This window comes from Lepisosteus oculatus, chromosome 3 (genome assembly GCF_040954835.1).
Source record: "Lepisosteus oculatus isolate fLepOcu1 chromosome 3, fLepOcu1.hap2, whole genome shotgun sequence".
NCBI lineage: Eukaryota > Metazoa > Chordata > Actinopteri > Semionotiformes > Lepisosteidae > Lepisosteus > Lepisosteus oculatus.
Window position 1 is genome coordinate 26,399,008 of NC_090698.1, and position 112,851 is coordinate 26,511,858.

Consider the following 112,851-nt stretch of genomic DNA (forward strand, 5'->3'; position numbering starts at 1 on the left):
AAAACGTTTTTACATAAATATGTATTGACATAAAAGCTGCTATATAATACTAGACTATTATATCAAAGCTTTACTGGTCTAACTTTACCAAATGTAATTATTTGGCATTTGAATTTAAGGTATTTAATATTTGGATGGATCTGCAATCATCAACGTAATAGAATGTTGTGAATCCTGATAGGATAGTTTTTGGTACATATGAGAAGCATGCTTTCAGAAGCAACTGATTGTTCCAAACTTTTTGCTTATCTCTGGGCACAAAATGTTTTATTAGTGAATAAGTCTGTTTTACTACAACCTAAGATATCCTTTTGATATCCTGAAACATTTTAGAGGTAGTTTTAAAATATGGCACACAAACCATTCAGTTAAACAGGTTTAAAAGAAATCCCTGCAATGACTTTGCTTTTAGACTAAAAAAGTAAGCTTTTAATGACAGCATTGAAATTGAAATTGAAACTGTACCACACATATGCAGGAAGAATGACACACTTCTAAGAAATAGGAGTGAATTGCTTTGACAAGTTTAGATAAGCTGCAGTGCCTGTGTAATTTTCATACTTTCCAGTCATTCATGTTAGAAACTTGTCTGAACAGAAAAGAGAAAGATTCTAGGTTCTGAAGATCAACTTGGTTTTCTTTCATACACAAATATAAGCATATACAGAAGCTTATTAAGCTTCCGTACATACGTTTACTATGTTACTTGTACTTGTACTTGGTTTTACTGTACTTGGTTTCACACCCGAAGAAGGTTCCACAAACGAAACGTTGTGTTTCATTTCTTCTCTTTTTAGCATGGAATAAACCTTTACTTGTTCCTTTAAAGACCGGACAATGTTGTCCATTTTGTTTTGACTTCATAACAGTTTCTGTGCATTTTCGAACTAATGCTACTAGTTTATTTCCTCAAGATTTCCTCAAGATGTGTGGTACACCATTTTTGTTAGTTTTTTATAGTTTTTAATGTGCATCCCTTTTTTTACCTCCAGTACAACAGGTGCAGCACACTATTTATGTGAACAAACTCGCACTACCACAGGAAGACAGGCTGCTTTACAAAGAGTTCACCATCTTAAGCTTTTATAGCACATGGCTGCCAATCCATGATTAATTACAGCTGTTGTTAAAAGTTTATGAACTTGGGTGTCTGTTGTTTGCCAGCAGGTTGATTTCGTGGTGCAAAGATAGGTGGAACTGAGATCCTGACCACCGTTAATGTCACCTATTGCACTGTTAACCCTGGTGTCCTGGCTAAGTTTCACTTTAAGCTTGCACAATGACACAATGCTACACAATGCTTACCTGAGTTCACCCCTTTGTAGTTTCTTGAACCAGTTTTCTCACATCCCCACCTGATGTACTGTATATTAAAGCTGCTGGTGCAGAACACAAGCCATGCATTACCCAGGTGGGTGACACGTGAATATGAAAATATCTCGCTAGTAAAATAAACTCATTTACATGTAATTTACATTTCCAATTCAGAGCTACAATTAAAAGCTCCATCAATGTGCCTCTATTAAACATTTTATGTTTGGAAAGTCTTCTAAAGCATGACCGTTAATTCCAAACTAATGGTCTCTGGAACCTGAGTGCATATTATACTGATGCTTTCTAAACATGTTCATGAGCACATTCATATTGTAAATGCAATATTGATAGTGAGAATAATAAATCACTACACCTTCTTCCAAAAAATGTTTTTGCTTTTATATCAGCTTCAATTAATATAATATTACTAACAATTAATTAAATAAAGAAGTGGAACACAGTTAATTAATTTGTAAAAATGATTATTTTAAGCTAACATCCTTTAAGTAGGGCACATATTTTCGCTCATTTTGGACTCATTAAATCTTAAACAATAACATTTGGATGGGAAATAAAAGAGAAAAACTTTTTGATCCAGAGATTACACATTCTAGGTTTAGCAATGGCATTTATTTTACATTCTGTATCTAACCTGAATTATTTTTCAGGTTAGATACCTGAAGTATTTTCTTTATTTTTAATATTTGTATCTCTTATAAAAAGAATGAACCCTTATTTAGACAAATTGAAAGAGTCCATCTTTCTTGAATGTTGCTGTTTGTTAACAATTTTTCCTTTCCTGGGAAGTAGCAGTTATCGGTGTGATCTCAGATTCCCTACTCTAGCCTATCAGTTCCATTGTAATCGGGCTTACATCAGAAACCTCAAAAATACCCACATTGAAACGGTGACTTAACAGATGAGTCAATAAATTATGCAGCTCTCTAAACGTGAGAAGTACATTAGTGTCACCATCTTCAGTTTTCATCTGCTTAATGTTTTAATACACTGCACTGAATGTAAACCATATGTTCATCTTGCATCCCATTTTAAACTGGTGACAGGGTTATTCAATATAAAAAAGGTTGCACAAAGGGATTTCCAGGCAGCACTATTCCAGTAATATGAATCACTTCAACATGAGGCCAAAGTTTGTGTTTGTGTGGGTGGATGTGTGACAGCCAATCAGCATAAAGCAAACATGCTCCAACAGTTCTAATTTCTTTCTCTGAGCAGGCTCTCAAGTTCAGATGTCTGTCTCTAAACTAAAGTAATAGTCCTAGAATACTACACACTAAACATTTTAAATCAGTAGATAGTGCTTCAAATTGTATATCTCCAATTTCTTACAGTTTAATACCTTATTAGATATTATGTTGATATTATGTCTAAGACTGATCTTTCACTGCATAAACTTAATTTAGTACCTTATTTCTCAATTTAGTATTCAATCAATAAAAAAAGATGAAGATATAAAGTCAGTTCATATGGGATACTTTTTAGTTGTTATTATTATTGACAGAGGCTGGCCTGCTGCATGTGGAGACAAGCTTGTCCCTTTTTTTATTGCGTGCAAGCGATTAAAATAAGACTTGTGTCACTCATAGACCATTGTACAAATGTTTCCACATTAATATAACACCTTCTGTCACCACTCCCTCCAAAGAACAGTGTTAGACAATTTTCTTACACATATGTGCAATTCACAGATAAGCACAAGGTGAGGCTTGTGTTGCGATTTCACACTTCAACTTGACAGCACTCCAATGAACTCCATTGAACAATGTAAAATAACTACTGATTTCAAAAACTGTTCAGTCAGTTTTCTAAATGTTAAATTGTAAACCACACTGTTAAGTACAAATTTATAAAGAGATGACTAACATACTGTATGTAAAAGTAAAGATACCGGATACCTTTGTCTATCAGTTTGAGAAATTGTGATTACATTGTTGAATTTTTTTTTAAATGGAGAATAACTTTTGCAGCAGAGCAAGAAGCTTTAAAAACTGTCCTATTGATCCCACAGACAACAATTTTCGATTCTTCATGGGTTATCTATATTATATCTTACATTGCTGCCAGAGTGTATGTGAACTCAATGATTGTCCAGACCAGAAACATTCACTGCAGTCAGGCGTTCTGTCAAACATTTATAATCACATGCAATTTGAAGCAGACGGATAAAAAACAATGATGTGTTCTTTTTTAGCCGGAAGTATAGCTAAAACAGCTACACCACCATTATACAGTACATCTCCAACCCAGTGACCTGGGTTTGAATCCCACGTTTATCTTAAATTATCCTGTCTTGCATCTGTTGATTGTCTATGTGACAGTCACGGTTCCGCGCGGGGTCATGCCCCCCGCCGCCCGTTCCGGCCGCCACACCTGGAGCGCGAACCCGGGTCTCCGGCGTAATGCAACAGGGCACCAACCGCGTGAACTAAAGGAGACCTCCCTCAGCCCAGGCAGCTGTGGACCCTGATACGCGCAGTGAGGGCGCTGACGTCACCACACTAGCTCCACTACATCAAGATGGGGTCCACCTCAGCCCATGACCCTGAATTGGAAAAAGCACTTAGAAAATGGATGGATGGTGTGCTTTTCACTGTGGCAAGTGTTGCTTATCACAGGTTTTCTCTAACATGAATCGTATGGGCCCAATGTTTTCACTCCTTCCATCATCTGAAGTCCTCTAACCTCAGACTCAACTCAAGCACTTTTAAGATCTTCTAGACACAAATCTTCATAAATCAAACATATATGTATTAAAAAAGAACATTAGAGAATTGAATAAGAGAAAAGTGCTGAAGAAGTCATCAAGCTAAAAAGTACTCCTGTAAACGACTTTAGGACTTGGACTGTAATGAGATGAGTTGTGTCTGGGTACTCTGAAAATGTGTTAAACAACACAAAGATAGTGTTTCCATATCTGGTAGTTTGATTTTTTAAGATTAATAATTTGTTTGAAATTTCAAGATTGATGGTGTTTTACAAGCTGAAAAACATCAAGAATAGCTCTTCCTCTCCGTGGATGTGGAATTCCTTGAAATAATGTCCAGTGAGAAAAAAAGGAATGATTTGTAACTGGATTACAGTAACTGTTTGCTTGAAAGTACACAGCAAGTGTATTAAACAATGGTAGGAGTGTTCACATCCTGATTATTTGTACATGAAGAATCTTCTATTTTTAGGAAACTAAATAACTGAAAACTCTATTAATAAAACTTGCAACATTAACAGGGTTAATATAAGTATAGTCGCAATGTCCTGTTCTGATATTAATTTAAAAGAAACCCTTTGTATTTGGTATTGTTTTTTTATAATAAGAAGTTTTTTTAATGACAAAAGACAAAATAGAAAAGAGTATTCCACAAATAATTGTTTGACAATTAGATCACCTTAAACTTTTGGTTAAAACAAAACCAGAGATATTGGCAAAGGGAAAACTGTGCTAAAGGAATTACAAAAAGACTTTGACAACATCTTGGATTGGCAGTTTCAAAGGGAATATTGATTAATGCAAAGTGATCCACACTGGATCAAAAGATGAGCAACCATGAAGGATTCAGATGACTGCCATATACAGACACATTAAAGGAGTCAAATCCTCAGGATTATAGAAAGGGTCAACTAAAGTGCAGCTACAGGGTTAGTAATGAGGCAACTGAACTAATTTCCAGAAGAAGAAAAAAAACTGAGAAAAAAAGTGGTACTTTATACAAAGGGTGGTGGGTGTCAGGAACAGACTTCCAGCAAGGGGGTTTCCGCCCAAACCCTGCTTCAAGAAACGGAGAAACTCCATCTGAGTCACTAAACTAGGTACCTACTGTACTGTACCAAACGTACCACCAAAGAAACATGATGAGGCCTCCACTGGTTTGTAACCTTTTATGTTCTTTCGAATGTAAAAAACACTAACAAAATCTATTACAGGAATACACGGGGAGACTTGTGCAAAACATACTGCACCTCCTCCCATCTTTTACATACTCCGGTTACAGTCATTTCTAATAGGTTTTGCAACAAATCGCTTTTTTTCTTTAAATAGCCAAGTGAACAATTAATCAACAGCTACTTTTCTTTGGAACATTTTCCGTTTAAATGAAGTTTGCAAACTTCAGCGAAATCATTTAACTCTTCGCAGAACAGCTCTCCGCCAAAGCCCTCACAAATCAGGACGACAAATGAAAACCTGATCCCGAATCCATGAATATGTGCGATGTTTCAGGGAAAACAGGCGGAGAGTAACGGGAACTGTCGCACACGGCAGCGTGCGGAACCCTTGATGGGCGGCAGTGCTGGCGAATCAGAGGCCGCGGCGGAAAGCCGAGAGTTCAGAGCGAGAGAGCTGGCTTTCATCCCTCTAACCTGATGTGGCTCTTTGGGAGACAAGATTGTCGGTCTGTGTGCGACCGCTCATGACAAAAAAAAATGATCTTAAAAACGTTCTATACGGAAATATTCGTGAGGATTTAAGGCTTGCTTTTCTCCGTCCTAAGCCTGTAAGTGTTTCTTTTTCTTTAAAGTGTGAATAAATCGGTACGTTAGCTCATGATTAGAGACTTGAGGTCGGGCGCTTGTTATCGGATGTGACGTTAAATGGAGATATGTTGCGAATTACAATTTGCATTAAAGTGCGTTATACCTTTATTCTTGATTGTTAGCAGGGTGATTTAATTTTGCATTTGGCTTTTTTCCTCCCAATATACTGACACATAGTTGAAAACTTCGCACAAAGTAGAGGACAGTGAAAACGAAAGTTGGAAATTCAGCTCACAAGCGCTCTGCATAATAATCCTCGTTTTAGATATCCATGTATTTCAGTTCTCATCCCTGAAATCGCTGTCATATAATTAGATCGAAGGATCTAATCGTTTAGTTAAAATCGTAAGCTAATTCCTCGAAGAGCTGGTCGAAGCGGGGTTACATGACAAGAAGCTATCCGTAATTCAAGTTTGCCATTAGGCCTCGTCTTATTGCAAAATGTAAAACTGGTTGCTAGCCCTGTCTTACAGTAAATGCTCCAGGGGTACCCGGGCAGCGGGCCGTGTTTTTCCGTTGGCCCCGGACACAGTTTTGTTGAGGGGAGAAGCAGTCGGGGATTTATTAAGGGTCCCCAGTAAAGCCCTGTAGCAGGCGTCCTGTACCTGTACGCGGCTGAAATTGTAAAATGAGTTTTTCCAGCTTTGTCTTCATCTTCTAAACATGTTGCAACGGGGGCTGTCTTCGAGTTCAAGAGCCTTTGAACTACTGGTCTAACGTAGGTTTTCCAAAATTGAGTTAACATAATGCCGTCTCGAACTTCATTAACACTTTAAAAACAACTTTTCGAAGCGAGTAGTACGATAAATCAAATATAGATGCTTCTTTCAAAGCTAATAAAGCTAATATTTTGTTCCACTGTTTTCATTGATTTGCGGAGTTGTTTCTGGTGCATCGAATAATACAACAAACAGAAAATAACATACGGTATATAGTTAAATATTTATCATCAACATTATCCTGAAAAAATCTCATTTTTTCACGATCACATAGTAATAGAGGAAAGTATTAGTACTTCCTGACAAATGCTGGAACAAAACCGTTTGCCACTCTCTACGAAAGATTTGTGAATGTTATCACAGAAATAGGTAAGAAAGATTTGATTTAACGTCACCTCCCTAATTAACTGATGTCTTAATTTTCAGAGCGCTACATACAGTATCATCGTTTTGTGTTATAGTAAAAAGATGAGACATGAATGATATTTGACAACAATGTTCACTGTGTGTAGGATTTCCTACTGTATTTCTGTGCATTGATGGTCACAGATTATAAATTCTCCAATAACTGAATCTCACTGGATTAAGACTAATTAATTCACTTTTATAAGTAACAGCAGATTTTGTTGGAGATATGATTGTATTATATACATCGTTGTACAATTCACTGATTGCAATGGCTACATTATATTTTTCCATAATCTAAGCAATCAATGAAATGATGGAAATTTGCAAAACTTGTAGGCCAATATACAGTATAAGCACACAAGAAAAAGTTTTCTCATTTATAGCCTAAGCCTTACTCTTTTTGGTGATGTGGTTTTAGTTTAGCTAGAAGGGTATTAAACATCATCCATCTGCTTTCTTGAAGGCTCTCGATGTCTGTGCCTCCACCTGTTGGATACACCTACAACCTTTTGTGTACAGAAGGGCTTCCTATTACTCATTCTAAATTAGTTTTTTTTAGATTACCTGAGACTAAAATAGCACTCTGGGTTAAATCTGTCCTTGAAATTTTACCTACTTGAATCAAATGACCTGTCAGTCTCTTCTGTACTAGAATGAAATGAAAGGCTGGTTCTTTATCATGTTTGTATATGGAAGTCCTCTGTGACCATGTCATGTCTTTTATGTAGTATGGTGACCAAGGTCAGCTGTGTTTTAATTGTTATAAATACTTATTTTCTCTCTATACTTAAGCATTGTGTGGCACAACATTAGGACCTGTTACAGAAATGAAACAGCTTGATTAGTTTATTGGTTTGTTTTTGTGCCCCTCTTTGTAAACAGTTGCAATTCTCCAGTCTATTGGTGCCACTCCCATCTGCATTGAGTGTTGAAAAGTTGGCCTTAAGGATCTATGAATAACATTCCTTTTTTTCCTTACATACAGCTAAGCAAATGCAATTTGTTACCTTTATGATACCTTAGCTCCTGTACATACCTGGTATCAATTATGCTACAAATGCCCAATACTGATGGAGCTACTCCTATATCAAGGGACATGTTATTGATATCAGATATTGTAAAAACCTGCAAAAATGTTAATTTAGCATGTCTTCCATTTTTTTCTTCAGTTATTAATCCCATGTTGTAGACTAAATACTTCAACTTATCAAGTTTTCTTAATGTAGAAAACTGGTTTGTCTTATTTGTTGCTGAAATATCCTTTCTCAGTAGCTGTGTTGCAGCTCAATGCAGTCTTTTTTTTGTTTGAATTTGGGGTCTTTTTGCAAATTCTGTCGCAAACTCTCTTCCTTCTGATTTGCTTCTCAGTCTCTTCTTTTACCCACCAACTTGGACAGATCTCATTTAAAGTTAATTTGTTTTGAGCTTATAACATTTTTTTAAGAAAAGCTCGCCTTCTCCGCTCCACCTTTAGCAATTTAATCTCCGCAGATACTCTCTTGATTCCACCTTGGTTATTTGAAACCACTAGGTCAAAAAACTGTGTCTTTCTTAGTATTTTCTAGTTGTTGCCCTAACAAACTGGGTTAAGATCATTTAACCCCTCCCCCCCAAAGAAAAAAACAAACTCAAAACCAAAACTACCAGGCATTCAAAACCAAAGCCTCCTGGCATCTGGATAGCTTCTTAACCAGAACACTAGAATACGTGTTGTAGTGTGCATATAACTGTGAACCTGTGCATGTTCATTCAGTAAAGTGTATATGTATAATCAGTTGTTTCTATGTTTTTGCACCTACAGTAACTCACCACCTACTACACCTTGTGCAAGTAAAGTGATTCTGATGAGCAATATCAATTTCAGCATTGGTATTCCTAATTGCAATATCTCAATTAAATTGTGGAAAATTAAAATCTCTCTATATTATCATGTCACCCTTAATACAAAATAGTATGAAATGAGAAACCTGAGGAACCTTGCACCCATGGTCTGCATTAGGTGCATGTGAATGTTTTGTTGTGTCTTGTTTAGAGTTTATTCAGATGGTGCATAGCAATACGCAGCATGATTATAAAAGCTACTTGATAACCCCTCAAAAACATGCCCAGATATCATTTTCTCCTAAGTGTCGCAGTAGGGTTAATTTGCCATTTTTGATTGTGTTACTATTTTTCAACTTTCCAGCTAACAAATTTCATAGAAGGTTGCATTTTGTGCTTTGATGAAAGTTAATCTAATTATTTTATTGCATAATTGAGAAAGAGGTCTGTACTGTTATACTGTAGTATTTGTATTCTTGCATTAGGAGCAATCAGTTGTCTTTTGCAGAATACAGATGACGAGAAACAATTTACATACATAGTTCAGTCTTTTAATCTTTTTTATTACTAAATGTTTGCTTTATTTATTTGGACTAAATAAAAAAATAATATTAAAACAGTGTGCAAAATACCACTTGAAGTTAAAAAAATCTTTTAACATTCTACATTCTACAATAAATTCTACATTCATTTTTAAAATTGTGCTCTATTTTAAAGTTAATTCTTCAGGTTTCCCAATTTATAGTTTATCAGACTTAATACCTGGAAGTGAAAATGCTTTTTTCAAACAACCTGACACAGTTTTGACTTATAATTTCAATTGAAAAGCTATTGCAACCTAAACCTAATTGAAAACTTTCAGGTAATCAGAACATCAGTTTCAAACAATTTGAAAGTTACTCCTAAGTTTGAGCTACTGAAATAGTTTGATTTAAGTACTGTATCTTATCCAGATGTTCAGTGATGGTCAGTGTTGTTAAAATGATGGAATAGGAATTGGAGTTTTTAAAGAAGCAAAGAATATTGCAGATGGTTCTGACTGGGGGAAAAATGGGTAAAGACTAACTTTAACAAAACATGTATAGATTAACCTTAACACTGACTGTTTACTATTGTCTCAGGGTATATATTTGATTTAAGACAGGAAATTTCTTAGTGTTCCCAAAGTCACTCTTTTCCAGCTCATCAGTGTTGTATGCAGGTGGTTTTGCCTTCAGGCATCTTTGGAATTCAATGGGTTATTGACATTATTTGGAAAACCTAGAATTTGTTTGTTTTTGGATGTCGATAGAGTTTTTGCCTCTTGTTTTTCTTTTATGATAATCATCTTTAGTCATATTGTTTTGATCAGTTTTGGTGACACATTTTGTGACATTTTTTGTCAATGTCACTGCCTTTCCCATCTAACCTGTTTCTGCTTTTGGAGATTAGATATTGAACTTTTAACATTAAACCCCTTTTGTTTGTTTTATTTTCAGGCCTTTTGTGAATGGTCAGTTCACTGAGTTGCTTTTTTTTTGCAGTATACTAAATTCTGAAACATTCCAGCTTCATTTCTTGTTGTTAATCATTCTCTTTACTATAAATATCTAGAGCCCATTTCCCCAAATCAGCACATACTGTATTGCAGTTCCTTATTTTCAGATGCTGCTGATGTTTTCTGTCTTGCAGTTAATGCTGGGTTGCAAATTGTAGTTGACTTTTGCTCGTTGACTCCCAATAAACCTAAAGTGATCATTAAAAGTTTAGACATTTAGTGTTTGGTATTTGGTGAATGCTGTTCAGTATTTAAACTGTTCCACTTGAATTAGTGAAGTGTATTTAGAAAAAATATGCATGTAGCTTGATGTACAGCTAATCCAGATACTGTACACAGAGGAACAAAATGTAATCTGAGAGTCACAGAGTGATCAGCTTTATGTCACATTTCTGCAGTGCTGTAACGCTGCACATTATAGAAGATAAGAATTATATGTCATTGACATAGTTTACAGCAATGCCTGTTGATTAGCATCTGCCTAATTAGAGAAGAGGGTTCTGATTTGAGGTGAAACATTAAAATCATGTGGGGTTACTAGTGCAGAACTACACAGAGCACCACCTGGCCTGTTGCTCTTTGTAATCAGCATCAATCACTCTGGAACAATTTAACCTTGTTGAATTTTAGCTGGGTGGGATAGGAGACTCTGCTGCAGCCACTAAAGCAATCTAAGAAGATCTGTGCATTGCAGAAATAGCAAGATACAATGGTAAGAAATTTCAATTTAAGCAGCTGTTCTTTATTGAGTTCAGGTGATAAGAATCTACTGATAACAAAATATGGTTAATTCTGCTTGAGTAGGAAAGTGATTTTATGTTGACACCTCTCCTACATAATATGGGGAAGCAGTGAAGAGTTGAGAGTGCTTGGACATGTTGTGGAAAGTGCTGAATTCTGTTTCTGGAAAATCATGTCACAGCCTTGTAATTTATGTGGAATACTCGTTAAACTGCTGTATATATCTTGGGGCTTCACTTAAAAATGTGTCGAACCAGTACACTTGTGTTCCCTATTACGTGTGTTTTATAGTGTATAAACCCAGTGACCAAACACCTTTATGAGTCACAGCAAAGTTAGTCCGGAGGACTCTGAGAAAGCAATGAAATCTTTGACTGTAAATGAAAGCTTTAATAACACACTTCGTGAAATATTGCCTAATCATAATTAACAGGTTTTATAGTTCTTAATATTGACAATATTGTTGTAATTGTTTTGCATTCCACTAGAGAGTGTGTTAAAATGTTAAAAAGTCATATTGCAGAATCGTTTAGATCCCTCAATTACAATTTAGTCGGTCGTTTTTTTAATTGAATCAACATTCTCATTATGCAAACCATGGGTTACTTAAACAATTTCAAAGTGTAGCAAATTATTGATAGTTTGTGTGATGAAATGTATATGAACTTCTGTATGAACAAACTGCTCGTTTGTTGTACTGATCAGAATTCTGCCCTTACTGGTAGCTTGTTCCATCTGTTTTCTGGATAAACTTCGGCTCATCTTCAGGTGACGAAAAACTGGTTTATTGAACACTTTAGTGTTGTAACCTCTTGGCATATCATTTACAAAGAGGGATTAATCATCTTTTGCAACATCATAGTCTACCATGCTTTCTGATATTGATATATGTGCATTCTCAGTTGTACCAGCTAAAAAGTAGGTGTATATTACACTGCCTGAAAGTATCATTTGTGATATTAACCCAGCACTCACTCCATGTCAGTATATGGTCTGCAAGTTCTTCTTTAACTAACATGTAGTAATGCAGTATTTTTGTGTTTAAATGAGTGCTTTTCATGTGTTATGTTGAAGAAGTGCATTAGTCTGTACATGCAGCAGCAGGCTGAAAGGTCACGATGTGTTGCAACTTTGCAACATCAATATTTTACAACAGATCTTTTAGGGAAATTCTCTGTGTACTCTTGGGCGAGTTAATATGCATTTTCTTTTTTTAAATGCCTAAAAGAATGTCATGATAATAGATCGTTTTTAATATATTCATATATTCTTAAATAATGCACTGAATGTAGTTTATAACCAAATAAAAGCTTAACTAAAGTGATTTGAAAATCTCTGCATTTATGATTTATGACAGATTTTTACCTAGTCTTTTAAAAAGAATCTAAATCTGTTTGAAAACACCTGATCCAGAATTTCTAATGAAAAACACTTCACCTTTTACGCATAGAAAATTTGGCAAAAATGCTCGACATTCATTTAAAAGTAAATATCCAATGAAGCATGTCTCCTTTTTGCACGATCTCTGAACTTTGCTACTTTTTGCATTGGAGTGTAACAACATTGGAGTGAGAGTAGCTATACGAACAATATCCTTTCAGATTCTTTGTCAGTTTTGTTCATTTTTTTATGCGAGCTCTTGAATATTTTTACCCAGTAATGTACTGTTTATGTAGCTTTTTTTACAGATCTTTTATCACAGATCTGAGTAATGAAAGCATATTGCTTTAGATCATATTGAAATAGTGATGGATAAATATCTGAAGACAGATAAATTATGCTAGTACTTAGAAAAGGGCTGTTTATATCTGATTGAGGTTTGGATGCAGATTTCACATCCTAGAAGATGAATTACTCATAGTGAATGTTTGTACCAGTTAATTAATTTACCCTTCACCCTCCCTTCTAAACGTGCTATTCAAATTCACCCACGGCTTGTTCACTGGAACGAGCTGAAGATTTTTTTTTGAGGTACAGTAGTTTTCCGTTATCGTTGGTGGAGGTGGAGGTGCGGTTGAGTGCGAGGTACAGGTAGCGGACAAAAATGTGTGCATGTTGAAAGCAAGGACTACCACACAGGTGCTGCTCATGCATTAGTTTACCAAATAACATCCCAGCATGCCTTGAGTCCTGTATAAAAGTAATGGACAGACCTGGTTGCCAATAATTCTGGCTGGCATGGCTGCAAGAGGAGACCCCAGCGACTCGGACTGAAGGGTGATTTTCAGGGCATAGTTGGCTGGAGCTTCAGTGACCAAGACAGGTCAATTTGCAGTTGTTTCACGCACCGCAGTGTCTAATTTGAGGTGAGTTCTTTCCCTCAGAGTTCTGTACTGACAACAGCAAAGGGCAACACTGAGTGGAAGCACATATTTCATGATCGTGGTATCTGTGCTTTAATTCGAAATACCAGCAAAAAAGACAGTTGACTGCCATTATCAACTTGGGGGGTGAGTAGCCAGTTTAATCAAAAACTGTCCACTGTGAACTCCATAAAGCAGGATAGTATAGTATAGTCAGGTTGGTCATTACAACTGACAATACACATTAGCAATTGCTGTGGTATAAAGAACTCAGGCAGCGGACTACAGTGGAGAAATGTGATAAAGTTGAATCATCCTTCACCATTACTTCTGTTCTCGACAAACAGACAAGTGCATATGTGGTGCCTACCTAAGGAACTCACCAGCCCCAAGTGCTTGGTTCCAACAGTGAAGGGTTCTAGTGGTTCTGTAATGTTGTGGTCCCATTTTTCTGTAATGGTTTGGGTGCACTCATTCCCTTAAAGGGCAAGGTCAGTGCTAATTGCTGCTTAATGGCAGTGAATGATCATCTTCCCCTCATGCTGCAGCTTTTTCTTTTTCTGGCTTGGAGGGCTTTCTGCCAGGGTGACTATGCACCCATTCACGGAGCGCATGTGTTCATCCAGTGGTTAGATGAGAAAGATACTGATGTTCTCTAAATGTCCTTGCTCTCTCAGTCACCAGATCTGCACCCGAACACTTATGGGATATTCTGAAACGCTGCCTGAGACGGCCATTTACCACCACCGTCGGCCAAGCAAGAGTTGATTGATTTTCAAAAAATTGCAATTGCAAAATCTGCATCCCTTCTGCAGAATCATAGACACTGATAGAGTCTGCCTCAGCACATACAGGCCAAATTGGCCACATGTAGTGCCCAGCTCTCTATTAGGAGTCCTTAGATAGGTGTTTCCATTTGTTTGCCTTTTTCCTACAGTTACAATAAACGTATACATAAAAACATATAATGATAAATAAGGGGAATTCAAATTTATCCGGGAACTTGTGACAAACTATTACGACTGCTTGCGTCATGCTTTAGAATGTAGAATATCTGACGCCATAGAGCAAATGATACATTAAAGCTGTCTTTACTTTGGGTTCAGTGTACTAAAAAATACCACTAACATTGGTTTAGCTGCATTTTTAATGTTTTTAATTTTGTTTATATTTGTTTCTTTGGATGGTTCATCTTGTCCTCCAGTCCCATCTTATTTTTCTTATCTAGTGGCCTTCAGTTGACATTATTATGAGTATACTAGTTTGTGGTATTAAATTTAATCTTCTGTGGGTTTCACCAGTTTGCAGTTGCAATATGTACCAAGCCAATCTTGTTTCCTGCCACTGAGAAAGTCCTAAAGTCCCTTTCCTAGATTATTTTCCTGCATGATCAAATACTTATCATAGGTGGTCAGTAAGTATTAGCTTCACACTGTTGTTGTACTATGGGACAACAATAATATAAGCTGTTCCTTTTCTCCAGCACCTTCGGTTATTATTATCAGTAATAGACTGCACCATTGAATGGCAGTTACATAGAAGAGGTACGATTACTGTAATCGCAATCAAGTTTTTCTGTGAGGTGTTTGAAGAAGGAATCTTTCAATAAGCAGGTTCAGTAATTCGTGTAATTCCTTACATGAGCTTTCCAAAGGTTGTGTTTAGATTCTTGAAGTGTAACAGTCAACCTAAGCATTAAGTTTTTGCTTTGATAATCTGTTGCACAGTAACTCATCTGAGGTGCTTCTGACATTGCTGAAGGCAAATGAAAACCTAGTTTCTGTAGATGAAATACCTGTACCATTTAAGGGATTTGGACTGACCTGTGAAGTCATATCTGGCACACCAGCAGCAAAGCTGAAATGGCATGTGTTTAACAGGAAATAAGAGCTATTTTCATTTCTCCCATCCTTTTCTCATCAATCTTTTGTGTGTAGTGTAGCGATTTCCGCAGCTCTCGACAGCCGCGCCTCCTTCATACTTAGTAAAGAGTGAGACTTGAGTCAATGCAGGAAAGGAAGTTGAAGAACTGTGGTATACCCTGTAGGTAACATTTTGTGTGTGTGACCGTCTTCTCTCACTCTAGCCCTCTTAGGTTGTGACTCTATTGTGCTAAAATCCTTGACATTGTAAAACAGGCTCAGACTTGAAATGTAGAACTTGACCTTATATTTTTTGGCCCTAGACCTTAATTTTGGTTTGGTGTTTACTTTAGCATTCAGTCTGATTGAGCAAATTGCAGGTTTTAAAACTGTTTTGCCCCTGATCACAGTGTGCTATGTGTTAATTTTGTTGTATTACTATAAGTGACAGAACTTTTCAGGTAAAATAAAGAAGTATTTTGAGTTATTGGACCACAATATCCTACAGTAGTAGTGTAATGTAAGCCAAGTTAATTTTAAAGTCAGTTTAATTTTTTTTTTGAGGGGGGGGCATAGACTTCTGAAAAGGTATACATGAAAGTTACCCAACAAAGTATCATGATGTAACATGAAAAAAAGTATTGAAATGATAGGATTGGGTGGGGTTTTACAAGAAATGGAACCTTTGTTAAAAATAAAAACTTGAGTAGCCACAAAAAATTAAAAATGTGTGGAAGTCGTGGTTAGTAAGCTGCTGTGCTTAGTTAATTTTGCATGTGTATTTCCCTGACATCTGCTGGCTGCTGTTTAGTGGTTTAACCGCAATGTTTAGCAGTTCAGAAGCTCATGCCTTTATATTTTTTAAATAATGCAGGGTATAAATGCAAAAAGACCAGACCCAGGTGCAGTAATCATGGAGAAATAATAACAATAGCAATGAAAAATAAAGATGTTTCCTAATGAAATAGGGTATTTAAAAATGCATAATTCCCAGAACGTTCTCTAATCTACAGAAAAACAGAACGAGTGTTTTAAGGACCTAAATCAAGTTACAGATTCCAGGAGGTTATTAAATTCATTGTTGATTTGAAGCATTCAAAGCATTCATTTTCATTTTTGAATGCACTCAGGCTGGACAGATTTATCAGAGATACAGAAGTGTCTCCTTTTTCATTTATGCTTGCACAGCCATCTCGTTTTCTCGTTTCTCAGTTTCTTTTTTTACTATTAGTGGTGAGGTTATCGGGGTGAGCTGGGCTTACCCGTGGTAGACGTCTGTTTTTGACCTTTTCTTGCCTCCCGTTGCTGGTCTCTCACACAGAGAGACCCCAGGTGCTTGTAGTCTGGGAATCTTAGGGATGTGAGATACCCCAGGTGGGCTCTCATTGTATCAGGTGACTTCACACAGTAACTATTTGGAATCTTCCCTTGGGCATCTAACTGGTAGGTGTCAGTTAACCTTCAGCGGTCCTAAATGGTAAACCTTGTGCACTGAAAATAGTGTGTACTGAAGAACTTCAGTTTCACTGAAAAGTTTTAACTGGCAACTCTCCTTGCCAGGAGAGTAAACTACCATTTACAAGAAGCCAGTGTTCTGTCAGTTTGTCAAAGTTAAAAAGGAATTACTAAATTAGTGCTGTACAAATTCACCGCCCTTCTGGGAGGACTCCATTTACTTTAAAAGTGTTTTAGTTAGAAAAGAAACATAATCAAGAACACCAAAAATATCTATAATCCTCAGCATGGGACAACGTGTAGAAGTATGAATCTGTTGGCCACTAACAGCACAGAAGTTGTGATTTATGGTTGTGAAAAACTGGTAATAAGCTTACACTGGACACTCCACTCAAAGCGCTTTACAGGTAATGGGGACTCCCCTCCACCACCACCAATGTGCAGCATCCACCTGCATCCACCTGGATGATGCGACGGCAGCCATAGTGCGCCAGAACACTCACCACACATCAGCTATCAGTGGGGAGGAGAGCAGAGTAATTAAGCGGGGGATTGTAAGGAGGCCATGATTGATAAAGGCCAATGGGAAATTTGGCCAGGATGCCGGGGTACACCCCTACTCTTTTCGAGAAACACCCTGGGATTTTTAATGACCTCGGTTTTACGTCTCATCCGAAGGACGGCGCCTGTTTACAGTATAGTGTCCCCGTCACTACACTGGGGCATTAGGACCCACATGAGCCGCAGGGTTAGCGCCCCCTGCTGGCCCCACTAACGCCTCTTCCAGCAGCAACCTTAGTTTTTCCCAGGTGGTCTCCCATCCAGGTACTGACCAGGCTCACACCTGCTTAGCTTCAGTGGGTTGCCAGTTGTGAGTTCCAGGGTGATATGGCTGCTGGCTATCACCAGCCCTTGAAAAGTCTTTGACAGTGTGAAAAGTGCAATTGACATATCTTTAAAATGTCTACCTTGTCTGAGTACTCATATTTAGAACTTCAATCTTCATCTTTACAGAGCTGTCTCTTCCAGGGGAGAAAAAAAAAACTTCTGTGCAGTAGCTGCTGGAGTTCTATGCAGGATCTGTGTTCCTGTTGCTAGCTTCAACTGTGTTTTGTCACATCTGTTTTGTCAAGTATGTGACTAATTGCATATTTGTCTAGCACCTGATGGAGTGCATGCACTCTTAAATGAAGGTTACTGGATATCCATAGTGTTGCAGAAACCATCTCGGTGTAGCCACATGGTTTCAGGAATGCATGATTCTTAAAATAGAGCTTGATGTAATCTTTCGATCATTAAGAGCAAGCAAACAAGCAAGATGACCCCAATGGCTTCCTCACCTTTGTAACACATTTCCTGTTCTTATGTTCTTAAAGCCATTGCTTTGTATGTGTATATGTACATTATGTACAGGGAAGTTAGAACCGTTTACCACATCAGTGTTGTCAGCATAGAAGTGGCAAACTTTCTAAATTTCTGTACGGTATTGCTTAAGGCTTCATAGGAGATTGAATGCTGGAGTTAAACAAAAAAGAGGATTTGTTTTCTTTACGAAGATTGTTTAGGCATCAGACAAACCACAAAACAGAACCTTACGTGGGATACATTTGATCAAAACATTATTTTTAATATTTTAACAAAAGCCATCCTTCAGCTGCAGATAACCCGAATGTTCTGACGGATAAGCTGAGTACACACTTCGATAAAGTCACTTAGAACATCTTTATTTCAAAACTTTCTTCCATTAATCTGCATATTGTTTTCATGCAAAGGAAGGAATACAATAATACATGCGTCAGTGGTGCTAACCACCACCGCACTGTATTTTGATATGCTTGTGTGCAGGTTCTGCAGTCGGCATGTTGCTGTAGTTCAAAAGATTCTTCATCTGGTGCTGAAACTGTTAACTTTAGAAGTACGTTTCCGCTTATAAGCAAGTATTGTAATGTGATGCACTGTTCAACTTGAAAAGAACCACATCCCACCTGTAATAGACTGTTGTATCACAGAGGTAACCCGTCTCGGATGCACATCGAGTTAAGACAAGTACTTTGCAGCATTAAATTTCAGAGTCATGGGAAACAGTGCACTGCTTGAAATGCAACTTTTTATTGCTCTTTTTATAATTCAAACCATGTCGACAATTGTGCTTTTCCCTTTTTGTAAGAAAGATCAAAACATAACATTCTTTAAAATTTTGAGATCTAAATAACAGACTACACCATATAAATGGGTAAAGGGAAAGGAAATCTAACACTTCACTGCCTCAGGTTTACTTGCTCAAGTACCCTGGAAACTCTAAAGTTCACAAAAAATGTTTAGTACAGCTAAAGATGTTTTCTACAGTAATCATACTAAATATATGTATCTGCATTATTTTATAAGCATGAAGAACAGTTGTTTAAAGTTTCCATTTAATATTTTAATGCATGTCATTTTAAAATTTGACAGTTTTATGATGTATGATTATTAACATTCCAGTGGATTCTGTACATGTATGCAGCTACTGCATATAATTAGTGTTGTATATCTGTGTAATGCTGCTAGTGCATAGCTGTGAAAATATTTGTAGAGTGCATATACAGTAAAGCTATAGTTGCCACACTTGTATCAGATAAGAGCTTATCTCAAAAAAGCAAAGATCTGCCAAAGATAGCATTTCCAGTACAAGTGAAATACTTATTTACACGATTTAGAGATGCTACCACAGCATGGCAAAAAAAACACCTTCTTATTTTTGGTTTGAGTTAAAAGCTAGTTTTCTGCTTAGCTTCCATTGGAACCCAGCCCCCAGTCAGTTTATTGATTTGGACTGAATTTTAAAAGCTTGTACATGTACAACCTAGATTTATTAAGCTAGTTCCAGCAAAAAAGTAAGCATCAGTAAAGTAAGTCAATTCTATGCAAGGGCAGTATAATTAAAGTAGTCATTGTATATTTGTAACAGTCAACTTTATCAAAGACATTTCAGTTATGTGCACTTATTATTGGTGGTTAAATATGGGTGGCGTTGTACATTTTAAAAGTGAAAGGACAGCTAACTATTGAATTAAGTTTAATATTCAGTTGGGTGTTTCTGTAGTTGTAAATTGTGTATTTTGTAGGTCCTTAAAACTTTGTGTTGTAAAAATGTTTAAAAAATCATCTGTCTGACTAATTATCCTTGGTAATTGGACAGGTGTTAAAAATGTAACTGTGCATGATGAACTTTGCCTTGCAAAAGGAAGTGAAAAGGCTATAGAAATACTAATTTGTATATTCTTGTAAAACATAAAGTTTACTGAGACTGGAAATGTCTTACAAGATCAAGATTATCTACAGTTGATAAAAGTAATAAGGCTCTTACGTTTGAAATACAGTCTGGTTACCCTATGATAGAGTCACAGTAGTGTCAAAATATTAGTGGGATTAGTGTTTCACAGTGTGAAGAAAATCACCCCTGTTCCTGTCTATTCCAGGCATAGAATCATTAGGAAGAGGTCCCTGGAAATGTTACTGTGTTTAATAAAAAAAAAGTTTAGCCAATATGGATGAAACACCCTCCCCCTCAAATACTGTGAAAGAAAATATGGTAGTTTAATGACTTGTAGTTTTACTTTTGAATATATCGCTAATGATCTAACATTTTCTTTGATGTAAACTATTGAACTACTGTATTTAACATTGAGTAACAACTTCATTATTGCAACGTGGATTTAGTGAATTGCGGTTTCATTTGGAGGCAGTCGCCATTTCTAATGTTGTACATACAGAATGGTGTATTTTCCTGCCTAAAAAGCTCAGCAACTTGTTTTGAATGAATATGAATAAGATAAACGAATAGCTCGTTTTCTAAATGTGTTGTCTACAAAACAGGAATTGATGCAAAAGAAAAACTTCCATGACCTGTTTGAGTGCTTTTCTCTTATTGTGTCTCATAAGAAAATCGAGTTGGCTCCTAGCAAGATTTTTTTTATTATCCCAAGTCATTATATGTCAGGCTTTTGACTGTTACGCATTATTGTAAGAGCACATTCTTCGTGGTGGGCAAGCTTTTCAGCTATGTATGGGAATTTGTAGAGACTGAAAACGCTTACAGGAATTCAGGTCTTTCTTGGAATCAAGCCCTCTTCCCAGAAATGGGGGTAATTCAAGGGCATTGTTTAAGCAGTATAAATCACAAAGTTTGTTTTATTTTGCAGAATTATTCTCGGAATAAACTAGGTTAGAAATTTGCTACAGCTGTTTTACTGACTGGAAAGTTTTAGGTAAAAATGTACTCAACTGTATATATTTGTTTTCAGAGATATCGTCGACCTCATTCAGGATGGAATTTTCCCAAATAATGGTTCTGCTGCTCTTCTTGGCTCCTGCTGCTCCTCCTGCTGCCAGTAAGTCCAACATTTTAATATGGTTTTCATGTATGCTATATTAATTAGGTATTTTTGCTGAATGAATGAAAAAATATGCATTTTGTCCTTTAAAAAAGTTCTTTGTTCTGACCTAAACTGATATAAAACTGCCATTTGTTAGGAAGGGTGCACTGATGCTCATGCAGCAAAAACTTTGGAAACAAAATGAAGTTGTTCCTGTTTTGTAATGGGAGGAAATGTCTTTTTAAAAGAAATTAAAGTTAATATGTGGCATACCAAGATCTGTTATTATTTTCAGCACTATCATTTGTCTTCTAACGCGAGCGTACAAGCTGGTCTATGGTTAATGTGCAACTTTAAAAATAGACCTAAACTGAAAGGTGAGGTGTTCCAAGTAAGAGCTTATAAACTGTTCAAATTTTGTTTTCAAACTTCCTGACCTGTTCCTGCCTGGAAATGGGTTTATAAACACTTTTTGTCCTTCATTGTTGTTAGCATAGCCGGGTGGTCTCAAAAGACCCCTCCCTTGTGTGGGTAAAGGTTAACACTGGACTTCAAAGGTGATTCTTTAATGACTTATGGCCATTTAATTATGTGCATAGGAATGAAGCAGCAATATGATTTCATCACTCACAAGAGCAGTACCTAGTTTATGCACATATACCGTATTATGACGTCTCTATTTTTTGTTTTAAAATCTCGTCTTGACTCACAGGATTTTAGGGTAAGATAGTCACCCTGTCAAAGAAGCACATGAGCTATTGTCTTGACGTTGGTTTGCATACATTATTCTCATTGGTGACAGGGACTCTGCACCACACTTGTTAGTTGAACCTTGATCCGAGTCTCATTCTGGCACCCAATCCCAGCTAAAAGACTGACTTTGAGTGTTCTGGGACTGTCCCACAGAGGTGTGCACACTCTGAAGTTGTCCCTAAGCCTCTTTCCACTCATATCTGTATGAGGTGGTGCACTACGCTTTCACTAATTGTTATAGTGTCCAGGGTCAGAAACCTGTTTTCTTCAGCACCCATGCAGTCAAACATGTTCCTGTTTGAGTGGGCGGAGACCCCCCCCCCACACACACACACTATAGCATAAGTGTTAGTGAGCTATTTTGATTTCCCTAAACGAGCTACCTGCTCTGATTATCGACGGTTTTAAATGCGGCACTCACACAACACCCATGAAGAAAGTAGTCCCTCCTTCCTGCGGCAGTTTTCTTTGTTGCCGAGTGAGATGGGCCTTGTGGGCCCCTGTCTGTTGCGTCAGTCGGGTTGCTTTCTCCCAGGACGGTGCTTCTGGTAACTGTTGCATTGGCAAAGGTGAGAAAGTGCCCATCTGGCTCCGGCAGTCAAATGTTATTTTTAAACAAACCCCACTTCGGTTCCAAAGCGGCAGGAGCTGCCTTCTTTCCTTGCCAGTGATCGTATTACATCGAGACATTAAACAGTTATCAGTTAGGTTTCTCAGTGCCATAGCTCGGGTGTGATCACTTTACTGCACTCATTGCAAGAGCTCTGGTCTTTTGTATTGACTGAAGTATACTGTAGTAGAAAAATCGTTTTCATCTGTTACAGTATGCGTCTTACGCAAAATGTAATTATTTTTCCAGGTAGATTAAGTCATTAGGAAGCTATAGAGTTTTAGGGGGGTTTCAGTAGTAATCATTAGCTGTATTTTCACCAGCACAAATACTCAGAACAAGAGAATGGATTCGAATCCAGTATCAGTGCTTCTATACACAGAATCCTACCCTCTATCCTTGCAGAAGCTGATTTTGTACTTCAGACTAAGTGGACGAGAGTTAAAATTTCAGCAACAGCTCACGATTGCCTCCCCATTGCAGATTAAGATGTAAAAACACATTAGAGAAAAACGTTTGGCATGTTTCTTAGGTAACTCATTGTTAAGTGACATTTCTAAATATTCTTTGATAAATAATCAGATAAGTAAAAAGAATTTGTAAAATTAGCCTTTTTCACATTTCTTCCTGCTGTCTTGATTCACTTCCCCTGCTGAAGATAATTTCAAATGATGGCACCTGGTAATGTCCTTACAGCAGAAGCTCAGCCCTTTGTTCTTTACATAAGCACACAGTCTGCTACTGCAAGAGCTACCCCCTACTATTTTAAAGTAGTGTGATTCTTACCAGAAATCTGCTAGTACACAACCGTTAGCACACCAATTGTTTGCTCCATGTGACGTGCATACACCTTCAGGGCGCTGCTGTGGAGCCCCAGGCGCTGGCATGTCCAAGAGTGTGTTAACTGATGAAGCCCACATGTCTTCCCATACTCAGTGCTCTTCACTGCAACACATGTCCTAATAAAGCAGTATACTGTGAAGTGGTGGTGTCTGTCTCCCGTTTTGAAAGAACCAGTACTGATAGCAACCTGTTTTTTGCTTCCTACTTCGTTATTATTAATTACAGGTCAGCATGACTTTTGCTGTGGAAAGATTGTACCGGAGTCTCCAGTTATTGAACTGAACACGAACTTCACAGCCACATGTGTCCTCTCTGAATCTGGCATGCTCAAAACCCAGGCCACAGCGGATGATGTGTTCTGGAGATTTAAAAATTACAACATTCCTCGAGATCATTATACCAAAATAAACAACTCAGCTGTCAGCATCACTGTGAATGTTACCAGGGAGCTGGAGAAACCTTTAACATGCAATGTGTTGTCACATGGACAGATTGAACAAGTTGTCTATGGAATTTTTTTTGAAACTGGATGTAAGTATGTCATTCTTCTACGATCAGCAAATTCAGTACTGTATTATGGAAAGGCTGAATCGTTTTACCGAAGATGATGTTTTGGTGTTTGCATTTATGCTAGATTGTTATCTTAGCTTACTTCTCAAGTATGTGTGCTTGAGGCAGTTGTAGCTATGGATAATAATTTGGGTTTTGCTGTCATCTCAGTGTCAGTGCCAACTTAGTGTGAACCTTTTTTTCCATGAGTTTGGGACTTAATCTCTTTGAATGGAGTATTATGTGTTTTTTTTTTTAGTTGATTCTGTAGTCTTCCATTGTCAGTGCAGTAGAAAATAAAGTGTGACATTTAAATTAATTTAATGAATTTAAATTAACATTTTTGCTTTATGTTTGTAGATCCTCCTGAAAAACCCCAGAATCTGACCTGTCAAGTGTTGCAGTCTGGAGGTTCTCTTTCTCCTCTCATGCAGTGTTCCTGGGATCCTGGGAACAGAGACCCGATTTTGGTCACCAGTTATACTCTAGTTGCTAAGAAGTATGTTTTCTTCTTTCAGCTTTTTCCTTTGAACATACATTTTGAGTACTGTGAACAGGTCTAAATAATTTATAAATATTGTATAAACTTGAATTATAATTATAACAAAGAGCTACTGTATTTGACTGTTATTATAGAACACCTTTAGTAGACGGTTATACAGACCATTAGACCGTATAAAACTGTTATTAAAGAACCTTTTGGAAGATTTACTTTTTAATATTTACTTTATTGGGTGGGGAGTAACTGCTTTCCTTTTCTTTCGATAGATTTTCAAGTAAGTACAGTAGTCAGTCTACACAGAACCATGGTGAACTGGACTTCAAGGTCATGCCAGTTTTCACTTACGTGTCCATATGGGTAGAGGTGGAGAACAGACTTGGCAAGGTTGAATCAGACAAACTACGTCAGGATCCATTGGATATTGGTATGTACTGATCAGTTTAAAAAAAAAGGAGCTAAAGACTGTTGAGGATACCTCGACACGTTTTTTTTTTGTGTTTCTTTTGACTCCCACAATTATCTATGCTGGGCTTAGTATTGCTGCCTCAACGGGGCCCTGGGTTTAATTCCTAGGGTGCTATCCAGTCTGTGTCCCGCCTTGCATCTGTTGCCTGCCAGCTAGGCTCTGGCACCCCCACTCGACCCTGCACAGAAGTGAGTGGATGGATGCATGGGGTTATCTTTGAAGGACCACCGTATGATCCAATAACACTGTCACGATCTTGCCCACCATTTGGATGTTAGGCATTTACTTTTTTTAACTTTGGCAGGCACACTTTTGAAAAAAGCAGCATGCATGGCTCTTGAGTATTATTTTTATTATTTTCACTTAGCTATGATCAATTGTTCTTAACCTCCTGTTTATTTGTAATATATTTTCTTCACTTGTTTACTGTTTGAGTGGTAGTTATGAGCTCTTGAATCATATAGGAGTTTCTGTTTAGATGGTCAGTGGTTATTTTTGGGTTTTCTTACTTTTTTGCAAAACTTGACAGTTCTAAATGACTTAAAATGATTGATACTGTTTCATTTGGCACAACTTAAAATACTTAATTTGTGATAGTCTTTTGACTATTTGAATATTATCTGGTTTATCTGAGAATTTATGGGTGTAGTCAAGTTATGATTTGAGAAGATATTTTCTAAGATATAATTGTTGTGATACTTTGTGATGTCATTTTAATGTTTTTGTCTGACAGTGAAACCACAACCTCTTCAGAATATAAAAATCACTTCTGAAGAGGCATTTCCTAACACATTGTTAGTTGAGTGGAGCCAGCCTTTTCCCCCTGAGTACATGAAAATGATGTACAACGTTCGATATTGTCCTATTGGATCTGATATCTGGTCTGAGGTAAAATAAAATGTACATGGTCTTTTTCACTCTTCAAAAAGTCAGGACTGATTTTGTGGGGGGGGGGGTTCTGCAAAAAACTGAAAGCTAAGCTTCTTGATTGATCTTGAGTCAGCCAGGAAATCTTCTGCTTGCCCAGCTGGCATACTCAGTGCCTGTCCTCTTGTCAGTTACAGGGAGACACTCCTACAGTCATTCTTCCAATCAGCGCTATCTGTCCCATAAATAAATAATAATAAATACATGTATAAGGAAATCTTTGAAGATGAGACAGGACTCACAAAATGAAAGAACTCTATTTCAGTGTGTGCATAGCATCGATGCTGTCGATATTTTTATACCAAAAAGTCAGTCCACACACCAGTCTTGTTTCAGACTGTAAATTCAATTTAAGAAGCATTTTAAAAATTGGTTACAGTGCTACTGATCTTAAAATTCTTTTTTGCTTATGAAGTACAGTAAACACAGCAAAGACAATTTTACTACTACTTTTTACTACAAAAATTTGATTACTTTTTCTTTTCAGGTTCCCTTGGATGATACTAACAGTAACATGGAGTCTTTCCGACTTCAAGCCCTTAAACCTTTCACTGAATATGCTGTTCAGGTGAGGTGTAGAAAAGAAGATGGCAGGGGTTACTGGAGTGACTGGAGTCCAAACGTCACGGCTATGACTGCAGAAGCTGGTGAGATTTTCTCTCCTGCAGACCGCTCACCCATGTCCCCACAGCCACTTCTGGTTAGGTGTTCCCTAGCTGTCACGACAAACAAAGCAGCAGGCAATTCACTGTGAATAGTATGCAGGAAGAATTCACTTTCTTGGTCTTTTAATCATGGGGGTCATAAAAGAGGTTTTGTGTTCGACCAAACCATAGTCTGTTTCAGTTTTAGTGTGTATGCCCTTTGTGTTAGTCTAAAGGAAATTTCAGGCCATCTCCCACAGGATAAAAAAATCTGTGTAAGATGTTCTGACACTGGGTACTTTCCACTTTCTGCCCCTGCTTGCAACTAACATAAGACAGGTCAGTGAGCAAGCATATAATTCTTAACAAGTGCAACTTTATGAAAAAGACTTGCCAAGAACTTTTATAAAGCTAATGATATATTTAATCTGAAAAGAGTAGTTTGGTTCCCTGTGATCATTAATTGTAGACTGCAAAATGTTAAAATGTTAAAGAATTTAGCAATTCTGTTAATTACATTTTATGCACGTTGGTTTAAAAATAAGTTGGGAAATGAGAAATGTACTTCCCAGACACTTCATTTTATTTCTCTTGTTCTTTTAAGTAACTTTAATTTGGTCCATTGAAGCAGTCACCTCTTGTTTCTTTGCGATTTCCTTTTTACAGTCTAGGCAGCAGTGCAGATAAAAAGCTACTAAAGTGATTGCTTAATGCAGAAATGGAACCATTATGGTACCACTAAGCTCTGTCTACCCCCCATTATGCATGAAAATATTGGTTGCTGACAAAACAGTGTTTTGTACAGTAATTGGAAGTGACTGCTGAATACTTTATTTCAGGTTTGAATACATAAACAGGTTTGACTGGGTAAATGCATGTCAGTGTTCCTCCAACCATGTTTTCATGTTTGGATGCAGGTTCAAGGCTTTAAGATGAAAGATTTGCTTCAAATTGTAATAAAACTGTGCATCTAATTCTTACAGTACGTGCCAATATATTTCTGTAAGTGTTCTGGTATTTTCACCCTTCTTTCCCAGCACCCTCTGTAAAGCCTGATCTGTGGAGAGTTGTCCTTCCTGGTGATGAGACAAACCAGAGGGATGTGCTGCTGATGTGGAAGGTAAAGGCACAAATTCATTACACTTCTCATCTCCACTGACACAAGGTTATGCTAAAGTTGCCAAAATCCAAATGAAAACTTCTCAGTTTGTTGTTCCAATATTCATTTTCTGGGCTTTCTTGGCTTCTGAATGTGAACCGCTTATTTATTGAAAATGTCCAAAGATGGCCTTCTCAGGTTACTGCGTAGAAGTGATTTGTAAAACCTGCAAGACTTCAGACCTACACTTGATGTATGTTTTTATAGCAGTACTTTTTTTTAAAGTGTAAAATTTTTCACAGACATAAATTTGACAAAAAACATTTGATACAGACAACATTTAAACTGGCACAGACAACAAAATGCAGCAGACCAAACAGACAGGTTGGTACATAAAATAACTAAAATATAACAAAAATATGGAGCTTTGCTTTTATCACCTAGACTTGGTTGTGTCAATTATCATGTAGAGTTTGTTCTCTAGAAGACTTAATCTTCACTGCACAATTTTTAGTCTTCAATGTGAATGTTTGGAAAAGCACTTATAGCACTTTAATATGTTTAAATAATCGGAATGGATGTTTTAAACTGTACACTTGCAATACAGGCATTTGAGATTTTGTGTAGTAAAAAATGTTTACAACTTTTTTCTTTGAAGTGCTAAGAACTGCTTCCTTTATTCTTGACGTTTTTACAAAATGTTTCTTTTTCATATTCTGTTGAACATTTAAATAATAAAATATATAATTCCCATTGTCAAGAAGATTAAAGATTAAAAAGGCAGATTAAAGAAGCTGAAAAACAGATGAAATTCACCAACATTGATTACAGAGCCCTTAGTGACCATTTTATGTGATCATTTTGGCATGTTTATTTTCTTTACAGGAACCTCCTGATATTAATGGCAAAATCATAGGATATGAAGTAAAATTAATAAGAGGAAGAGACGTTGAATCCAGAAGCTTTCAGATTAATGGGACAAATAAAATGATTTCGTTGCAAAAAGATCAAGACTGGACTGTAGAGGTTTCTGTAGTTAATTCAGAAGGGAAATCGCCTAAAGCATCTCTGGTCATTCCAAGATCCAATCAACATGGTATGATTTAATATTGCTGTTATTAACTCTATTTTTATTAACTTATTAATTCACATTAAGGAATGAAGTAGTCCCGTTTATGTCTTTTAAAATTCTCTGTTAAACCATTATAGAGTAAATATTTGCTTGAATCGCATGGGACTAATTAATGACCTTTTTGTATCTAAGGTATTTTATGATCCAAATAGCTTCTTATGTACAGTATGTAATTTTTAATATTAGGACTATAAAAAAGGCAGTTTCCATGTGCTTTTAGGTACCACGCCAGCTGCAAAATATGGTCTTAAACTGGATTTTGAGCAATTTCTTAATGTGTGGATCTGTCTCAGCATCCCCAATCACATGCATTCATCAGAAACATCAGTAGAAGGCTTGGCACGATGAGTGTTCTGTGCTGCATTGTTACTGACAGTGTGTCTCATGCTGTTCCTCTTTTGAGCAGAAATGTACTCAGTTGCAGTTCTTGAGACAGATGCACCTGCATGTTAATAATTTCTTTAAAACTGCCACTTACACACAACAGTTTGCAGACATCATCTAAAAGCACATATGGAAACCTTTAAGTCTGTAAGGTAGTAAAAACTCCAGTTGTTGCATATGCAATACTGTATGTATTTTTGATCTTTGTCCATAATCATAATGATTTTTCTAGTTCCCTCTTTCAGAAGTATCAAATTAAAATGAACAGTGATGTATTTGCCATCATCAGACCTTACTTGTTCTCATTGAAATGATATAGACCCATAGACTGATCTGACTCCTATATTTTACAATTTCTTTGTATTCCATAAACAACAGGATCAGTTTTTTTGCAATTACTGGTTGTACTTGTTCACTTGAAGTGTTAGTCCGTGACACAGGAGAGCCAATACTGAAATGGGCGTTCTTTTCTTCTCTGTCACCTTTTAATGGCTGGAACACACTAAACAGGCATGACGAAGTGGCAGGGTAACAAAAACAGGATGCAGCGTGTATTAACTTACAAATACAGAGCTGGTACAGTAAGATGTAGTGTGTTCCATAGCAAACAACCATCATTGCATATATTAAGTCATTTATGTGGTTCTGCAGCACAAGTCTTAACTTCCTAGTTTTTCCCCCATTCGTACAGTATCTGCTCTGTTCTGTGGGCTGACGTCCCGTATCCGCAATGTTTCAGAGCTCCCAGGTGTGGAAGATGTGGGATGTTCTTCCCAGCACGGGAGGCTGCAGGTCACGTGGAAGCCGCCCCCCAGGGTTACCCTAGGCAGAGTAGCCGAGTATGTGATCGAGGTGGAGTGCATGAGCACCAAGACCGTGAGCTGGCAGCGAGAGAACTCCTTCACCAACCAGGCGTTTGTGACAGGTAGGCATGAAGAACTCCAGTCTGTACTTTTAATCCAAGTCAATTTCAATTCAAGATGCTTTATTGGCATGACCGATAAGTACAATCAGTGTTGCCGAAGCAAATCAATTGCTATTATCAAACTTTACTTGTTCTCATTCAAATGAAATAGACTCATAGACTGATCTGATCTGACTCCCAAGATAACACAATGACATACAAAATTATATCAATCAAGAAGTCAGTGCAACGGTTCTACAGCAGGATAAGGGAGAGGATAGCTACATTACATTGTTTGAAAGAGTTACTGCAGCGGGGATGAAAGATTTCCTGTGTCTATCAATATTACATCTGGGGACACAGAGGCAAGTGTGAAGTTGCAGAGGAGGGGGTGAGAGACACAATCCAAAATTCATTTTGCTTTCTGCGCCACCCTTGGGTTGTAGAAGATATTTAAGGCGATTTGATTTGCCCCAATTCATTTGCTGCTTATTTTGACAAATGTTCCCAGCCTGTTAAAATCAAAGGTACTGATGTTACTAAACCAGCAGTCTGTAACCAGCAAGTGAGACAGTATGTTAAGACACTTTCAGTAAAAGACTAGTAATAAAGTGTTGGAATGGTTCTATCTAGCTTGAAAGAGCTCAGACTAGTTCAGTTCAGACTTGGAAGTAGTTCAGTCATTGAGGCCCGAGAATGAATGAAAAACCTGAGAGAAATGTGGCACCCCAGGACTGAGACATCATTTACACCCCCTTCACAGTAGTGGCAGTGGTTCATCTTATGAACAGCGGACGTGAGAATTCCAGCTGCAGAAAGACCCACCAACTTTATCAAACAGGCAAAAGTAGTTCAAGAGTTTGGTACTGTTTTGTCTTCATAATGGATTCGCCCTTTCTGAAGCTTTACAGGGTTCTGAACTAGTGGCAGTTAGTCACCATTTTTCTTCCAACATTATTTAAATATTTCTCCTTTAGAATGTATGATGCAGATGTCATTTGAAATAAGTACAAACACAGTTCATTATCCTTAGAAAGACCTACAAATACCACAGATACAAAGCAATTGTGCTACATTATTTGTGTATCAATGGCATTATGCAGTATTTAGGATTAAATATTACAATTATACTCTTATGAATGAAATAGCACAGAAATTCAAATTTGAAAAGGCAGAAACAAAATTCACTTTATAAAGTTGCCTGCTAGGATTTTTTTGTAATTCCCTTGTGTAATACTGTGGAAAGTGATGTTTATTTTGTCTCAAATGTAAGTAAACTTAAAATGTGTTTTTGTTGAATCACTTTATATCATGAAACAACATGTAAACACATAAGATGTTCTTATGCGAAATCTTTGATGCTAAGGTACCATACAGAAATCCTTGACACAATACAAATTTCTGTAAATTCTGTACTACCTTCGAATAAATATAAATATAAAGAATATATATAAAGAGTTTGCTGAGCCCAGTGGGTCACAGACCTCTCGCAGTTATTGCCTCAAAGGAACATGCAACCAAATACTAACTTGTACTTAATATGAATGTCTCAGTATGTACAATCACTTGAAATCACAAGAGTTGGGCACAAAGTTTTGGTTTAATATGAATAAATGTATACATGGAATTTCCCAAAAATAAAAGGTATATTATACTTATCATTCATATTGATCTCGCAATGACTAATACAAATTGCTTGACTGTAAAGCAAAACAAAACAGTTGAGACTTTGCTGTCTTAAGACACTTGGAGGGCAATATGCCATGTTAAGATAAGTGCATTTATGCCAGTGAGCAAGAGACACTTCTTCACACAGAGGGAGGTGGGTGTCTGGAACAAATTTCCCAGGCATGTTGTTAGAGCCGATTTGTCTTACTATTGTCAAAGGAACCACTGGATTCAAGTGAATGTGAGATTAATAAGCTACTAGCAAGCAGATATGCACAGTGTAGGTCTAATTGCTTCATCTTCTTTGTAACCTTTCTTGTATCGTGATTGTGCTTCAGGAGATCTTCAGCCTCTCAAACGCTACCACATATCTGTGTTTCCAATGTATGGGAACATTGCAGGAACAGCCCGCTCAGTAGAAGCATATCTTAAACAAGGACGTAAGTGTTCACTCTTTTTATAGAATACATTTTTTATTTTAGTTTGTTCAAGCCCATAAGCTTGTGACATTCAGCTTAACATGGCTGATTTTGTTAACAGTTTTAACACAGGCTTTTAAATTCTCTTCTCACATTTTACACCACAGTTTTGCTTGTTTTGCGTTGGTAAAAAAAAGTGAGAAGGTTAAAATGGGACTTTTCTTAGGTAAGGTTTGCCAAAATACATACATACTTACTAGCAAGGAACAGAATGCTATTCATATTAATTTAATAATACAGTTCTGAAGAATTATTTTATTCAGTCAATGTGACAGAATTTACTATAAGAAGTCTATGAAACTTATTAAACTCAGGTGCTACAGTATTGTTTTTAATTTCAAAAATCCATTTTTTGGCGGTTTAGCTCCTTCTGTGGGTCCTTCCGTCTTTGCAAAGAAAAGAGGAAAAAATGAAGTTGAACTGCAGTGGGAAAGGATACCGCTGGAAAGTCAGAATGGATTCATCACCAATTACACCATATTCTATAAATCTGAAGGCAGGTTTGAAAAATGTAAGTAAGGAACTTTTGAGAAAGTCTGTATAATCAATCTTTTAAGAGTATGTGTCATCATACATCTAAATTTCCCTTTTATTTAATGCAAAATAGTTCCAGTAATTTCTGGCTTTACTTCTTTGCATCAAAACAAACTTAAATTTAACATTTCCATTTAAAAAAGTAAGATTTTTCTAGAGCATAAAGAATTCATTGAGCACTGCTGCTCTTAGAATCAGTGCTGAGGAGTAAATTGATCTGTGCAATTAGTCTTCCTTGATGTGTTGAAAGAAGTGAATCATTATCTCTACAAGTAATTAACAGATTTTAATATTTTGTATTTTTCAGCAATTGTAGTGAGTCCCGAAACACACATGTACACAATAAGGTCTCTGGCTAGTAACAGCATGTATGTGGTACATGTTATGGTATCTACTGAAGCAGGCTCCAGAAATGGCACAGACTTCACGTTTACCACTATGAAGTATGGTATGTAACTTTTAATAGTTCAATAATAAAAATAATCCAAAAAAAAGAAAAACATATACGAATTGTAAATTATTCAACATGTTTCTTAGTTGTTGAAAAATGTTTTTGTTCATGTAAAAATTACTCTTCCTAAATATGTTTAAGGTCTTTGTATGTTTTACTGTGAAGATGAATTTCACAGGATATTATTGTGTAAAAAGGCATTCATTAAGGCAACCTTTCATCCCATTTTTAAACAATTAAAAGTTCAGACTGAAGACTCAATAGAGACTTTCCAGAGTTACATGCAGTGTGTTATTGCATAACCTGTGATTACAGCTAGTATTATGTTGGAAACAATGTTTGGGAAAGGCTGCAATGATCATACCATTAGTACAAATAACACTTATGGTCTCCATTCTAAATATATTACATTATCATTAGTTATTTATCCTTCCAAGAGGTTTTGATTGCATGTTCATTTTTAAACAGAAGCTATATTTGTAGCCCCTTACAACACCTTCCTATTTATGTCTTTTACCCTGGCCAGCTGGGGCTTTCCTGTACAGATCTGCAGATTTTTTTTTTTTCAGCTCAAAGCAGTAATTCGTTTTTAATACCAGTGACGGAGAACCACTGGGTTGTGTAATACCACTTCTCCGTTTCATATTTAGCACCTGGAGACATCGAAGCTGTTGTGGTACCCATTTGCATTGGCTTCCTGTTTCTGACTGTGCTGATTGTGCTCTTGTGCATTAATAAGAAGGAAACGTGAGTAAAACGCTCGTAATGTTTTACCACTTTGTCTTTTAATTTTACCCTTCACTCATTTCTCTCCAAGCAACATTTTTCTTGTTATTTTATACAGTAAATAAGGGAGATCTGCAAGTAAAATGAGTTTGCCATGAGTTACTGTGAGAACTGCAGGAGCAGTGGAATGATTCGGTTCTCTTATGCTGTAGTAAAATCAGGATTTAGAAAATGATGAGTGGAAAACTGAGCAGTTTTCACTGTCATATTCAAAGAACTAAGACCATATTTAAGGTTAGACTGTAATCTACTTTGTGATCTTGCATGGGACTAGACCAGACTAGTGTCCTTCTGAGAAAGGAGTGAGTAATTCGATCAAAGAATCTTATCATGCATTTGGATATAGTTTTATACATCCAGAAAACATCATACTGGATGCAGTGTATTACATACATTAGACTTTTTGGAGTCAAATGTTCACAGAACTCATTAAACATTTTCTTTATACGTGGCATTCAACCACATAAAGTGAACCAACCTTTTTAAACTTAAAGGTTATACAGTAAGACGTCTGAAGTAGGAACAAACTTGGCCTTGTGACCACTTAAGAAAGTCCATAATTAGCCTTCTTAAACTATCAATGTTGAATTCAACAAGGGTACAACAAACAAAATCCTGGAGGTAGGTTAGTTCTTCACCGTATGTCATGCCTATAAATTGCAAAACTTAAAATGCGTTTCACTGCATGGGAGCAAATGGGTATAGCCTCCCAAGAAGTGAAATATTTATAGAAGCTTGTGAAAGAATTGTAGATATTTATGTTTCCGTCTCTGCAGTGTACATTAGTTCATACTTTCTTAGCTCATACCTTTCTTGTGTGCTGTGCACTGATTCTACAAAGACCTGAAAAGATAATGAAATGTGCCAAATAAACTACAAAACAGAAACGCATTTCCGATGATATGCATTTCCATGAAACAGGCATCATTAATTAACAAGAACAATACCAGGTGCACCACTTGTGTGCAGTATGTATTAGTATTGAAGCCTTTCCTGTTAGTACACAGCCCAGTCATTAAGCAGGGAGGTTAGTGAAGTTTGAAGGATTGCTGATTTTGAGAGCTACAGTTGCTTTTCCACAACTTTTGATAGCTCCTTGATACCCATAGTTGACTCTTTGAGAGTAAAAGTGGAGGGTAATTAGCGTGTTTTGTGATTTAGAAAGCAATTGCTTACACTGGAGCTATTTTACAATTACTTAGTACTTGCTACATGTCCAACCTATTTTTCTAGATTTTCATTTGTTGCTCATCAGAATGTTTGAGCTTTTGTTTTTCACCTGGCGATTGTGTGTTACAATGTTTAAAGGTGAAATAAATTCTGATTAGTCTTTATTTCAGGCCGTTAGGCATTACTTTAGAATGGATGTGTAGACTTTCTGTAGGCACTGTATATGGACATACCCCGAATTGTCAAAAAAGTAGGATTGCAAACTGAATTTCCATCCGGTGTTTTACAGTAGGAGTTCAGCCTCCACTAGTAAACTCATCAGTAAGACATATGATGGAGCTATGACACTTAACATTTGTCAACAAGACGTTTTGTGTAAAATCGAGACCATCGCAGCCTCTTTCTGGCCCAAGCCAGTCAAGTGTGACGTCTAGGAGGTGTGAGCACAGGGCCTCTGACAGGTCGCCTTGCTCTAAGGCCAGCAGCATGGCGCCTCACTGTCCTGTCACTGATGCAGACATTGTGTCTGCCAGCTGTTTCAGGAACAGTACGGGTGGCAGATCTGAAACGATCTCTCAGATGGCCCAGTCTGATGCATCCGTCCTGCTCTAGTGTGGTCACTCGAGGGTGACCTGATCTTGGACAGTCTGTCCTGCCAGTCTGCTGAAACCTTCTCTGTAGTCGGGACACAGTGGAGCGGCTTACTCCATAGTGTCTGGCAACGCTGGCACATGACATCCCTGCCTGCACCATGCCAATGGCCCTCTCTCTTGCTTCTAGAGACAGTCAAGGCATTATGGAATTCACAGAAAACTGACTAAGTGTGGCCTTTTCTTGCACTGACCAGAGCTTTGAATTAAGGCCGTTTTAAAGGTCACCTGATCAGGCATTGTTCCACCTGGACCTCGTTTGGTAAAAGTGCACCTAACGAGCTTTCGTGCGATTGGCAAGTTGCAATACCTCACTGCACAAGCTGTATTCCTGGTCAGAGGGCTTAAAACAAATTGACAACTTTATGTGAAAGTACATAAGATATAACTATAGTACTCACCAGAAAATTTTGCATTTCTTTTTTCCATCCGTATATATATAGTTTGTTCCTGTTAGTATAATTATTTTTGGATTATAATAAGGGTAATTTTAAAAGCATTCTCTACAGCATTTACATATTTATATTTGAATTAAAGGAAACCATTTTCACATTGACCATGAACATGTATAATATAATCTTCATCTTTTACCAAAACATTAACTTATTTTATGAATTACTAAAGGTGCACCAAATTATTACATTTATCTAGTAAATTAGTTTAAACCAATTTATAACCAACTAGTTTTAATCTATTTAATGTCACCATAAGCTTATCACAATATTTAAATTAATATTAGATTTTATAGTATAGTGTTTAATATTAAGGAATATACTGTGGTAGTGAAGCTCTTTATAGGTTTAGAAATAGAATGATTTTAATATATTATATGCCTTTTAATATATTCTCCTAATTTATATCTTATAAACAAAGCACAGACAATAATGCCTAGTGTATAAAATGAGCATAAACCTGACTCGACAACTTATGTTGCACATTGTTGATTCCTCTGATTAGACATTGGCAGTTGACCTAGCTTTAGAAAACTGTAACTCATAAAATAGAGAACATCCACATATTTTTCAGTTCATTTGCCTATTTCATTTACACATTTCGGGGGATATACTGTATGTGGTGCTTATTAATTAAGTTCTAGGATGTCCTTGCTTCAATTACATTTATGATGAAAAACATTTAAATGCCTTTTTTATGGCTGTAATATCGTTGCTTAATACTAGTTGAATTTAATTCAAAAAGGAAAGTTTTTATCTACACGTTGTATTTTGTTTTACTGTATATCATTACGATTAAAAAACGAGTAATGTAAACTCTAAATAGTAAAAGTGATTTGAAAATATTTTTTTACATGCAGGATCAAGAAACATATTTGGCCTCAGGTGCCTGATCCCTCTAACAGTACTATTGGAAACTGGTCTCCAGATTCTCCAACACAGGTACGGTTATATCTATATACACAGAGAAAAAAAGAATCACCAATGTCATTCTTCTTTGCAGTGGTTACAGAGGTATTGCGTGGAATTTCTAATGCTAATGAAATTAGGGACAGCAGAGCTTGCCTGGCTTGGAAGAGAGGTAGCAGAGAAAATTTCATTCTTCAGCTGAAGGACTCTTTTGCATAACGTGCACATTGCCGTAATGCAAATGATGACCTCAACTGCACCAGAGTATTAAGATTTAACTGTATGTTGGGTATTATATAAACATGTTCACATGCGATTTGTTTAGTTCATATTGTTTTAACACTGATCTTCCAGCATAACCCACCAAAAGAACAGATGTGCCCAGAAGGCAGCTTGATAGACGTCAGTGTGGTGGAAATAGACGCATATGATAAGAAGTCTATGGGCGAGGAGGACAAGACCTCGCTGTCGCTGCGGAAGGGGAAGTACCTGTCAGAAGAGCACAGCAGCGGGATTGGGGGCTCGTCCTGCATGTCCTCCCCGCGGCAGAGTGTCTCTGACAGCGACGAGGGGGACTCGGGGCAGACCATCTCCAGCGCAGTGCAGTACTCCACCGTGGTGGCCAGTGGGTACAAGGGTCAGGTGCCCGCTGCCCCAGTCTTTGCCAGGTCCGAGTCCACCCAGCCCCTTCTCGACTCCGAGGAGCGGCCAGACGACCAGCACTTCTACGGGAACTTGAGAGAAGGGGAAGGTGAGCGACTGCCAACCACTGCCAGCCAGGCCGAGGGGTATCCCACCAGGCCGTATTTCAAAAGGGCCAGAACGGTCAATGACACACGGCCTGTGAAACTGAATCAGATTGAGATCGCAGGCAACAGTCCTGGCCCTTTAGGGTTTTGCCCAGCCGAAGAGGGAAATAGGCTGGAGCAGCCTGGCGAAGATTCTTCGCCACTGCCCAAGGACAGGTCCTGTGATGCAGTAAAAGGTTTTACTACGAAAGTAGAAAACAGTGTACCAAAGAGCTACATGCCACAGCAGAATGGTTACAGACCTCAGTGAAGAATACTGACCCCTACAACCTAAACTTGAGGACCTGATTCGCAGTGCAGCAAAGAGCTACAGAATGGTTGCAGATCTCACTGAAGAACACTGATCCCACAAAACCTTAAGGGCTTGACTTTTTTTTAGTCACTTCCATGGTGCCTGTGTTTAAAAGAAAAACTATACATTTTACCCAAACTACAGTATAATCCTACATGTGGACTGTGTAGCAAAATCTACTGAATTCTTTCTTCTAGGAGTTCAGTTTAAAATTTCATGGTGATTGTTGTCCTTGTTGAGTGTGTCAGTGGTGAACAACCAGGTTTATTTTCAAGAGTGAAATGTTTTTTTCTAGACAATGCTGCTGTACCCAAGTAGCCCAGTTGGTTAGGGCAAGGTCATTGAAACTTTTATTTCTGATTTTTTTTTATTTTCTATGAATGTAATATCTCTCACAGTGCACAAACAAAATTATTTGCACTATTCAAGAAATTGCATAGCAAAGGTAATACCCCATACTCTTCAAAGAAAAGCAAAGAAGACCTGGATTTATAAATAAGGAGGTACTTTCCTAATTAGCCTTAATGTTGTAAAATCATCGTTCTATAAAACGGCATTTAGTTTGAAGGATTTAGTTGAAGGATTGGATAACCAGCTGATGATTCTGTGTTTGGTACATTAGTTAATACTGTTATGACTGTTAAATGCATTTCACTTTTTAATTTAAAACAAGAGTTTTGCTCATTGTAGTTAAGAATTAACCTTTTATTTAAAACAGTATTTTCAAGACTGACAGAAAATAAATTAGTAAAATGTCCATTTAAGATATACCTGACTAAACAATAATGTACTTTTGATATGTTTTTAATTGGCCACTATATAAAAATCCCACATTGTACAAGCATATACTGTTAAAGTATTTTTTAATTTACTGTATGAGCAATTGACATCATGGATCAATGTTTGCATAATGCTTGGGACAATTTCAGATTTGTGGTTATAATATTCTGGTTTCCACATCGTCTAAATAGAAACTTGTAAAACTTAAATGTAATTAAAATGTTAAAGATCAATCTTGACACAAAAATGTTTTAAGCAAGTGTCTAAAAACCAGATGTTCTGCAAAAAGTGTGAGATCTTTGAGATGTGTACAATATACTGTATTATAAATTACATCATTTGGCTAAAACTGACTAAAACAGTTCAACTGAATAATTTGTACATTTGTAGATTGACAGCTTTGGTTACCTCAGAAATACTGAAACGTTTTCCATCAATATTATGTACCGTCAACTTTAAAAACAAAGTGATTTGCATTGTGTAAGCCTTAACCAGGATGAAAGATGTCAAGCTGTGTTATTCACAAAGGTGATGTGGGAGGTAAAGAGAGTATCTGAAGTGCAATACAAAAATCATTTTTGTGCAGAACTTTTGTTAGCAATGTTTGCCTTAGTAAATCTATACCAGTCAAAGGGAGAAAATTAGCCTACAGTGCCACGTGTTTTGACTACGATGTATCTCTGCAAGTCCAGTAGGTCTGTATTCATGCAAACTGTGTCGCTGTGTAAGGAAACCGTTCCCTTAATCATTTCTAATGTCTGGATTCTTAGTGCATCTCACACTTGGGGACCTGACATTTACTTCCTGTGGATTTTTACATTAGCCTTATACGTATTGGTGTAAGATAAACAAGAAAGGATCGACTTATCACAGTATACTAGTACAGCTCTTGAGAATTAAGAACTGTGAATGTCAGTAATCATAGATGCCTTTCTGATAGGTCGTTTCTATAGCATTGTATCCTGTATTAGATAATGATTCATATAGTAAGCTATTATGACAACATTGTTTGTCTGTTTTTACATTTTTATTGTAGTTTGTCCATTTTCAGGTTGTCTTTTCTGTTTTAAAAAACACTAATTCTACTGCTTTAACCAAAAATATCTGATGATATAATTGTTAATCATTAAGTATTTTGTAGCTTTTGTTCTACTGGGTGTGTTGCAGTATTATACACACCTAGTGCATGTCTAAAATACATCTGAAGTATTTTTATGAAGCTCATCGACTATGTAAAATAAAGGGTACAAATATATATGCAGCCATGTTTGCCTTTTTCTTTCTCTGATGTTCCATGTCATATATCTGTGGTTTGGGGGTATTTTCTGTTTTATTTCAGTAAGAAAGATCTGGAATTTTTTGTAAGGTGTTTTTTTTTGCAAGTACATTATCTCATAATTACAAGATCCCAACATTCATGTGAGTGTATGAACAACCTAGCTTAAATTTTGCAATCACAGCACCTGGAAACTACCAATAGCACAGCTATATTAGTGCAAAACAATTCTAAAACAATATCGTTAAAACAAGTTTATTCGATTTTTAACTTCTAATTTATGCATTCTTAAGAATAATCCCTGTCAAATGCATTTAAAAACATCAATTTTTGGCAAACATTTTCCTTTTTAGTAGCTTTCACTTTCTTGGCAGTTCAGTACTGCTTTAATTCCATGGGAATTGACATACTGGGCCCTGAATCAAAGTAAATTAAGTTTTGTCCTGTTGCATCTAACACACAATCACATCAAGAAAGGTAACACATTTTCCCAGTAACCACTACACAAGCATTGGAGAACATGGCACAAGCATTGCTGGGCTAAGTGACAAACCGCTTCCCTAGCTCTGCTGTATGAGGTAAAAAACAAAAATGGACAATAAGGAGTATAGGACAATAATGAAGGAAGCACAAACAAACCTATCGAAGAGCTTCAGTGCTAACTGGTATGTCATGTGCTTTAAAGTTCCTAATTACCAAATTCTATACATGTGCAGGTGTCATTAAGTCCATTTTATCTCCCAAAGTACTAAATTAAATTATTAATTTTTAACTCTTGCTTTCATTCAAGGACCTCCTAAATCTTCAGCCACTATGGCCATTTCCACTTCCACCACACTTCCCAGAGGCTTACCCAACCCCTCTCCCTGGCTGAGCCCTCTGATTAGATAGTGGGTTTGAAACTGTGAAACACGAACTGGGAGCAGAAGTGGAAACTGTGGAAGTACATTTCAGATCGTAAAACAGAGTACTTCTTTACTCAAAGGGTTGTGGGAGTATGGAACAAGCTACCCAGCCGAATATAACACCTTTACTTCTTTTGAGAAACAGATGGATGAGAGCCTTGGATCAAGCTACCACATGAGTTGCATAGACTCCTCTCGTTTTTGTAACCCTTCTTACGTTCTTATGTAATGAACTAGGGTTTAATGGTTGGTTAAGACCATTAATGAAAAGCTAACTCAAGAGCTCTAGCTTTAGACTGCCATATAATAGGCTTTAACTGAATTTGAACCTGTTCCATCATCTCAAAGTGAACACATTTCACAGATTGATGGGTGTATTCATAGGGAAATGATGCAAAATATACCCCTCGTTTTAAAGAGACATGGAGCTGCAAGAGAATCATAATCTTCTGAATTATGTAAATCACTATTACATAAACATCATACATAAATTTGATTAAAACGCTAAAAAAGGGACTTTCTGTGATGGGTACAATTATACAGTATAGCCCTTATTTAGTTCGTAAACTGAAGAAAAGTGCATAATTTGATGGGTACAGATGAATTTCTTGTGTTTATGTACCACATGAAAGGTGGTATATTTGCTTGGGAAGACTACGATGGAAAAAGTGATGTTCGTCACTAGGCATTTGGACATTAGACTGTATTTAGATATGTACACCATTAGAGGGCAATGTTACACAGAACATTTGTTATACATTTTTCCCCACATACTGTATATTTCATTAAACAATATCTGAATATAATTTCCATTCCGTTTTAAATTTACAGAATTAATTTGTTTTTCTAGAAAAATAGAACATATGCACATGTACACATTTATAAGGTGCAAGTGATGCAAGTAAGTACAGTAAAGTGCTTTAATTTGCAAAACTATATGTATAAATCTATATTACAAAAATAAATTATTGGAAAGAAAAAATACAAAGCTAAAAAAGTCATATTTTAAACAACAAATTCTTAAATGAAGACAACAATACGAATCAAAATCCCACAAATCTGTTCTATTTGATCTTAAGGCATTTTTAAATTAAACAGCATTTGACATTAAATAGTATTAGAGATGGAAACATTTTTGATTAAGTAGCTCTTGTTTCATTGAAAGTAATATATGGCTGGATGCTGGTGTCACTGGCTGTTCTTTTGCTAAGCTGTTTTTCAGTGTGTTTGACATCTGACTCTAAATAAGCGCACTCATGGTTTTCTGTATTCGTGCACTCTTTATTGTTAAAAATGGCCTTTATTTGGGCTGCATGAAAATAATCACTTTTAAGAGGTGTTTGTGATAAAACATCTTTAAGGCATAGATCTTCACCTTCAAGCTTATTTATGGAGGGAGGATCAACAGCATATAGGATAAGAACTGTGTTTTCCACGTGTTCACTTATTTGTGGATTCTTAAATTCTTCTGGCATGCTCCAGTTCACAACCTTTAAGTCGCCAATCAAGAAATCTTCATCGGGTTTCAGGATGTCCCTGTTTTGTTGTTTCTGGAAATAGGGAATATTTCGTATTTAGTATTTACATAAATAAGTGCTTTGTGTTATGCTTCCAAATTGTAAGCTTATTTTGTTCGAAAACACCGTTAAGCACTTAAATATATGTAACCATTACGTATGGTTCAATTTAAAAATGAAGTGATCGTCTTTGACCATGAGATGGCGTGCATCTCCACAAATATGATTTTTTTTGTTCCTTTTTTTTCCTGAGGGCACTGGAAATAAAAATGAGGTTTGGGGAATTTTGTTATTTGATAATAACATTAGTCAGTTGAAGTTTCAGCTTTCGGGTTAATTTTTGTAAAACATTTTTTAAATCTTTAATTTTTAAAACTTTCCATGTCTGCATTTGTCTTCCTGTGGTATTAAGTTTAATGGAGAATGACTATAGAAACAAGGGAAGGTTCATAAATGCTTGTTTGTATTTTGTAAAATGTAGAAAACAAAAGGAATGCTGAAGAGAACCAATGTTTTACCTCACAGGTGTAATTCAAAAGCCATTTTCCAAGGGTGCTGCTGGAAGGGTTTGGGATTTTGAAGAAAGTTTTCTTTATAAAGCTGTATATAAAAAAGCAATTATTATCAATTTCAACAGATGTTCATCATCTCCAATGTTTTGGTTCTAGTAATGTCCTGTTGTTTATAAATTATAACTTCTCTATATAATATAAATAGTTGGTTGTAAAATAAATTTACAACCAACTGCCAACACTGCTTAAGTGTACTGACATTTCAACAGGAAACAACCATCACACTTAAGGAAATTAAAAGTGTGAATGAGCCTGGTACTTTACAGAGAAATTTAAATATATATATATATTTTGGTGTTTATTTGTTCTAGTATAGAGACAATAAAAATGAGACATCATGTAATAGGGAAGGAGAAGACGATTTAGTCCATATTATTTCTTAATGACAGGTTTTACCAAACATCAAAGCACAGAAATTCCATGCAATGTCTTTTTGGGGGAGGTTGTGGGAATGTACGTTGCACCTCTTTAATAGCTGCAGAGGGTAGCGACATTAATCTGCAAGATGACACAGCTGATTACTGTGGAGAGCAATCAAGACTTTGGGATGGTGAGACTTGGAATGTCATGGCAGCTGGTTACAAGTCATCTTCTTGTCCCACCAGAAACCACATCTTGTCCATCAGATCGTGTCAGGACAACCGATTCTTTTAACTGACACCCCTCGTTCTGCTACTCCCAGCTGTTATCACAGATGGTAAGCCAGGGCTTTAATCTTCGAAACCAGCACAACTAGTTCCAGCTGGAGTTATAACAAATGCAGTCATCATAAGTCAGAGCAGGCATTGATAAAGGATGAGTAGGTGACATTTGATCAATTCAGGGTTTTTCAGAGCTTTGTTGATGGCCATTTCTTTGTGTTTGGACGACAGGGAGAGTATTAGGCACAAGAGGTTCACCCACTTAATGCACCAGTGAAGTGCTGGAACCAGCTGAACAACATGTGGCAACCATTAAGCAACGGTGGATCCACAACACAACAGAGCGGGCAGAGAAGTGAGATACTGCATCACCATCACTTCAGGAAGGCCAGACTATAGAAGCATACAGTGGAGGTCTTACTCTTTCAAAAAGTGTCAAGGGGTCAGTAATAACCAAGTAGTCAGCACCTGAGTTTACTGTTTCATCCAGAGGATGACACCACTTACAGCAAAATCACCTTGGTGACCTTACTGGGGAAATGGTTGTTAATTCTGGTCCAGCAGGAATACTTTCTGGTCCACAAACAAGACTTGCAGTTGCAAAGATCAGGCGACAAACTGTTAAAGCTTCTGCCTGATGACAACACTGCTGGTCACACAAGCATTCAGCCAATATCAACTCAATGGAAAACTTCTTGAGAATTACTTATGAATGCTTTCACTCACACAAATTCCACTTTCATTGCCTGTCAGTAGCTTTTGTAAAATATAGAAATGGTGGAAAAGATAATACTGAAATCACTATAGAGCACTGCAGATTTCTAACAAAAACATTGTTCTAGTTACTTACCATGCTTTGATAAAGACGAAGATGATCCCCATAAAGAAAAGAAGAATTATTACTGAAACAGTTGTATTTACTGCATCTTTTGTTGCTGAAAATATAATATGAATACATTAAGAAGCTTTTAATGCAAAATTAGACTATATACATATCCACAATACATATTACAAAATATGACTTTTCATATACATCCATCCAATCATCCATTCACTTTTCAATTTTTTTTCCTAAGCTTCATCTAATACAGTGTGGCATGTGAGCCGGAGCCTATCATTAGACATGAGTAATTTACTGTAGTAGTTCAGGTGGGTAGCATGTGTAGGCTGCAAAGAAACAAGTCATATGGAATAAAACAATTACTTGTTCATTAGTAAGTTACTGTACAATTAACATTTTTTTCCAGGAAGCAGAGTCAAGCAAGAGCACTGAGGAGTTTTTGAACTATAAATGATTTATTAAATTGTGGTCCTCAGACTCCAGGCACTCTGCAATGCTACAGAAGTCAGAGGTACCAAGTCACTTAGTCGTGTCTTCGAAAAACTAGGCTCACAAATGTTTCTTCCTAACAGGTTTGTTGTTGTTACTATGTGCACTTCTAGACCAGGATAAAGATTCCAGCTACTAACAACAACAGTTAACAAAATCCTAACTCCACCTTTGGAGCCTGAACTCACTTACAAACTCAAAATTGTATTTGTTCTCTAGTCTTCTAGCAACAAAGGCTTTAGTGGATCAGGTCTTCCAATCAAAAGACAACAAATCTGTGCAACACCATTCTATAACCTGAGAGGCAGCTAATAACCAAAAGCTGAGTGGCATCACACAGGAGGCCAGCTAATTAGTGTTCCCTTTGTCTACCTGAAAATGTAGTGCCCTCATTGGAACAGTTAGAAGAAACTACTAACTTTAGATCAGGGTTTATAATGGGAAGAGGCTTCACATTCGGTCACATCTTGTATTTAAAAAAATTTAACCATATCTTAAGAATGAAACATTCCAGTACTTACAGAAAAGTGGAGTTTTGAAAGTATGCTTATTGCTTGTAGAATTTCCTCCATTTGTAAATGCCACCACCCAGATCGTGTACTTAGTGTTTGGTGTCAGATTCGTAAATTTGTACTCCAGTTCCCGTGAGTTAACTGTTTGAGCTGTTTGAAATGAAACATTCACACATTTAATCAACTATCTATGGACCACTTAGACATGCACCTTGACACACTGTGATTACCCTTCACGCATACTGAAGAAGCTCATATTTAGGTTCAGCATCAGTCATGTTTGTTTGTTTGGTCTTAAGAAACTTACTGATCCAAGGATCTTATCCTGCCATTTCTGATGGATTCCAAGGAATTTGTCTTTATAAAAGTTAGTGGGTATTTTATATCAATAAAAAGCCTCTGTTTTGTACTTTTAATTTCAAAGTTCTTGTTTATTAATCCTCCTATTACTAAGCAATAAATATTTCAAATTACATATTCAGTTACTGCTGAGGTACAAAGGTAAAGGTTAAAGGCACCCAGCTGCAATTTACTTAAGAGTCTCTTCTTTTCAGTACATTCTTACTTTGTGTCTCTTCTGCACTCTGCAGGATAACAAGGTAGTTTTTGATGAAACCATTTCTTTCTTCTTTGTTTATCTCTTTCCATTTAACAATCGCCGAGTTTTTTGTCAGCCCTCCTAATGTCACATTAGGGCCAATCCTAGGAGCTAGAATTAGAAATTGATCAAATAAATGAATGCAACACGGACAATTTACATTTTCAGAGCATTTGTTTAACTTCAGTGTAGAAATAAATTAGTGTCAAAGAAAGGTTTCTATGTCAAACACAAGATTCAACAATAAGTTGCATTACATAACTCATAAAACAGTGAGTAAACTAAAAGATGAGAAACTGACCGCTGTGTAAGTTAGAAAACATTTCTAAGCATTTCCTGCTGCCCAAGAACAGTTTAAGACATCACTATCTGCGGAGTTAGGCAGTGGTCTGGTACAAATGCCTCCCACAAACAAAAGGAACAAAAAATGATCTTCAAGCTAGATACTGAAGAACCATTGCGAATGTATATTTCATTGCGACACCACAGTGCATCAAGAACAGACATTTCTATACAGCTGCTAGTTTACTGCTTTGTTTTCATGTCTTTCAGTTCTTACACAGTTCTGCCCAAACCAACCTGAAAGTATTTTTTAATAGAACAACAAAAATGTTCTTTTCTTTTTCACACTTAGATCCTGTAGATAGCACTTCAAACTTTTTCAACTGCTTAAATGTTTCTTCCTCCTTACCTCCTTCTTTAAGGTACGCTTGTTCTGATGTTGGAGCCCCAGGAACTCCCTCATAAATAGGGTATACAGAAATGTTATAACATTTCAGGGGCTCCAATTCACCTGTGAAAGAAATTGAATGGATGTAATTTTTTGTTTCATGATGGCCAAATGTTATCACTGACCCTTAAGAATCTTGCCAGTAAAGTATGACTGAAACATATGGTCTGGAAAAAAAAATTGAGCACGAAACAAGATGGGCCAAATGAAATGACCTTTTACTCAGGTTATCTGCTGTCACTCCCTATCTTTTGGATGAGTACAAACATTTACACTTGAACTAAAGATTTCTAAAGAAAGCTGTGACCTCAGCTCTTGCTTTAGATCAGCACGATGCCCTGCTGAGAAATCTAAGTCATGCTGCACAAAACAACCTACTGTATATCTCACCCTTTAAGGAAATCTTGAGAACTGTGTTATTAATCCGCTGCCAGTGTATTTGGAAAGGGTGTGTATCCAAACACCACTGAATCACATATTCAGTTACTGGCATTTTGGGAGTTTCCCATTCAACACACAGCTCATTGCCCTCAGGTGTGATTGTGACTCCTCTAACTGCTGGGAGGTCTAAAATAAAAAAATACAAATAAGTGTAATTTTGTGGGAAATAACATTAATACAACAAATCCCTCTTTAATTGAAATATTTAAAGTCAGTACACAATCAAACGATGCACATCCATATATTTTTAATTAAAAAACTCAACAGACCTAAACTTCCAGGTATATTACTATCAGTCCTCCACACTCCCAGAAGCACATCTGTTAAAACCAGTAATGTTTTTTACAGATGTGCATATGAATCAAAACCATGAAGTAATGGTAGGCTGTGATGAGTCATGATAGCTCTCCCTTTAAATTCAATCCCAAGTGCTTTATTTGGCTTTATTATCTCTTTTATTAAGAAAATATACATTAAATTCAAAGTACAAAATAATTTGCAAAATCATATTTACCAACAACCATACCTTCTTGACCAACAGCAGGGATTCTAAGGCTGCTTTTGGGTGAATTACCAACTAAATTGTAAGCCAGAACTGTCACCTCATATTCTTCATCCGATAGAAACAAGGTTTCATTTAGGTTGGTTGAGTTAATCATTTTTTTCAAAGCTTGCTTGTTTGTTGGCATGTAGTATACTCGATATCCAAGTATAATTCCATTCGCATCACTAACATCTAGAGGCTGTAAACAAAAAATACCAAAATCAAAGACTACATTCCAACAATATAAGAAAAGGTATCAAATGAGTGCCATTTAGCTTGGTTGGTTTTTAGCAGCTAACTGGTCCAAATATCCCATTCAGATATTTCCTGATTACAGTATCAACTTGTTTGTTAAAGACCAAAGAGATGAATCTCTTTCAACCTGTCAGTGTAGAATTTCTTGAGGCCCATGAATGTATCTGGTCGATTTTCTTTGAAATGATTGAAGCAGAGCAATTATGCTTTTTAACGTAAAAACCAAAATTGCATACAATATTATATATATATAATAAAAAGCTCTTACAAATAAATTGAACAATTCTAATAAAATTCACCTTGATTACTTTTTTAAAATAATAACTAATACCTAATTACTAATAACTAATACCTTAACACAGATCAGTGTTTGTGTGTTCTCCTGTTTGCACCACACATTTTCTTAACTTTAGGAATTATATAAGAAAGTACTGTAGTGATTACCTTCCACATGAGGAGCACCTTTCTTTGCTTCTGTGAGTTTGGTGCCTGAGTTGTTTGCCAGATGTTCAGAGCTTTATATGGTGCTAGTAGAAAGAAATTAAGCTTAAAAAGTTAGCAGTCCAGCTCCAATCACACTTAAGTTAAAAGTTCTACAGTATCGTCTTCCATTATTATTTAAAATATGTAAGGGACAAATTTAATAAATCAACATTGCTCTATGTTGTATAAGTAATGCAACCAACTTTTAATCAGATGTGTCAATTACATTATGACTAATAATTCTATATCATGTCAACATTTATCTCAGAATAGAACAAACAACAACAGCCATTTTCTACAAATGCAGCAAAATAGCTAGAGTATGAAACAGAGTTTTAAGACAGGATTTGAAAGTGCTGACTTGTAAGACCTATTGTGGGCTGGGAGTTCCCTACACTCCCTTGGAGCAACAGAACATAAAAACTCAGAGCTCAGGCTCTCCTGTGCAGAGTCTCATACTATGAGGTGATAGAACAACAGAGTACAAAGGATACAAACCAAGTAAGTACACAGGGAATGATCAGTTCACTGATGCCCATGGTATTCAAGACCTTAAAGGTGAGCAGCAGTATTTTGAACCACATTCTGAAATCTGCAGGCAGCCAGTGTATGGAAGCCATAAAGGTGGTATATGCTCATGCATTTTAGTTTTAATCGAGAATTTTGCAACTTGTTAGAAATATGTTTGAAATAACCATCAAGCACTAAAATGTAATAATCAAGTTGGAAAACACACATCAGCGTTAGATTTTATGCATCAGATAGTGAAAGATGGGAATGGATACAAGACAAAAAAAGGCAACTTCACAACTTTCAAAAGCATGGTTCCTAACCTGAGTACCAGGACCATCAGTCAAACTGAGGATGACATTTGCAGTGTTTATAAAGAGAGCCAATTACCATAACGTTAGTAAAATATTGTATTGCATTTATTTTAGCATCTTCTAAGCAGTGTGACAAAGCAGAGAGTGGTAGATTAACATTAGGCTTATGCGAGAACAAAAGTGTCATCAGCAAAGAAGTTCATCTTAAGCTAACGGACAAATATAGACGCTAAAAATGTCACCAAGAACACAGCCCTTTGGGACTCCATATGTGACGACATTTGTAGAGAAGGAACAATGCACAATATAAACGAAGGCAACGGAACATTTTTTTTAGCAATTAGCCATTATTTAAACCACAACAAACGTCATACAAGAATGCTAACAACCTATTGAAGTGGGACACATATCAGCACATATTCAAGGTTATAGTGTTAGCATCCCATAAGCATTGAATAATTACTGGAATATGTTAACTATACAGCTCTGTATTGGTCACCAAACAGCTTCAAGGTCTACTGAAGTACAATAAGAACTCACTTGTAGAACAATAGTAAATGTTCAACAGTAAAAAAACACTGATGAATTTCAAAGAACAGGACACAAACCAAACTGTGCTACATGAGACTATACTGTATAAAAAGGTTTTTTAAAAATGTTGTCAGTCTGTCTGTTCTGAGGGGCAAACCCAACTCTGCGTTATATTGTGCTCAATGAGCACTGGGCGCCGTATAAATGGCTGACCCTGCGCTCTGACCCCAAGCTTCTCTCCCTGTCTGTGTCTCATGGAGAGCAAGTTGGGGTATGTGAAAAGACAAATTCCTAATGCAAGAAATTGTATATGGCTAATAAAGTTATCTAAATCTCTAAATCTCCTGCTCCCCTGTTGAAAAAATTTCCCACATCACTATTATACTCAGCAATACAATGTTGTCTACATTATCAAAGGCAGCACTGAGCTCTAGCAGGATAAGAATGGGGAAAAACAACAGAGTCAGCAACCATCAGCACATATTTAGTCATATAACAAGATAACAGGAGATTTGTCTGTAGTCTGTGCAGAGGCGTACTTACCATCTTCAAGTGTCTGCCCCAGTCTCTCAGCACTCCAGTCGCTCCAGTGCTCAGAGGCAGCACAGGAAATGGAAACACTGTAGTTCCTGAATGGCTGCAGATCTTTTATTTCATACATGGAGCTTGCACTGCCCCTGCCCATCATTACATTCTCTGAAACCTGTTATTTATGTGGAAAAAGGAGAAATGTCTTCAGAAATCTCTGCACTGTAAATTTAACCTTATCCTTTAAGGATATGTTATTAACCAGCTGCCAGTTAAGCTGACTTTCATGAAACAGAAGCAAAGAAAAAGGAGAGCTAGGTGTACAAGGTAAAGGTAGAAAGGATCCATAACAATCTGAAATATTTCATTTTAAGGAATTTTCATCTAGAACTTGTGACTGGAAAATATGTGTGGGGAGTGTGATTAAATGGAGAGAGAAGAGGATATTTTTACAACTTTTCATTATACCAAATAAAATACCAGGATATGTCAGGTAACTGTTTTTCACCTGTGGAAGAAAACAATCGAAAGGGCAGTCCCTTCATGCTGCACACTGGATATGTGGAGGGAGAGGCATGGTTAGCTCTCCCAATGGTGATGTCTAGCCAGCACCTGGGGAGCGCTCTTGGAAGGAGCTTAATTACTAATAGTTCCTGCACCCCACGCCATCTAAACTGCAGGAAAATGCTGTAACTTCCAAGCCGGTGGGGTTTTAACTGGGAGAGCTTACCGTGCTTCTCCCTATCTGGTCTTCCCTTCGCAATAAGTCTGTAATAACCCAAACCACTAGTCCTAAATGAGAGATCTAGCCTGGCGAGACCCTTCTAAATGTGACACCCTTTGCCTGATGTTTTTTCCCTGTTCAAAGAAACAGGTCACTGTATTTGACCTGCGTGCAAATGCCTTCATCCATTTCCCTTTAAATCAGTAAAATCTCAACCTTACAGGCATTCTTCAGACACCTAAAATGTCAAAGATCACTTAGAATGACAGTTGCTCCATTACACAGCACAAACTGTCTTCTATAACAAGGGTAGAATACTAACACATGTCACAGGGAGGGCAGGAGGGGTGCCAAGTGAGTCCTTTTAAAACTAAATGATGACTCAGCCACAATTGCACTTAGGTGCAAAGATGATGGTATATTATGACAATGCTCCCCACAGACTATTTATATAAAGCAAAACCAAAAAACAAAAAACAAAGTTGAACTAGTACACACACAAAAAAAAACCTTTCTCTAAGAAAGAGGTCAGGAGTTCTAGCACACGGTTCTATCAGCTCCACACTGTAGCGATAGCGAGACTAAAAACCCTGTTAGATCTCTCCCCCCTTCCTAAATAATGTAGGTACCATATAGCCCTGCCCCCTTGGACTGCACCACTGTTACAAAATTATGGAGCTGCATTTCACCCCAGATAAACTAATTTCCCTAACATGGGAATTCCTTCTTTCTTTTAAAGAATAGTGTAAACAGAATGTACAAAAAGAAACACCAACCCTGAATATATTTCACTTATTTTTTACCTCCAGTAAAAATGGTACTTCCTTTACCAGAAGATGTGCGCATGCACCACTCCACGTTGACATTATAAAGCCAAGCTGAAAACGGGTATCGAGTGTCTTGTAATGTACTGTCTGCAGACGGTGACAGAGATCCCTCTGTCACAACAGCTATATTAACTCCAAAATGCAACATGTGCCTGTCAGAGCCTAAAGGACACCATGATGTCTAAGATGACTTAACTCCCGAGACACCTCAGTGCTCTTTCTGCTCTTCTGTTAAGGTCACTGTGTGAAAGAGGTAGGCAGCAAAGACTCACTTCATCACATCAGAGTATGGTGGCAGACAGAGAAGTATAAATTCCACTGAGCAAGGAAAGGCAGAAAGCAGAATGGAGAATCCAGCAACAAGAGTATCCTCAAACCCTAATGAGAAGAAATTAAGAGAGAGTTGTGCTTCTCAGTGAGTGAAGTCTAGCTCACTGAGCACAGAGAGAAGGTTCAATGCACACAGATTCCAAAAAAGTCACACGAACAACAACTGGACATCTGTGTCCAGACTGACCAAGGTGAGCTCTACATTGTTAATTGATGGCTTTAATTGAGCTGCTCGTTTGTTTGGACGTTTGGTTCACTTGTTTCTGCGCTCAGGTCTGAATTTGGAAAAATATCCTATTTGGAGTTTACCACGATTTCAGCATAACACTTTAAGCAGCCTCTCCTCAACTTGTTTCACCCGATTTCTGACTTACTGTAGCTGCTCTCAATAACTGACCAATTTGTGGTAAACAGACACGGTAGCATTTGTTGTGGAAAAACAAAGAAAGAAAGAACTCTGGTCCACAGGGGGCTCCAGGAGAGAACCAACCTCTGTCAGGCTCAGGAACAGGGACAGAAGAGGAGAACACCAAATGAGCCCGATCCTCAGCGAGAGCATCAGTGGGCTGGTGTTACCAGCCACAGTAGCTGTAGTCCTGTCGTCCCATAACAGAAGGGGAGCCATACCAAACTGGCTAGAGATCTCACTTTGCAAGCCTTACCTGCAAACGGGCAGGATGGGCAAATAAACCTCCTTGAGAAGACTTGATCAGAGAAAGGCATTGAAGCAATATAGCTGACAGACCTCTAACACATGAACTGAGAGCTCTATCTGCGGCCCACAAAAGGGGCGGACTTGCTACATCATATACAGCTCAGTGAGTCACATGGTTCCGCGGTCTGGGCCTTAAGATTATTACTGTGGCACAAAGCTGGCAGTGTATAAGACCCTCTTCCATGGACACCAATGCTGGATTCTAGCGGTGTTGGGACCTTCTCAGATAATTAGGAAGATTTAGGGCGCAAACTGCAGCAAACTACAGCAAACTACATTACACAAGAGCAGAAACAACAGGTGCTTCAGAGGGGACTCCAGATCCTTAGCTTTACTGTACAGTATATGTTGATCATTAGAGAGAGGAGTTAATTTGCCATACGTACATACACTACAGTATACATTGGGATTTTTATTTGCTCTGTTTTCTTGGGGTGTGCACAGTATAATAGAAAATACTAAAATAATAATAATAATAATAATAATTGCTTACACTTATATAGCACTTTTCTGGACACTCCACTCAAAGCGCTTTACAGGTAATGGGGACTCCCCTCCACCACCACCAATGTGCAGCATCCACCTGGATGATGCGACGGCAGCCATAGTGCACCAGAACGCTCACCACACATCAGCTATCAGTGGGGAGGAGAGCAGAGGAATGAAGCCAATTCATAGATGGGGATTATTAGGAGACCACGATTGGTAAGGGCCAATGGGAAATTTGGCCAGGACACCGGGGTTACACCCCTACTCTTTTCAAGAAACGCCCTGGGATTTTTAATGACCACAGAGAGTCAGGACCTCAGTTTTATGTCTCATCCGAAGGACAGTGCCTGTTTACAGTACAGTGTCCCCATCACTATACTGGGGCATTAGGACCCAAATGAACCGCAGGGTGAGCGCCCCCTGCTGGCCCCACTAACAATGCACAGAACATTAGAAAACTAAATATTAAATAATGACAGTTGCAGCTGACCATCATGCACAACATAGACAACATTCAATGGTAGTACAGAACAATTAACACACAGGACAACAGACAACCTACAAGACTGTAGGTCTTAGCCAAGTAAAAAGTGCAGAGTGCAGAAATGCATTGAATTCTGAGACATTATAAAGTTAGCTGCTAATACACATTGCCTTACAGATTATTCCTTATCTACAGTATTTCAAATATTTTAAAATACTTTAAAAAGTATAAAGAATAACAATATTTGATCCACATGACTCATTGCCATAGAAGTCCTCCACAGTAAAATTAAATGTGTGAAAAGCTCTTAAAAACACATTACTGTACCTGCATCCACTGGTCAGCACTATGTGCTTTATAACGGAGTCTACATCCAAGAATTTCAGAGCTTTCCGTATTCCACATCACATGTAATGAGTGTTTGGTTCCATTCACCCTTGTAATCTCTGGAGGATGTAATTTTACTTTAATGCAAAACAAAACATTTTGTTACTGTTAAAGGACAAGTCTTCAAGGTATTTAAATGTTACACTTTTGCTTTAAGCTCACATCCTGTTTTAATGCTAAATACAGCATTAAAAATGGTCCAAAATACACACTATTAAAATAAACTCATCAAAATATATTTTTTGCTGGTGCACTGAAATTTTACCCCAGATGCCACATACCATTCGAGCTCATCACACAACTGTTCAATAGGGCTTAACTCTAGTGAATAGGGAATTCGCAGCATAACTGTCATATTCCAGTCTTGCTAAAAAGCTTTCCAATTGTGAACCAGGCAGCTCACAAACAGGAACCAAAGTAACCAAATGATCTGAAGAACCTAGATCAATTCTGCCTGAAGGATTCGTTAAAACATTCTCCTCAGAAGTGCTATCTATAGTGCATCACTCACTATAGGAGGCTATCGCTCCTATAGAGGAAGATTTACTTTATACTAACTAAAGGATGTGAATAATATGGCCATCATAGCATCTGGATTAAAATGATGAGAAATGACATTGCTTTTGCAGTGCTTTTAACTTTTTAGCATGTCATTTTTTATCAGATATGTAAATACTTTTGGAATATAATGATTTTTTTCATTCCCATTCCATCATGGGTATGCATAAACCTAGAGGCACTGTATGTTCAAAGCAGAAGGCAGTGATGAGGACATTCCAATAAATAATGATTGCATTTCTTTTCATGAAACAAGGTTAGGATAATAACCTAGCATTTCCTTTGGTAATGTCAAATATTTGGCATTTTACGAGTATGTTCGGGAGATGGTACGGTGTCTGTGTAACTAGTTTGTCCAAATAATATTCACAACCTGTAATATTCAAAACATATGGTTATATATTTACAGTTTTATATCAATTAAAACTCAACAAAATATATCTTCAGTACTATTACAAATATATATCTTAAAGCTAGTTTTAAATGAAATGTAAAGGCTTCATTCTAAATGTATATTCACAAAACTGTTACACTAATGAAAAAAAATAACTTAACACCCATATACAGTACAACATGAACCGCAATTTTTGTGAAACTGAACTGACTTATAATTCAATAATTATAATAAATTATGAATTTACCATCACATGAAATAAAATAAAAACTTGGAGGATATCAGTGAACAGTTTTTAAAAATGCTACTGACTTGAAGCCAAAAAGAAATACAATAAAAAGAAGATAATTGTGGATTATACCAAATAATGGATGTACTGTATGGGAATGTCACAACATTTTTCACCCAATACTTTTGAACTATTCCCAAGGGCAGCCAAAAGAAATCGTCCTTTCAAACTAAAATCAACTATTTAGGACATTCTGGAATTAGCGCAGAGAAACTAAAAAATTTAAATATTTACATTGATCCATAAGAACTGTTTGAATACGTATTAAATAAATTAATGTAGATTAAATACACTTCCTTTACCTGCATAACTCTGAAGTTGATAGACGTTCGAAGTTGACTCACTACGGGATATGATGTTCCTTGCTATAACGGAGACCTCTAAATTGTAAAATGTGTTGAAGGTGCAATAAGTGCAATGCCTTGAATTCCTAATAAAGAAAACAAAAGAAGAGAGACTAGGCCATCATATTTACATTAAACATGTTCAGAAACATAATACCAAAATATCACGGGAAAAATCAATTGCCAAAATAAACTAACATCTACAATATGTCTGTCATTTATGTCTGTATTTTTTTATTTAACGTCAGATTTTAATTAAAAACTCAATATTATTATCCATATCCATTTCTAAGAATATATTTTTTTTTACTTCATTGTGATTTATGGTATAGTTACAGGCTGAGGAAGGTGACAATGGGAGTATCTAAGAATACAGACAAAGTGTCTGACACCTGGCAGTGTCAACATTTTCAGCTACAAAGCAGAGGGGATGTCTGCTGAGATGCAGGAGGTCCAGAGTTTACCAATCATAAAGGTTACCTGGGTCTCTTTTATTTACGTTCTGGGTAAATGATTAAGTGTCAATCAACAGTACAGAAACACTCCATATAAGATCAGATCGGGAGTAAGAAAGAAGAGAGAAAAAATAAAAAAGAACGTCAGACGACAAGAGAGTACAAGAGCAGATAGAACTTGAGCTTGAAGCTCGCTTGCTGTCAAGCGAGAGTCCCTACTTATGACCGCTTGAAAAACCCCAATTGGAGCCAAGTATTTCAATCTTGCTTAAGAGAGCTTGCTATACGGTAGCTTTTATAGAACCTGGAGTTCCTGAGTGAAGAATCCCTCCATTTAAAATGGCATCTCCTCCTTAGTGGGTGCATTTTAGAATAGGGAGATAATCTGCCATATATTTAGAAAAAAATCTCTTCTTTGGCCTCTGTAGGCATTATTTAAGAGTCAAATACTTGGTAGCAGCCTGGGGTTTTCTGGGTGGACTAGACATACACCGTAGGACTCTGAAAAACCTTCTCTGTAAATTTGTAGATACAGTAACTTGTGTGTTGTATGTTTATGTTGTGTGTAGTGTGTGTCACTGTCAATGTTTTATAAATATTTGTTTAACCAAGACTGCCTGAATTAGGCCTCTTTTCACTTAAGATGTGCCAGAGAACAAGAAAGTCATGTACCTCTAACTGTACCAACTAAATCCTTACAAGTTTGGGGTTAAAATCATTTAATTTAATACTAAGTAGAGGAGTCTAAACGTCTGCAGGTTAAATAATACATATTAAAGTGCAAATAAACCACAGGATAGAGCAAGGGTAATCACAGTGAATAAAGTTTAGAATTACTAAACATTAAGCTTTAACATGAAACATTTTTAAACAAGTGTTAGTGTTGACTTTGGTTTGAAAATAAAATCCAGGTCTTAAAATCATTTTACCAACAAATATTCTGTAATTGGTATTTATAGATTATGCTTTAAAATTATTTTTTACTTCACTCTCAGTTGAAAACTCTGTAGCACTGACTTTTATCTAACATTGAATTGTTTCTTTGAACATTCATAGTGAAAATCACTCTTTATACTCTTTTGACACCCCCAACCTTATGGAAACAGCATAAATGAAGGGTTTTTTTTCTGTTTGGAGGGAAAAGCTTTGCTGATAATAAAATCCGATATTTGCTGCAAATCATCAGATGCACACAGTGCTTCAGTGAAGAAACTAAATAAATGGAAATCAAGAACAACAACAAAAATGCCATATGTACAAATCCAGCAACTACTGTACAGTACATGTAGTTTTCTTCTTCATTCTAGATTCTACAGAGTCAAGACCAAAGAAATTAAGAAACACCATTAACACAGAAGTGTGGGACGAGCAGTGACGCAGACACCTGGTTAGATTAGGCTAACAAGCCCTTAAAAGAGATAAAGTAAAGGAAGGCATCTAGATCTCTATCATTGTCTGTGTTGCCAAATAAGTTAGTTTTGATAGTGAAGTTACGTTATAGTTACAATCTCTTTACCATTTCCTACATAAGATATGAAAACTCTTGAGGCGAAAAAGAAGCAAGACCCACAACAATAACAATTTAAATTAAAAGGCTGAATGGCCTCCTCTTTCTCACAAATGTTCTTATTTTCATGGATGTTACTCTCCTTATCCTTCGTTAGGCATAAAGTAATTGGGTTCAGTTCCACAGTTCCAATGGAAAGATAAATGCAACATGCATGAGAGACAAAAATAAAGTTCGCTCTATGAAGCACGCACCAGTTTGTATTCTAATTTTGTCAGATTTCAGACACAAAGCTAGGCTGGGCTTTGCCAGTACTGGGATGGAAGACCTCTAAGAAAAAAACAGGTTACTGCTGTACTATATGTGGTTTGGAGGTACAGTAGGTGGCGCTCTTCTCTCTGGTCCATCTGTGCATCCATTCATTTTCAAACCGCTTTATCCAGTAACAGGTCGCAGTGGGGTTGGAGCCTATTCCAGCATGCAATGGGTGAAAGCCAGGATACACCCTGGACAAGATGCCAGTCCATCGCAGGACGGACACACAGACACAAACACACACACACTCACACCAGGGCCAAAGTCTTTGAACTATGGGAGGGAACTGAAGCACCCAGAGGAAACCCACATGAACACAAGGAGAAAGTAAAAACTTTGCAGCCCCAAAGCTGCAAGGCAGCAATGCTAACCATCTAGTTCCAGAATTTTCAGAACCAGTTTGGTGACGCTGTACTCTAAGAGGTCCTTTTGATAACATGTTATCAATTGTGGTGCTGACATAACAGGCATGTATATGCAGAATATAGTAGATTTCTGTTCTATGTTTGCTTTTACATTATTACTTCTGTTGCCTAGCAAGTAAAACAAAGCAAAAAAACATAAAGAAATATACTTACAACTTGATAATCAAGGAGTAACTGGTGTTTCCTGGGTTAATGCCCTTGCGATCCAAACTGCAGCCAACGGAGATTGGGGAGAGCAGGTAAAAGCAGGAAAGAATTTTTACTTTATCAGGACTTTCTACAAAAAAAAGATTAAATACATTTTAAAAAGCAGTACTATATCATCGTGTTGGTACAAACATTTTTAAACTAGTCTAGATCACTTTGATTACAATTTTTTTGCTCTTCATGCCAAAAGATTTGACCAATATTATTGTTTTCCTTTGTGTCCTTAAATGCTATATTCTTAAGTCTGACAAACCCTTAAGGCTAGCTATGTTGCGAAAAAAAGAATGTAATGTACTGAATTAGGTGTTCATTATTATATTTTTTTTTCATGATGTCGGCTTGGGTTTAAAATAAAGACTGAAACAACATTTATTGCCCATACTAGTTATGCGTTATTAACTGGCATTGTTGTTAAAAAAACTGTAAAGTAAAAGAAAAAAAATGGAATTCTGAATTTATTTAAGCGAGTAGGCGCCAATGATTTTGGGTATCCATGGTTTTATTGAAAACTAGAAAACCTTTAAGATAACCTTTTAGATACCTCAAGAACTCCAAGATGACTTAATCCTATGTAATTCCCGCTTTTATCTAACTTATCTGCTATTAAGCTTTTACCAAGTCTAAAACTGTTTCCTTTTATCTCCATGGGCATGCCTCCACTTGTAGCTGAATCTTCCAGAAGAATCTTCCTGGCCTTCAGTCTAGACTTGCACTGCACCTGACTTTCCTCGCATAACCCCGTTTCGGGGAATTTAACTGACGAACTGCCGAGAGTTTGAATTTAACACAGAAGTCAAACCTTTTGTCGTTCATGTTAGGTCTTGTTGGAAATTAAAATAGCTGAAGATAAGGGGTGTGATTTGGATTTAAATTATTGGCTCTTCCAGGGTTTGTGCCACAAGAGAACTAATTCCATAAATTAACCAGATTTAACCAGAAATCAGTTCATAGAGCCTGAAAAAATTGTAATGTAGGTCATGTACACAATTTCAGAAGTACTCCTTTAATTTAACATTAACTGAAGTTTGAACATGTTTCAGTTATTGATAGGCTAAGAAAAGACATGAAGTGAAATGATGGTCCTCAAAATCAGAATATTGCTAAAACAGTTTGATTTCCCTACCTGTTTTCATAGAGTCATCATGGGGACAATGGTTTAAGTCTTGAACACAATAACATTTATTACTGCACTGCTTCAAATTTTCACGTGAAATTGTCACATCTGTGGATTGACCCTGGAGGAGGTTACTGCTTTTGTCTGTATAAGAAAGGCCACCTGTAAAAACATGCCAAAACATGATGATAAATGAATATCTTGAAAATAATTTCTTACTGAAAAAATTATCCCATCCTTTTCCGGCTTTCAGTACTGTTACATATTTAATTCTATTACATATTACAATTCTACAGGGTATGCAATGGTTTTTTCTGTTATGTGTGTGTGCTCATTTATAATGTGCTACTTTAAGAGTATAGGAGCATAAGAAAAATAGAAATGAGGGGAGCCTGTTCCGCTCATCTAGCTCACTTGATTGCTGTAGCTAAGTGATTCACAGACCTTATCCAGTCATTTCTTGAAGGAAGCCAATGAGGCTGTCCAATAACAAAGTACTTCATCTAATCCCACCATGTATCCCCATTTGACATGGGGTCATTTTTCAAATAAACCTATTCAATAAAATCTTTTCTTTTCATGTTGCCATGTAGCTCTACCTTAGATCTTAAAAAAGAACATGAAGAGAATGACAGTAATATCATCACTCAGGAAACTTGTCATCACTGAACTTCGTTAACTGAACTATTGAACTTTAGGTTTATACCACATATAGTATGACAAATCAGGCACCTCTGATAAATGATTTAATATATTAAAGTCAATTTCATTTAACAATTCTGACAGGTTATCATTAATGTTGCCCAAGTTATGAACACTCTTCAGTGAACAAATGTTCTTAAGAAAATGACAATGTGTCTTCTTAACTCCAGCGTGGCAACCAATCTCTCAGATGTCTGTTCCATCCTGCAGCATGGAAAACTTCACTTAATACTTATTATACCCCTCCCTGTGAAACCATGTCTGAGAAAATATAATGATTTTAGGCCAATTGCTCTTACATTAGTTTTGATTAAATCACTGGAGAGCACTTTAGTTCCGAAACCAAGTCAGTTAAGAGTAAACCTGATTAATTTCAGTTTGGTTTGAAACAAGGGCACAGTACAAAGTACTTACTTTCACACACCTTATCTGGAAACAATTGGATAAAATCAAAACATATGCTAGGATATGTTTTGCTTGACTTTTGGTCAACAAAATCTGACTGCATATTCTATTGTAAAATGATCCATATCTAACATTTTGGTTTATTTCATTACTTACAAAAAGACTGCAGCAGGTTAAACTTACTAATATACATTCTTTTGATGTACTAAATAACTGTGGAGTGCCCCCATAAATGAGTGGGTTCAACACTGCTCTTCACTCTCTGCACGAAATGATTGTGTTGCCAGTGGTCCAAACCAATTCTTAATCAACTTTTCTAATGATTCCACCTTGCTTTTTCTGATGAATGATAATGATGACCCAGAATGTTAACAATGTAAATAGCCTGATGTGACCAGATTCTAAATGCTAAAAAATTGAATCTAATCTGTGTTTGAAGGCACATGTTGACTTTATTTATTACAATATTGAATTGAATTTCTTCTATGGTTATGGGTTTTTGGTGCTTGTAATCAGATTCTGTCCATGTCTGTGAGTTCTGTGATACAGATTCTGTCCATGTCTGTGAAAATGTAATGTGGTATGGAATATCCATCTGATATAACTCTTTCTGTTAAAAGGTAAAATGTTCAGACTGTTGAGGATGTGCTCTATGATACTGATGCAGCCACTTCAGCAGAGATTTAAAACTGCTTACATTAAGAATATGTTGAGACTAGCTGCTAGTATCTCCTCTGATCTCTAAGGTATGTACAGTGTGAAGAACACCAACTTTTGACTTCAATCAGATGTTTTAGAGTCCCTCCATGTAACAGAATAAGTAATTCTTTTATCTCATACTTAATCATTACTTCATAACAAATGAGTCATGGTTTATGGAAAAGTGTTATCATGTGCAATAGTGAAGGGGAAATGTGTATTTATATGAGCTTGGTGTAATTGTGGAGGAAGTAAATGTATAGGGGGTATGTGAAGTTCTATAGAAATGGTGTGAAAAATATGTAGGGGTAAAAATCTGTTTTGCAATTTTGTTTATTAATGTAATGTTTACTTGTACTGTTTGTATGTTTCCTAAGTTTCTGTGTGTGTGAAACATAGCTGTTTTGAAGAAGTAAAATTTCTGAGAAATAATACAAAACCCTTTTATGGTATAATGTATAATGACAGAAAAATTGAAATAAAACAAATGTAAGGGGCAAGAGAGAGATAATGGATTTCCATGTTACACCTACCTTGAAATATCCATACAATTAGAAGGCAAATAAACCTCACACTGCAGGACACTTTCGTTTTGCTCACTGAAAAATACAAAATTACTTAGCTTTTATTTTGCTGCATTTTTTTATCTGGTACTTAAGGAAAAAAGAAAATAATTAGAAAACAATAAATGTTGCCAGTTTTCTTTTTGGGAGATGAGCAAAGACCAACTACGAGTATAGTGGTTCTATGAAAGGCAGGAAAGAAAACAGTGCAATATTGTTCTGACCTCCATGTCTGAGACATTTTCAACATTTTGAATAGTACTATACATCTACAAATCTTGTAAAGACTAGTAAAATAGACTACAATGCATGTTGAATTATTAAAAATCAACATACCATTAAAAAAGTTCCCATACTCCAACTCAGGACTACAGGAAATTATTTCACATCCACAATTTATTTTTATATAAAACATGCAGAGTTTGTATGTTGTTTCTGTCATTAAATAATCTTATGTATTCCACCTTTGTGTGCATTTACTGTAAAACTCTTCAAACCTGACTTAAAATAACAGCATAGAAAATAGCATGTTAAAATAAAGGGGTATTATAATATTGTGACATTTTCCACTAAACTGTCCATTTATTCACGAGTCATTACTAACAAGGAGAGACAGAACCCCCCTCTCCAGTTCATTAGCTTTCTCAGGACTGCCAGTGTAAACTGTAATATTTTTAAAAGAATAACATAAGTAGGTAACTTTCAGTTTGACCTCTGAAATTGATGAAAGGTTACAGAAACTGTAAAATCGAAATAAAAATGGCAGAATGTCTGAACAGTAGGTGTGAACTTAACCACAATGTTTTCTAAGGTTCTTGTAATCTCAGAATCTTACATCATCAGGCCTAAAGAAGAAACAGGATTAATTCTTGTGTACTGTAACTCTTGTGCAATCCCTGCTTTCCTATAAAAACCCCTTTGTTACTAGAAATGACTCAAAAATAAAAAAGACTAAAGAAAATACAGTTTTTTCTTTCTGTTGGATATTATATTTGAGTCTCAACTCGATCTTTTAGCTCACCTAGAATTGTATAATGATATTTATGGTACTGATACCAAATTAACGTTTTGATTTTTAATCTCTTTTTTTCTTAAATTAAAAAAGTGTTTAGTTTCTCCAACTCAAAGGTATTCTGCTGAATCTATTGGATTCTATTTCTATTGGAAACACAATGCAGATTTCTAAAATGTACAGTACCTTAAAGTTTGTGTCAACGTCATGCACAGTATTTTGTCACTATTGTCACAGAGGCTAATCCATGCGATATGCATTTGAATAAACAGAAAAGGCATTGCTTATATTATATTTTTGTCTACAGAAGTAAACAACCTCCTAGGGCAAATGAAATGTACTGGAACAGCAATCAATACGGAAGGGTAAAATCAGATTGTCAAATCTGTAAGATTAACATACCATCTAAAAGTATGTTTATGACAGCAATGTGTTATTCAGCAAAGAAAAAATACAGATACAACTATGTAGTCTCCTGCATCCTGCAGCAATATTGAAAATGACATGTTTAGCATGCTTTTTAGTGTTGGGGGGTGAAGAATTAGAACATTTAAATACTGGATGCTATGCTCAAACTGTTTTACAGTAAATTATCTTGCTTTATTTCACATAAGCTGTTCAATTAATAAGCAATGATCAAATCGTACATGACAGCTTTAAAATCAAACAAAACAAGCACATATAAATTGCCATTTGCTTTTTAAGAGGTGAGCAGACAGGTTTCTTGATTGTTTGAGTAGTGTAACTGTCAAAGGGCCCTGAAGATGTAAAAAGGAACTGGACTCTGAATCGAATGACTGGGTTTTAGTGAGCTCAGTTACTGCTACAAATAATTATTGTGTTTCTGTAAGCTGTTCTTGAGCATACTGAATGTGTGTGGGATTGGATGCATGGATGTAACAACTTAAAGTGCTATATGGGTGGTACTTGGTACTCTCTGGTCTGGAGGCTGAGGTCATGTGTTTAGTATAGCACCCCCATACTTAAGAAAGATCAAAATTGGACTGAAGAGATTCAGGTAACAGGAGCAAACCACTGAAAATGGGGGTTTGTCCAAAGACTGCTGGTGTTGCTCGTCTCTGTTGCTGCTGTTGGGGGAAGAGAGGTTTTCACTGTTGTGCATGGTTGGTGCCCCAGCAGAGCCAGCTTTCTGTCAGTTTTGGATGCTAAATAAACTCTGCAACTTTGCACTTGAACTGTTCATTTCTGTATTTGTCCTTCATCACAGGAATTCCTGCACAAACCATTAGATTCTTTTACAGTCTGCCGTTCCCTGGATTTCCAAAACACTGGGTAAAATCATGTAATTTAATAAAAATCAGTGCGACACGATCCTTTGAAGCCAGAAATATACCTAGTTGGTCTTCTCTGGACTGGTGTCCTTGTGTACACAATGGCTACAACATGTGAAGTTCCAGGAAAGTCACTCACTGTCTAAATGAAAGCACTAACAGCTGAGGTGAAATTTCCATCTTCAGTGGGCCACAGAGAGTTTGAGGTGGCAGCAGTGAGACTGGTGGAGTCACCAGTGGATCCTAATTTGCCCTTTGACAGATCTGACAGAAGACAGCATCTGTGGAGACACTGTGTGAGTGTTACAGTATATTGCGTTTTTTCAAGCTGACTGATTCGGAGTGGTGAAAAACTGATGATACAGGGTGAAATCTGCTTTAACACAGGAATGGTATTGGTTCAGATTGAGGACCAAGCAACCAAACTCCATGGCTGCATGTGACAAAGAGCTTTCCCAAACCTTCATCCTCCCCAACCACTGTCTGCCATGCCAGGTTCGTGACACCTCAGACAAGGACTAAAAGCAACACTGTTGTTCAGATCGTCATCATCTGTTTTCAGTAACTGTTTAATTCTCAGAAAGTCATGGAGAGCAAAAGCCTAACCTAGCCAACACAGGATGCAAGACTGCCCTTCATTCTGGATGGGATAACAGGGCACAAACACACATATACTGGGGAGTATAAAGAAATGCCAGTCAACCTGGAACACATGTCTTTGGATTGATTATGTGAGTAAACTGGAGCACCCAGAGAAAGCCTACATCAGGGATAGGCTAACCTGGTCCTTGAGACAAAGACGTCAGTTGTGTTTTCCATATCTTAATCAGGTGTTTCTTAAAAGCTGCCTCTGTAGCCTACATGAACCTGTAACAGCCTGTCATTGTCATGCTTACTTTTCCCTGCTGTACACGGATAGTACTGCTGTACTTGTCCCTCTATCCGTGTACAGCAGAGACATGTAACCATGACATGTAAACCCCACTGGGGCACCCCAGTCAGGAAATGAAACCAGAGCAAAACACTGTAGAGACAAAAACAGCCTGGCCACTCTGCTAAACTCATTCAGACCAACAGTGAAAATAGGTCTTTAGTCTTTTTGCTTTTCCATGTTATATGAAGGAGACAGAAATAACATGAGATCCCAGAACCCTTTGGGTAGGATGTCTGTTGAGGTCAACTGCTACCATTAATTTCTAATTAACCTTCATTTAACTCGAAAGAGCTGCTTTGCAGATTTTAGTCTTACAACAGAGGTATGTAATGCAATGCACATTATATACAGTAATGTAGTAATACCGTGGTAAATACAGAATTATACAAATATTATACAACTACAGCGGTATCTGAAGTGTAAATTTTAGATGGGTAATTGACTTTCACGTTATTTATTATATTAATTGTGGTACAAACGTAATTTAGAATTATAAAACTGAATCTTATTGTTTTTATATGGCTCCTTCCTTTCATAACACGTATTAGTTACCTAAGCTGTATAACCGAAATGATACTATTCAGTTGCATTTACTGTGATAAAACTATCTTAAAGTTTAAATTATGGCTTCTTGTTTTAAATGCCACCTGTAGTAGTTTAGAATCGAGATGGTGAACTAAAAAACGAATCCAGGTAAAATGACTGTAGGAAAAGTTTTCCATATGGTGCGTTGCATATTTCAATAGCAAACTGAAGTATAGACTTCAGTTGTACACTACGACTCGCTTGTGTAATTCACAGATCACTTACAAAATAACTGCGCAAATCTTGACAGTCAAACCACACATTCCGAACTGATCTTGTGCTCACTGGAAATATAAAGGAATACAGCTTTGTTTTTAAAAAAAATAAAACAGACTTACGTTTTTCCATTTGTCACATGCAGTGGAAAAATAGAACAAAGGGTATTGAATTCAAAGATTCTGTAGCTTGAAGTACAACGTACACAGCGGTGTTCCGGATTTAAAACCCGCTGAGCTGGTTGGTAAATCTAAAAGGAAATGCGTGCAGCGGACTGCAATAAACTGGCAATTTGCCGTTTTAAAAATTTTGGCTGCGTTTGTGTTTTTATAGCTAAGATCTTAGGAGGATAGGGTTTATCGATAAATAGTCCCTGGCAAAAGAAAAACAATTTATGCTGGTTATCGTAACAAATGAGCACAGGTCATCAAGTAAAAGCCATTTTCTGTTCAACAATACAAAACGTGGAAAAACACTCTTATTGTTAATGAATGCAGCATAAATTTTGGTTGGCATGTCTGAACTCGATTTAAGTTGAGTGTTTGATTTGTTGAAACTGAAAATGTTGTTATTGGCGCTACAGTATGTACTGTTGTTCCTCTTGCTCAGGTCACAGTTTATTTTGAGTAATCTATTCAAAAACCAGTTTCACTAACAAGGCGTTTTTTGTGCTTAATTTCTAAATCCTCCTACAAGTTTCCTTAAAGATAGCCAGTTTTGATTTATTGATGAGCGGCGGTCAATTTAAGCCAAATTGAGATTTACTGTAGCTATGTTGTGTTATGAAGTCTGGTTTATTGGTATTTTAAAAAAAGACTGCATAACATTAGATTATATAAATAAGTTGTAAAAAAAACGTTTTTTACATTTCAAACATTTAGATTTTTTTTCCTTTACAAACATTTCTAAACAGCTCAATAAAGCTATTACGAGCCAGGCATTATAATTTTTTCGTTTCCACCGTTTTAGTCACCAAGTTACAATATTGTATGTACCTTGCTTTTTAGGATTCAGACCAAAGGAAACCAAAGTTAATTCCTGCTCTTAATCCCTTGTGCAGACTGGTTAAAGTAAAACTGAATGTTATTCTTCAGACTAAGGACTATGAAAGGTAAAATAAAATCTGTTCAGGATGTCACTCTAGGACCAACAGTGAAACTAGGTCTTGAAGACTCAAGAGAGAAACTGAGAGGGACTGCAGACAGGTCTGAAATCTTGAAATATTTATTCATATAAAGGCTGGTGGGTGTCTGAAACAAACTACTCAACCATGGTGCTGAAATATATTCCATGGGACCCATGACAAAATGGTTGGATCAACATGTTAGAAATGCAACAGCTAGATTGGCCAAATAGCTCTTTTCCTTTTTAACCTGTCTTTTGTTTTTAAAATGGCAATGTCAATGAAACCATTTTGTGTTACAAGACATATAGGAACATTTGTAGTCAATCGTTTAATTAGGAGGGTGACAGTGCCACAGTGGTGAGCATTGTTGCCTCTCAGTGCTGGGGCCTTGGATTCACTTTTGAATTTGGGTTGCTATCCGGGTGAAGTTTGTATGTTCACGTGGGTGTCCTCCGGGTCCTCCAGTTTCCTCCCACAGTCCAAAGACGTACTGGTTAGTGAATTGGCTTCTGGGAAAACTGGGCCTTCTGTGAGTGTATGTCTGTGTTTGTGTCTTTCTGTCCTGTGATGGCGTCCCATCCAGGGTGTATCCTGCCTTGGCACCTGTTGCTTTCCATGATTGGCTCAGGCTCCCCCATGACCCTGTATTGGATGAAGCAATTAGAAAATGGATGGATGGATAGTTTGACTACACTGAGATCACACAGTGTAAGAGGAACTATGTAAAAAAGCCAAAATAACTGCCAGGCATAACTCTTCAGTCAGAACCTTATCTCCTTATCTCTCCAGTTTACAGAATCTAATGTTTTTTTTTTTTTATTGAGTCAAAACGTAGTAGTGGAATAACTCATATAGTGAGCATCAAAAGAAATGTATCACTTTTTTCATTCTTGTTCTTAGAAAGGTAATGTGTATATTTTGATTGTACAGTATATTGAAGAAATGCCCTCAACATTGCTTCGATTCATTGATCTGTCCCTGATAACCTGATTCAACCTGTTAAAATATCCAGCCTAAAGACATTCCAGAGACAAAAATACAATGCCCAGCTTATCAAGAGAACACTACAGTTGTGCTCTTGGTGTGCTGGAGGCTGAACAGAGTCATTGCACTCTCACTTTCTATCTAAGGGAGCTCACAGCCAGCAAGAATAGAATACCTGGAGGAACAAAGAATTTTGGAAAATGTTGCATTTCTAAAACTTAAACTTAGTATTTTTCAACTTTATTTCTGCTTTTCTGGGTGGGATATAGAGCAGTTACACAGTCAGCATATTGTAGCTCCGAGCATGTATGAGATCACCGTGCTCAGATCAGAGAAGTATATTTACAGTACGTCTCCATTGGTTACTTGCAAATAGGCTTTGTATCATCATGTCTCTGTTGCACGCTCTATGGTAATTTGCAGTGATGTATTTAAGGCAATAAAATGACATTTCTTCACACTCCACTCATCCTTGTCTTGTTGGCAGTGCACTCTCAGAACAAATTCACGCAGGAAGATACGCAGGATATTTCTGACTTTTATATTGTAAACCAGTAATGCAAAAAAATATGACTGACATGTGATGATCTTATGAGTTTTCTGACTGAATTAAACAGGGAGTAAGCATGATTTACTGCAGAGGTTTGTGGGGTACAACAATGGAAATGTAGTCATTTCTGTAATTTTATTAATTACTTATCAAGTGAAGAAAATGCATTATTGACCTCATCTGTATACAGATTTCTGACCATTTGGAATTACTTCATAATATACAGTATAACCCTGTTCCATTAAATTAAATTAATGTATAACACTAGGCCATTAAGATGTACTTTGGTTTCCTATAATACTGTGCATTTAGCTATCAAAGAATACACTCATTTAATACAAGAGGGTTAGATTAGTTACAATGCTTTTCAAGAGCCCCAAATTCAATAAAGTATTTTATTACAATATTGTCTGACTCTACAATCTTCTGTAAAAGTGGGTAAAAGCTTTGATTAGCACTAATTTCCACAATAGTATATATAGTAGGAAGGAAGGTTTCTCAAAAATCTATATTAATATCTTGACTAATTGCTTCACCAAAGCTTTTTGTGGTTCAAAAATTCTCTTTTTAATTGTGGATCCAATTTGTTCGGGCTATCAGTGACTTATGCAAGTGTTCATCAGCGTGAGCATTTTACATCGATGTACATCTATGATGCCAATGGGCCCCCCATCCTGGATCTTCTGTAACACACAGATATCTTGGTTTCGTAGCTCTCGACAAAAAAAAATGTCAACATCAGGTATGCAGTACATTAATGCTTTAATACTTTGAAAAATTATATTTAAACCAGTTATCTGCAATGTGTTTAACATGCGAAGCTTCCTGTAGAAACTCCAGTAGCCCAGCTACATCTGTTTTGCCATGCAATCGAAATATTGCTTGTAAAAAAGCTGTTCCAAGAACACCATTATTGCTGCCTCACCATCTCAAACACACTGGTCACAGCTAGAAGTACTGCCAATCCTACCAAGAAAGTGAAAAGAAGCAATTGTTGTCGGAGACTCCATTCTCTGGAATACTCTGGGAACTCTTGGGATTGTGAGATTACAACAGTTTGTTGTCTTTCAGAAACCTAAATAGCTGATATCATCCATAAAGGTGACAGGCTCCTAGCTAGGGCATGCAGCTCTATTGTTGTTATCCATGTTGGTACAAATGACATAGCCCACAAATAGCCCACTTTCCATCACTAAAAAAATTAGAGAACTGAAGAAAGGGACTAACTTGCAACTACTAACATTGGTCTTCTCAGGAATCCCGCTAACATCAAAGGTGAAAAACTACAAATGTTAATCCATCAGAATATCTCATGGATGAGGACAGGGTGTCCAAAAGGAAGCTTCAGCTTTTTTGACTTTCTGCAAAGCTTTCCAAGACAAAGGCCATCTGTAGAGATGTAACAGATCTAAAGCACAGATCCGGAAACATTTAAAATGGAATAGAAAGGGAGGAGACGCCAAAGAAAGTCAGAAAGAAAGCTATATTGAGAGCAAAGACAAAAAAAACTAAGGGCAACACAAAGTAATCAGGTAATTCATAGTTTATACCTTACTGTTGAGAGTATTAGAAACAAAGTGCATGAGATAAAAGCTACCACATTAACAGGCAATTATGATGTTATTGTAATCACAGGAGCACAATCTGAAAATGATGGAAGTGAATGTAACATTAGTGGATACATCATTCTGAAAAGACAAAAGATAAAAGAGGAGGATGTGTAGTGCTCTATATTAATCTGAATATGCTATTTTATACTTCTATAGAGAATTAAGATTGTTTTGTGTAAAAGACGTTTTTATGGGAGACTTTAGCTCCCAACAACAGGCAATGGGCACAAGGCAGAATACATGATGGACAGGACTCCATCTTTTCCAGTTTTCCCAGAAGCCAATTAACCTACCAGTATGTCTTTGGACCCACATAAACATAGGGAGAAAATTCAAACCCAACATTAAAGTATAGGAGATATGTGCTGTGCTTCTAACCTTCTAACGTTAACCATACAGGAACCTGTGGGAGAGCAAGCCGGCTTCTCCCGTTTAACCCTATGGAAAATACAACATATGCCCTGGTCTAACCGAAACCCTAAAACTAAACAGATGTCATGACCAGATGATTAGCCAATTAGACCTTTCCTCTTGGATTCTGAACTTGTTTATGGAGAGAAATTATTGCACACCATTGCAGTTAGTCTTGCTTCCCCTGTGAATGCCTGCACTTCTCTGTTAATGGCCTCTGAGCTGCACATCCACAGTGTGACTCACCACAGAGAGCTCAGTGAAACCTAAATAGACAGCTTTTACAAGTACAGGAGCAATTGTTTGTCAATTTCCTCAACTGTTGAATGAAAGGGTAAGTCTGTATAAGCCAGGACTGGAACAAAACTTAGACACAGATGCTAATACCCACAATCTTATTGACAGTGACATGAGGTATTTAAAGATAAAACAGTAAAGTCCTTGGTCTAACCTCTTATCCAAAAGACTGTACTCCCTTACAGCACAGTGTCCATAGTCACCATAATGCGACGTTGGTATTGGAAATTCAGGTCCAGAGGTATCAGTGGGTGCTACCTATTTTTCTATCAACACCACTGGCAGCAGCAAGGTTTTTTTTCACTGGATGTCACCCATCCCAGGACTGACCAGGACTTGTTGCTTAGCTTCTGATATCCAAAAAACAGGCTTCATATTGGAAATGGTGCCGCCGAACATGGACATGTTTATGGATATGTTTGTAAGAAATTTTCAACATTCGTCTTTTATAACATTGTGCGTAAACCTCTTCTCTATATGACATGTCTCAAATGGAGCACTACACACATGGTCATGTGCAGTGTAACCTGATTCTGTTTGAAAAGTCAACCAATCAGAAATATTGACCATATTATACATTACATGAATGACTGTGCTGAAACTGTACATAATCGTAAGTGCTAATATGAGCATCAAGAAATTACTAAAAGAAGTCACTGGTGTTTTCTATGCCTATCAGCACTTATTAGGGTTTAGTATAGATGAAAAGAAATCAAGCTTGTCATTTAGCCAAGTGTAAATTTCTTTAAATCACACTGATCAGAATCCTTAAAAATGTGATCACAACAGCACAGGGGAATTTATACATGTGATTAAAGCAGTAGGTCATGAAGAGTTATTAGGGAATGTAGTAGCTTATCCATCACATTTAGTTATTAAAATTAACAGACTCATTGTCGGGTGTTTCTCCTCAATACCATTGTTTTTCTTCTCTGTACAATATTCACAAAGCTACTTGTGCTGCAGTGTACTAGAAAACCCAAATTCATTGTTATCTGAAAACAAAATGGCTGAAAGCTCAGAAGAAGATGACCGTAGAGTGTAACAGTGTAAGTGGTTTTGCATTTATTTTTAAGATTGAAAAATTCAGTATGTACAACACATGCTTTTTACTATTGAGATCTGAAGTATCAACTGATAGTTAATCAGAAGTTACGTGTGAACCCACAAAACTGTAACATACTGTATGAACCCATGAAACTATAACATAATAATGCATTAGACACTGATAAAGCATTAAAGCAAATTTGTAATCAGAGTTTTACATAGAGAAGTGCTGGGTATAGTGATATTCACTTGCATGTTGATATCGCAGATCAGCTGTTCATATAAACGGGTTTCCAAGGAAGAATTTGCATATGAAAATCAAACTGGCAATTTTGCATTCAGGCAACAGTCTTTTTCTTTCTTTGATTTCTGGTTAAACAGACCTGTGGTTTCATCAGTGGAACCCCAATGGCACTACTCTCTGTGACCTTTGATATGCTTCTGTTTTCTCATTAACATTCACAGCAGATGAGTTTACAAAACAAACACTGGTGTCTGCAAAGAGACCTTCTACTGCTTCAATGACTCATGCACTATTAAAAGCTGCAATAAATTATACTTCTTCTTTGCAGTTTGTGTGTTATGGTTAGATAATGGATACGTTAGTAACCAATAGGAACTAATTGATCTACAGTAGATGAGCCCAATGGCTTCCTCTAGTTTATCATCCTTGTGGTGTTATTATGTTACGTAATAAAAATTTGAAATATTTAACCAGAGATATTTTCACATATTTACTGAAATATATAGGGATTTTAGCATGTTCCTACAGCAGTACTGTAAATACAAGCTTTCTTACATATAAAACTAAATAAAACTCGTACTAACAGCTTTCTCTCAACAATTGTTTAATCTGTTACTGCAGTTTGTTGTTGGCTATATTAAAATTAAGCATCTGCTTTCAATATCCAAAACTCTGGGATTAAATTCTGAGGAGCTACTTTAAGTAAAAAATGTCAATGAAATTTCAATTTCATTTGAAATGATAAATAATCTTAGGCATATTCAGTTGAACGCAGTGTGGATTTTTTTAACCAGTTATCACAAACTCATTCTAGAAAATAAACACCCATTTCAAATATCCGTGGGCTCATTAATTAAGTGCATGCTTAATTAGCAAGTACTAAGTAATACTTGATACTACCATTCACAAGATTTACAAGGTACGTAGACAATTAGTGGACATTCTCAGCTCTTGAAGTCACCTGGAGGTCAAAATCAGGATAATATTGTTCATGATTCCTAGTTGTTTTAGAAGCTGAAGTTCTTGTTGTGTGGAACAAGCCCTCAGAAAGTCTCTCCTGAGTCATTACTCAAGGCTGATCGTGTCTGCCCTGATCACGGGTGCTTCCTGTAAGCTAGCACAGGACATTGTCATTGGACATGTGATAATGGATAAGTGATCCACAGATACCACGAAGACTTTCCACTGCAGTGCTCCTCCCAGGACTATTCTCTCTCTGGCACTGAGCAGTGCTATTGTTGCAGCGCAATTGCTGGCATCAAACACTATTTGTGCAAATCACCATTTTACGTGCAAAATCACAAATGCTTAGGTTTGTTAAGGTGCGTGCTTTACAGCAAAAAAGGATTAAAGAGTGCAAAAAGATCTATAACACAAGCAAATTACTGCCTAGATTCATGCTGCAATTAACAATTGGAAATAGTATTCAAAAATGATTTGAAGGTAACTGTACTCAGAGCAATTTACCAAATTTATTTTTAATAATCAGTGATCCTTGGGAAAAGAACTGGCATTTAGCCAAACATGGTGGGTAGGCGTTGACTTGGTGTCACGACCACCAGGCAGTCAAGACCAAATCGTAAGCGAGCTAATCAGCCCCAGCAGCGGGTGATTATTAACAAACGCCGCCGCACGAGTTAAACCACCTGCGCACACTCACTGTGCGGTGCGCACTGCTATTTATACCATCTTCACCTGCTTCCCACTGATCGGTATTGAGTCTACTCCTTGAGGGTTCTAGCTGGTGGTTTTCCCCCGTACCCCATTTATTCTGGATTTTGGATTCCCCTTCTGCCTTTTCGACTTTGCACCTCGCCTTTCGCCTCGGACTGTTCGCTACCGGAGAACTTCCTGGATTACGATTTGCCTTTCGCCTTTTGACTACGACCTTGCCTCTCGTTTTGGTTTGTTCGCCTGCCTCATCCATTACCCGTGCCTGCGTCTGCACAGGATCCTTGTATCTTCCCACCAGGGATTCCTAACACTTGGCTGGTTATGTTAGGGTTACTACTGTATTGAGAGACCGGGACCAGTAGGAAGACTGTTACACAGATCTTAACTTTTCTACTCGGTTGCTGCGGAAGCTGCCATTCATGCTCGGAAATACAGCCTTTTCCTTTTCCTGTTCCTTAAATGCTTTTATGATAAATGTGATGCTGGAGGAAATAACAAATAATACACCGTTGTCCTACAAAAGACTGGATGAAAGTAGCTTAAAGTTCCTAAAATAACAATTAGGACAGTAGTTAGAATTAATACAGTACCTCACAGAGCTGGAGCCGTGGGCTGAATCTCAGGAGTGCTATTTGTGTAGAGTTTGTAAAGTTCTCCCCATGTTTGTGTGGGTTTCCTCCCACAACCAAACAATGTACTCGTAGGTTAATTAGCTTCTGTAAAAAATGGGCCTTAGTGTAAGTATGTGTGTGCTTTGTGATGAACTGATGTCCAGTCCAGGGTGTATCCTGCCTTGTGCCCAATGCTTCTTGGGATAGGGTTCGGGCCCCTGTGACCCTGAATTGGATAAGTGGCCAATGATCATATTATCCCATTATAGTGCTGTTAGAATTTAATTAGGCTGTATCAGACCTGTTAACTTTAGGCAGTAAGTCACTCTATTGGCTGTATTTTGGAAAAAAGCCAGCTCTCTATATAGCTGAATCCAGAGAATGGCTCTCCAGCCATCTTGTTTATAAGAACATAGTTACAAACAAGAGGTGGCCTTCTGGCACATCTAACCCATCTGATAACTGATTGATCAAAGGGTCTAATGCAGTATGCTTTATGGGATTAACCACTCAAATATTAATATTGAATGCTTTTATTGCAGATATGTCATTAGTGACTGGCACAGGCTCCAGTGCTTCCATTTTATTTTATGATTATTGTGCTTTTTTTCTGTATTGGATGAAAAGAGTTTTTCTTTGGTTTTAGCGTGGGTCAGATATGGATTCCAGTGCTGTAAGTGTGGTATATTAAAATCTACACTGTCCTAATCTGTAAGGCACTTTCCCCTCCTTTTTATTTTTATTTTTTCTATAATATTGCCCATAATACAATATTTACTTTTCATCTTGCTGTTTGGTCACTGCAGGCTATCGTCTATTTCTGTTTCTATTTGAGGGAAGGTGTAGCTGGTGACAGGTTTTAGGTAGTATTAGAACCTGCAGCTCATTTGGGGAAAGTTGCTGAGAGTGTGAGTAGTAGTCTCATTTTATTTGACTGTTTTGACCTTTCTTGTCATTTTCCTTGAGTTTCTGTACTTTGCACCCATTGCAAAACATAGGAGGGGTTGTTCTGTGTACCTTCCTTCCTGCATAATATCTGATCATTTCTTTCATAATGGTGGATACTGGTAGAGGACGTGTGGTCAGTGTTGAAACAGGACAAAGTGCCAGCATGGCTTCAATGACTAAGTGTGAGTGTGGCTTTTTTTCCCCCAGAGAATTATCTGCACACCTCACCAGCTCTTGAAATGCAGAAGATGGGCTTTCATTCAATATTGTATGCTAAGGCAAGGAGGGAGTAAAATTTAAGTGCATGAAAAATTAGGTTGTTACCTTTAAGGTTAATGCAGACAAGAAGGAGCTTTACTTTAGTGTTAAATTATTTAATATGCATGCAATTTTAGGAAATATGAATACTCTTAGCTGGGATGATTCCTGGCCCTTTCCTGACTTATTTACTGTGGGTTGGGGGTCTTTAACTGTTCTTTGAATCCCACTTTAGATTGCTTATTTCCTACATCTCCTTCACCTTCAAAACCAACCTTGGCCTTTTGTTGTTTCCTCTATAGGTTAACGTATTTAAATCCTTGGCATTTCCCATTTCCTACAGACAACAGGCACTCCTTTTTCTCCTCAGTTCTTGAACCATAATTTTCTTTTCCATAAACTTTCAAATATATGAAAATTTGATAACATTTGAGTTAACTTTTAAAAAAAAAAACACTACCACCTTCCCTAAGATTTCCCGTGCTACTTTATGGAAGACTATTAAGGCCTACCTGTGTAGACAATCTTTCTCTATTCAGAAGAACAAACGCCTAAGGAAAGATTAGCAGTATGAACAGTATAGACTTCATCCTCCGATTAGATCAACAATCTGCTACCTCTGCACCTTAAACCTGTGAACAGAACACCATCAGCAAATAGAATAATAACTCCTTATTTGTACCCTTGAATATTGGTTGTTTTTTCTTCTTTATGCCTATTTTGGGAATGTAACCTTTATCTTGTGAGATGGAGCACAGACTGTAATTTAGCATTCTCTAGCTCTTTGGGGATATTAAAAGTATGTTTGCTCTTAAAACTTCTGGGGATTCCTGGACTGCAGTGACGTCAAAGACGGCAGTCAGCTTTGTTTTTATTCCCGGCCCAGATGACCATTCTGCAGCAGTCAGACTCGCATTAGGTCATTCTGCATGTAGATAATACTCACTGACTACTTGTTGTGAAGGGCACTGTACAAAAAAAATACTTTTATTTTCTGTGTTTTTTTAATTAATCCCTCCCCCCTTGGCATTTCCCCTGTTTTTTGTACTTCTTGTATTTTGGGTTTTTTTTTGGGGGGGGGGGGGGGGGGGGAAATGATGCATACAATAATGAAATATATCCTGTATATGATTAAATTCATAGTTTTAAACCCAGCAGAAAAGATTTTCGTTAAAGAATTGCAGGAATACCCGTTTCCATGAAAAGCAACTTTTTGAGCTGCATTTCAAAAACTGCTTTGACTGGAATAATGAGTTTCAATTATACAAAAAAAAAACATAAGAGCTGGGAACTAGTAGGAAATGGCAGAAACTACATATCACCTGATGTCTGTTCTTAGTAGCAAAACACTATGCTTCTTTGTAAGAAGCAAAAATTACTGAGGACAACCTAATATGTAATTTATCAGTCCACAATGTACCTTTGAGCAATTAATGACTCATTAATTTGTACTACAATATTAGATGTATGCATACTGTGTATGACTGTAGTTGTTTCACAGTTTAAGTTGTAGTACACTTCAAAACCTGCAAATGAAAATAAAGAAGCAAAAAATCTTTTAATCCTTTCTGTAGCACATTTTTAGAATATTTACTGTTGCATATATACAGACACATACAGTATATACAAAGCAGAATGCTGTACGTAGAACTTTAGACTGGCATACAAATGCATTTAAACAAATGCATCATAGCTTAAATAATTTCCTACATTTCTTTGGTTAATGAAGGACTTTTGTCATAACCATTCTTCCCCTCACAGCATCTTTTCATATGCAATTGTACTTCAGATGTGTCAAGGCATATATTGTGAACTTTGCCCTCAAACTCAAATTTTCTATTAATCAGTAGGTGGCATAATGTTAATTATTTGCACGTTTAAAATGGAAACCTCACTGGTTTCTTTTAAGTAAATAATTTTGAAATTATTTTTACTTAAAGTATGGTCAAATTTATGCATGGAATACTAAAACATATTATATTAATTGCACTTATATAGCACTTTTCTGGGCACTCCACTCAAAGTGCTTTACAGGTAGCCACCACCAATGTGCAGCATCCACCTCGATGATGTGACGGCAGCTATAGTGCGCCAGAACGCTCAACGCACATCAGCTATCAGTGGGGAGGAGAGCAGAGTAATGTAGCCAATTCTTAGAGGGGGGATTATTAGGAGGCCAGGACACCGGGGTTACACCCCTACTCTTTTCAAGAGGCGCCCTGGGCTTTTTAATGACCACAGAGAGTAGGGCCTCGGTTTTACATCTCATCCGAAGGACGGCTCCTGTTTACAGTATAGTTTCCCCGTCACTATATTGGGGCATTAGGACCCACATGGACTGCAGGGTGAGCACCCCCTGCTGGCCCCACTAACACCTCTTCCAACAGCAACCTTAGTTTTTCCCAGGAGGTCTTCCATCCAGGTACTGACCAGGCTCACACCTGCTTAGCTTCAGTGGGTTGCCAGTTGTGAGTTGCAGGGTGATATGGCTGCTGGCATATTGTACTTATCACCCATATTAAGTTTATGATTATGTATGCAAACTACTTTATCTCAATTAGTTCACTAATTTGCAAAATGGAGAAAACAGTGAATATCAAGTTTTTGTAATTTCTTTGGAAACACATTTTAAACCAAAGCTTCTTAAGAACTTTGCCACCTACAGTTTCACAGAAATAACCTGTTTTAAAATCAAACAAACTTTTCTACGCTGTAGATGAAGTCATCCTCTCTCTCCTATGTATATTTCATCCTGCCCCTTATATCAGGCACACAGAACAGTAACAACAGTTTTTAATGCTCATAATACAATATAAATAAATCAGAACTGAATCACATTTTTAATAGAGCGATGAAAAATAAACAACCACTAGCTTTCACTTGAGAATTGAAAATGAGAAACTATCCTGGAATGTCCATCTGTACCATTTGTAAACAATGCCATGTTTAAAAGTTATTAATATGCACCATCTTAATGTCCAATTTCACTGATTTTGTTTAATTGCAATTAATATATTCTTTTATTGTCCACATTCTCTGAAAACATGTCAACAGTAACATAAGCCTGTCCATTATTGTTTTGCTCTGGTTTACAAGGTGTTTGTTCTTTTGAATTCTGAGAATTGCCTAAAAATTCCCTTGTTTTGGAGGCATTCTTCAGATAAGGGTTGATTAATGGAGTGTCTTCGGCTGCTTCACTTCCTGGAGTGCTGTCAATACTCCTCACTTCTTCCCTGTTCTCAGGAGACCCTGACTCACTCTGCAAGGCAAAATAATATTTTAGAAAGAGCTGATTTGAAAAGGCCCTCTTATGTTTTTTTGTGAAAATCAGTGAATTCTGTACCCTTTTTGACACACTGTCTTCCGAAATGACTGCTTCATCTTCATCGCTGCTGAGGTCAATGTCAGGTGGATGGACTATCATTTTTCCAGTTGGTTCAGAATTCCCATTGCAGGTGATGCGTTCAATGACATGAAACTTATTCTCAACATTTTCTGGCTCGTTGCTCAAATGGTCCTGTGAATCAAATAAACACTAATTATTTACAAATCTAAAGGCATTAAGGCTTCATTAAAGCAACCGCACTAAAACGAAATTCAATATGAGTTCATTTATGCAAAACATATTTATTTTCAAAAGAAAATGCAATGATGCGGCACAACTGTATGTAACTCTATAAACAAAAAATAACGTCCAGAGGTGGACGTCTGACGGCAGTGACACTGCACTGTAACAGGGAAGGTCAAGAGTTTACGTCCCAGTCACCATGCCTGCACCATACATACAGTATATTGTAACTCCTAATCGTAGTGACTGCTGTTCTACAAGTTTAAAAGCTGAAGACACCCGTCATGGTGCTTAGTAGCAAAGAAGTCTGTTTAAACTATTGAAGCCTATGAAAGATATGTGATGACTGAAAACTGCAGGTTTTTTTTTTTACTGGAGGTCAGAAATATTCTTTCCGTGGTGGTGCTAAAATTTACATCCGGCCCAAATCCATCCCATTTCCTAGCATGAGCGGTAACACACAAGGCTGTTCAAGCTGTGTCCAGGTACACAAAGCCCCTTGAAATGCATGAGATTCATATCTGAGGGACGGAGAGAAGGCTGGTGTCTCCCTTCTCAGCTCTCTGGAGGGCCTTTCGTAATAAATGGATTTTGAAACTACACTGAAGTGCAATGTGATTACTGTATTGTGTTCAAAATGTAATATATATTCACACATACAGTACATACCTTGGGAGAACATTCAAGAGGCCAGACACCAATGCTGCTAATTCTAGGACTTGGCACTTCAGGAAAGAGGATTTTTCTTACCCTGTGGAGATGATAGGGTTTAGAAATGTAGACTCAATGAATAAAACAATCTTGTTTTCTATAAATAAAAATGAGTTATTACTCACACTGGTATCAAACTTGATTTAATCAAAATGATTTAAAATAACCAAAATACAGGACTGGATAATGTACCTCATTTAAATAGTTCTAATCATGTAATACTGTAATCATAAGAGCATCTTACAGAGCAAAGTCATATCTGTCATATATAATTAATTGAAATTTCAGGAAGCAAAGAGTGTCACATTTACTGGAACTGCACATCTGGAAGCCTCCAGAACTATACAGAGACCTCCAAAAGTTTCCTGTTTCCCTGGGGTATAAACAGGTGTACTGTACCACATGGTCCCTGGGGTACCACATTGAATACCTCAGCAGTAGCAGCATCATCATAGTCAGTTAGCCCTCTGAAGGCTGCAGGCAAATGATAATTGACCTCCACAATTTGGGGACTGGCTATAAAATAATCCACAAAAAGCTACCACTGAATCTACCACTTTCCTCTATATTATCCACATTAAAATCCAAATCCAAATTAAGACATTTACACTAGTACAGTGACATGTTGTTGGAGAGGCAATCGAAACTCAAATTCATCAATTCAAAATCTCCAGCACACGCTGGCCTTTTCAGGATATGTAGTGTCCAAAATTATTATTCTAATTATTACTCTAAATCTCCTGCAAGAATGTGACAGTCATAGCTGAATTGCAAGAAAGAAGCCTATTTTTTAGGATGAACCACAGAAAGAGTTGAAGTGTGTAAGACATCATTTGACAGTTGTGACAATTTGTTATGTCAAGAGCAAATGACATTTTGGAGCTGCCCATCAATATTATGTTTGGTATAAAAAATATTAAGCTCATGTTGAGAAAACACTCAATAATTTGGAGGATCTATTGTGTTTTGTGGTTGTTTTTCATCTACAGGTCCTGGGGCCTTTGTCAAGATAGAGTAAATCATCACCATACAGAACACCATACACCAACACCATACAGAAACTTGGTCTAAAATGGACAATCCAGTATGACAGTGATACATCCAAATTGACAAAGGAGTGCACACTAAACATTCTCAACTGGTCACCTCAATCTCCAGACTTCAATCCAACTGAACATTGTAAGTCTAACTCAAGGCAGCAGTTCACTAGTGGAAACCAAAGGGTCTGAAGTTTTCAGAGCAATTCTACATGCAGGAATGTAGAAAGTTCTCGTCTAAAGACCGACAACGACATAGCACTGAACAGGAGGTTCTGCCAGAGGAGGATTAACAGAATACTAACTACAGGGGTGTGAATAATCGTGACCTTAATGTATTCTGTATTTCAATTAATTATTTATGGCACGTATGACTTTACTTTGTGCAATCCAATGTAATGAATGTAACTTTATTAGATTTTTTTTTAAATGAGACATTTTCAATCTGTAAATCATTCTACTATATGATGTTGACTGTTAGGAATAAACTTGGAGATGCCATCCTTCACAGTCAAAGAGACCAACTAAGAATATTATCTCTCAAATGCTAAAACTAAAAATCACAATAAAGTATTATGAATCACACACTTTGTATTTTCTATTATAATACATAACCAAGCATTAAGGTAATAAAACATACTTACAAAATAAAGCAAGAAATCCCCATGGCAACCATTAGGAGAATGCCTAATCCACCAATAACAGATATTGCTTTAATGAAAGATGAATCTGCAAAACATGTTAAGAAAACTGACAAATAAGTCAAGAAAAGTCATATTTACATTTTAATACTTTAAATGTTTTTTTAAATAATAAGTCCTGTTAACATTGCTCATTTAAGAGCTATTTTTTACTATCTAGCAGTTTTGGTCAAAATAATTATGGATAAAGGCACACAGGGTATAAAAGTATAATACATACGTTTACACCTTGTGTGCCTTTATCCATTATTATGTCAATAAGATAAATAATAAATTCTGAACTTGTTAGTGAAGGCAAGTTACATTTTTGGAACAAATACGATACGCTACATTTTCTGAACATCTGGCCTAATTTAAACTGAATTTGAAAGATATGGTCTTTCTGTGCTTAGAAATGTAGAAGGCCTTGTAGACACAAACATTCTCACCATACTTGAGTGTTCTAAAGACAACCGTGCTGCTGTTGGATCCACCCGCATTAGTGCTGGCCATAACATGCAAGGTGTACTTGGTGTTGGGCTCCAGGTGACTCAGGTGGTGTTCTAGAATGTCGCTGCTAACTGTGATTGCTAATAAAGTAACATAAACAGAGAACACAGTCTCACAATGAGTCTCTTCATAAATCTATTAACATACATAGCAAGGGGATTAAGGACTTTCAAGAATCTGATTAAATAATGTAAAATGGAATAAACAGCATACTGTACATCCTAAACCTTGACCACTTAATGCAAAATCTATCAATCCATCCATTTTCTAACCGCTTCATCCAATACATGATTGCAGGGGAGCTGGAGCCTACCCAGGCAAGCAACAGGTACAAGGCAGTTTACAATCTGAATGGGCTGACAAGCACATACACACTCACACCAGGGCCAGTTTTCCCAGAAGCCAATTACCAGTATACCCTTGGGCTATGAGAGGAAACCCACATAAACACAGCGGGGACACAAAAAAAAACCCAGATAGCACCCCAGGTTTGGAATTGAACCCAGGGCCCCAGTGCTGCATGGCAGTGTTGCTAACCATCACACAATATAATCCTTAACGGGCTTACATTTCTCTTCTAAAAGGTATAACATAACATTACACATTACAAAGTTAGGCAGAAAAAAAGAAAAGTTAATAGAAACCCAAGATACCAGATATGATATGATATGATGGACATAAGAATTAAAAATAGGCTTAAGTTCTTATCCTTGAAGTGCACTGGGCAATTGCAAAATGGTTTCTACTTACAAAGTTCTGGGCCTTCTTCCTTCCTGTAGAACACTGTGTAGTTCCTAATGAAACCGCGACGTTCATTCTCTGGAACCTCAGTCCACTTTATGGCTGCTTCAGTTGCTTTTATATCTAATGCTTTAACTAGAGGGATTTTTCCCGGCTCTGAATAAAAAGATATTTATATATATGTTTCTTGGGAAAAAAAATGTAGGCCTACAAAAATGTAATAATGTAATATTCCAATACAAAATACAAACCTCCTTCTTCTAGATATGTATGTATGATGGCTTCTTGTCCTGGTCCTTCATCATAAATTGGGGTAACTGCTATACTGTAAAGCCTGAAACGCTCAAGTTTATCTAAAAAAACAAAGTCTTTATTGAAATACAGAGTGCTTTATACAGATTCAGTTACCTCTACTTATTCATTGAAAAAATCTCATTTTCACTGTCAGCAATATCCTCAAGGAAATCTTTGGTAAAGTTAAACTGTAAATCATGAAATCATGAAATGTGTGATACTTGGCTATGAAAATAAGCCAGTGACGGTATAAATAAAGTTTTTAAAAAGCATTACTAGTGTGTCAGATTCCTAGTTTGGCCTAAATGTTTGCCAATTGTACTTCTGTGAATTCTGAACCATAATTTGGTGTTTCTTCCCAGAACGCAATATTGAGGGGACTTGCATAATTTGGCATTGTTCCAACATACTCCTTATAAAGTTAACAATGTGCACTGCTGTTGTGGTTGTATGTATTGACCCTAGATAATGTTGTAAAGAAATGTTTAAGTAGTCTTTAGATAGGGACCTAGAGCATCAATGCTTTGTGCTCTGAATCACTCAATATATTAAAGAACTAAAGAGTTTTCAAATACTTTTTTTTTTCATTTTAGTCCTACACATTTAAGTGTGCGTAGGCTGCAATTACGTATGCAAGCACTCCTGATATAATATTAATTATAGTGGAATTTCAATAAAAGGAAAGTGTAAGAACTTAAACCCTTTCCCAATGAGAAGTTGAAGAGGCTTTTAGGAACCACAAATAAATAAAAAATTATATAAGTGTTCACCCTTATACCTACACTATGCTTGCCAATGAACCACAGCTAGCATTCTAACATTGCACTCTGGTTTGGTAAAAGCAGGAGGCTTCAATCAGTATTGGGTTTTGGAGCCTGTAAACATATTGTTATCACTCCAAGAAAAGTGAGCATTCATCACTGTCTCAGGTGACTCTTCACCCCCACCAAACAAGTTAGGTGGTCTCAATGGCCTATTCAAGTTTCTAACATTTCTTAAGTTCTTACAAGCATTAAAACCAAAAACAACATATGCTCACCTTTAATTGAAATATTTGTAGCTTTTGTTTCTTCCCAATCATAATTACTCCCATCAACAGACCAGTCAATCACATATTTATTCACTGGGATGTCAGAAGAATTCCAGCTCACAAATATCTGACCACTGTGGGGATATGCTTGTACTCCTACAACTGGTGGAAGAGCTGAAAGAAAAAAAAACACAAAACACTTCTGTAAAACTGAGAAAAGAACTTTTCTTGAATACTGTTCCTGCCATTCAAGAGATTCGGTTTTAGTACCGAATGCACAAAACCTAGATAAAAAAGTCTGTATTTTCATACCTACAGGTCAAAAGAGTTCCCTTTTATGTCTTTCATATAGGACCTTGTCAAAACACGTGGAAGCTTTTTTACATTGCTTCAAAATTATACAATACCACAGTGCAGTTATTAAACTGTAATTCAATTAAACTAAAATATAATTGCACGACTCTCTTTACAACAAATTTAGCTCTGAGAAAGAACTATAGCCAATCATTTTGCCTCCTTCAATACAAATAATTAAACTTGAAAACAAGTTTGTACTTTTTTTTCAATGGATGTCTATATTTATTGCAGTAAGCCTATTTCATATACTAGGTTCTGCTAAACATGAAGGATAGTGACTGTTAAAAGAAAGTATGCAAGATAACTAGATTAATGTTGAATAAACAGAATAAAAAAACAATAAAACAGTTGTCTAAAATTTTGCACTCTTACCTTCTCCCAGAGCAGGAATTGTAACTGCAGCTTCAGAAGTTGTGCTATTACTGCTATAAGCAACAATTCGTAGTTCATGAGCTTTCTTACTGACATTCCTCAATGTTCTCATGTTAGATAAACTGAAAGTAATGGTTTCCACTTGGCCATTCATTTCCTCAATGGTAAGTTTGTATCCTTGCACCAGATCACAGCCATCTGAAGGCTGGAGTCCCTATAAAATATTAACAACTAAAAGTATATATTTGAAACAATAATGCATATTCCCTTAAGAAACAACACCAGGGTAACATTCATTACAGCTTATACTTTAAAGTTTCATCTTGGTTCTGCATTGAGTTATAGAGTTCTAATGTGCCCTTACTGTGCCTTATTGGACAGGATCATGGGAACAACATATTGCACGCACCAAAACAGCTTTTTCTAAGGAATGTTTTCTACAATGCACCATGTTACCAAATAGAGGGAAAGGGCAAATATACCCAAAAATAAGCAAAAAAGCTATATAGTACATTCAATGAGACACACTGCATTCCCAGAATATAACACAGCTGCATATTTATTTTCAGAGTGACAAGTTTAACACCTAACCAACTGTACAACTGTATTGTCAAAAAAGGTTAAAGTATATTTTACAATTTCAAGTAGCAGATTATGCTGTAATCAATATCTCTTACCTATGAAAAATGCTGCCTAATGTACTGGAGCCATGTACTGTATATGGAGTGATTTTCTTTCTTTTGAATCCTATAAAAGATCTTCTGTGCCCTGACTATCAATCTCAGTATCACATTATTTACTGTGAACATAACAGTCACTCATCTTAGTCAATCAGTGTATGAGCTATTAATATTTGGTTCATTCTTATACACCTAGGGGTGTAAAGGGTGATTAAAAAGGAAGCTGCTGTAAAGATCACTAAACTGTCATTTAACTTAAATGCTTTGTGATTAAGCTGGGTGGGATCACTGGGAACTGCAACATCTAGTCTCATCAACAGGAATTGTAACATCTAGAGTTGTGATGAACTTTTCAACTTTCCACTTTTTGGCGTCTGATTGTCTTGTTCTCTGTTTTTAGCATTTCTGTTTATCATTAATTTTAGCAGCCATTAGGACACTAGTGACGATTAATCAGTTTAGTTAGCTGAAGGCTGCTTTCTGGCCAAAGCTGTTTTTTAGCTGACAACCAAGACCAACACTAATGTCTGTAATTGTAAAGCACAGCTCTTGTCACCTAAAAAAACATGCAGGGGCTGGGTTTGCATAGCTATTAAGAGCATCATTGCTCTATCAAAGTTTGACAATAATGACGTTGAACAGTTCTAGTAGAGCACCCCTGGTGCTAGGTTGATTAAATATTTCTGTACTTCAGGCAGAATCAGACAACGAGAGGCAGCACAGTGAATTGTGTGTAGTATTGCTCTTCTAGGATAGTAAATGTCAGCTTGAAGTTTCACAGGGTTCACAGTTTAAGTTCAGAGAAATGAACTTGGAAGCACAACCTTTAAAAAGCTGACTGCCTTGTTTATGTACTTATTCATGCAATCATGAATCACGTACTTATCTTGTGGAGCATAGACCCTAAGGTTACCTATTAATAAACACTTCTGCTCTTCCACTTTAACTTCTCATGGGAATAGTTTTGATGTTTAAATAAATAAATTACCCTGTCAGTTGTACTCAATATTAACACATGCTACAGTATGTGTTCTATGTATTATATCATTTGTTTACTTATCAGACAAGCTTTTCCAGAGAAATTTACAATTTAATGTCTATAAAATGTGCATTTTGTGCAAGTACAAGTAACAGATGTGCAGGTCCAATAAGGTAAAGATAAATTTAAATGAATACAGTGGGGTAGCACACGTTGGAAGAGCAATGCAAACAGCAATCTCATTCAGATGTAAACTTACAGTCACAAGCAAAATTATTTTAGCAGCTAAAAACATGAGCTATATATATAATTCCAAATTTTTCCAGTTCAAAATTTAAATTAAGTAGGAATTTGTTTAAATTAGTATATAATTATTAAATTCATTATACAATGAAAATGTTTCCAATTACAGTAAAATCCAAAAACTTATTTCATATTCTTTCAGTAGTCTTGGTGCTGTTTGAAGGACTTGATATAGGCAATAATGTTCATTTTAGATTGCAATGTTGTTGTTGTTGTTGTTTTTTTAGCAGTGGCTCTGTGGGTCAGGATCTGCGCCTGTGACTGGAAGGTTGCCAGTTCAAATCCTAAAGCTGGCAGTGGAATCCTACTCCATTGGGCCCCTGAGAAAGTCCCTTAACCCCAACTACTCCAGGGGCGCTGTACAATGGCTGACCCTGTGCTCTGACCCCAAGCTTCTCTCCCTGTTTGTATGTCTGTGTCTCATGGAGAGCAAGCTGGGGTATGTGAAAAGACAATTTCCTGATACAAGAAATTGTATATGGTTAATAAAGTGATGTTATTATTATTATTATGTTATTTATGTTCTTCCATATTCATGTGGGTTTCCTCCACTGAGCTCCAGTTTCCTCCCACAGTCTAAAGACATACTGGTAGGTTAACTGACTTCTGGGAAAACTGGCACTGCTGTGAGTGATTGCATATCTGTGTTTGTGTGTTCCCCGTGATGGACTGGTGTCGTGTCCAGGCAGGTACATTCTGGACAGTATATGGATGGATCATGGTAAGAAATTGTAATTCATATATATTTAAAGAAGTTCACAGACTCTTCTCAGCACTGCTCCTTAACAAGGTAAACCCTCATGTGAAACAGTCTAAGATTAAACGTTTTGTCAAAAACAACACACAAAAGAAAAAAAAGTTTTCTATTTTCTGTTCATAATTTAACAAGTTTACACTTTAGCATCTAATGACAGTGCATGCTGTATAAAACCTATAAATAGATTTAAGCACAAAAAGGATGATTATAATTATCCCATAGAGACACCAAGACGACACCAAGGTCATGTGTTGAGATCAAAGCAGTACAGGTTGAAGAACATCCAAAAAATATCTGGAAGGATCTCTCAGAACCGGTTTCAAAATCCAAAATTAGACTGAAATGTTGAAATCAATTTTCTATATATCTTTTCTGTTATTTTGACGGCTCGTTTTTTAGCGTAGGCAGCAACAGTATGGATGTTCGAATGGCTGTTCTTCACCAGTAGCCATATCACCCTGTAACTCACGACTGGCAACCCACTGAAGCTAAGCAGGTGTGAGCCTGGTCAGTACCTGGATGGGAGACCTCTGGGGATTGGCCCTTACCAATCATGGCCTCCTAATAATCCCCAGCTATGAATTGGCTTCATCACTCTGCTCTCCTCCCCATTAATAGCTGATGTGTGGCAGTGCACTATGGCTGCTGTTGCATCATCCAGGTGGATGCTGCACATTGGTGGTGGTGGATGGGAGTCCTCATTACCTGTAAAGTGCTTTGAGTGGAGTGTCCAGAAAAGTGCTATATAAGTCTAAGCAATTATTATTAGTAGTAGTATACAAGTGGCTATTTCTCAGTTAAAGAAAACTGTTCACAACATTCAGATACAGATTTTACTTGTTTGTAAATGAGAAGATTTTTATATTTACCTTCCACATTAGCAAAACGGCTCTGTCTCCCTCTGAAGTTGGAGCCTTAATTTTTCTCCAGAGGTGTAGCTGTACAAATTCCACTGTTATAAAACATGAAATCATATACATCATCCACATTAACATGATATACGAATCACAGTGTATTCTGAGACAAAACTGTGTTAAGTATTTTCTCGATATTCAAAATAACAGCCACACTTTTCATTTGCATCATTACATGTAAAAAGCACACTAAATAAGCCTGCATTATTACTACCGTCAAATACATTATATTGACTATGAAGTGCATTTCTAACTGATTTCTAAACTGATTAATATTTTAGATATTTTTTAAGCAGTACTAGGCGGCACAGTGGTACAGTGGGATTCCAAGCTGTTTACATCTTGCAATATCTAAACAAAACGAACTGTCTGCTCATCTATCCATCGTCATGATTGCTGACTGTTTTTAGAACACTTTGTGTGCTTACGAAGTAATAATTCCATACGAGGTAAGTTCACACATGAGACATAAAAAACATGGTAGACTTTGCTTTTGCAAATGTAATGAAAGGAACTGAAGGTCACTCAAGAGAAATGAAAGTCAACACTGGTGTGTTTTTCTCAGTAAAACACTGAATTTATTTTATAAAAATACCACCAGTGTCACGAGTATAATTTTGAAAATAATGTGTGTGTACCTTCAACCTCTCTTCTTAGATTCCATGAGCCTGGAATATGAAATGTCTTTCTTAAGACTGGAAATACCAAAAATGTGTCTCTTGGGTAGATCAAGCATCGAAAGAAAATGATTACTGCTCCCCAGAGAAACCTCAGCTGCTAGGTTGCTTATCGGAAGAGGGAATAATAGTCTGCAATGTCGTGGATCATTAAAATCCACAGTCAAGTCTCTTGAAAACACAGTAAATAAAAAATATATGCAGGTTTAAGATATGGTAGAGTTCCAAAACCAAACAACAGAAATTCCTTTCCACCTTGCTTGTCACTCTGCCTGCTGCAACCATTAACTCATGCACACCAACTCTCTCTACAATAAGTTTCCAAACTCATTCTCTCTCCAAATTACTATTATTTAGTTTATTTCTCTTCTTTCAGTGACTTCATCAACACATCACAGTTCCCCTCCACATCCCCTAAGGATGTATTCTTCTTGGTTCCCATTTAGGTAAGATGTTCACATTGTGCACCTATGCATTTTTGTGGTAGTCCTTGTTATACTGGAGGGATATTGAGATAAAAGAAAACGTGCATAGCCATTGTAGAAAATGATGTTCCATTTCCCATTTAAACTGCTTTCCCATTAGGTGGTATTTTAGGGGATCCCCCTCATGCAGGGACATTGGAGGTTGGATGACTTTGTTTATGAAATAAATGAAACCAAACGTCAAACTTTAAATTAGGTGGTGAATTCACGGAACTGTAACCACAAAAAAATCTAAATAATAGACCTCTAAACGCCCCAGAAGTATAAAGCGTAAAGGCCGAGAGGCATGCCTTTCCTTTAGATGATGCTGAACTTTATTTCAATGCTGCACTGTATTTAGATTTAGTTTCTCCCTTGACTATTCTGATATCATGCGTGACCGCTGAATCTGTCTCTTTCATTGACATTTCTGTATTTCCTTCTCAGTAGAAAACCTTTTCCTTACCGTCCATCAAGGAAAGTGCAGTTGATTCCTTACTCCAGTCACTCCAATAAATTGAACCATTTAATGAACACTGAACTGAAACAATGTAGCTGGTACAGAGCTTCACATCTTGTATATCAAGCATTTCTGTCCAACCATTTGTGACAGTATGAATAACCTAGAAACCCAGTACAGAAATAAAAGGATAAAAAGCAGACTACACAACTGTAACAATTTAATAACATTTTTAATTTACAAGTAATGATTAGGTAACAAAGGTTAATGATGAAAGTATTAAGTTAACATTGACGTCAATTAACTTCTCAAAATGCCACATTTATTTCAGTTCATGTCATAAAGAGTTTGTGACATGATGAAGCCACTTAGCTGTAATTGAAAAATCAATATCAGTGACAAGGGTATGACTATGTAAGTAATGATCATCTTCCTTCTCTTTATTAAAAAAAATAACTGAGACTCTAATTAAAAAACAAAGAAAAGACAGCCCTACAAGTAAGTAAGGAAGCTTTCCTAATGGGTTTTCCATTTTATTGCAATATGTAGTGATGAGTTTGGCTGGGAGTGATGAACTGTATGAAGTACACTTCATACAGTACTTTTGTAAATAGCAAATTGCTTCTGCTATGTACAGCACTATGAAGATTAAAGGGCCACAAACACAAAAATTCAGATGGTGTTCATAACTTATGCACAGAAAATGGTTCTTGAAATAAAGAAAACACTTTATCCTATAGCAGGAAAACTGAAATAAAAGTGCTAAAATGTTTTTCCAGAAAAGCCAATTTATTGTCATTCAGGATTTCAGAAATAAATCACAGATTTAGAGCCTGGCTACATATTTAAAACAATATCCTAATTAAAAAAAAAAAACACCCAGACACAAATTAGCTTACCAGTATATCTCTGGACTATGGGAAGAAACCGTAGAAAACATCCACATAAACACAGGGAGAACTTATAAACAGATAGCACACTAGGTCCATAACACAACCCAGGGCCTCAGCGTTGCAAGACAGCAATGCTAACCAATGTGTCCTCTGATCAATTATTAATTCTATCAAAATTATATTAATTTTATCTATAACAAACGTGTATTTCTTATCAGAGCTGACCTAAAAATTCTAACAATGTAATAATTTACATTTACAACAGCTGATTTCTTGTTGAGCATGTTCAGTCCTACCGTTGTGTTAGAGTCACTTTCTTGGCTCTTTACTTGACAGATTAATGTCAGGTAAGAATGACCTCGTAGTTCATGTGCAGTTTTCCACTTTACTCTTATAACTTTCTTCAACATAGGAGTTATTACAACACCTTCAGGGGGACTGGTCTTCACTACAACACAATAGTAAAAAGGACAAATCAGACACAAACTACTAAGTAGGTGTATTTCAAATACAACTTTAACTTCATGTGCATGACACTCAAAGTTTTGAGGACAGTAGGTTGATTGTTCAGAGCCTTCCATCATATTATGGCCCCTCTGGACAATTCCGGGTCACCCAGAAGGCATCTTGTACCTCCAACAACCTTATTTACTGTATCTCTTGCAGTAAATGCCCAGCCATCTACATTGGAGAAACAGGAAGGAGACTCGGAGACCGCTTCAGAGAACACGTCAGGGCTGTGAAGATTAAAGATCTCTCCAAGTTCATTGCTTCTCATTTCACCTCTGACAGCGACGACCACTCTAATCTCTCCGTCTGTGTTCTCAAAAACGGTTTTCCGAACTCATACATCAGAAAGACTACCAAAACCAAAATGATCCTGCAGCCAGGATCACACCTTCCCCCTGCATTTTACGACAGACTACTCTTCTTCTAAATTTTCTCCATTCATTGGAAGTTTAATTTCACACCTCGTTACACCTATTTTGACTTCACACCTCTTGATTGGCCTCTCTTTCTGTCCCCTGCTCCCGCCTCTCACTCCTCCTCCCTCCCAGCCCTTGTTTTCCCGCTACATTATCTTTGCTACTGCCTTGTCTCTCTCACACCTGAAGAAGGCTCCACGGCCGAAACGTTGTGTTTTCTTTCTTCTTTTTTTCAGCTTGGAATAAACCTATAACTTGTTCCTTTGCAGCCTACACATGCTGACGCAGCTACCCACCTGAACTATCATATTACGTATTTGACTATGACAGCAAATGATCCGTTATTCAAACTAGCATAAGGCTGTTATCCTTATTATAACTAGATAGACTCACGGTGACCATAAAAATACTTTGTCACTACATGGAAGTGTAAGAACAAATCCTCAACTTGAAAACTGCATCTGAGAACAAAACACCTGTTTTGAGAAAACTGCCTACAAATGCTTACCTACTGTCATGGGATCCAAATGCTGTTTTTCTGAGTAGACTTTGCCCAAGACATTTTCTGCTTTAATGACAACTGTATGGACATCAAAATGATACACATTGCCATCTCCAAAAGTGCATTCATTTGTTTTGCTCTGGCATGTTTCATTTTCATTGAGTCTGGAGAAAAAGAAAACCCACATAAACAAACCAACAGCACAAAAGGCCTTTTTTAATGACATATTATATATATATAAATCGCATGGAACGTCAAAGAAATCTGCAGCTAATGAAATTACAGTTTTTAACTTACTGCAGTTACGTCAATTCAGTAACAAATCAGCAAAGTTTTTTACTGCCTTGGTATATATTCAGTTATGTATCCTAGCAGCACCCTGCACCATACCACAGCGAATAAAAGCCAAGTTTCCAAACCAGAAAAAAACGCTTTTGCAAACCATCAGAAAAACTCTAATTGGAATACAATTGAATCATTATAATTTTTTGGGATCTTGCACACCAAGGCTGCAAAGTGCTTTGCCTCGAGTCATTTGCTAGCTTGGCAAGATAACTGGTTTAAACTCCCACTAAAGTTTGGCTTTACTTCTGCTTCCCTCTCTCCTTCCACAACATGTACAATTTGCCTTGAAATGTTGGCCAAGAAAAGGAGCTCTATACATTTTAAGTCACCTGTTTGTTGTGTTTTCTGGACATACATACATGTAGGTAAAAATCCATTGCCAAACCTTGCAGTACAGTTCATGCAATACGGTAAATATATTCTCAAGCCACATTTTGGTTCCTTATCAGATGGCCAAAACTAAGATTAACATGTCAAGCTTGATTATTTCAATGGTCAGGAACAGACAGATCTAATACACTGTAGCTGAAAGACTTGTTCTCATCACTCAAACCATCTTTACTTCTTAAACTCAGACATGAGCAGGTAAAATCTAATTGAGCAAAAAAACTAAAACTTTTACTTGCATTCACACAGTGAAAAACAGATTTATGGAAAAACTTACACTTCTCTGATAAGTGTGTAAGTTGTATATAAGAAGGTATTTCTTCCAACGTCCCAGTAACAAGTAAAAGCCGTGGAGAAAAATAAAACACAGGAAATATTTGTGGGTTTTTGCGGGGGCACTGTTGAAAAATTAACAGTTAAGATTAATTTATAAAAAGACAAAAAATGTTCTTTTCACAAAGGCCAAACTAAACAAAACAAAAATGTACGATTCATAGTATTACTCATTGTATACATTCACATAATTTTGTTGAATAAAAGGCTTCAGAAAAATATTATTTTAATCACTTATTCATAGTGTTGATCAGTACATGTGTCAAAGTAAATTGAAGTAAATGTAAACAAAACATATCACAAATAGTTCACAACAGCACCACAAACAAGACCAGTAAAGAAAGAAATGACTACTGAAAAGAAACTAATGGCTAAATGTTCTTTCTTATAGTTTTGGTTTCTCATCTCATATGCAGAGAGTTTTCTGGAAAAAAGATACTTTTTTACAATCACTGTACTAGACCTGGAAATAATTTGGGGTATTTTACTCAAAGAATTGCTTAGCCTTAATAATGGTTACATAATCAACAGCTGACAGTGTATACATTCACACATTCTTAGTGATCAGAAAAACAGTTACTTGCATTGACTGCTCATGAAGTGAAATGGTACAGTATATTTACAGACTGAGACACTAACGTGAGCTGAGCCATTAAGCAATTTATGTAAGTACAACTTTACAACTTAATGACCAGAAAACAGGTAAAAACAACACTGAACAGAATAATGTATATTTAATAAAACTGAAGTTATATCTGTATAGTTCAGAACGGCAACCTCCTCAGACAAAAAGTTTAAAAAGACTCTTAAGTCAACATTGCAGGGGAACCACCGGCAAATTTACTAACTACAATACTTTCCAGAGTACCCAATTTATTGAAACTATGTTGAATGCTGGTCATTTTCTGAAACTTTTTGCCGTTGACTGTTTTAAAGCCCAGAATTCCTCTACACTTACATCCTCACATTACATTGATAGACTAATTTATTTTTAAATCCTCTCCATTAACTTACAGATTTAACCTTTTCACACTTTGCCCCCAAATATCTGTTTAATAATAATTAATAATTGCTTACACTTAGATAGCACTTTTTCTGGACACTCCACTCAAAGCAATTTATAGGCAATAGGGACTCCACTCCACCAAAGTGCAGAGAGTCAGGATCTCGATTTTACATCTCACCCAACGGACAGCGCCTGTTTTACAGTATAGTGTCCCCGTCACTATACTAGGGCATTAGGACCCACATGGACCACAGGGTGAGCACCCCCTGCTGGCCCCACTAACACCTCTTCCAGCAGCAACCTTAGTTTTTCCCAGGTGGTCTCCCATCCAGGTAGTGACCAGGCTCACACCTGCTTAGCTTAAGTGGGTTGCCAGTTGTGAGTTGCAGAGTGATATGGCAGCTTGCTTGGACACTCTTCCTCACCGTTGTGACCATTCTCACTTGGTCTTCCTTTTGTTCTCCTTATATCCCTGCTACCTTCCCCTCTCTCCCTCACACCTAAAGAAGACTCAACAACTTCATTTTTCTAATTTTTTAGCATGGAATTAACCTTCACGTTTTACAGTACTCACATCCTGCTTTTATGTGTGTTCCTCCAAAAACTGTGTCCCTTCCATCGACATTCATATAACACATAACAAACCCAGACCGGCGTGTAAAATTCCTAATGTGAACAGCAAAAACAGTTGAATTGATGGCAGAATACTGGTCTTCAGGAATCCGTTCATCATTTAGTTTCCAGAACAGCTGATCAGGGTTAAAAGAAGAAATATTCCTGCACGGACTCCTGAGGGGGGCTGTGAAGAAAATCTGGATATCGGACCCCATCTTAATAACTGGATCTTTAGGGTGAACTGTGCAAGCTTCATCGTAACCTATTGAAACAACAAAAATACATGATTTTAGGTGGATTATCGGCACAATATCAGTTCATTTACAACTATCAAATTTTGGCAGAATTTTCAGTTAAAGGAAATGAATGAAAAGGAAAAGGCTTAGCCCATACTATCAAAATATTTGGTATTACAGGAAACTGTTTCCTGAAATGTTCATTTCTTATTCTGATCTGTTTAACTAAACGTGTAAAATGAAATTAGAAAAAAAGAACAGCTCCATCCTAACACAGTCAGGTCTGTTAGTCAAACAACTGGACAGCTAAACATGACTGTAATTAACATGCAAGAGTAAGACATTTCTCCCCTTGTGAATGCTGAGGTTTAATTTATAAGAGATGAAGAAACACATTCACAGCAGCAGTCATGTTTGGGAAAGTTGAACTGTTAATTCTGGGTTAGCTCTACTGAAATTACAGCAGAAAATTGATATAGACTTGTGTTTCTGAATATAGGAGAAACATTTTAAGTAAAAAGAGTAGAACAATGTGAAATATCTAAGTGGAAGGAGAAAAGGAGGTAGGACGTTAACACTGCTTGTGGTAAACAGCAACACAAGATTCAACAAAACCTGCTGTTGAAGGATTGTGATGCACAGAATATTACCCGCTGAACTCTGTTGACACATTCATTTATTCCAAGCATTAGCATAATAAAGTTATATTTTATGTATTTTCTTTATAATTTATAATGATACTAATTATGTTCTTGTAACACAGCTGCAGATCCTTTAGAATTATCCAAAGGGATACAGAGGAGCACAGGGAAAGAAGGAAAATCCAAGGAAATTAAGAAGCTTTATTTTCCCCCAGCTATTATGGATGATTTATTAGGTTTGTTCAGCTACTCTTTCAAGTTCCTTAGTTTTAATAAGTATTTGTACTTTGCCATGTCTGACTGTACTTTCCAGTCTGTAAACAAACCCTAAATACAAAAAGTCTGTGTGCATCACCTGCTGAACCACTGCATTATGTGCTTCTATGATGTTGGATAGCTATTTACCAACACTGACAAAATGTGAAATGTACAAAAATGACAAAACATCACTGTCATTCCAGTGATGCACCGAGCCTTGTCTGTGGACATGAGGTTCTGTACTTGTGAACTGTGAGATGTATTAAATAAGTTCTGTTGGCCGAGCTTGTAAGATACTGTAGTATTGATAGGTAGCACCCTTCCTGTCCTGGCATTGATGGACCAATCTCTGGTCAGAACTTCCCATAAATCTCAGATTAATACAATATATCACTGTCAACCAATCAGAAAATCTACAATTGAACAGTCACTTCAATTGAGGAAGATAACTGAGGATGTGAAACTTGCTTTCTGACCACTGTCTCCCTAAACTGACCAAGTAAACACAAAGTGTTAAGTTCAGTCCCTGTACTGCTGTTAAACTAATTATGGGTAAAACCACAACTATACAAAAGTTCCATTTGCGTAAACTTACCTTTACACACTATGGTAAATACCAAAAGCACCACTAAAAATACACCAGACATTGTCACTCTCACACCTGAAAAAAAGAAACAATAGCAAAAGAAATCAGTATAAAGTAAAGTCTAAAATGTTTTTGGCTTGTTTTTCTGGCAAAACAGTATGTTTATTTGCATAAATATATGTTACATCTGAAGCATAATTATTGAGAAAAACATTTCACAAATTAAACTGATTAGATCAGTTCTATGTTGTGTGTTATTGCTGAAATTGTATTTGTGACATAAAAGAGCAAAAGCAGGTGGCACAGTGGTTAGTATTACTGCCTTGCTGTGCTGGGGCCCGGGAGCAATTCTGGATCAATCTGTGTATATTCGCCCGGATTTCCTCCAGGTGACCCAGTTTCTTCCCAGAGTCCAAAAACAGAATAGTAGCTTAAAATGCATTCTGGAAAAATTGGCCCTGATGTGTGTCTATCTGCCCTGTGAAAGACCGGTGTCCCAGTGTCCGATTCAGGATGTATCCTGCCTTACGTGGTGCGTTGCTTGCCAGGATACCCTCCAGCTCCACTGCAACTCTGAATTGGAAGAGATGGTTACAAAATGGATGAATGCATTAATAGCTTCAGAACACTTAAGCAAGCTTTAGCAAGAAAGCCAGTCTTTTAACAGGACAAGACTCTGATCAGAAGAAAAATGTAAATTCATTCAAAACATTCTTTAAAAAGACTACACATCTGAAGTTTCCTGTATTGATTGTATTGCTTATCACCATTACATTTTGGGTATGACCATTACAATGGCCTAAAACCAATACTGTATGGAGACAAAGACACTTCTTGCCATCTTCAGTGGTCTATTGCCATGAAGCAGTTCTCTTCTTGTTGGCTTCCTGGTTAACAGGGCAACCTAAACAAAAGGAGCTTAGCAGGACGTTTTTTAAAGATTCACAAAATGAGAAGAGATCAAGGACAGTAACTCTATTAAAGGCTTATTCAAGTTAATCCCTCAATTGCCAATTAGAAACTGCTTTATGCTGTGAGATTTGACTTTCTGTCTTTTGAAGTTGCTTCACAAAGAGCTTTATATGACATGAGTTAATGTAAATCAGTGTGGTTTTTACTGTTGCAGTTGAAAGTCATTTCCTAATTATATTCTCATTGGGAAAAAGATCTTTTAACCACCGTAATCTTTCTGTACATATATCACATGCAATTATTTTGACTATGCCAATAATGTTTGCTAAATCAAACTACCACTCCCACGCGGATAACAGGAAAATGAGCTAGGATCCAGCCTGTTATCCAAATAGTCACATGTAGTATACAGTATGTGAAGGTGCAGAGAATTTCCTACAGCACATTGTAGGGGTTGTGATTGACATTCTGTAACGAACAGTTATTTCCGGACCCTTTGCGGACGACACAATCCGAAGAAGTGGGGAAACACTAGGAAAACGTCATGCAGGAATACGGGGCTGAAAACAGGGGGGTGTGTCCAAAGTGCGCTGGTGCACGGGGGAGGTGTGGCCGAGGCAAACAATCCAAAAGTAATCCATTGAGGGAATCCAAATACACAAGAATAAGTCCATAGCCAGGTGATCCATCCAAACACGGAATTAAAAACACAAACCGGGTCGGAACCGGCGGACTAGGAACAGGAACAGAGGTTAAAACCTTAACGGGACCAGGCGCTTCCAGGTCCCGGACTCGCACAGTGCGGAAACCAGATGAAGAGCCCGGATGAACGTCAGCGCCTGGCTTTTAAGGTGGGCTGGGAAAAGGGATCAGGTGCACAGAATTAAGTCTAAAGTGAAAGGGCTGGAACACCCTTAAGGAGGGGGGACTATAATCGTGACACATTCCCTGTGGGTGTTTCAACAGTTCAATTTGGGCTGTGAAAGCAAAACAGATAGGGCAGCCCAGTGGCAGCTATGGGGCCCTGGGTTCAATTCTAGGCCTGGGGTACTATCTTTGTGAGGAGTTTGTATATTTTCCCTGTGTTCACATCGGCTTCTTCCCACAGTCCAAACAGATCCTGGTAGGCTAATTGGCTTTTGGGAAGAATTGGCTCTGGTGTGAATGTGTGCGTGTTTGTGTATATGTGTGCCCGTTGCATGCTGAGATAGGCTCTGGCTCCCCCTGAGACCTTTAATTGGAAAAGGTGGTTAGAAAATGGATGGATGACAGTAAGACAGGCTTCTGAAATAGTGAATAGTGAAGAAATTAAGTGATTTTATAGGGATGCTGAGATTACACAAGAAAGAGTTCAGGGTTTAAACTGATGTGCAAAATGATATAAATTATGTGTTGCGACAATGAGTTGGTTGGTGCCGTTTCGATAAATAAAGTTACAATAAAAGATCTTATCCTGTGTTAAGTGGTAAAGTATTAAACATCCCTCACTTGGAACTTGTGACAATCTGAAGATTTGCCAGCACAATGTTCAGACTAGTCTAAAACCTCCCATCCCACATCTTCACATTTCACTTTTTACAAATACACAGAGGTTGTTACAACAAACAGAATTATTGCTGACTACATCCATAACAATCTGCGAGATAAAAGCTTTTGTTTTGCTTAAAATGATCTGGCCATGAAATCACACCCCAGGCAAATGTAATAGCTATGGCAACCAGCAGGAACTTTCAATAAATTTAAAACATTTCAAAGACATGAGAAGGTTTTACTCCATTTTCTCTCCATTACTCAATTTACTTTCTTCTGTACCACCACAATTCATGGTGAAATGAAACAGACAAAATAATACACAAACCAATCAGACCTATCAGATGTGGGATTTTTCAGGTCTGTTACATATCAATACCTTTTTAATTAATGGAGCGCAATGTTATTTGCCTCACTGCGGCCTTATATATTCATCTCTCCTTCTCTGCTGCCTCATAAATAGAATACTAATAAAACAACAACAGACAGCTTTTTAGTGTCAGTTGCACCTTGGTTCACATGAATTTCCTACAGAAGATCCTCCATCACCTTGTGAATGTTGATGTATTAGATTATTTGAGCACCAGGATGGCTCTGAATGATAAGAGACCCATCAAGTCCACTTCGGTTTTGTTGTTCTTACCAGTAAGGATCATAATGGGAATGATGGAAAAAACCTGCTGCAAAAACTCTGGTTGCTGCTGGAAGAGGTGTTAGTGGGGCCAGTAGCGGGTGTTCACCCTGTGATCTGTGTGGGTCCTAATGCCTCAGTATAGTGTCGGGGACACTATACTGTGAAAAGATGCTTCCTTCGGATGAGACGTAAAACTGAGGTCCTGACTCTACCAGGGCATTTCTCAAATAGAGCAGGGGTGTTACCCTGGTGTCCTGGCCAAATTTCCCATTGGTCTTTACCAATCATGTCCTCCTAATAATCCCCATCTATGAATTGGCTTCATTACTCTGCTATCCTCCCCACTGATAGCCGATGTGTGTTGAGCGTACTGGTCCACTATGGCTGCCGTTGCATCATTCAGGTGGATGCTGCACATTGGTGGTGGAGGGGAGTCCCCACTACCTGTAAAGCGCTTTGAGTCGAGTGTCCAGAAAAGTGCTATAAAAGTGTAAGTGTATTATTATTATGATTATGATTGAATACCTCTTTCTACTTCCTCAGAAAGGGACTTTTTCAATAGCAAAAAAATATGAGCCAAAACTGAACTCAGCTGAACCCAGGAGTCTGAACTAAAGTGAATCTGTTAACAACCATGACTAAACCTTATCTGTTGGCAATCTAGCCAACAGCTGAACAACTGGCAACAAAACTAACTAGAGGTGGTAAATCATTGCAACATGCTTCTCGGGGCAAATAACTACAATATAAATGTAACCTTTTTAAAATCTTTTTACTGTTCATTTACTCAAAGAATTAACATTACAGAACAGCTAAAGTGTTGTGAGTAACTGCACAACAAATTGCTTTCTTGAATTTTCTGAAACTAAATCATTCAGCAATAAAAAATGAGTAATCTGTGGTCAGGACAGAAGTTGTAGAGCAGATTGTTTGCCAAAAGAAATAAGTGTTGCATTAGTGCAAAACCTTAGAGACATTGAGAAAAGCCTCTGAATCAGAAAAGCCTCTGAATCTCACCCATTTGTTTTGCAATCCACAGCATCATTCTCGGAAATTGTTATGCATTTTAATGCATTTTCTTAAACAACAAAGGGGTGTGCTAGAATATTACAGTCAAGTGATTTGTAGCTTCACAGGCAAGTGACCAAGTATGAAAAAGACTCACTTTCGACTTGAGTCATTCCGAATTTTATATATAAAGTGTTATTATAAAAATATATAAGATATATAAAACAAAATATTTTCAAAACTGGAACTGGTCTGCCTGGACTATTTACTGCTATTTCATTACCATACTCAGGCATTTTTCACTGGAGTCACTGCCTAATTATTCCTCCCACTTCAAGGGGTCACTACACAGTACGTGGTCAGCCAGTCACAGGTCTGTGCTGACTACATGGTACCGACTGTTCACTGTATATGTCATAATCTACAAGACACATTTAGCACACCATATTCACACAGCAATATGGACTGACTCTTTTCTTCTAAATAGAACCCATGGTCTTTAAAAAGTGACTTTCTCTCTTTTTTTGGTACAAAAACATTGAATTCTGTAAGGAAATGTTTTCTGCTGAATAAATTCATGCACCAGGCAATCAACTGTCTCCTGTTTGCTACTCTGCTTTTGTTTGTGGGTTACAGGGCTAGAATATTAGAATTTCATGTGCTGTATGACATTGACCTCTTGAACGGCTAGATTTATACATACAGCGCCTTCAGAAAGTATTCACTCCCCTTGGATGTTTTCAGCATTTGTTATGTTGCAAACTCAAATACGAATACATTTATATGAAATTTGTTGTCAGTGATCTACACAAATGATTGTATATTGTCAAAGCAGAATTGAGTCACGGAAACGAATTAAAGGAAAATGTTCAAATGTTTTGATTTTATAAGTATTCAACCCCTTTTTGTATGACACTCCAAACTGAGCCCAATTTGGGACTTCCCTTGTGAGATCCACCTAAATCTTGAATGGAGTCTATCTGTGGTCTCCAATTGGATTTCAGAAGAAATACCTGTGCCTGTCAGAAAAGAAACTCTATGTAGACTAGAACTGTGAGGAGGCATAGATCTGGGGATGGATAAAAAACTGTGCTCCCAGAAATGGACTCTTCCTAAAGCAGGCCTCTTCGCCCCAGACTAAGCAAGTGGGCAAGAACCACCCTGGCAGAACTAGAGTGTTCCATGGCAGAGATAGATAGAAGAGAACAATCCCTGAAGAATGACACAAACATGGGAGAGTACCCTAGATGGAAGCCACACTTGAGAAAAGGCCACATAGTAGCAGACCTGGAGTATGAAAGAAGGAACACTGCAAACCTTGAGACCGTGTGACAGAAGATTCTCTGGGCTGATTAAACATATATTGAATGCTATGGCCTGAATCCAAAGGTGTTATGCCTGGTATAAACCGAACATAGCTAATCAGCCCTGTAACACCATTTTTAACATGAAGCACGGTGGTGGCAAAATCACCCTTTTCGGTGATGCTTAACACCGTCAGAGACCGAGACACTTGTTGTGGTAGAGGGAACAATGAATGGAGCCAACTAATAGGTAAATACTTGAGGAGAACCCAGTTTAGGCAGCAAAAGACCTTAGTCCTGGATAAAGAATCACATTGCAACAGGACAACTATCTTAAGCACACAGCCATAATGGCAGCAAATTGGCTTCAGAACAGGAAGGGACTGTCCTTAAGCGGCTCAGCCAAAACCGGGACTGAATCCCATTGAGAATCTGTGGAAGGTCTTTAAGATTTGGGTTCTAAGCGTATCTGCAAGGAAGAATAAGCAAAAATCCCCAATTTCAGATATGCAAATAAGCAGAGAGAGACATACCCATGAGGAATCAAAGCTGTAATTACTGCAACAGGTTCTAGCACAAAGTACTGACTCATGGGGATGAATAGTTCAGTAAACAGATTAAACATTTTTAATATAATATAATATTTTGTCAGAATTTTTTTTTACGCTATAAAGTTATTTTTCCTCCTTTAAACTATTGTGGATGTTCTGTCAAAGGGAAAATCATTTCACTGCATTACAAATTCTGGTTGAAACACAAGAATATTTGCAAATATTTTGTGGTATATTGTGTTGTTAATTCTTTATATTTGTTTGTCCTGTCCTGTTTCACCCAGGTTAAACCGATCTATTATTCAGCAGAATTGTCCTGGAGAATAAAAATGTATCACATACTGTACCTCACATTCGCTTAAGGCTCAAGCTTTTTTCTGATGCCTCTATTTTGCAACATTATGTTTCTTCTGCAGTTTGATCCTGGATTCAAACCACTGCCCCCCAAGCACCCCCCAGTCACCAACCCATGTGCACAAAACAGGGAGGAATTTTATTGAACATCCTAGACATGGTAACAGTGTTACTGCGACAGTTCATTTGGTGGTCTGCAAGCAAATGGTTTCAAACTTTGCATTCCAAAGTGACAACTCTAAATGCGTTTATGTTATGTTAACGATAAACTGGTCGTTGGAACAGCATAGGAAGTAATAAGCTTCCTTTATTGAAGATATTGTGGGATTTATTGTTATGAAGCCATATACTGCCTTCCGAACAATATGACAAGTGGTTCACAGACTTAAAAGACAATTGAAATTCTCTGCAAATTCAGATGGTCGGGTAGGGCTTTTTTCATACCAAGGTTTTTGTTACATACTCTCTGTTGTGATTAACAATGATGCATGATATCTGAGTCATAGTGATCTTTTCACTTACATTTTGCAGGTAAAATTACATTTTTATCGTATACCAGGCTGAAAACCAGAGGTATGAACAAACCACCTCTTATTAAAGCTTTAAAAAAGGTCTCAAGCACCTCTCAACACAATGTTAATAACCTAACTAACAAAGGAAAACCATGGTGTTGAGAAATGAGTTTCTTATAGCAAGGACCTGGACTGTAAAGTACCCTGTACTTTTTATATCTGTGTATTTTTTTCAAGTTTGTCTTATTTTTCATTAGGATTCAACCATGCAGCCACAGTCTTTGTTTCTGAAATTTACTGAACTAATGCCAAATTAGTATGAGGCTAGCCCACTCTATGTTGGTTTTATGCTACTTTTTCACAGTTCTGGGGTGAGGCTGCAGCCTCAGTTTTCTTAATATCTAAATAATTAAGGTTTGGAGTCACTGCCACGTTGAAAAACAAAACCGTTCTCCCCTCTACCCAGAGCTTCAGGGCTTCACAAGGCTGTCTTTTGCCGCACTGCAAAAAAGCCCCAGATTCCCTTGCAAGATAGCAATTGGCTGCTGCGTGTGTTCATACAGATGCCCTGGAACTGTATCAGGGGTGTGTCTGATGCACACCTCTTCTCACTGCAATGCATCCCTCTGCTGCTATGGGCAACAACCAGCTCAAACATGCCACCATTTAGGACACCATTCCAAAGCTGGAGGCCTGTCTGAAATCCAAATCTAGAGCGAGGGCACTGTAATAAACGCTCCTACACCTAGAAACCTGTGAAGAGGTAATGAGCTGCCACATTCAAACAGGCTCTCTAGAATTGTACTGAATAACAACACACAGGTGGCTTATGAAGCTAGGTGTCCTATTCAAGCACCTGGTACTCTGGTAGACATGCAGAGAAGGGCATTCGACTCAGTTGTGTGTGTCCTCATACACCCTAGTCTCTTTGCATACGCTGTTATAGAAATGTCTGCGTATACACACATGCAGACCATCGCCGATAACTACAGTATACCGTAACGCTGTCACGCGAAAAGCAGGACGCTGAACAACTCTGCTTACAATTAACCAGCACATTGGCTTGTGCTCTCTTATTATCTATCATAACAGAAAGACATACATCAACAAAAAGCAGAGTGCCAAAGTCGTCACGTCATAAATCCCAGTCTCCCTAACTAGGCGTAAAGTACATCTTTCTATAGTATAACCAACCTGTCCCAACTCTGAACAGTGGGCTATAAAAGGGTATCTTTCGGTAACCGACAACAGGAATAAAACACAGAACGCGATTAAGGTTAACACACGAACAGAATCATTTACAGTGCAATAACGCAGGATACCATTGTTGCCCCTGTGGTACAAGACCGCTACGACCTTGGCTTGAGCGCAATTAACAGCCAAATCGCAACATCGCAGCATAAGGAACTTTGTTCGTTAAACTTTGTTTTCTACAGGTAGACGTCGCCCAAAAATCAAACTCAATAAATATAAAGCAAATTTCATTCATTAACATTTTCAAAGAGCACCCAACAGAAGGATAACTATGAATTATTGTTGAAAGTGAGCTGGAACGAAGTCAATGCTTAGGCAAGATAATCATTCTTAAAACATACGTGTTATGTTAAATCGACATGACTCAGATTGCCAAGGATGAACAATTTTTCAAGAACGCTGTTGTAAAACGAGAAATGGTTGTTTTTCAACTTCACAGCAAAAATTACAAATAAACCATAACTGACATAATTATAGTTAAAAACGATAACGGAAACCCATATACCTATCACAGAATTACACTGTTATATATACTTGTAACAGATGTATAATTTCTCATGTATCAGGTGGTTTGAGGTACTGATTCCGACAAGACAGACGTTATATTGCGACGTTAACACAAATGGGAAAATTAACATGGAAATGTACAGGTCATCATACATATTCACGGTACGCATATAATTACGTTGTGTAATATTTGATTTTGGCATTCTTAAACTACTTGGACTTTCTGCTCACATTTTTAATGAGTTAATAAGAATGTAAATCCTAGAAATCCATCTGTTTCCAACTCGCACTGAAGAACACAAAAATCAAAACGACGTAAATGATTGTAAACATTGTATTTTAACTTCACGCTGCAGAGATCGATTTGAATAGGATTACAAGAAGAGTATAAAACAGTGAAACAGAAAAGACTGCAATTTAAATATGGACTGTGCTAATTAGCCTGGCAAAACCACCTTCTTCAACAAACCTTGGTGATTCATCTTTATGTTAACGGAAAATGCATAATATTTAACTGAAAACACAAATTATGTTTTCTCTTTGAATAATAGTTCCTGAAATCGATTATGAAGAAAAACTGTCAATGATAGTCACAAGAATATACAGAATACAGCATCGAATCAACGTTCACTTTCATAAATTAAAGTGGGCGAACACAGGGTCGAAGATAAAAGGGTAAAAACTAATAAAAAATACCTTTTTGAGCACTCTCCCCCCCCCCCCCAAAGAAAAACACCCCAACTAATCCTGAATACCAATCGATCACTATAATAATAGTAAGAGTTGAAAAAAATCAACTAGCATGGAATAGTTATATGCATACCCACAGTCCACAAACAGAATAAAAACAAAATAATCTTCAAAGTTTCATCATCTCCCACAGTAACAACAAATCATTTCAAAATAATTTGAAGATGAAAACTTACTAAACAGACTTCTATCGCATTCCTGATAGGTGGGGAAAAATTCCGAGATGTTGATATTCGGTTGTACCTCAGGTATTTTACCAGTCAAATCTAAAAATGATTTTAGATATAGCGCTACCAAGTATCGGGAATACTGGAGTCTGTGATTGCTCAGCGTTGAATGTTTCCTCAGCGCCACAGTCCAAAAATACTACTTACATGAGTTATGGGAGTGAAGCAACAAAACCGAAACCTCGTGTGTGCTCTGTAAACCAGTCTAAGACAAAATAGGCAGCTAACTGTCATTAGCCTGATCGGAAGTTTCGAAATGCCAGTGTTTGGAAAGCAAGCACAGACTCAAGGTGAAAAAAATTGTCGCATTTAATTACTCGCAACACAAGTTTCTATTGCAGTGTTAGAAGACTTAAATCCATCCTTTATAAATCAATTAAGAATAAAATAGAAACTTTGTGAAGCCCCTTATATATAAATATAAAACAACAGGAAGCATTGTTGCGTATCATAAATCAGGTACAATCCTAACGTTTTAGTACAAAATAAAAGGCAATTTCAAACATTTTTTACTTTTGTCCCTGAGCACCCACAACCTTTGCTGCTCCAAATCGGCAAAATTCCTGAAGATTTTTTACGTAAAACAGTATTGTTCTTTACGTAAACACCTTGCAAAGGCTTTTATTTCTCTTTTCCTTTCATTAAGTACAAAAAGCTTGAAATCATTTTAGAAAATAGCGGAAACGATTACATACTGAATGTTTCAGCAGTGATGTGTAAATCAGTTCCGAAACGACTTTACCATGTGACTTTAAAATCCACTGACGAAAACTTGTTCCTCTTTTCAGGAAACACCACAGCCATTTCTTTTCAGTCAATATTTTTTTACACTGAAAAATACAACATTGGCATTCAGTTACAAAACAATTTTGAATTCAAGATTTATTTTCAATTGTGGTCATTCAATAATGTGTTGTCTTGGCAGCCCTGCCCCCCTCTTTTGACAGTAAGCTGACCGGATATTTGGAAAGTCTGAGCCCCCTTTCCAGGAAGACAGCTTCAAGAGGAAGCAAAAGTTAGGAAAGTACCGCCTGCTTGAACTTATTCCCCAGGATCTACAAACAAACTCCCACTGTGACCAGCAGCACAGGCAGGAACAGCATGGGAAGTACAGATCCGGATCCAGACGGCCTGGTTTACAGGGTTAGCTAACAACTGGCCATGGCCCAGTCAGAGAGCACAGCACACCCTCCTTGTATGTTCCAGAGAAAGACCCGAGAAGCTACATCCTTCACTCTGCTGCCTTCAGCAGGCAGTTTGGATCTGAGCACACAGCAGACACCATGAGAAACTGCTAGAGCTGAAGAGAAGACCCTGGAAAAGCCAGAAATCTGATGCAGGTGACATCTTGGACCTCACCCACTCAAGTTTTCCCTGTATTTTGTCCCAGGCTAACCTGGCCCTCCAAGCCTTCCTAATGCCACCTAAAGTGCTTCAGTGTCATGCCTACCTGTACATCCCTGGGTTCCTTAATGAAGCCGTGGCCTGTATCACAAGGGGTTAAGGAATGCTTGGAGAAACTAAGGTGTGGCTGAATAAAATTGTCAGTAGCAGATGACAAGAAAGACCCACAAATGGGACTAGACATGGATGAGCGCCACACTGGACTTGCAGCACCTTGAGCTGCTCACCTATATCACCATGCAACTCACAACCGGCAGCCCACTGAAGCTAAGCAGGTGTGAGCCTGGACACTACCTGGATGGGATACCTCCTGGGAAACGTAAGGTTGCTGCTGGAAGAGGCGTTAGTGCGGCCAGTAATGGGAGCAGTTGTGAGACCAGTTGACCTGTCTGCTTCCCCTACCCCACAGATAGCAAAGGCAAAAGAGAAAACAGCAGAAGAAAAATGAAGGAGAGATTTGCTGTAGGGATAATCAAGTCATCCAACAGACCCTGGCCAGCTCCCACAGTCCTGGTTAATAAGGATGGCTCCAAGGGGTTCTGAGAGGACTAGATGAAGCTAAACACTATCCAGAAAGACCTGAATAGACACAGAGTGGATTAAGGCATAGGCTTGAGGTGGTGCAGCTCTTTTGACCTCCATATAAGTTATTAGCATGCTGAAGTCTCTTCAGAGGTGCAGATGAAAACTCTGTTCTCAATCAGGCCATGGCTGTGCAATTCACCATGATCCCTTCTGGGTTCTGCAACACTCCTGCCACCTGAGAGGCTCATGTAGAATATCCTGTTCTCCATTCACCACACCCAGACTCTGTTTGACCTCCACTTTGCACAAGTAAGTGAAACACAAACCTATGATGCGCCACAGAATCCAATATTGGAAAGAAGCCTCTAAAAGCATGGAAAATAAAAGAAAAACACAAAGCTCCATGAGGAGGAAGGGGAGCTGCAGAACATCAAGGACCCGGATCCAAATTATGAAGCCAAGTCTATTGGTCCTGGAGAGCAGGCACGAGCCATTTGTCCCTGCTGTATCCTGGTGTTTGCAGGCAGAAAAAGCAGCAGAATACAGATCCGCATGGGGCTCAGCAGTGACACTGAATCATCCTTATCTTTGTAAGTGCCCCAAGTCTCTGCACCCCTCTGCAGCTCTAGGGACAGCCTGGGAAGACACTGTTGTGTCTTTACTGGCACGCAAAGGGATTTTAACTGTAATTAAATAAAGTAACAAGAACTGTTTGACTGTTCTGTAATTGTCTATAACATGCTACCAAATGAAAGATCTTAGGGGTAGAAAAAAACAATTAACTTGGTTAATTTTTTTTGCATTATTTTTAGCTGGGCTAGCCTACTATTTTAACTGGAAAGTGCTTAATCCTTGCAGCTGAAAACATTTCTCACACTTAAGTGTAGTCAAACACTCAAGAGCCATGGGGACATTTTAGCACACTTTATGGACTGTCTTGAAGCAATCAAGATCTTAACATTTTTTTTGGATACCAGCAACATGGATTTTTCAGTGGATGGGGGTGGTGAGGATTTTGAAATGCAGCACAATAAAGTTAGCGTGAAACTCAATATTCACTCGGTTTTCATCCTTTGAAACTTCAGTAACCATAGAGAGAAACTTTGCATTTTGTTGAGGGTGACCTGTGACTTTGTTTTACAACTTCCACTTTATCATTTAAAGGCCTATTTATGCTTACGACACAATGTTTCAGATGTCAATAACTTTGCAAGGAAGATACAGATTTCAAACAACTGATGTTGGGAATTTTTGGGAACATTTGGATCAACATATCTCTGTGAACTAGTATCTTCACACATTAAGTCAGTTCCTTGTACTCCCCATAGTGGGACAACAGCTAAACTCATCAAGGGAAAGCAGGGACAATGATCACACTAAATGGTAAGGTGTGCATATCAATTTATTTAAGATACTATATTTTAACATTAAATTGGTATTCATGTTAATGTAAGTAAAGCTATTACTGACATAAAAAAGTATCAATGGCACACAAATATGTGAGCTAACACTTGGCACTGGTTTTTCAGGAAAATTTGCCTGGCCATTCCCTAGGCAATGATGAGAACTATTGGCCTCCAGACTCAAAGATGGACCAGAACTCTTTCCTTCCAAGAACACTTGAATACGTGCAACGTAATATTACTCAAGTCCGGGAATTTAAAAGTGTAACTCCTCCCTCTCTCTTCAATTCCATTCTTCATTATGGAATTGGGAGTTAAATATTCAACAATGTAACCAGCATGCTCATTTTGCTCTCAACTGTATTTATGGAGATCCGGCTCCTGTTCAATTAAGAGCTTACTTGCACTTTTGTTCTTGTTCATTGATCTTGAAAATGACATTTTTTTCTGTTTATGACTATTAAACAATATTATGTTGTGTAAGGAACATTTTTAAAGTCAGATCATTCTTTTTCGACCAATTCTAGAGTAGCAAAGGTATTTTAAATGTGGTATTACTGATGCATTGTACAATTTTAAACATTCAAAATAGCTAAGTGTCTGCCAATACACATGCAGAATGAGTTACTGAAAGCCTTGCACAACAAATGGAAATTCATAAACCACCGTTACATGTCAAGGAAAAAAAAAGGATCTTAAATGCATTTTGAAGTAAAAATATCAACCCACTTCCCGAAAATCAATTTATTAAAAATCCATAGAACTGTTTCGGGAAACAATCACTCCATAGCCCAAAAAAAATTAATACAAATACATTTAAAAGTGGTTTGCCACAAATGTTGGTTTTTGATTCACTAGAGTAATACACAATTGGGTTTAATGCAGAAAATGAAGGGTTAGAAATGATAAGATTCTAAATTATGCATCACCAAAAGAAAAAAAAGACATTTCTTTTATACACAAAAAGGGACAAATGAAGACAAACATCTTGCTTATTTACCACTTTACCCTGAGAATCTTTAAAACCATAATAAATTAAGAATGATTTATAAGATACCTCACTCTCAAAAATAATTTTCAAAAACAAAAATCACAAATCAATCAATCCTAAGAAAGTATCTGAAATTTGCAACACGTACAGTTGGGTATTTGGTGGCTGGAAAATCTAGGCTTAATTTAGAGTATATGGTTGATTTGGGAAGTCTTACTAATTTCTAATGCTAATTTCTCAATTGGTTGGCCTGTCACTGCTACATGTATCATTCCAAAAACCCAATTTATAAATAAACCCATTTATATTTTTTTGAAAATGTTTGCACTTTTCACTCAAATGGAAAAATAACTGAGCAAATAAGCTAATTCTGTAAATTCAACAATAAGCAGCAGCTCCCACTGAGCTGACAGCTGGTGAAGCCCAGGATGTCTACTGACAAATATTTGAACAGTTGCCACAAGAAAATGAGTGCTTTACTCAGCAGCCTAGAGACTAATCACGAAACTCAGACAGATAGCATCTACAGCAAAAACATTTAACATAAAAAAAATGCAATACTGTTTCTTACAAATAATGAAGATAATTCATTTCTATCTTGCAGTTTTTTGGGGCCATTACCAATACTTTTCCACTGTAAGTACAAACTTCTCTTTCGAATAGACCTTGCCCTGTGTTATAAAGTATATCATACAAAAGTAATGTGTATATTGACCTTAGCCTAATGAAAAATAAGAAAAGTTTAAGGCTATTACTACAGAGCTAGGCACAAATGATCAAATCAGACTTTTTTCAGAACATTGGGCTTTTAATGATTCAAGATACCTGGGCACATTCAAGTGTTTGAACACGAGTACTCTACTGCTAACAGACACCCCCGGCCTTCCTCCATGACCCGGACCAATTAAAACATCTTCTAGGACAGCCAATGAAGAATCAAATTTGAATTTAACCATAAAGGTAACCAGTGTACATTATCAAATCGTATGTCTGAATGCAGAGAAAATGTATGTGTGAGTTTTAAAATTGGTGAAAAATACATGTGCTTAGAAACTCTTCCTACTGTATCTTCCATTTCCTCATAGACCCCATGCCTCCCCTTTCTTTATCTCCAGTACTATTTCTAAATTATACTTAAATATAACATTCATAAAAGATATAAGTCAATCAAATTTCTAATTGGGACAAAACCATACAGGAAATCTGTGCTCAACTCAATTTCACCTTATGAGATGATTCTAGAAAACATCTATCTGTTGTTCATGTAAAGCTCACTAAGGAAGACTGAATAATTTAGGACCTGCTTAAACTGTTAACCCTACACAATCTTTCACTTTTGTTACAGGGCAGTTATGTAAAGCTCAAACAGAATTGCTCAGTGAAAACCTAGGTTTCTAGAGACCAGTCTGTGCCAGTCTTTCTAGCATAATGTAGCACTTGGGTTTGTG

General features: G+C 37.2%; 3 protein-coding genes across 6 annotated transcripts; 1 reads left to right on the plus strand and 2 right to left on the minus strand.

Annotated features, from left to right (window-relative positions):
• Positions 1-5,589: 5,589 nt before the first annotated feature.
• On the plus strand, positions 5,590-40,111 carry il6st (interleukin 6 cytokine family signal transduce). Its single transcript, XM_015337629.2, has 16 exons — positions 5,590-5,822; positions 20,992-21,078; positions 23,495-23,800; positions 24,179-24,317; positions 24,587-24,744; positions 25,520-25,674; positions 26,201-26,360; positions 27,395-27,477; positions 28,342-28,552; positions 29,712-29,897; positions 31,883-31,984; positions 32,388-32,534; positions 32,865-33,005; positions 33,659-33,755; positions 36,927-37,008; positions 37,330-40,111. Exons 2-16 carry the CDS (start codon positions 21,015-21,017, stop codon positions 38,032-38,034), a joined length of 2,736 nt encoding a protein of 911 aa, XP_015193115.2. The 5' UTR covers positions 5,590-5,822; positions 20,992-21,014; the 3' UTR covers positions 38,035-40,111.
• Positions 40,112-40,371: 260 nt separating this feature from the next.
• Positions 40,372-66,955, minus strand: LOC107075665 (interleukin-6 receptor subunit beta). 3 transcript variants are annotated; one of them, XM_015337647.2, is made up of 17 exons: positions 66,638-66,955; positions 64,920-65,072; positions 62,447-62,512; positions 60,117-60,269; positions 58,940-59,063; positions 56,043-56,170; positions 54,440-54,576; positions 50,559-50,718; positions 48,622-48,704; positions 47,893-48,121; positions 47,328-47,504; positions 46,899-47,000; positions 46,175-46,318; positions 45,619-45,759; positions 44,618-44,702; positions 43,073-43,154; positions 40,372-42,587 (listed from the first exon to the last, which is right to left on the minus strand). In XM_015337647.2, coding segments are annotated over exons 2-17 (2,223 nt in total). In that variant the 5' UTR covers positions 64,921-65,072; positions 66,638-66,955; the 3' UTR covers positions 40,372-42,176. The 3 variants fall into 3 exon arrangements, with proteins under 3 accessions (XP_015193133.2, XP_015193141.2, XP_015193126.2); XM_015337655.2 differs by lacking the exon at positions 64,920-65,072 and having other exon boundaries at positions 47,905-48,121; XM_015337640.2 differs by lacking the exon at positions 64,920-65,072.
• A 10,859-nt stretch (positions 66,956-77,814) lies between these two features.
• LOC107075821 (interleukin-6 receptor subunit beta-like) lies at positions 77,815-107,877 on the minus strand. Of its 2 annotated transcripts, none has more exons than XM_069187062.1 (18): positions 107,776-107,877; positions 98,067-98,110; positions 97,547-97,612; positions 95,776-96,078; positions 94,140-94,260; positions 93,137-93,294; positions 91,999-92,150; positions 90,816-90,972; positions 89,164-89,246; positions 85,576-85,789; positions 84,856-85,020; positions 83,774-83,875; positions 83,532-83,678; positions 82,721-82,861; positions 82,236-82,320; positions 80,513-80,594; positions 79,619-79,792; positions 77,815-79,534 (listed from the first exon to the last, which is right to left on the minus strand). In XM_069187062.1, exons 3-18 carry the CDS (start codon positions 97,596-97,598, stop codon positions 79,283-79,285), a joined length of 2,388 nt encoding a protein of 795 aa, XP_069043163.1. In that variant the 5' UTR covers positions 97,599-97,612; positions 98,067-98,110; positions 107,776-107,877; the 3' UTR covers positions 77,815-79,282. The 2 variants fall into 2 exon arrangements, with proteins under 2 accessions (XP_069043163.1, XP_015194074.2); XM_015338588.2 differs by lacking the exon at positions 107,776-107,877 and adding an exon at positions 107,030-107,420.
• Positions 107,878-112,851: the final 4,974 nt, after the last annotated feature.

What these genes read in the sequence shown, in the direction of transcription:
- il6st (XM_015337629.2), top strand. Translation starts at nt 21,015, where the DNA reads ATGGAATTTTCCCAAATAATGGTTCTGCTGCTCTTCTTGGCTCCTGCT. An exon ending in TGCTGCTCCTCCTGCTGCCA is followed by an intron (nt 21,079 to 23,494) that starts GTAAGTCCAACA and finishes TATTAATTACAG; the next exon opens with GTCAGCATGACTTTTGCTGT. An exon ending in CAACCAGGCGTTTGTGACAG is followed by an intron (nt 29,898 to 31,882) that starts GTAGGCATGAAG and finishes ATTGTGCTTCAG; the next exon opens with GAGATCTTCAGCCTCTCAAA.
- LOC107075665 (XM_015337640.2), bottom strand. An exon ending in AGGTGCTCCTCATGTGGAAG is followed by an intron (nt 48,122 to 48,621) that starts GTAATCACTACA and finishes TTTTGTTTACAG; the next exon opens with CCTCTAGATGTTAGTGATGC. An exon ending in TCTCAAGATTTCCTTAAAGG is followed by an intron (nt 47,001 to 47,327) that starts GTGAGATATACA and finishes TTTCTTTCACAG; the next exon opens with GTGAATTGGAGCCCCTGAAA.
- LOC107075821 (XM_069187062.1), bottom strand. Translation starts at nt 97,598, where the DNA reads ATGTCTGGTGTATTTTTAGTGGTGCTTTTGGTATTTACCATAGTGTGT. An exon ending in AAAGTGACTCTAACACAACG is followed by an intron (nt 90,973 to 91,998) that starts GTAGGACTGAAC and finishes CTGGGTTTCTAG; the next exon opens with GTTATTCATACTGTCACAAA. An exon ending in TGCACTTTCCTTGATGGACG is followed by an intron (nt 89,247 to 90,815) that starts GTAAGGAAAAGG and finishes GTTTTATAACAG; the next exon opens with TGGAATTTGTACAGCTACAC.